Source organism: Meriones unguiculatus, chromosome 15, assembly GCF_030254825.1.
Source record: "Meriones unguiculatus strain TT.TT164.6M chromosome 15, Bangor_MerUng_6.1, whole genome shotgun sequence".
NCBI classification, from domain to species: domain Eukaryota; kingdom Metazoa; phylum Chordata; class Mammalia; order Rodentia; family Muridae; genus Meriones; species Meriones unguiculatus.
The window spans coordinates 50,703,228-50,847,406 of record NC_083362.1 but is presented as its reverse complement, the minus strand read 5'-3'; the positions used below and the strand labels follow the sequence as shown (position 1 = coordinate 50,847,406).

At 42.8% G+C, this 144,179-nt stretch overlaps 3 protein-coding genes, 2 non-coding genes and 2 pseudogenes across 5 annotated transcripts; 3 read left to right on the top strand and 4 right to left on the bottom strand.

Annotated features, from left to right (window-relative positions):
- Nucleotides 1-1,273, bottom strand: part of LOC110555346 (large ribosomal subunit protein eL19-like) — a 3,884-nt pseudogene extending 2,611 nt beyond the window's left edge.
- Nucleotides 1,274-2,746: 1,473 nt separating this feature from the next.
- Nucleotides 2,747-5,625, top strand: LOC132647947 (high mobility group protein B1-like; annotated as a pseudogene).
- A 39,261-nt stretch (nucleotides 5,626-44,886) lies between these two features.
- On the top strand, nucleotides 44,887-78,566 carry Cmklr2 (chemerin chemokine-like receptor 2). Its single transcript, XM_021648513.2, has 3 exons — nucleotides 44,887-45,245; nucleotides 48,939-49,064; nucleotides 77,133-78,566. The coding sequence occupies exon 3, from the start codon at nucleotides 77,154-77,156 to the stop codon at nucleotides 78,219-78,221; it is 1,068 nt and encodes a 355-aa protein (XP_021504188.1). The 5' UTR covers nucleotides 44,887-45,245; nucleotides 48,939-49,064; nucleotides 77,133-77,153; the 3' UTR covers nucleotides 78,222-78,566.
- A 4,877-nt stretch (nucleotides 78,567-83,443) lies between these two features.
- Eef1b2 (eukaryotic translation elongation factor 1 beta 2) lies at nucleotides 83,444-86,006 on the bottom strand. Its single transcript, XM_021648512.2, has 6 exons — nucleotides 85,666-86,006; nucleotides 85,084-85,206; nucleotides 84,598-84,724; nucleotides 84,250-84,316; nucleotides 83,760-83,885; nucleotides 83,444-83,643 (listed from the first exon to the last, which is right to left on the bottom strand). The coding sequence occupies exons 1-6, from the start codon at nucleotides 85,743-85,745 to the stop codon at nucleotides 83,489-83,491; spliced, it is 678 nt and encodes a 225-aa protein (XP_021504187.1). The 5' UTR covers nucleotides 85,746-86,006; the 3' UTR covers nucleotides 83,444-83,488.
- Nucleotides 83,996-84,127, bottom strand: LOC132648205 (small nucleolar RNA SNORA41). The gene has a single exon (XR_009586578.1). It is a non-coding gene; the product is annotated as a small nucleolar RNA SNORA41 (small nucleolar RNA).
- On the bottom strand, nucleotides 84,396-84,474 carry LOC132648202 (small nucleolar RNA SNORD51). Its single transcript, XR_009586575.1, has one exon. It is a non-coding gene; the product is annotated as a small nucleolar RNA SNORD51 (small nucleolar RNA).
- A 125-nt stretch (nucleotides 86,007-86,131) lies between the features above and the next one.
- Nucleotides 86,132-122,061, top strand: Ndufs1 (NADH:ubiquinone oxidoreductase core subunit S1). Its single transcript, XM_021648511.2, has 19 exons — nucleotides 86,132-86,373; nucleotides 91,321-91,386; nucleotides 91,799-91,890; nucleotides 93,758-93,865; nucleotides 96,884-96,960; nucleotides 98,238-98,319; nucleotides 98,409-98,539; nucleotides 99,403-99,588; nucleotides 101,305-101,439; nucleotides 102,259-102,373; nucleotides 105,274-105,419; nucleotides 107,096-107,224; nucleotides 109,395-109,524; nucleotides 111,021-111,181; nucleotides 113,752-113,906; nucleotides 116,852-117,027; nucleotides 117,832-117,966; nucleotides 118,064-118,136; nucleotides 121,737-122,061. The coding sequence occupies exons 2-19, from the start codon at nucleotides 91,326-91,328 to the stop codon at nucleotides 121,826-121,828; spliced, it is 2,184 nt and encodes a 727-aa protein (XP_021504186.1). The 5' UTR covers nucleotides 86,132-86,373; nucleotides 91,321-91,325; the 3' UTR covers nucleotides 121,829-122,061.
- Nucleotides 122,062-144,179: the final 22,118 nt, after the last annotated feature.

Sequence of the window (144,179 nt, the reverse complement as noted above, 5' to 3'; positions counted from 1 at the left end):
CTCCGTTGGGAAAAGAGTTTCAAACTTACACGTGTAGAAATAAACCGGTTGTGAATGCCCAGGACGAATATTTGTTTCATATACTCCTACAAAATCTGCGTGCCAGAACCAACTCCCGAGCTTCGGAGCCTGAAAACTGTACTGATTTATTTTACATGGAAATCGTGTGCGCCTTTTCTTGCTAGAAAACACTTAAACAGTCACTACGAAAAGTCAAGTGTGGATTCGGAAAAAGCTGTTGAAGGCTGTTACGAATTTATGCTTCCTGAGGTTTTTATCTGGTTGGTTGTTTAAAAGTTTGGTTTTTAGAATTTATAACTTGTTTTCGTTTGTTTGAAATGTTTTTTTTTAGAAAGTTTAAAAAATGAACAAAAGCATAAAGCATATCCTTTTTTTTTTTAAAGTGAGACTAGAGGTGGCGCGCGCCTGTAATTTCAGCACTTGGGGAGGCAGAGGCAGGCAGATCTCTGTGAGTCCGAGGAGGCCAGCCTGATCTATAAAGTGAGTGCAGGCTACCCAGAGAAATCCTGTCTTGGCAGCGTTAGACTAGAAGGTAAGAAAACATCTCAGCAATTAAGAGCTAGAAGTGCTCTTTCAGAGGACCTAGTTCCCAGCACTCACTACGGTGGCTCTCGGCAGTGTGTGTGCTCCACCTCCAGCACATCAAATGCCCTCTGGCCTCTGTGGGCACCTCATGCATGCACGTGGGGCACATAAATTCTGGCAGGCAGACGCACAGACACATAATAAATAAATGAGTGATACAGTATGGACGTGCTTTACGCGGCAAGTCGATATTCGTTTCCGAATAATAATTCTCAGGTCTTTTTTTTTTTTTTTTTTTTTTGCCTGTTAGCAACAACGTCAGGACCTGCGCTGCGGCGGGGAGGAGGAGGAGTCACAGTCTGGCGTCTCAGGCCTGATGCTTCACACCTGTTCTCAAGCAGTGCCAGGCTGCTGAGGTCCTGCAGGTCAGAGGATCATCCATCCCAGCCTCGTCGCCATAGTGGTGGCCCGAGTTTCCCACCCTTCACGTCTTTCAGTTCTAGTGCTCCTCACTGTATCACTGTAGCTCCTCTTCATCCCTGGGGCGACGTCTAGGATCCACAAGGATGCTTCTGCAGAGGAGGCTCTTCCCCGAGTCAGGATATGAGGACAAAGAAGGACGAAATGGCTAACTCCCCCAGGTTATTATCATTAATACAGCGGAAGAACTGAAGAGCAGGCGCAGGCGATGCAATGCAATACTCGGAGCAGGGCGCTGTCGGACCATCACTGGACCGCGGTCAAGACCCTTCCACCCTTCACAACCCGCTCTTCTCACCCTTCTGACACCCTCTTGACATTCTCTCTCTCTCCCTTTCTCTCTCTCTCTCTCTCTCTCTCTCTCTCCCTTTCTGCATTCCCTTTACCATTCCCTGTAACATAACAGGGCTTCACTCTTTCCTCTCCCATCAATGGGTATTAAAAACAACATCAGTTTCTACCACTTTTTTACATTTGTGTACGTGTTGCGGAAAGACCTGTCCTCATCTGTGCTGTGGTGCCCTGTGAAGGCCAGAGGGAGTCCAGTCTCTCCTTCCACAGTGAATTCTCGGGATCAAACTCAGCTTGTCAAGGTTTTCACAAGTGCCTTTATTGCTGAGCCCCGGCACTTTAAACTGCTACAACAAACGCAAATCAGAAAGTCTGTCCTTCCAGCCGCCAGCACTGCTGGTGGGGACTGCTTAGCTGTTTGGTGGGCAATCTCCGCCCTTCCACTTGTAGATTCTGGGAGTCTCTTGAGAGCCACCTCAGGAACTAAACTCCCTCCTTGGGACAGCCTTGCTGAGCGGGGTTCCCTCCCTACCTCTGAAATGGTTTCTCCTGATTCCCTATGAGGGCTTTCTGACTTCTCTCCGTGTGACCCAATTGCTTTCGAGGGACCATTTCATCAATTCAAATCTTTTGGGTCAAATCTTTGCTTCTGTAACCTTTGCCGAGACCATGCCACTATCCTCCGTTTTCTCAGTAGCAAAACATTGACTTACAATGACCCTTCTGAGGCTCCCAAGTTATCCTCCAATCATCCATCTAGGGAGAGATGGGACAAAAGCAAAATCTGCAGCCCAGGGCGGCCTCCTTGTTTTATCTGGGATGAGGAAACGGGAGAGAAGGCTAAATACTCCAAATATCATTTAAGCTGGTAAAGCTTTTAAGCTCTAGTTTCAAAAAACCATTTTCTCCCACCAACCCTCCCCCCCCCCCCCCCGTAAGCAACTCTATATTTCATCAAATATCTTTCTCCACTAAACACACACACAGGGACAGGTGCTGCTGTGCCACCACCATCATCTCCGCCAATGCCACCGCTACCACAGGACAAGCCAAGCCCCACATATCACTGCCACTGCATTTGGAGCTAACCGGCCAAATTTAAACCTTTGTATTGCTACAACTTTCACGCCACCACCAAGGATTTCTCCAAAACCCCCAGCAGTAAACGAAAATTTAACGAATGGTTTAATTGAGTTGTGTCATGGACAAACTTTCCATGAGTCTTTTACCCATAGCAAATGTATCGAGCTATTGGAGAGAACCTCGAAATCTTCCATTACGATCAAAAAAGCCAAATGCATCGCCACTTTTGAGGATCTTTGAGGGCCAAGAACTCTACCTGGTTCCCGTGGAAGACTTGGGAGATAGAAAACAACCTGGGTAGCACCCTCGGATCTAGCCCAGTAAAACTGTGTATGTAGTCAAAACTATGGATGGAAAAGACAGCCCTGCATACCTCACCTGTCAGCATCAACTAGGAAAAAGTGCGGAGGAACCCTGGCTCGAAACTGGTTCCTCAGACAACCCCTGCAGACCAGAGCATAAGCCCGTAAGTGTGCCCGAAAGTGCACGAGCATGCCGATACTAACGAAATGTGAGAATGTCAGACGTTACCCCAATACCGTGATAGTAGTCGCTTACAATAAAAATGAAAGCTGAACGTGGTGGCGCATGCCTTTGATCCCAGCACTTGGGGAGGCAGAGGCAGGAGGATCTCTGTGAGTTCGAGGACACAGAGAAAACCTCTACCTAAAACCAAAAAATGAAAAAGAAATGAAAAAAAAAGGAAGGAAGGAAGGAAAGAAAGAAAAAAAAAGAAAAAATTAAAGAGGTAGGCTTTATGGTACTGTAGGTAAAATAAATAAATAAATAAATAAATAAATTGGAAAAAACAAAAACACAGCAAGCTCTGAAATTGAGTGCTTTATCAAATTATTGCCAGTGCAGTAAAGAAAAATAACAGGAGATCCTGAGTCACTGGCTTTCAAGAGAGAGAGCTCAGAGTCCATTCTTACAATCACCTCCCACTCCTCCTCAGCCAGTGATTGGTCAGCCTCCTTAACAGCGTAATAATCCTGCAACCTGAAGGGTGCCCACCAGGTCTCCGAAATAAGCGGCACCTTCCTCCCTTCTTACTCCCGTCCTTGCAAGATTACCAGTGAGAAAGAGGTTTAATCCTCTGCTTCATCACGGTCCCACTTCCCAAAACTCCTGACATTTCAGAGACCACGGAAAGAAAGCTCCTTATAACGTTCTTTTCAGTTCAACAACTATGGAAAATGTTAGAAAGAGACCCTCTCAGGAATTGTATCGAAATTCGTTTTACCCTAATAGGTTACTCTTTGATTCAGCTTCATGGCAGGCGCCTTTGTTCTTCCAGTGACTTTGTCTGAAATCTCTAAGTTCCTCTTTGCCCTTAAACTCTCCTTTCATTGCACTAACGATTTAAGTCAGGATGGAGAGATGTCTCAGCAGTTAAGAGCACTGGCTGTTCTTCCAGAGGACCCAGATTCATGCTCCCAGCACCCACAGGGCAGCTCACAAATGTAACTCCAATTCCTGAGAATTTGACACCCTCACACAGAGGCAGAACACCAATGCACATAAAATAAAAATAAATCATTATAAATTTTTAAGTCAGCTGTTGCAAAACTCTTTATAGTCTACAAATGGCACAGATATCAGAGGCCACAGCACTTGATACTCCCCTGCCTGAACTCCCAAAGAACTTCCCAGATCTCCCTACTGCCTCTAAACCTGGCTCTGCCAAACACTCCCTAGCTTTTCTTTATAGACTTTCTTGTTTCAAAAAAAGGTCCCAGCGAGCCTGAGAATAAGCAATGCTGTGAAATGCCATTTTCTGGACATGACACGAATGTTGCATACATGAACACACAAGACAAATTAAGTGGAATTTTAAAAACGAGCCAGCAAGATATTTCAGAAGGTAAAGGAAGGCACTGGCGGTCAGACATGGTGGAGCCCGCCTATAATCCCAGCACTCAGGGAGGCAGAGGCAGGCGGATTGCTGTGAGTTCTAGGCCAGACTGGTCTACAAAGTGAGTACAGGACAGCTAGGGCTATACAGAAAAACTCTGTCTAGAAAAAAGAAAGAGAAAGAGAACACAAGAAAGAAAAAGCAAGCAAGAAAGCAAAGTGCGGGCTGCGAAGCCTGATGATGATGACCTCAGTTCTCCAGAACCCATATAGAGGAAGGAAAAAACTGATACCTGCCTCTGCCCAGTTGTTACCTAACGTCCTGTACAGAGAAACCAAATCTTACAATAAAGGTACACACACACACACACCTATCAAAGTATTATCACAATAGCCAAGTGGGTAAAGAAAATGGAAAATGTGATAGCACTTTTATTATTCACACATAAAGAAACAAATCATGTCTACAGAAAAACGCTTGAAATCAGAGATTGTCGTGTTAAGAAAAATGTAGCAGATTCAGAAGGACAAAAATCGTTTTAGCTCACACACGGAATCTGTATTTCTTTTGTAAAGGCAGGAAAGGAGGACTGCAGTACACTGAGCTCCAGAGAGACGGGCTCAGGGGCCTGCGGGAGCCCGACGGGCAGCGGGCGGGCGAACTCTGTGTGCCTCGCCAACGAAAATCAACTAAACGACGGCAAAGGAGAGCCTAAGAAACCAGGAGGCAAAATGTTCTCACATGCATTCTTGGTGCAAACGTGCCGCGAGGTGCAAACGTGCCGCGAGGAGCAAACGTACCGCGAGGTGCAAACGTGCTGCGAGGAGCACACGGAAGAGGAAGCACCCGGAAGAAGAAGCACCCGGAAGAAGCAGCTCCCGGAAGTCTTTCAACTCGTCCAGGTTCTCCAAGAAGTGCTCAGAGAGCTGGAAGGACTGCGTCTGCGAAAGAATAGGGGAAATGTGAAGGCTGGCAAAGGTGACGGGGCTCGCCACGGGGAAGAAATGAAAACCTACATTCCACTCAAAGGGGAGACTGAAAAGAAGTTCAAGGATCCGAGTGCACCCAAGAGGCCTCCTTTGGCCTTCTTGTTCTGTTCTGGGTACCGCCCCAAAACCAAAAGAGAGCATCCCAGCTCTATCCATTGGTGATGTTGCAAAGAAGCTAGGCGAGCTGAAGGAGAAAAAGGAGGATATTGCTGCCTACAGAACTAAAGAAAAACCCGACGCCACGAAAAACGAAAAACAGGGTAGTCAAGGCCAAAAAGAGCAAGAGAAAGAATTAAGAGGAAAATGACGGACTAGGAGGATGAAGAGGATAAGCAACAGGAAGAGGAGGAGGAAGGTGAAGAGGATGATGATGATGACTAAGTTGGTTCTAGTGCAGTTTATTTTTCTTGTCTATAAAGCATTTAACCGTCTTGCACACAACTCACTCCTTTTAAAGAAAGAAAATTGAAATGTAAGGCTGTGCAAGATTTGTTTTTAAGTTGTACAGTGTCTTTTTTTGTACAGTTAGCATACTGCCGAATGTGTTTTTAGACAGCCCTGTCCTGGTGGTATTTTCAGCGGCCACTAACCTTGCCTGGTACAGTCTGGGGTTGTAAACTGGCAGGAAAACTTAAAGCAGGTTGTTGGGGCACAGCACAAATTAGTTACATATGGAGACGGTAGGATTTCTTTTTTTTTTTGTTTTCGTTTTTTTTTTTTTTTTTTTCTTTTTTCTTCTTTTTCCGTCTTCAGTTGTCTGGGATGCACCTTATAAGAAGATAATTGTGTTAGCTGAATACCACTCTGTAGTTGGAAAAAAAAAAAAAAACTGCGGCTGTTTTGTTGACATCCTGAATGCTTCTAAGTAAATACAATTTTTTTTTATTTTAAAAAAAGACATTAAAAGAAGGGTCGTGTTTGAAAAAGAGAAAGGATGAGAAAAAGAAACAAGTGGTGTGAATATGACGAAAGTATGCACAAACATGTCCTTACAAAATCCATACTTTCCTACAACGAACAAATACAAAACGAAAATGCAGGAAATATCAGTGCCGCTCCGTAGTAGGGCATTTTCATAGCACTCACGTACTATGGGCTCAAACTCCACAGCAGAATTAAAATCATGAACGAAAAGAGTCTAAGCACCCAAAGTCTACACCAGCCTGCAAGATCCTGTAAACGACCCGGGTCCCCAAGAGCGAGCTGGGTGTAGGTGAAAGAGCAGGGAAGGGCAGCCAGCTGTACCCTAAGAAAGTGTAAATGAAGCCGCAAAGCGCAGTAGACAAAGGACAAATCGGGCCAGCTTTTATCGCTAGGCAGGTGAGGGCACTGGTCAACCTTGAGGATGTGAAAGCCTGGGGAGCCACAGCTCCACGGAGAGAACCGACATCTGCAGGTTGGCCTTGAACTCCAAATACGCACTGCAGCAAGTGTGCGTGCATACACAATAAATACATTCTTAATCAATGGGGAAGAGACAGATCTCAAACCCGAAAAAAAAAATGCAAGGAAAGAAATTCAGAGGAACAAAGGGAAAATAAATAAGCTGAACTAACCAAAAACAAAATCTGCCTGCCGAGGAGAGGAAATAAAAAGGATGCCAGCCGAGTGGCAGCAGTAATGAAGCAGGCTTTTAGTTTCAGAACTCAAGAGGCAGGTGCAGCCAGAGCGATGCCGTCTAAAAAGTACCAGCTTTTAAAAATGAAACGCCAATGTTGGGGGAGCTGAAGAGAAGAGGCAGAGGCCAGCTAATAGCAGGGACCCTGCCCTGCCCTCCCACTGAGCTCTTCGCCTTCTGACAGTCTTTTTTCAGCGCTGAGGGTCTTCTGCATATTCCAGGCAGACATTCTACCACTGAGCTGCATCTCCCTGGCTTCTAAATGAATGTATTTTCCCAACTGTTTCATAAACGCTGTGAAAACATTTTGTAGGTGAAAGGGGTCTTACTTCACTCCATTTTTTTCAAGTTTGTAGTGTTTTTCTTTTCTTTTTTGCTCGTTTGTCTTTTCGTTTGAAACAAAATCATTTGCTATTTTGAACAAACAGAAAGTAAGGGTATTAAATGACGGGGAACAGTGTCTTGTGTCTGCTTACCATTCTCTGTGCTGGGTAGGTAAAGCTGGCAGTGGACTTTACATCCCACAGTACAAAGCTGTAAAGGACTGTTACTTTTAACCTGCCTCAGCATCCATGTCCAGTCTCTGCTGGACCTTTATACGGTTGCCAGTTTTCCCAGCCCCGCTAGGTGAGAGATGCAGTCCACTGCCTTACCCAGCCTTACCCTGGTGCAACCTCCCTAGAGGACAGCTGAATCCGACCTACTTGACTTACCCAACTGATCCCCAAGTCCCTTATAGAGAGTTCAGACACCCCTCTCTAGCCACCTCAACAGAACTCATGCTACCTGCTCAAAGCCCCCAACTAGGACTCTCCGTGTGCCCATCAACCTATAGGTTCACCACCCACACCTAGCCTGTTCTTCTCCTTCCCCTCATCCCCCGTCTGCCCCTCTGTTCTGGGCAGTTTCTTCTTCCCACTGGCTCTGGCGGTGCCCTCTTCTCTGGGTTTGTAATTATCACGGCAGCGATTCTGTTGTCCTCTAGGCTTTTTCTCCTGCCTCCTCCCCTCTCACCTGACCCACACAACTTAGATCTGGCTTTCTTGCCACCAGCACTCTCCTAGGCAGTAGCTATCTCCCTAGGAATAAACGAGATAAGAAACCAGACAGGGACCATGGCGTCTGGGAGTACAGACACACACAGATGTTGGGTGATAAGCTTCGGAATCGGGGCTTTAGGTTGGGAGAGAAAGCTATGTGCATTCAGCAGAAACTGTGCTTCGTATTTTAAATTTTCATCTTTTCCTGGATTAGAGATATAACAAACACTTCAGACACCAAGCAGAGCATCAAGCCATAGCTCTCAGTCAGCCACGTAATCACCAGGAGGGAGAAAAAAAAATGGTACTCTGCTGCGCAGAGTGTTGCTAAGCAACAATGTGCAGCAGCTTAGGCGTATTCAATCTGTTTTCAATTTAAGATGTGTTCATCTTACAATGTGTTTATCAAGGTGTCACCTCATTATAAATCAAGACTCATCTGCAAAAGTAAGTTCCCCCTGCGAAGAACACCTGATCACGGCTCTTACACTTAACCGTTATGAGGCCAAGCCACAGATGTGTCCAGAGAAAAGCACACTGGAACATCCATGACCAGCTCCTACGAATCTTGTCAGCCCAAAGCTAAGTCCCTCTTCCCGCCACAGCAAAATTAAAGGAAGGCTTGGGGACACTGTTAGGAGAGTATGAGGTACAAAGAGAGTCAAATCGTCCGAGGCCTACCCTGGACCCTCCCCGTAGCTCTTCTACACTCCAGCCTGGAAAGAACCGCAGTGGGAAACACAGACGGCTCTGTCCCTGCTGGCTGTAGCTGTCTTAGGCGCACTGCACAGCACTGCTCCCTGGCAGAGTCCCAGTCAACCCTGAAGTATTCTGTTGCCAGTGTCATCATGAATCCTCCCAAATGGAGAAAAATGACATCTGTGGTTTGCCAGGAACAGACAGACCACACAGAGGAGGGACTGATAGCAAGAGCCCCCCTCTTCCCAAGAGAGAGCCGACCAGGTGGGATCTGATTGCCAGGCCAAAGGCTGAGGTATACAGGAAATTAATTCCCGTAGTGAGAGAACAAGGAGCAAGTCCCTGAACCCACTGCGTGGAGAGTTACTGCCGGGCCAGCCCTAGCCCATGCTGTCTGTGGAGAATAAACTCACAACCGGAAACGAATGGCATCACCTCGGGACAATAAATATGAAGATTGTGGGATCTATTTGGGGCCTTCCTTCTCTTTGTCCCTCTGACCCTAATGAAGAGATCTTGGAGTGGGAGGCAGCTGGTTAGGAGCAGGGACGGTCAGAATTCGAAATGGAGGCTGCAGCCCACAGCGGGGACTACCTGATAATATCAGGAGCTTGGCAAATATCCAAGGTGAGGGGAAATACGCTTTGGCTGCCTAGAAATAAACCAGTCCAAAGACTTTTTCTTGAGAAAAAAAAAAAGAAAGAAAGAAAAGAAAAGGAATGGTTCTAGGACAGCTGGAGCTACACAGAAAAACCCTGTCTGAAAAAAACAAAAACAAACAAAAAGCATAAAAAAAAGCGTGCTGTGCCTGAGTTTAGTGGCAACCATTAGCTTATTATTCACAAAGCCCTTACTGATCCCCAACACCACACCTAAAGAGGGGAGGAGGGTAGAACAGTTATCTTATAGTTGGAGGCTGTTCAAGAAAAAAGCCTTGTTTGGACACCGGGTCTGTCAAAATTCTTTATTTTCTCCTGACTGAAAAAGACAAAAAAATAGAACAGAACAAAACAAAACAAAACAAAACAAAAAGATGGTTAGGCAACCTCCAAGCCAAATGTGTAAGAATACATATTTATAAAACAAAAGCATAGTAAGTGTCAATTTGAAATCACAGTCCTTCGATTGAAATATATTGAACATTTTAAATTACTTGTATTCCTACCTATCTTACACTGACAAGAGTGGTTCCCGGAAGAAAAGCCTCTCTTGTTCATGGATCTCCACCCCGTAACTGCAAGTGTTCTGTCACACCTTTGGTCATGGCTGTCCAGTTTTCCTAACAAGCTTGTGTGAAAGTGCTGTGTACTGAACACCTGAGCATGTCGTGTGTGTGATAATAATACTGAATTGTGAATTAAAGCCATATTGACATTTTGAAGATCTTAAGTTTGCCCCCAACTTTCAGACTAGAAAGTCACTGGAATCTGTTTAGAACAGGATAATGGGAATAGAGAGCTGGTGAGGGGGTTAAAGCATCAGTTCCCGACCCACATGGTAGCTCACAGACATTCTTTTTGTTTCTTGTTTGTTTTTTTCGTTTTGTTTTGTTGTTGTTTTGTTGTTGTTGTTGTTTTTGGTGGTGGTGGTGGTGGTGGTTTTTTGTTGTTGTTGTTGTTGTTGTTTTTCCCCCGATCTTTGAGACAGCTTCTCCGTTTAGCCCTGGCTGTCCTGAAGTTTGCTCTGTAGATCAGGCTGGCCTCAAAAGTGGAGACTCATCTGCCTCTTCCTACCTAGCGCTGGGATTAAAGGTAAGTGCCGCCACGGTAGGCTTCCATCGTTAACTCTAATTCCAGGAGATCCAGCACCCTGGTCTAATATCCATGGGCGTCAGACAGAAACGTGGTACACAGACATACACAGGAAAAGAATTCGTACAATAATTGGTAAACATAAAATAAAAATTAAAAAATAAGGTCTACATGTAGCTGTTACATTTTCAGCACAGTGACAGTCAGATGGCTGAGCAGGTAACAGTGCTCGATAGAAGACACACACACACACACACACACACACTTTAGTAAATCTTCAGTGAAGTAGATAAAAAACTATGGACACGGTGCTAAGGAGATGGGTCAGTGGTTTAGAGCACAGGCTACTCTTCCAGAGGTCCTGAGTTCAATTCCCAGCAACCACATGGTGGCTCACAACTATCTATAATGGGATCTGATGTTCTCTTCTGGTATGCATGAAGACAGAGTACTCATATACATTAAATAAATAAATAAATAAATAAATAAATAGGCAAATGAATAAATAAAGAAATCTTTTTTAAAAATGAAGCCTGACAAGGTTTTTCATGGCTATAACCAGAGCAGTCATGGCTGAAGCAAAAAGATTTTTCAAGAAAATCAGTTGTAGTGAGACCCAGCTTGCAGCAAAACAAAACAAATAACAAACAGCAAACTCCACACAGGTTGCGGGTGCGGGTGCGGGTGCGGGTGCGGGTGCGTGCGCACGCGTGCGTGCGTGTGTGTGTGTGTGTGTGTGTGTGTGTGTGTGTGTACAAATTAAAATACATCTGTACGGATCCTTAACACAACCAAAAGGAATCTCGATTGTGTAAGAAAACCAGAACGAAATGTAGCACAGGATAGTGAGGACGTGAAGTGAGACGGGGAGCACACTGAAAGTAAGAGGGGCCAACACCACAAAAATACAGGTGGCGGCCCCTGAAAACAAAGAAGCTCACAAAAGGACAGGCTGGCTGGCAGGACCAGACGCTTGGGAAGGATCGAAGGATCGTTGTCAGTCATGGCAGGAAAGAGGTTTCCAAGGACTAGGGGATGGGAAGGGGGCACCAGGGTTTATGGGTCACAGAGGTTCAGATTTACCAGGAAAAAAAAAACAAAAAACAAACAAAAAAACCCACAAAAAACCATTCTCAGAACCCAGCACAATGTGTCTGTGATCCACACATGAAAGGGTAGCTTCGATGTTGCGGTGCATACTACTCTCTCTTAAAATCTTGACCGGTTGGTGGGTACACAGAGGGCAACCCTACACTTGCTCTGCGCACTAGCTCGGTTTGCCCTTTTAGTCCACGGAAGCTACAATGAAAGTTCTAGATTTTTTTTTTTCTGCAAAGCCCGCTCTTCTCGAACTCTGTATGATCTTGCGGGGCTGAGCCTCCCGCTAGTGGGAACACGCTTCCTGCTGACGGCCACTGCTGGCTGTTTTCTCTCGCTTTGTCGGCATAGCGAACATCAGACTGGGGCGCTGAGGAGTTCAGTCTCCCTTGAGCTGAGTAAAGTCCTGACACAGAGATATGAAAACTGTCGCTTGAGGCAAAGGACACAACAGGGTGTTGACCCAGGGCCATGAGCACATTTCGAGACAACTGGGGTTGCGTGGTAGCCCAGAAGAGTCCAAGATGAGAACACTAGTGTGTAGGACATCTGGAGAGTTCCAAGACAAGCGGACTAGAATGTGTAGCGACCCCAGGCGCAAAATGGGGTCCTATCGTTCCCCAAAGAGTTACAACACAACAGCTGGAAGCCCACAGGACCCCAAGGCGTTGTTGTTGTTGTTGTTAGTTTTGGTGGTGGTAGTGGGGCTTCATTGAGACTGGCAATCAACAACGGTGTAACAGAGTACCTAGCCCAGTGACCCAAACAGGCTACTAGGATAAACGGTGAACAAATAATTGTAGACCCTAGCCTCATCTAGGGAGGGGACGTGGGAGCTGTGATCCCCCTTCCCCCCCCATGCATCCCTTGCAGTTGCCTGTTCCCAGATTCCACGCTTTAATTCTATCCGTCATAATAAACTACTAATCCAATAAGCAAACTGTTTTCTCCAAAGCTCTGAATGGATACAACAAACTGGTGAATGAAATGAAAAGGCGAAATCACCTCTGAGATCTCTTGACTATGTAATTCTGCAGACGGTGTCGGGCACAGAGGCGTAGAGCAGTAATTGTATTTCCCAGCTTTCTCCCCTCGGAACAGCTTCCGCAGCACCACATCTGGCAGCGCTATCGCACCCACCTCGTTGCTGGCACGAGGACTCTGGGCAAGCATGCTGCGAGCTGCAGCCCGCACGCGGCGTTGGCGCCTGGTGAGGGGTCAAGCTTCACGTGGCCTCAAGCACGTTGGTCTTAATCTCTGTTCCATCCAACCCCCCCCCCCATCCACCCTCTCCCCGGCACACGGCCTCAGCCTTATATTATAGGTCAGGGTTGTGAGAACGGCTTACCACTGATCTCTGGACTATTTAGAAGTTCAACGGTTTCTATTTTTTGTTTTGTTTTGTTTTTGACATTTACTTACTTTTTGCCTTTATGCATGTATTTTTATGTAATTTTGAGACAGTCTCTCTATGTAGCCTGTCTGGCTATGTAGACCAGACTGGCCTGGAAATAACAGAGATCCGCCTGCCCCTGTCCCCCAAGTGCTGGGATTAAAGGTGTTGCCATCTCGTCCAACTGTATTTATTCACTTAGTGGGGAGTTTGCATGCGTGTGTGCATCCGAGAGTTCTCGTGCCCACATGGGCACTTCTGCCACTGCAGCAGGTTTGTGGAAGTCATAGCTTTCCTTCCACATGTGGGGTCTGGGCATCACAAGCACTCTTATCCACTGAGCCATCTAGCTGGCTTTTTTTCACTTTTGTTTTGTTGTGGTTTTATTGTTGTCCTGTTTCGTTTTTGAAGACAGGCAAGGTCTGGCTGTGTGGTCCACATTGGTCTCAAATTAGCAGTACTCCTGGCCTCAGCCTCCCTAGTTTTAGCGTCACATATCTCTACTACCACACCTGACTTCCGAAGTGTTTAACTGATGCTGGACATGATACCAGTTTTTGGAAAAGACTGTGTATTCGGGTTTGGTCTCATCTAACTTTGCCTTCTTAATTTATAAACGCCTCCCTTTGCTGTGAGCTATCTGTCTGTCTCACTGCCAAACACACAAAATGCTTCTGACTAAAAGCCTTTTTTTTCTCCCCACTTACGGTGAGGAGAAAAATTTAGACATATAAATTAGACATATAAAGATAAAACTAAAGGTTAAAGTATGTAAAAAGGTTCAATAGAACTAAAGGATATGTGTATGACTAAGCTTATTGTATTTAAAGGTTGTTAAAAATGTCAGCAGTTTACAAAGAGAAGCGCTTGCTTTTGTTTCCAAGTCCCCAGCAAACTGCCTTTTACGCAAGCCCTGATCTGCCGTTTTCTTCCGTTTTCAGAGCACCTTTGGTCTGCTTCTGCAACATCAGAACTAGTTTCTCTGAAACAAACACTTTATGCATTACAAGCCTTTCTACAATGAATTCTGAAGGACTCAGCTTCCCCAGCTCCCCCAGCTCCCCCAGCTCCCCCGAGACTTAGGTTCAGAAAAAAAGAAAGAAAGAAAGAAAGAAAAAAAAAGCAATATTCAGAAGAGCAAGACAAAAACCACACAAGGCTAAGGCAGACATAGGCACACGTGCTTACATCGCTATTCTCTCAGCCATCGGCTGCTGCTGAGAGAGGCAAAGGACCCTCATCTGTGCAAACAACACACTTCTGCCCACGTCCTCAGAGTAGGTTTAACCGGGTGCAATAAGACACACAGATATGAAAATAATTGGTTTTACTTAATAGCTTTCTTTTCTAGTGTCTTTAGCTGTTTCTCTTTCTCTGACTCTCTCTCCCCCCAGTGTATGTGTGTGCACATGTGTGTTTGTGCACATATGCAGAGGACATGGAGACCAGAGGTCAACCTCAGATATCATCCTTTATCACTCTATTTGTTTTTTTAAAGACAGTCTGTCTTTGTGTCTCTGTCTCTGTGTCTCTGTCTATCTGTCTCTCTCTCTTATCCTGCCTCTGGCTGATCTGACTAGGCTTGTCAGGCATCCTCTTGTCCCTGTCTGCTTCCCAGCCCTGGAGTAAGAGGCATGCTTCACCATTTTCAGCTTTTATGTGAGTGCTAGGAATCTGAACTCAGGCCCTTTACCCACGGAGCCATCTTCACAGTGATACATCAACCATCACAGTGATACAGTAACCATCTTGTCCTGCAAAGATCTAGATTTGAGAAAAATAAAAATGATCTGATAAGAATCGTTAAGCATGGTGACTTACAGAAAGGATGGAAGCGGGCACACTGCAGCACTACCCCCTGCTTCAGGCAAGCCAAAAGCCAAAAGCAAACATGGGTCCTTATCCAAAGTTCAAGAAGCTACCAGAAAATTCCCTACACTGTAAGGTGCCATACCTTCCCTTTATTGCCACATTTACTGACAAGGAACTTGGCAGAAATTTAATAACAAAGCATTTTATACAATACAACTTCCTTTTAAAGACTTTTTCTGTATTTGTTTGTTGGTCACAGATTTTCCTCAAGAACCCTATTAGACAGACAAACCATTGTAAGCCCCCACGCCTGCTTCTCAGAAACCGTGTTGAATTTATCATTCTGAATTTAGTCACTAGGATTTCTCGGGCAAAGCAAAGGAGATGGCAATTCTAAGTTCATCCTTGAAGCCACTGAAAGACGGTTATATTGGTAGGTGTCATGCTACATTAAGCTGCAGACATTTTGCCTTTGCACTTAAAATTAAAAAGCAAACTAACAAAAACATCACAAGTTTCATCAGGCGCTATATTTGAATGGAAGTTTTCCCAAAACCAACAACAACAACAACAACAACAACAACAACCCCTGCGTTGGGTTCTCAGCACCACTTTACAACAATAATGTTTTGTAGAGAAAAATCAAGAAAGTTATTTCTCAGAAAATCGAATTCCATGGCAGTTGCTCACTGTAGCTCAGTGGTAGAAAGGTGGTCTATGCTCTAGGCTGAATGCCCCAGAACTGGCGAAAAAACGGGTCTGCTCTACCGTATTAACCTCACAGGCATCAGTGCTCAGAATTTCCAGTTCTCTCTCACATCAAAAATCACTCAGTGAGCAACAACAGCACTGAACTTCACCATGGTACCCATTCTCTCCCGCGGGATTTCCTTGCTGATAATATGCTTGGACAGCAATTATTAGGAAGGTAATTCAGGGAGCAATTATACGCCCTGTATTATCTTCCTACGATGGATTTGGTGAACCACTATTAAAGAGACATGTCATGTTGGCTAATGGCTTGTTTGGTCCTTCCATTAGCACCTGCAGAAATGGAGGTTCTGCCTCTACCCAACCCCTTTCCAGTATGTAATCGCTTTGAAAGCGCGTGCTGCTGCGTGGAGAGACCCGAGGGCCGCGCTCTGATGAGGTCCCCCAGGTCTGAAACTGCCTGGTTCGGACGTCAGGCTCGGCGGGGCTAACGAAAGCCAGCTAGTCTGGAGCCCGCGCCTGGCCCTCTCGGCTCGGGACGCCCAGTCCGACCCGCGTCGGGTCTGCAGCAGGCCCGCCCCCGCCCGGGTCACGCCCCGCGCCCCGCGACGCCAGGCCGCCTCCGCCTGCAGCACTCACGCCCAGCTCCCGGGCTCCCCGCAAACCCACCGCCTCTCCCCGAACCCAGCCGCTCCCTGTGCCTCGAGGCTCACCCTCGCCTTCGCTCCCCCCGACAGGAGAAAACACTTCTGCACTAAAAATGAATCTTGTCCACAATCTCTCGAAACCGATCCCCCACGGCAGGGCAGGGTGAAGGGCAGGAGGGTGGCTTCATTACCGAGGGCCCAGGGTTTAGTGGTCATGCATGCATACAGACCCCAAATCTTCGAGGCTGGGAAACAGGTGGAAGGTGGCTGGGCGCTCCCTCCACTACGTCTCACTGAGCTTCTCCAGCCGCCTGTTTCTAACTTCCATCCTCTGTAATAAACCTATAATCTTGTAAGTAAACTGTTTTCTGATTACTGCAAGCGATTTTGGTAAACCATAGAACCTGAGGGGTAGTCATGGAAACCTCTGATTTATAACCCGGTCACATGCACAGGTAACACCACTGTGGCTGCCGTCTGATGGGGATTGGAAATGTTGCATGCAGTGTTGGGGAACTGAGCCCAGAATCTGTAGCGATCTGTACTCCCCATGTTGTCAGGGCAAGAAATTCAGTTAATTTTTGCACTGCAGACAGTATCTGAAGAGAACTTGAAAACTCTTGGTTATAGAAAAAAATAAATCACTAATCTGGTGCTGGGAGTGAAAAAGAATATTCTGAATATTAAAAGAAAGTGGCTTTTCCTATAGTAATTAAATCCCCATAATGAAATTAGCGATGTTTTCTCTTGTAGAGAGGCTAGAGCCATTCTCTTTTTCAAATTAAAATTTAAAATTCAAAGAGCACGTCTTTTCTTTTGAAATTCAGCAGCGAAAACCTGAATGGACCCCTGCTAGCCTCACAGAGAGAGAAAGAGAGAGAGAGAGAGAGGAGAGGAAAAAGAAAGAGAGAGAGAGAGGAAAAAGAGAGAAAGAGAGGAGAGAGAGAGAGAGGAGAATGGGGAGGAAAAAGGGGCCTCTGATGCTTGGTCACCTTGGCAACGATTGTTTTAAGCCTTTTTTTTTTTTTTTTAGGAATTTTGAGGAAGAAGCCTTGTCTGGCTCAAACCGGTTGAAACCGCACGCCCCCTCCCCTTACCCAAGAGCAGCAGAAAATATCTAATGGGCATGAGCGTCCTTTTGACGTCAGAGGACCCAAAACCCACCCTCAGGTCATGCTAATGCAGCCATTTTCTGAACAGGCGACCTATGAAGAGCCCTCAAGTTTGCCTACGCGCACACTGACCACCGCAGGCACAGACCGCCAATTACTTCGGCTTTCCATCCCTCCAATCACCTTTCCCCACACCTCAGACCACCGATTAGACCCTATCACCAGGAGGCGGGTTTTGTCCGGAGGACCCCTCCTCTGCCTGCCTGACTCTTGAATTAAACCCTTTTAGAGAAACTGTCCCCTCAGACATGGGCTTTCTCTGAACAAACGAGCCTAGTTCGTACCATACTTTCAGGGTCTGACGCAGCAATATAGTTTCTTCTTTCTTCTTTTTTTTAAATCTATTTCCACTTCCCTCCAGTTTCCTAATTTCCTCTATTTGTAGTATCCCTGTATTTTCTGTTTTTCTTATTTGTAGATGTAACTATGCCCTTTCCCCCATAAAACCAGCGTAGACACCAAACTAAATGCAGTGGTTATCAGCATTCTGCACATTTTGTGATCTGGAGATAAAGCATATGAATACACCATTCTGTGTTTGTTGTAAAAATTATACAAGTGCCTAACGCAAGCCCTGGCAGAGAGCAAGATCACAGAAGGCTTGACATTATTCTTATGGCCATAATCAGTTCTTTCATTAGGGTGTATTATGGAATAATTCGGTTGACTAGCACATGACTTGTTAAAATGTCCAATTCCAGCTAATTTAATGATCAATGGCTCTGATCAAATTATCTGTGGTTAATTCATCCACATGGCTTTTTTTTTTTTTTCTTTTTCCTGTACTGGGGTGTGTACAAGAGCTCTACCACTGAGCCATATCCCTGACTACGGGGTGTTTTCAGTGTTTTTTTGTTTTGTTTTTGTTTTTGTTTTTTTTCAAGGATTGAACCCAGGGAGTTCCATGCATTAGCTATGAAATCCACCGCCCACACCCCCAACTCGTTGTGGTTGTTATTGATGATATAACAATAAAAAGTATATCTGACTTTTAATCCTAAAACAAAATGTGCATCAACAGAAATGTCAATTGTGAACTGTGTAAGGGAGCCCCGATGTTACACTATACTGTTTCCTTCTCACCGAACAACGGTATTTCCACGAGGAAATAACATCCTGACAAAGGGGTTTGTTTTACACCACGTGATTTCATATGACTGAAGCAGGAGTTAATTTCTCTTGGCGAATATCAGCACAACATATCTGAGCTTCTCATCCACTCTTTGTAATCCAGCTGCCTTCACAACTGATCAATTATCCGCCTCGGCAAGAGAGAGATTCTGCCTGGGCAGAATCTTAAGTTTGATGAATATGTTATGTACTGATTGCTTGAAAAAAATTAAAACGCAAGAGATGGTCATTTTGTAAGAAACTGCTGAGGAGCACCCAGTCAGTGTGAGCAGACTTCACTGACAATACCCAAAGAATAGTCTTCAGCCTTTTTTTTTTCAATCAAGCTTTTAAGTTAAAAAAAAATTTACATAATAATTTCTTAAAAAAAAAAAAAAGACAGAGTCTCCTAGTCACGATGCAACTGGGGATGGACCTGAGTGTGAGATCCTCCTCCCTACAGGTGGTACTGAGCATCTAACCCAGGCTGTGTGCCACTCTATCGCTGAAATCCATCCCCAGTCCCCAGCTGAACATTCTGGGATTTCTAAGAAAAAGCTTAAATGGTACATATTCTCTACAATTCTTCTTTTCCTCCTGCATTTTGGGAAATACAATTTTGAGGAAATTTGAAAGAGTTGTATGTAATGTTTGGTATATTACATTTTCCCCCCTCCAAGATAAGCAGATAAATACATGCAGAATTCTCCCTTTGCTAGTTAAATGCCCTAAAGAAAAAGGCAAGAGAAGAAACCGTGTATCAATATATCAAATGATATTTGCAGAGTAAAGGGAGCTTCATGGATGAGGAACAAAGAATTTAGACCTAGGTTATTATTAATGTAGTCTAAAATTGATCAAACTTTTTGGTTACTGAATATAAGGAATTATAATTAATCAGGCATCTGGGAGCAGTTAATTTAAAAACAAAACAAAACAAACAAACAAAAAAAAAACACTTCAAAAACTTTTTTTTTTCTTCCCAAAGACAAGGTATCTCTGTGTAGCCCTGGCTGTCCTGGAACTCAGTCTGTAGACCAGCCTAGTATTGAACTCACAGAGATCCACCTGCCTCTACCTCCCAAGTGGTGAGACTACCAACAGCAATTTTTTTAATACAGCTAATAAAACAAAATCCAAGTTCTCAGCCAGGAGGTTGTGGTGCACACCTTTAATCCCAGCGCTCTGAAGGCAGACGCAGGGAGATCTCTGAGTTCCAAGACAGCCTGGAGTACATAGAGAAACCCTGTTTCAAAAAAAAAAAAAGCCCTTATAGGGAAGGGCTATCAAGTACTAATGCTAAAAATACAATAGAGCAAGGCTAAGTATGATGGTGCATACCTTTATCCTAGTACTTAGGTGAAAGAGGAAGGCCAGTCTCCGTGAGTTCAAGGCCAGCCTGGTCTATGAAGTGAATTCTTCCAGCATGAGGACTCTGTCTCAAATAACTAAAAGCAAACAAAAATACAATTGGGTAAAATAAATAATTTCTACAAACACAGCATCACCCATAAGTTAATGACACAATCTACTTGCCTAAGCTTTTCTTTCTGAGCCTTCTGATTGATGGTGCTGAAATCAAGGAGAAAACCACAGCCCTTCTGAAGAGCCAGTGGTATCTTCACATGACTCTCTCCTACAGAAACTCTTCCTGACCTGCCTGTGCACCCAGACCCCAGTTTACACCAGGGTCCCTGCTCTGCACTCTCCACTCAGAGACTGGGGCACACATGCTGACTGCCCATCTGAGGAGTGTCTGTCTCCTCCCCACACGGTGCTTCTGCTTCCTTCATACTCCCTGAGCCCAGCACAGCGCCTGACCTAGGAGGGCTCTGATGCCAACTGAACCACCAAAAGACTACTGGGTGGGTTTTGAGAAAAGGTGTTCATGCCACGGGCATCTTGGCATATCTGAGAGGACAAGAACAGGCTGAGAAGGGAACCAGGGTGCGTAGTTCTCAGCAAATCCATTGGTGTCTACATTCAGTTCCTTCCCCTAAAGGGGTTCGTTCCCTAAAGGGGTTCGTTCCCTAAAGGGGAACCTGACAAAGCTGGCCTCCCCGATGAGAAGGGTGTTTCATCTGTTCAACCCCTCTATATATATTCAGTTCCTCCCCCTAAAGGGGTTAAAAGGATGTTGGGAACCGACAAAGCTGGCCTCCCCCATGAGAAGGGTGTTTCATCTGTTCAACCCCTCTATTTGACTTTTGATTGGCAACAGCTCCCATTTCCCAGGAAAGAGGTAAAATTCCCCATCAGACCCCACAAACCACCATTAAGAGTTAGCAACCTCACTACAAAGCAGTATGGTTATCCAGTCATGACGTGCTTAGAACAGCATCCGTTTCCATAATCTCACACAAAAGGAGACATCTTGCAAGCCTAATTCCATCCCTATCTCCAAGTAAGAAAGGAAATACCAACCTTGCCCTTGCCGAATGCCAAAGCAGCAATTAACATACCAGGTGACATCCAGTGTTTCCTGAGCACTTGTTAAGTGTGCTATGGTGCCTAGCAACGTCACCGCGCTTTCGCGGCTAATTCTCACACCAATCAGGGGAGTGATTCTAATCAGCTAAGGGAGGAAGGGCCACTGGCATCTTTTAATTTGATCTGATTATGTAAATCATTTGTAATGGAGGACCTATTCTCAACTCATTTAGTTATACCAAGTGATTGACTGACTCTCAATCGTTAGTGATTTTTTGTTGTTGTTGTTTTTACATTGAAATAGGAGACAGGACGACTCGAGAGTAATTCTGGACGTCATTTCAAGTGCGCATGAGAGTGGCATTACTTTTGCATGGTTTGTACTTGCTGTATCTGTAGTGAGCTAAACTTCGGGAAATGAATCGCTATTTCATCCTGCTTGGAACTCTGTCAACTAGGAATTTCCCTTTTCTGTGAAACCAAGGCAGCATGGTCTTGGTGTTGTCGGAGTGTCAACCTAAAGAGAAAAGCAGCGCAGTGGTCTTCAGCCCAGGTACATGATCTTAGCTTTGGTCCCTGCTGAATTCCCTGGCTTGGTCAAATTCTAAAATCCTTAGCTAGCCAGATGACTCAGTGGTTATGAGCACTTACATCCAGAGGACCCAAGTTTGGTTCCCAGCACTCACATCAAGTGGCTCAAAACTGCCTATAAACTCCAACCCTCTGGGAGATCCAATATCTGACCTCTGGCCAACACAGGCACCTGAAAATACATGCACATGCACACAGGAAGACACACACACACACACACACACAATTAAAAATAATAAAAGTAGTCAGGCATTGGTGGTGCACACCCTTAATCCCAGGACTTGGGAGGCAGAGACAGGTCTATCTCTGTAAGTTCAAGGCCAGCCTGGTCTACAGAGAGAGTTCCAGGATAGCCAGGGCTACACAGAGAAATCCTGTCTCAGAAAACAAAAACCATAATAGTAGTAGTAGAAGTATATCTTTAAATTCTGAAATGCAGAAGCTGGAAAGATGGCTCAGTGGTTAAGAGTGCTTACTGCTCTTGCAGAAAATCCAGGTTTGGTTCCCAGAACCCACCTGGCAACTCACAATCAGATCTGATGCCCTCTTCTGATCTCGGCAGGCTTGGGCATACACACAAATTCATGCAAACACACATACATAAAAAATTTAAAAATTAATTCTAGTAATAAATTATGAAATGCTCTGCAGAAAGTCACACACTGAAAGTACAGGTTTGGAGAATTCATTAGAAAATCTTCACTGCTGATTTAAGTTAAACAGAAATTTTGTAGGGGCTGTGGAGCTGGATCAGAGGTTAAGAGCACAGGTTGCTCTTCCAGAGAACCTGGGTTCCAGCATCCACACAGTGGCTCACAACAGTATGTAACCCCAGTCCCAGGGGATCTGATGCCCTCTTCTGGCCTCTACAGCATTGCCTGAATGTGGTACACAGACATACACAAAGGCAAAACAGCCATACACACACACACACACACACACACACAAAATTTTAATGTATATGGGTGTTTGACTGCATGTATATCTGTATGAAGGTGTCCGATCCCCTGGAACAGGAGTTAGACAGTTGTGAGCTGGCATGTGGGTACTGGAAATTGAACCCGGGTCCTCTAGAAGAGGAGCCAGTGCTCTTCACCGCTGAGCTATCTCTCCAGCCCCACAAAATAAATATTTTCTTAATGTAGATTTTGTTAAGGAAAGATAGTGGTATCATTGCTGAGAACATTACTATGAAAAATGTAAAGTTTTGCTGTAACCTAAAGCCTAACCTACTTCATGACTGGACAGCATCAGGAGTTCCATCTTGGGATTCAGTGTGGTCACCCCATTGTTCGGAACTGACCACTGGGTGCAGCTAATAAATACATCATATGTTATTTAGAAACTGAGATTAGAGATGTGTTCTACTGATGCTCTGTTGTGATTCTATAACTGCCTCCTCAAACATTCTATTGCGGACTCCCAGGCTTTAAAAGACAGTACCTAGATTTCATTCAGTAACCATTATGAGCTTATTCTATCTTAGAAAAATCAGTAAGCCTAAAGAACTCTTGCTTCTCCCTAATTTCATCCTGTCCCATTCTGTCTGATTTTGGGCAGGTGTCTGAATACATATGAATGTACATATATATATATTAAAAATTAAGAGGTGGGAGGTAGTGGCACATGTCTTTAATCCCGGCACTCCAGAGACAGAGGCAGGAGGATGTCTGAGTTTGAGGCCAGTCTGATCTACAGAGCAAATTCTAGGACATCCAGGGCTACACAGAGAAACATTGTCTCAGAAAAACAAAACAAAACAAAACAAAAAAACAAAACAAAAAAAAGAAATAAATGAAAAAAGAAAGAAGGAAGGAAGGGAAAAAGAATAAACAACAAACAAAAATTAAAAACAGCCAGATTCCGGCAGGCTACATGGTGTGATATCAAACACTTCAGGCCCTGCAGAAGCAGGAGGATCTCCGAGTTTGAGGCCAGCCTAGTCCATAGTGTGAGTTCCCAGCCAGGCAAGTCTACACACACACACACACACACACACACACACACACACACACACACACACACACACTCCTGTCCAAACTAAAGATTGAAAAAATACAAGTACCCAGAAACTTTCAATTTCACTCTACAGACTTCTTTTTTGTAGTATTTTGTGTGTGTGAAGTTAAGGGTTGCCTTTAAATACACACACACAGAAACATGTATATGTGTATACACATAAACATATACATACACATACATGTACGTCATATCCTTTATACTACATATACTAATACACATATACATATAAACATATACAAGGTCTATGTAGCCCTGGCTAGCCTAGTAGTTACTATGTAGTCCAAGCTGGTCTTGAACTTGAGAACTTGCAACAATCTTTCCAGTCTTCCTGTCTTTGCCTTCTTGGTGCTAGGATTTGTCACTTCCCATCCTTGGCTTCATGCATTACTTTTATAATTTGAAAACGATAAAAATTAGTAATGATAATGACAAAGTTATTCTAGTACATACAGCAGACAAACAATAACCTTCCTAATCTCTTCTTAGTATGTCCTCTTTATTAGAGAGGAAGAAAGGTTACATTCTTGGGATCTTAGGGGTTATCTCCCTTACACTGTGGATGTAATGGTTCCTTAAATCAGACAGAAACTATGCTTATCCCTCCCCTTCCCTTCTTCAGTGTTTCAGCTTTAAAAATGGACACAGAAACCAGGCATGGTGACTCACACCTACAATTCCAACATGAAGGAATCAAAGACAGGAGAACTACCACAAGTTCAAGGCCAGCCTGGACTACATAGTGAATTCCAGGTCGGACTGGACTACAGTGTGAAACCCTATTCCAGAAAAGAAAGAAAGAAAGAAAGAAAGAGAGAGAGAGAGAGAGAGAGAGAGAGAGAGAGAGAGAAAGAAAGAAAAGAAAGAAAGATCAAAAGGCAAATTAGAAAGATAGATAAGATAGGTAGGTAAATAAGTAGGAAGGAAGATAAATAGATACATGGATAAATAAATAAATGAATAAATAGGCATTCACAGGAGTTTTATATAGAGGCACCAGCAGTGCTCAGGCACTTGTCCTTCAGCCAAGAGGCAGGGCAGGCTGCGACAGCTGTGGATGGTTAGGAAGCTGTTGGCAGTGGAGGACAGTTCCTACTCATGATAGCTCCCTGACAGAATCAATGGTGGGATGACCAGGGCTAACAACTGTTGTGGCAGCTTCCCAATTCAGCAAATGGCCTCCTGAAAATAGAACAACAGCTTCCTTGGTGTCCTGATCCTACAGCACAGCTCTCAAGTTCGCTTTTGAGCACTCAGCCTTGAATCTGTTTCTTCAGCCCTCCAAGTTAGCATTGCTTTTGTGCCCAAGCCATATTGAGTCAATGTATTCTCTCCAGATGGATATACCATTGTGAAGTTAGGGAGAGAATTCCAAGGTCACAAGCATCCTTTCTAGCAACAGGTGAGCTAAGAGCCAAATTTCTGGAAGGAAAATGGGCTAATGAGATGGAGTAGTAGGTCAGGGTCCTGTGGCTTCTGACCAGCAGACCTAGAACTCGAAACCCAGCCCAAATGAATACAAACATGGTAAAGTATGTGTGCCAGGTTGGCCATCGGGAGCCTCAGGCTGGATATACAGGCGGTGCTGCACCTCAAATACGTACTAGAGTTTAATCCTTACGTGGAAGTCACACGTCCCACAGAGAATAGGAGAACACTACAAACCTTTTCTCCAGAGAAAGTTACACACTAGCCAGGCTCAGTGGTACACACCTATAAACCCAACATGTGGCAGAATGAGGCAGGAGGGCAGTGAAGTCCAGACCACCTTAGGTGCAGAGTGAGCTCGGAATAGCCCAAGCTAGACCGTAAGATAAAACACTGTATCTAAAAGCCAAGCAAACAGAGAAAAAAAATTCCACACTCTGCTTTAGGGAATTACATTCACATTAAGAGCATATTCAGTGAAGGACTGGGATGGAGCTAAGCAGGTCTGCTTTTGCCTAGCATGTCCAAGACCCTCAGTTCAGACTCAGGGAGTTAGGGAACATAAGAAGCATTATTACTCAGGGTGTCACTGAATCTTTTGTTGTTGTTGTTTTATTTTGTTTTATTTTATTTTGTTTTCAAGACAGGGTTTCTTTGTGTAGCCTTGGAACTCAATCTGTAAACAAGGCTGGCCTCAAACTCAGAGATTCCTCTGCCTCTGCCTCTTTGATTCTCTCTCTGTCTCTCTGCCTCTGCCTCCTAGGTGCTGAGATTAAAAGTGTGTGCCACCACACCACTGAATCTTAAGGTTCTAAAAGTCTACATGATCATAAAGCTACTATCAAGTTTTGTTTTTTCCAAAGAACTGAGTCCCATCATTTCCACGATGGGCTTTTCTTAGAAGAGTTAACTCTGTGGATCACCCTGGGTTCTCTCAGCTTTAAAAGTATCACAATACTTTCTTCTCTGTGCCATTCTCACATTCAAGGCTCCACCCCTTTCACATATCAAGAACCCTCAGCCTCACACAGGGTCTGAAAGCATGCTTCTTTTACAAGGAAATGCCCCTTCCTGTCATGTTCATCTACGAGTAATCCATAGGGCCCTAAAGTACTGTATGTGAGGAGTAATTGTAGACACAGCAAAATGCATATTATTAGGGCCACATAGTCCTAGAGGCTAAAGAGCATCAAAGTAGATGTCATCTAAAAGGATGGTCTGGTTTTCATTCTCATTCCTGGTGTGGGAAATCCAACCTCCCCTCAATTCCTCTGGTCAGAGACTCCAACATATTCTTGAAACAAATTTCTCTATATCCTAACAGCAATTATACCTAGTGCCAGAATCCCGGCAGCCAGCAGGCGGTATGGCCTGATACCCTTTCTGCTTTTTCTCCCTACGGCACCCTGTCCCAGTCCAATAACATCAAAGGGGGATTCGCCTGGATACTGAAAAACAAGGGTGGTGGAGTCACCGCTGCATTCCCAGAGCTCCTGAGCACCATAGGGGCACAAGGCACATCAAAGGGCTGGGGATTTCTTCACTATCTCCATGCCACCAGCAAAAAGGTACTGGTGGAGGAGACGGAAAAGGAAGATGAATTTCAACAGCGCTTCTCTGTTTTGCTAAACTGTGCTGCGGGGTAAACAACCTATTATTTTCCAGAGATATTAACAAGGCCTCAACTGTGCGCTGAACAGCCTGGATGCCCTATGAAGACACGGACTGTGGAAATTAGCTGCAACACGGGAAAAGCAGAGATTAGGTGTCGTGGTTTAGGTATGTTTGAAAAAGCAGCCCCGGGGGAACAGTGTGTGCAGGCAGGTAGTATGAGAGGCAGAGGCGTTGCCTGGAAACCAAAGCAAGGGGGTGGGTGAAGTTAGAGACAGGGAAGAGAGGTTCATAAAGGATGTGTTGGTGAGGGGATTACTGCTGGGAGGGAAGATGGCTCAGTCCCACTGGAGACCATCTGACTAGGGGCTAGAACCTGTTTTGGAATATCCCACTGGGAGCCTGGGAAGCTCTATAGCTGCCTGTTTGTGATCATGGGTTGACAAATGGCACTGGGACATTAAGCCCCTGTGAAAGCACTAGGGCCTGAGGCAAGGCCGGCCATTGTGCCTGGTAACCAGCTGCCGAAGAAGCAGGTGACCTTAGAATAGGAGCCTGTTTTGAGTGAGACAGACAGAAAGACTCTTTGGGGGAGGTTGCGAAATATTGGTTATAGGGCACCAATTCTGAGCCCATTCACTCAAATCTGCCGCATCTATCAGCTCCTTACATCTTTGAAAGACCAGCAGCAAAATAACATAGCAAAGTGCCTGCGTTCCAAATCACAGTCACTGAGGAGCCGAGAGACTGATGAAGAGATAGGCAGTCATCAGGGCATGAGTCAGAGGTGACAGGGCACAGATACACCAGCAATGGTTCTGAATCTGCCGACCTCACAGAGGTTAATGGAGGAACAACTCTATTTCAGCTTTACCCCTACTGCAGCCCCTACTCTTCTTTAGTGCATCCGGGGAGGCAGCAGAGAGAGAGAGAGATGAGTAACACACACCATCCTCGAGCCCTCAATATCCTGTGCGCTCTCATCTGATACCATCTCAGTCCCCTCAACAAAGCCCCTGAAGCACAACTTGTAAGGACCTGTAAAATGGAGCTGGAGAGACGCCTTAGCAGTTAAGAGCACTGGCTGCTCTAGAGTTCAATTCCCAGCACCCATGACAGCTCACAACTGTCTGTCAGTCTAGTCCCAGCGGATCAGACACCCTCACACAGACATACACGCAGGCAAGACACCAATGCTTGTTAAATAAATAAATAAATATTTTTAAAAAACTATCTTTAAGATGGTACTTTGGCACCACACAGATACTTGCATATCTTTATGTATAGATGCTCTTCACAACAGCAAGGAATCAACCCAGATGTCCATCAACAACAAATAACAACAAAAATAAACAGATAAAAAAACACGATACATATACACAAAGGCATTTAACTCAGCCATAAAGAAAAATTAAACAATGAAATAGAAAGGAAAGTGTTTGGAGTTTGAAAATGTTACGTGAGGTAATACTGGCTCAGAAAGACAAATGCCACACATCCTTTCTAATATGAGGATCTTAGCTTCTAATTACTATATGTGTGTGTTTTTGTGGGCGTGAGTGTGGGTAAAGGTCAGAAAGCTAGAAAGGGCCCCATGAGAAGGGAAAAGGCTTTAATTGAGCAGGAGAGGGAGGATAATAGAATAAAGGTGATATGAAAGTAGAAAGAGGAATAGGGGGGTAGGAGAGAACAAGCGGGGGGAACAGGGAGGTGGGGAGAGAAAATGGACCCAAATTAAATGTTATTAAAATGCCAAATGGAGGGGGCTGGAGAGACGGCTCAGCAGTTGAGAGCATTTGCTGCGCTTGCAGAGGACTTGGATTCCATTCCCAGCTCCCACAAGATGGCTCACAGCCATTGGCAACTCCATTCCTAAGGCATCTGATGACGGCTTCTGGCTTCTGTGAACACCAGGCAAACGTATGCTGCATCTATTTACAGGCAGGCAAAATACTCAAGCACATAACATAAAACAGCCAAGAGGAAGCCTACTGCTCTGTGCACCAACTTTACTTTTATTTCTTTTATTATTTATTTATTTTGTTTTTTGTTTTTTATTTTTTTTTTCAAGACAGAGTTTCTCTGTGTAGCCTTGGCTGTCCTGGACTCGCTTTGTAGACCAGCCTGACCTCGAATTCACAGAGATCCACCTGCCTCTTCCTCCCCAAATGCTGGGATCACAGGCGTGCGCCTCCGTGCCGGGCTGTACATTGATTTTAAAAATGAATAACAAATATATTTTTAAAGATAAACTAACAGGACTGCTGCTGCAGCTCAGCTGGTAGCGTGCTTGGCTAGCACTCACTAATCCCTGTGTTCATTCTCTCACAGAATTCCTCACGCTGCATAAACTAGCTACAGAGGCTTACTCCTGTAATCTCAGCTAGTGCAGCGTATGTACGGAAGCTCAGAAGTTCAGGGCCATGCCTGGCTACACAGTGAACTTGAGGCCAGCCTAGGTAATATGAGATCTGTCTAAAATATATGGGTATAAAATCATAAAAACAGTGAAATTAGGAAGGGGGAAAATATTTCTTTCCCACAGGTTCTTATTGAAGAAGTTCAACCCTCTGGCACACATCAGCCTTCCAGACCACATTCAAGCAATTCCAAACCCCAGGTTGGACCAAACTCAGACCACCAGGCCAGGGTCCCTGCTCTGACCTGCTGGAAGGGTTGATAGCTGATTGTTGCTTCTGTGAAGTACACCACAACCCCTTCAGCGCAGGGGCCAGAAAGCTTTGTTTTTCCATTCCCGGGCATGTAGCTGTAAGACAAAGCCTGTGGTTCTAAGAAGCATTAGCCAGTTTAGGCACTGCACAAATTAATTACATTCCTGCCCAGTAGGGCTTCCCCAGAGGAGCAGGGAGAGCAGCAGTATGGGAAGCTGGGTGCCTAACACTGCAAGTTTAAGCCAGAAAAAAAAGTTCCAGATCCTGCCTGAAGATGGGGAAGGAGTTCTTAAATTTTATCAAGCTGGTGACCAGCAATCCCAGGCACGGCTTCGGTCAAAGCTGCCAGCCAGCCGCGGTCCTCGCTCGCATCCTGAGTGTTAGGAAGTTGACCATTCCGGCACTGCTGAGGTGGCTCCCTCTGCTCTGATTTTAGGGCCTGTTGACCACCAGGCTTCCTGCCTGAGGGAAAATAATTCAGACTGGAAGGGAAGATGGTATCTTGGGTATCACTATGATGCCAAAAGGGATCTGCTTTTAATTTTCATTCCTCAGAAAATGTGAGTGAAAACCCCAGAAACCAAAATGAAGACATCTATCCTTGCTCCCAACTCAAAACTCTGTGGGACACGGAGGGAATCACTGGCGTGAGAGCTTCTGTCTGGGCCAGAATGGAAGGTGTTGCCACTGATGGCTCACTGATTGAAAACTTTAAGGACCGACTATTGGCTGGACGGTGGTGCCCTATGCCTTTAATCCCAGCAGAGGCAGCACAGAGAAACCCTGTCTAGAAAGAACCAAAATAAACTAATGAAAAATAAAAGAAACAAAAACAAAGTTGGTGTACAGAGCAGTAAGTTTCCTCTTGGCTACTTTATGTTATGTGCACGAGCATTTTGCCTGCCTGTAAATAAATGCAGCATGTTTGCCTGGTTCACATAGGTCAGAAGATGTCATCTCTGTGAGTTTGAGGCCAGCCTGGTCTGCAGCGTAAATTCCAGGACAGCCAGGGCTACAAAGAAACCCTGTCTTGAAAAACAAAACAAAACATCTACTATTTCTGTCGTGTATTAAAGTTATCCCTAAATCAGATGGGCTAAATTCTGTTGCAGTAACAAGCTATGCCTACATGTCAAAGGCAGGAAGGGGCCATCGTTTATCCTAACTCACTGTGAATCCAGTGTACCCTGGCTACATGCTCGGATAGAGTTTGCCCATTCCAGGGCCTGGAAGGAGGAAACAGTCTCAGAAATGCCTGTCTCCGAGGCAGAAAGAGATTACAGTGCTTTTGAATGATTTTTCTTTAAAGGGAGACGGGGTAGAGGTATCTCTTTTCCCTTCTATAGGGTCTCTCAATAACAACAACAAAAAGACCAGCAAGCTTAGCTTTCTCAACTCCTCCACTTCTAAACTTTTGTTTACTTATTTATTTTGTGGATCTATAGTTTTGTGTGTCCGTGTGGACGCCATAGAGTAAGTCTGGAGGGCAGAGGACAACATGTAGAAAATGCTTCTCTCCCTCTACAGCAGTGTGGTTCCTAGGGACTGAAGCCGGGTTGGCAGGCTTCGCAGCAAGCATCTTTTGGTTTGGTTTGGTTGTTTTGTTTTTGAGACAGAGTTTCTCTGTGTAGCCTTGGCTTTCCTGGACTCACTTTGGGGACCAGGCTGGCCTCAAACTCACAGAGATCCTCCTGCCTCTGCCTTTCAGAGTGCTGGGATCAGGCTTGTGCCACCACACCCGGCTGGCGGCAAGCATCTTTACCCACTGAGCAATCTTGCCTGAAGTGTCCTCCAGTTATTTGTAGGATTACTCTCCAGCCTTTTAAAGTCCTCGCTGTTTTCCTGGTGTTCTCCATCATGCCCTCTGGCTAAACAAGGCACATATGAGCTCACCGAGACTGAAGCAGCAAGCACAGGGCTGCAAGGGTCTGCACCAGGTCCTCTGTCCATATATTTTAGCTGTTAGTTTAGTATTTGTATGGGGCTCCTGACTGTGAGAATGAGTGGCTCTCTGACTTTTGTGCCTGCTCTTGGGACCCTTCTCCTCCTGTTGGGTTGCAGTGTCCAACTTCAATATGATAGCTTTAGCTTCATCTTATTATATTTCGTCATGTTTGGTTCTTTTCTCTTAAAAGCCTTTTTTTTTCCTAATGAAGACAGAAAGGAAGTGGGTCCAAAGTGGAGAAGTTCTGAGTCTGTGACATCAAGAAGCACAGAGCATGATTCTAAGATCGTGAGTGGGTAACAACCTGGCTATGAAGTCCCTCCCAAATCTTAACATCCACCTGGCTCCACTATGTCCTCAGCACACACTCACTATCAACTTTATCACTTAGAATTATTAGGTATATTTTTAATATAAATTATTTAACCATCTTATAACACAGGGTGTACAAGAAATTCAAGAAAAAGTTATTTAATCCTTTCCTTATTTTCAGGGTAATGAGAGTAAGTGGATAATGATGCTTTAACAATCTCTAAATGATGACTCATGGGTTTGTCCTAAAAACTGCCATGAACACATAGATTTCTAATACTTAGGGGTGCAGCCATTACCTGTCTTGATTCCTGACCAAAATGACCCTTCCCAGACCAAAAGGCTGGCTTTTCAGATGCTTTTCTCTCCCTCCCCACCTACTCCCCTTTTCCCTTCTTTCTTACTTTTTTTTTTTAAAGATTTATTTATTATTTATACAACATCCTGCCTGCACACTAGATCTTACTATAGATGGTTGTGAGCCACCATGTGGTTGCTGGGAATTGAACTCAGGACCTTTGGAAGAACAGTGAGTGTTCTTAACCTCTGAGCCATCTCTCCAGCCCCCCTTTCTTACTTTTGTTGTTGTTAGTGTATGGGGGGCTTGTTTATTTTCTGTTTGCTTTTGAGACAAACTATCTTACCCTGCCTGGTCAGGCGCTCAATACACAAACTCAGGCTGAGCTGGAACTCCCAGCAATCCTCCTGCCTTCGCTTCATAAAATCAGAAATATGGTCGTAAGCCTCACTGGGTGAGGTGGCACATGCCTGTGATCCCAGCACTCGGGAGGCAGAGGCAGAGAGGCAGAGGCAGAGGCAGAGGCAGAGGCAGAGGCACAGGAAGGCAGATCTTTGCGTTCAAGGCCAGCCTGGTCTATAGAGTGAGTTCCAGGACATCCAGAACTACACAGAGAAACCTTGTCTCGAAAAAAAAAGAAATCAGAAATACAGTCCTAAGCCTCCACTGCCAGCATGGCCGGGGATATGGGGGTCACTGATGTTTACCACTGCTGGCTTTTTGTTGCTTCCCAGTGCCTTGCACAGCAAAGCTGGAAAATACACTTTTAAGAGAAAAAAGTAATTCTGAGTTCATTTTTGTTCTTCCAGTTCAAATTTAAGATTGCAATGTGCTGGCTTAACTTCTTTGATTTTTATATATTATCTTTTTCGCTTACATGGAACATAATATCTTCATTCACATTCATACTGATGTAAACTTAGATTTCATTTTAGTTTTCAATAGAGTTATAATAAGTTTCAAAATAAGAATGCTGATATTTCTGCTAACAGTAACTACTAGCTGCAGTTTTAAATTTCTTCACAATTCTTTTGTCCCACAGGATATGTAGGCAAAACACTGTATTTTAAAGTCTCTTAAAGTAATTGTTTTTCCTCCATATGGAACGGCTACCAACGTGGTATATTGTTAGGCTCATGAGCTTCAATTTGTTCTCAGTTTCTAAAGGTTGCGCTTTTCATTTGATTCAATTCTGTGTTTTCAATAACATAAAAAAACCATGGTAACAAAACCAAAAATTACATATTAAGTTGCACTTAGAAAATGTACCTCTCCTTTCTTTTTTCTAAACTGTATCTTTTTTCTTTTTCTTTCTTTCTTTTTTTTTTTTTTTTTTTTTTTTTGCATCCCAAGATATCCTTGAACTCCCTAGATAGCTAAAGATGGCCTTGAACTCCTCCCACATCCAGCTGTTCTAATTCATTGCTTACATATGTATGTATTGACTTCATGTGCTTGGTGTGCAGCAGAGGTCAGAGGACAGCCTTCGGTGTTACCCTTGGGAATATCAACCCCACCCTTTGACTTGGGGTCTCTCACTGACCTGGAGTTCAATGACACTGGTGCTCAGTGAGTCCTACCGGTGCCCTACCTCTACCTTCCTTCACACACCACCATAGCCAGCTTTTTTTTTTTTTTTTCTTTTTCAAATACTGGGTTCTGGGGATCAAACTCAAGCAAGCCCTTTACCAATTAAACGATCCTTCTTAACTAATTTTTATGTAGGTGTACAGAGAGAGAGAGAGAGAGAGAGAGAGAGAGGCATATTTGTTTTAAGATAGGATCTCACTTTCTATCCTGGCTGACCTGGAACTCCCTTTGTAGCTGATACTGGCCTTGAACTCACAAAACTGCCTGCTTGAACTGCCTGCTTTTGTCTCCAGAGTTCTGGTATTAAAGAAGTATGCCACCAGGCTGGAGAAATGGTTCAATGGTTAAGAACACTGGCTGCTCCTCCGAATGTTCCCGAGTTCAATTCCCAGCAACCACATAGTGGCTCACAACCATCTACACTGGGGTCTGATGTCCTCTTCTGGCATGCAGGTCTACATGCAGATAGAGTCCTCATATATAAGAAATAATAAATAAATATTCTTAAAAAAGAATCTAGTTACTAACAACATATGACAAGGACATGATATATGTATGAATGGCTGCCATTCCATTAAATTAGGGCAAGGCTTGGATAAGCAGGGGAGATTATGGAAATAAATAACCACTCTCCTCTGTGTGTTTTACACATCAGTGAGGTCACTCATGTTGTCATCAAGATGCTGTGATAGCATCACTCTTGGGACTATACCTGTAATGTCTAAAGAGTCATCGCCTCAGTCAAGAGAGAATAAACTTAAAACAGGACAAGCAGACATTGTTGGAGAGCCATCTCTTCCCTTGTAATATTCTTTAAGGATTTACTTGAAAATAATACGATGATGAAACAGTAGGTTAATAAGAAAAAAAAAATCCTCTTTAATTACATAGTGAGCCCAGGTTCACTGTGGTCTTGTGTCCATCTTAAAGTTTCAGTTAGCCATCATTTCTTGGTTGGGGGAAAGTCCTTGCAGAAATTCCCACCATTCAAAAACCTTCACACACAGCTGCTGAGTTCATGCCTACTCTGCTGTGATGTGCTGGCCCTAACACACACACACACAAACACACACACACACACCTCCCTGGAGGTGGGCTCTGAACTCCAGGCATGGGTCCACTTTACTGATTGGACATCATGCTTGAGCAAGCCCTGGAGGGGGCAGAAAGTTTTTCAGAACTTGGGTACTGAGCACAAGCATGGGGTTGACTGCAGTTCCTGGAACAGAATCAAGAGACTGCAAATCGTTCCCTCTCACTCTATTTAAGTAAAAGGCCATTTTGGAGCATCTGGCTCGGTGACATCCACTGTCTTTCTTTTAAGCCAGCACTTTCAAGCTGACATCCCTCTGGGTAACAGATTCATGAAACGGGCTCATTCTGATGGACTATGAAAGTGACTGTTCCTGCTTTCTAGTCCAAGTCTCTACCTTGCTTCCCTTTGGGATGACCCTGCAACATCAGAGGCTATGAACTGAGTCATTGGATGTGCCAGGGCCTAGATTAGGCAAACCAACTAACTCCTTTCTTTTCACTCCGTTCTTATAACAACCCTGTAAGGTAGTTTTCAGGCAGGTTTTTGTTTGTTTGTTCTCTCAAAAACAAGCCCAAGTTACCCCACCCAATGAGACTCTGTTGCCATGACATCCTGCATGCTGAACTGTTAGCTATTTTCAAGGAACTTAAAGAAGTGCAGTGTATCGAGTTTCTCTTTGGTTTGACAACACAGCAACAAACTCAAAATAAGAGTGACCTAAGCACATGAGGGCTATAGCTCTCAACGGACAAGGAGTTCCCAGGGTGAAAGTTGCTGCAGCTGCACTCCACTGCCTCAAGAATTTCAGGGCTCAGCTCAGGCATGGTGATATATGCCTACAAACCTCAGCCCTTGGGAGGCTGAGCGGGGGCGGCAGTGAGTTCAAGGTCAGCCTGCTCCATATAGTGAGACTTTGTCTCAACGACAAAGAATTTCAAGGTTGGGTATGAAGGACTGTATTTTTAAAAATAACTGCCTCCCTACCCTCACTTGTCCTTCCCTTATGTTCTTTAGGCTACAGCTCTCACCTGTCTTTTAAGGCATGAGCCAGATAGCTTCTCTGGATGCCCCAGCTAGTGTTTTCTACTTACATGGTAGTGGCCATTTTAGGAAACAGGTTCCTTCTCCAGTTACATTTCTGCACTAAATAAAATTGGGGCACTTAATGGTAAGAAAGGTGGGAATAGATTTTTGTAGCGGGAAATGTAGTTCCTGCCACAAGACGAATGGGTGTAACAGCACCTTATCAGCAGGAAGAGTAATGAGGAGCAGAGTGGGTAATCGTGGAGTAATTGCTGCAGCATGGACACTGACTGAGCCCTTATTCGATGTGCACGTCCTCTGAGTGGAGAAACCCTCACAGCACCACTGCAGTGTAACCGATGTCACCATCACCACTCTCCAGATCAACAGACAAACAAACGAAACAGGCTTAAAATCAGGCAGACAGTCCATGCCTGCCATCCTTGCTCCCGGAGTTCTAGCTCAGCCTCAGCTACCTAGAGAGCTCAAGGCCAGTCTGGGCTGCATGAACCCTGCAATAATAACAAAGATCGAAACCGGAGTTGAAGAATTTTAGAGAGATGCTTCAGGTCACTCAGCCCACCACATAAATCAAAAACCTACATTAGAAGCCGGGTCACTGAAAGCCCAGTTTTGCAGGCCCTCCATGAGGCTTCCTCTGGGGCTTGGATCACTGTCACAAAGTGGAAAGCTGAGCATCTATTCTGAAGAGGGAAGGCCTCTCCTGGAATGTGTCTGGCGCCTTCTCCAGGGCTGTGCCCTTTATCACAGTGCAACGTGACAAGAAATCTGACTCTGCTCCTCTCTCAGAACTTTTTTCCATTTCTGGCCAAGTGTACCCTCCTCTTTGCATCTGTCCTCCCTACACGCACTGCCACCATAATTAGGGCTTTGGGTTGTTTTGTTTTTCAGATAAATTTCCCATGGTGATACGTAATTCAACTTCTAATTATTGAATTTTAAATTCTGAGTTGTGTTTTCTCTTATTTGGGAGGAGAAACTCTAAAAGTCCATAAACAACTAACCTTACCCTCCCCCAAAGTCTACCTATATGAATAATCACTAATAATCTTTATAAAAGCTTTTAAGCCAAGACACAAAAATACACGTATTTTTAAGGTACTGAATGTCATTTCAATACATATAGACACTGGGTATTGTTTAAAATGAGTTATAAAATGTCTTCTTCCTCAAACATTTATCATTCCTGTATGGTAAAAACTTCCAAAGTCCTTGCTTCTAGCTTTTTCAGTGACATTACCATCAGCATGTTGTATAGTCCTGTTCTTTAACAATAGCGCAGCAGAACTTCTTACCTGACTGTAACTGAGCGGGCTAGCCTTTCCCCATGCCTCCCTCCCTGCAACTCTCCCAGCCACCATTCTATGTTCCATCCACTGCTTCAGATTCCACATATGCCTGAGATGACTCAGTGCTCAAATGTCTGTGCCTGGCTTATCTCACTTATCCTAGCCATCTCCAGGTCCATCTGTCTTATCACAAAGAACAGGATTTCATCTTCTCCTAAGGCTGAATGGCATCGACTGTGCGCACGTACCACGGTTTCTTTATCCATTCATCAATAGGTAGACTTAGGGTGTTTCTCTCAGCTCGGGAATGCTTCTGCAACAGAAAAATGCAGATGCCTCTTTGACATATTGATTTCCTTTTCTTTGGGTGTACAGCCAGTGGTAGGATTGCTGGATTGTATCAGTAATTCCATTTTTAATTTTTAGAAGAATCTCCACACAGTTTTAAATGGCTGTGCTAACTTTATATGCCTACCAATGGTATGTAAGAATTCCTTCCCTTTTCCTCATGTTCTACCAGCCTTTGTCTTTTTGGAAGTTTTGTTGTTGTTGTCGTATGTGTTTGTGTGTGTGTATGTCTGTGCGTGTGTGTGTGTGTATATATCTTTGTGTTTCTATATGTGTGTATCTGTATGTGTCTGTGTGTCTGCATGTCTATGTGAGTGTGTGTGCATGCATGTCTGTGTCTATATGTATGTATCTGTGTCTGTGTGTGTCTGTGTCTATGTGTGTCTGTATGTGTTTGTGTGTGAATATCTGTGTCTGTGTATCTTTGTGCATGTATATCTGTGTCTGTATGTATGTGTGTCTGTGTGTGTGTGTCTATGTGTATATGTATGTGTCTAATATCTATGTGTGTATCTGTGTGTCTCTGTGTCTGCATGTGTCTATATGTCTGTGTGTCTCTATGCATGTGTGTCTGCGTGCATATCTGTGTGTGTGGTGTGTGTGTGTGTGTCTGTATGTGAGTGTTTGTGTGTGAATATCTGTGTCTGGGTGTCTCTGTGCATGTGTCTGTGTTGGTGCTGAACCAGGGAATTAGCGTGTACATTGAAGCCCTCTTCCTACTGAGATTAGAGGCATACTCTACTGGGTCATTCATGCTGAAGCAAGGTAATGTCTCATTGTGGTTTTGATTTGCATTTCCCTGATGAGTACTACTGCAACTTTCGATAGATAGAATAGCAGGAAAGGAAATCAAACATCAAGTCTGCTCTTTTTATTACACTCTAAATGCTGTAAATCTGCGTGCTTTGTTGAGGGCGCTCAGCCTCCTGCTGAAGCTCTCCACTTGCAATTCTGCTGCTTACCCCTAGAGAATTCAAGGGAAGTTTTCATCTTTCCATTTTCATGCACTGTATAAGTCAACAAAATTTCTCCTCACTGTGCTTTCTGGGTCTCATATAGCTTAAATGGGAATATTAAAGAACTCAATGGCAGGTAACACCAAATCACATTTTTAAAAATATAGCCTTATTGTAGTAAATGTCTCATTACCGTAATTACAGTGCGGCGAGGGTACTGGATAACACATCATATCATTATTTAATTTTATGGAAAAGCTTTCTAAAGTTGTTTGTTGACAGATAATACCAGATTCTGTTTCCATTTTACCTAAATTGTAGCCTATGCTAGGATTTTGCATTTTACAGTATTTCTTAAAACATGCTTATCTTTTAGGATCCAGCTTGATAGCACTTTATTTCTTTAGAAGATGGACCAGTAATTGCTTAGAAAGTGGTTCAACAGCATGAAACTTCTGTGTTACAGGGTGGCAATAAAGTTGCCACTTTTGAAGATGCTTGAAGAACATCAGCAGAGCATGGTATTATACAGTCATTAAAAAGTCCATTTTTTTTTCCGCTACAGCACAACTCCCATCAAAAAGCATATTTTTGAATATATTTAATGACACTGAAAAATGTTCACAATGTAAGTGAAATGGGAAGCTGTACTCTACCTTTAAGTCACCTTAATCTCACACAGATATTTTAAAAATATAGAAATATATCAGAATGTTAGAACTGAGTTCTTAAATGCTATAGTTATAGTTAAGGATGATTTTAATCTCCATTTTATAATTTTTTAAATCTTCTGAGTATTCTATAATGAGAATACAAATTTTTTGCGTGTTTACTTTTATTTTCACTTATTTGTCCGTTTGTGTTGGGTATGTACATTTGAGTGAAGGGCCCACAGAAAAGGGAGGCATCAGATCCCCCAGGGAGCTGGCTGTGAGCTGGGTTATGTCAGCTGTGCTGAGAATCGGACTTGGGCCTCTGCAAGAGCAGCGTGTGCTCACAATAACTACACTGTCCCTCCACCTCAGCAGGCAACTTTTAAAACCGCGTCAGAAGCTAAGGCAGGAAAATGCTAACTGAGAGAGGCCAGCCTGGGCCACTAGAGAGACTGTGTCCCACAGAAAATAAAAATTAAATAGGCCAGGCATGGTGGCTCAAGCTTATAACCCCAGTACTTGGAAGGCTGAGGTAGGATGACTGCCCGAGTTCAAGACCAACCTAGACTATATAGTGAGGGCAGGCCAGCCTGAGTTAATAAATAGCTTTTTATTCATCCTTCCTTTATTCTTTTCCTTCATGCATGTGTGCACGTGAGCTTGTGTGTGTGTTTGTGTGACTGTCTGTGTCTGCGTGTGTTGTATACACAGGTGTGCACATTTGCAGAGACCAGAGGAGGCCTGCAGGAGCCCTCCCATACCGTTCTGTTCCTATTCCCATGAGACAAGTCTTGCACTGAGCCTGGAGCTAGACAGGAAGTCAGCAAACTCCCTGGATGCTCTTAACTCTGCCTCACTCAGAGCTGAGGACACAGGTGTACAAGGATGTGCTGGCCTTTTTCATTAGTACTAGGATCTGAACTCAGGTCCCTCCCTCCCTCCCTCCCTCCCTCCCTCCCTCCCTCCCTCCCTTCCTCCCTCCCTCCCTTTCTTCCTTCTCTTCCTTCCTTATTTCCTCCCCTCCTCCTCTTCCTTCTTTCCCCCTCTTGGTTTAACAGCCCTGGCTGTCCTGGACTCACTCTGTGGACCAGGCTGGCTTCAAACTCACAGAGATCTGCCAGCCTCTGGAGTGCTGGGATTAAAAGTGTGACACACACACACACACACACACACACACACACTCCCATTCCCTGGCTTAGAAATTCTTGCTTTAAGGAATTCCTGTTCTGCTTTAGGGAGTTGTCTGTTTTGAATAGTTGAATTGACCAGGCTCCCCCTCCCTCTCTCCCCTTCCTCCCTCTCCTCCCTTCCTCCCCTCTTCTGTCTCTCAGCCCCCAAAGGTTTTCTAGCCTGCAACATGGTAGCACACGCCTGTAATCACAGCACTCAGGAAGGCAGAGGCAGTTGAATCACTGTGAGTATGAAGCCAGCCTGGTCTACAGCCAAAGCTACACACAGAGAAAGCCTGTCTCAAAAAACCAAGTAAATAACTAAGTTAATAAATAAAAGAAAATCGAGAGGTTTTCTTATGTAACGTGCAATGGCCTCCAACTTATCACCTTCTGCCTCAGCTTCCTGAGAGGAGGCTGGGAGGGAGAATACAGAAAAGTGCTAACATTCTTGGGGTGTTTTCAAGCCGCTGTCACTAGAGAAAAGGGGTGTGCCATGGCGTGGCACTGGCTTTGCAGGTGCTTTAATCCCAGCACCGAGGAGGCAGCAGCGGATCTCTGAGCTGAGGCCAGTCTTGTCTCCACATGGAGCTCTGGGTCAGCCAACGCTAGATAGCGCAACCCTGTCTCAAAAGGCAGCGGCAGCAGGAGGCGGCCTAGCAAGATGGCTCAGCAAGGAGAAGCTCTCACTGCACAGATACAGGGGAGGAGGGCACCAACTTTAGGCTCCGGTAGGATGACCTGTGACCTCCACATACAAGCTGCACCCTGACGTGTGCTCTGTCTCCTGCTCCTTTGCCACCGCCTGGCCCCTCACATGCGCACACTCTCACATGCACACACTAATCTCAATAGATCTCAATGTAGATGGTTGTGAGCCACCATGGGGATGCGGGGAATTTAATTCAGGTCCTCTGGAAGAGCTGACAGTGCTCTTAACCTCTGAGCCATCTCTCCAGCCCCTGCTAAGGATGATCTTGACTTTCTTTTTGAAAAAAAAAAAAAAAAAAAAAAAAGGTTTCTTTTATTGTTGTATTTAAGTGTATGTAAGTGTCTGTCTCATGAACATGCCTTCAGGTGTCCTTGCCTGCAGGTGTCTTTGGAGGCCAGAAGAGGGCATCAGATCCCCTGGAGTTACACGTGATTGCTGGGAGCCAAATGCTGGTCCTCTGAAAAAGCAGCAAGTGCTCTTAACCTCTGAGCCATCTCCTCAACCCCTGTTCTTTAACTTCTAATTCCCTTGCCTCTACCTCCCAAGTATTGGGACTGACAGGCATGTGCACTTATGTGGTGATGTGAAAAGAACCCCCCGGGGATTCATGTGTGCTGAGCAGGCACTCCTCAAATTCAGCTATATCCCAAGCCAGGTCACTCTTTGTTTCCAATTGTAAGCAGCACTATTAGACTTCAGACAGCAAAGGCAAAGTTTCATTCCCTTTATTACCTTGATAGTCCCTGTGTCCTGCTGAGCAGGTCATTTTAGTATCACATCATAGAATAAAACACGATGTATAGGGGCCTGGAGAGCTGGTCCAGTGGTTCAGAACACTTACTGCTCTTGTGGAAGACCCAGAATGGATTCCCAGCACCCACATGCTGACTCACAGCCACCTGTCACTCAGTTCTAATGCCTTCTTGTGTCTTCTGCAGGTCTGCATGTGGTGCACATACATGCATGTGGCAAAACACTTATACATATAAAATACATAAATATTTTAAATTGTTTTTTAAAAAAACCCATAGAGTATAGATAGACATTTTCCTCTAAATTTCATATATATGAAATATATATATATATGTAAAACTATCGCAGAAATAAATTTAAAATAAGTAACATACCTATAGTACAAGGAGAGAGAAAGAAAAGCCAGTATCTCTTCAGTAATGTGTTGTTGTTTAGTGTTTTGTTGCTGTTTTAAAAAAGGGTCCAAGGCTGGAGAGATGGCTCAGCAGTTAAGAGCACTCTACCTGAACTTCCAGAGGACTTGGGTTCAATTCTCAGCTCTCACACTGCAGTTCACAACTATCTGTAACTCCAGTTCCAGAGAGTTCAAGTTCCAAAGCCCTCATACAGACATACATGCAAAACAACCAATGTAAAAAAACATGGAAAATGTTCCAACTATGTAGTCCTGGCTGACATGGAATTTGCTATGCAGACCAAGCTGGCTGCAAACTCACAAAGATACACCTGCCTCTGCCTCCCAAGTGCTAGAATTAAAGGCAGATATGTGTTATCATGCCTGGCTTATTTATTTATTTATTTTTGGTTTTTCAAGATAGGATTTCTCTGTGTAGCCTTGGCTGTCCTGGACTTGCTTTGTAGACCAGGCTAGTCTCGAACTCACAGAGATATGCCATCCTCTGCTTCCCTGAGTGCTGGGATTACAGGTGTGTGCCACCATGCCTGGCTTATTTATTTATTTTTGAGACAATGTTTTATAATACACAACAGGCTGGCCTCAATCTTTTGATTCTCCTTGTTCTTCATAAATGTTAATATGTATCAAATTTTCCCTTTCTTATACTGCTGCAGGTTGAATCCATACCCTTGAATATGCTAGGCAATCTCTCTACCACTGAATTCATCCACCTCACTTTCTAACTAATGATTTACCCATGGATCCCTTGGTTACAGAATCATAGTAATATTTTATGCAAATGATTTTCCAGAAATCAATAACTGGATTTTAAGAAAACTGAAATATCTGCAGAAGGTACAGTTAAGGCAACCACTAAATCATAGAGTTGTTATTATTACTTCGTTGTTTTGTTTTGTTTTGTTTTAATTCAATGCTGGCAATTGGCCACTAGGTTCTTTTTTTTTTTAATTTTAAAAAATAATTTATTTAGTGTGTGTGTGTGTGAGAGAGAGAGAGAGAGAGAGAGAGTGCCACAGTGCTTATACGGATATCAGAAGACAACTTTCAGGAGCTGGTGCTCCCTTCAACTCTTTGGGTCCCAGGGACTAAACTCTGGTTATCAGAGTTTGGCAGCAGGTGCCTTAACCCCTGAGCTGTCTTGCTGGCTCTATTCTATGTCTTGATTTAGACTTTAGTTTTCATTCTTAGAAAAATGTCCAAATAACTTGGTGCTGGTGGCACATGCCTTTAATTCCAGCACTCAGGAGGTAGAGGCAGGCAGATCAGTGAGTTCAAGGGGAGCCTGGTCTACAGAATGAGTTCTGGGACAGCCAGGCCTACACAGAGAAACCTTGTCTGAAAAACAAACAAAAGCAAAACAACAACAACAACAAAAAAAAAAAAGGTCGAAATTCAGAGAATAGAGACACCAAAATACCAATTCTGAAATGTCTTTACAGGAAGCAGGGCAGCCAGAGGGGAGTTCTGGTCCCTTCTTTCTCTCTGTGAGGCTATGTGTGAGCCTATGAGGGAGACTGAGGAGGCATTGGACACCCAGAGGTAGGGTGGATGGACAGATCAGCAGACCCCACCCCACACCTCAATCACCCATTACTACCCTTTTAAAAGCCTCAGACTCAGCCCAGTGGTTTCCCATTTCCACGGACCTGCCCCTGCTCTGGTGAGCTTTGCCTTCTCTCATCTTCCCCCTATGAATCAACAAGAAAGCACTTTGACTTTTGAGATAAAGCCCACCTGAGGGGAGAGAAAGGCCTCCATCAAACTCGGACAACTCACATTTCTGTATGTGAAACAGCCACACTAGTAAGAAAGAGATAATCTCTGAAGCTGAAGCTGTGAACCCCAGGTTCAGGGAGAGACCTGATTTCAAGATAAAATCGAGGCTCTTTGTGGTGGTGCATACCTTTAATCCCAGCCTGTGGTAGGCAGAGGTCAGAGAAGCTCTGTAAGTTCAAGGCCAGCCTGGTCCACAGAGTGAGCTCCAGGCCAGCCAGGAATAATACTACATAGAGAGACCGTGTCTTAAAAAAATAAATAAATAAATAAATACATGAGGGCTGGGAAGAAAGCTCAGTGGATCCAGCATTTGCCGTGCAAGTAGCAGGACCCAGCATCCACATAAAAGTCAGGTAAGTGTGGGACCCATCTGTGCTCATTATGTACCATAGACAGAGAATGCTAACTCCTGGAACAAGTAGCCAGCAGCCAAGCCAAGAATGCAGACCCGGGACTGAGCATGAGACCTTGCCTCAAAGTATCCGGCAGGAATCACTTAACATCAACCTTGGGCCTCCCATGCACTCACGTACGTGTGCACCTCCACACGCAAACATACATACACTCGGGCAGGCACACAGATACACAGAAAAAAAAAAATGAAATAAAATAAATGGCGGCTGGGAATAGCACCACACACTTATTAGCTCAGCACTCAGGGGGCCGAAGCAGGAGGATCACTGCAAACTCAAAGACAGCCCCGGCTATACAGGCTGTTTCGACAAAACCTGGCTTCAAGATAAATAAATACTGTTAAAGCTCCCAGTAATCACACCAATTGTGAAAAGTTAAACAATAAAAGAACTGTTGACATGTGATGGAGAGCAGAAGGGCTGTAGTGGGTCTAGTTACTGCTTTCCTACAGTGCACGCCTTGTATGGGGCCGGCTGCTTCCTGTTACACCTCCGGTTATACACGGCCCTTCTGCAGTTAAGCTCCTTAGGGTTGCCTTGTGAACTTCATCGTTCTTCATGGCGTGCTACTAGGTTAACAACTGGGGTCCGCTTTCTTTAACGCACGATCACGTTGCCCAAGATTATCACCTCCCGAGCAAGAAAGAGCTCAGACTGCAGTAAACTCAGCCCAGTTTTCTTACACTGAAGAAATTCAAGAGGAAGAGGGGCAGAGAAGGATGCGGGTGGAGACTGTCAAAGGCCATCTAAGAGGGAGCGGGAAGGAGTGAGACAAACAGGACCCCAGGCAACGTCTTGTCTAAACCGAGAGCAGCCTGACTTAGCGGCCTCGCGGGGACTATGTCCCGCCGTACCCAGACAAGCTAATTCGTTTCATGAGGAATCAATAATCTAAGTGGCCATTTAAACTGTCTTGATTTTTTAATGTTGGAAGTAAATTCGAATTGTAAAAACCTTACAGTGTAAACAAAATGCAGCAACAGCTGTGGTGTGTCCCCAGGCTGCCAATTTTCCCAATGAGAAATGTTAAACCAGCTGAACCAGCTAAACCAGAGGCTGAGAAAATGTGCTCCCTTCGTGTCCTTTTTCTTTCCTAAAATGTGATGTTTTGGGAAAAGCCAGATACACTGACATCATATTTATAATTATGAGAGTTTAATGAGAAAAGTGGCATCATTGGAGTAGGTAGTTGGGAAGGGCCTGACTTTTTGAGTCAAGGCCAAGGATACTGTCACCTAACCGGAGTTTAACAGATTTATTTGGCTACAGGCGAAACACATTTCCTTTCCCAAGGCAGTGGAGTTAGATTTGCCTCCCTTGCTTACTAAGAGAGGAAATACTTCTTCCTCCATTCAAGGCAGCTGCAATCAGTTCTCCCAGAGAAATCATTAAAGCTCAAGGATCCTGAGCACGGAGCCCAGAAGACGTGGCTGCCCGCCTTCCAGCCTCCCAGCTTCCCCACCGAACCGCACAGGCACCTCTGGGGGGTAAGTGTTTGTTTGCTCGCTCCCCACACATCCCAGAGCTTCATCCTCCCTCCCTACCACTCCCAGGAAAGTGACTCAGACAGACAGTAGGTAAGAAAATCAATTTAAATCCTTTTATCTAGATCTCATTTGAATTGGCATTTGGCTTATTGTGAAGGCTTATTCAAATTAGAGAGAAAATAGAAGACGCTCCCCACATTTCCGTGGGGAATTAGAGCCTTGTGTGTCTTAGAGAAAAAGATGTAGAGGGTGTCTTCTAGCCTGTCCCCCCCACACACAACCCCCCCCCCCGCCAAATCCTCCAAGCTCAGCTTCTCTAGGGAATAATAAAAATTAAAAGCAAGAATTTAGACAAGGCTTTGTCCTAGGTGGCCTTTAAGAATTCTTGGTTTAAGTGGAATAAAAATGCCCCTGTTAACTCAGGGCTGCCTGGCTTCTCAATGCAAACCCCTAGGGCCACTAAATCTGTGCCTGTGAATCCATTCCCATCCTTGAAAAGCTCTGAATGCGTGCAGCCTCACTGTGCAATCAAATAAACCTCATCTCTAACCCAGCCTACCTAAGAAGCAGCAGGCCCAAGAAGGGTCCTCATATATAAGAGGGAGTTAGCGCCCTGAATAACAGGAAAGAATTGAAAGGAGAGCCTCTTATTCACAGTCAACTTCTTCGTGAGAAAATGTCCCTTGGACTCTTTTTCTTTCCTTCTTTCTTTCTTTCTTTCTTTCTTTCTTTCTTTCTTCCTTCCTTCCTTCCTTCCTTCCTTTCCTCCCCCACACAACAACAGCAAGATTAGATTTGATCATTAATACAAATTAACATGAACACCACTCACATTCTACCAAAACTTTATTTCTGAAACTATCATCAATTTAGGTATTTAAAACAAGTATGCCTTTTTATGCCTTTTTGTTTGTTTGTTTTTGGAGACAGGGTTTCTCTTGTGTAGCTTTGGCTGTCCTGGTCTCACTCTGTAGACCGGGCTGGCCTCAAACTCACAAAAATCCACCTGCCTCTGCATCCCAGAGTACTTGGATTACAGGCATGTGCCATATTTGATCAAGTTTTTAACCCCAAATTTTCCTTAGTAAGACTTGGGGCAGGAATAAGAAGATGACCACTTAAAATCACAACATTTGATCACTACAAATACATGTTTTAAAAAGTATAATGTATTCTAATTATAAAAAGTCAACTTTCAAGCATCAATGAAAAAAAGTTATTTTTATGGTGTGGGAGGTCCTCATGCCCAAAATAATGTGCTAGAGGTGTTGTGTTGTGCCTGAGCCAAGTTGATGTAAAGGATTGTAAGCATACATACGTCCTTCAAGAAGTTCCTTTGCCAGAGCTCTATCAGGCTTTGAAAGCAGAGAAGCTGCCCTGAAACCCTTCTGTCTGGTAGAAGTCATTGCTAGCCCTTCCTCCTATTCAGTCAGCTCTGTAAACACCTCTTCCAATAAGGAGGCACATACCGAGACACGTAAGCCTTTTAAAAGAACAGTTTTGGGAACCAGGGTGTTTGGAAACAAATCCCAAACCCTACCACTGCCAAAGGAAGCTCTCTTTCTCTTTACAAACATTTGTTTGTTTGTTTGTTTGTTTGTTTGTTTAGTGTGTGTGTTTGTGTGTGGATCACACTGTACATGTGGAGGTCAGAAGACAACTCTGGATTCAGTTCTCTCCCTCCACTACCTAGGTTCAGGGAGCAAACCCTGACCATTAGCTTGAAGGCAAGGGCCACAACCACCTGCTAAGCCATCTCTATGGCTCCAAAGAGGCTCTCCCAACAGATCTCCGGTACCTCCACTTACCAGTCCAACCAACATGGCAGACATTCTACTGCATGATTAATACTCAAGGTCTCTAGTTCATTTAAGCAAGTCTGGATTCAGAGACTTTGCAAAACTCATGAACTGCAAGTCATGACTTCTTAAGACTATCAAAGGGGGGCTATTCAAAGCAGGATATAGTGGCCCACACCTGTGGTCCCACCTACTTGAGAGGCCAAGACAGGACAGTCATGTAAGGCCATCCCAGGTAGTATACAGAGAGAAACCACGAAAGGCGATCTTCCTACACACAGCAAACTATAGAGCTTTACTAAAGATAGATTTGTTTTGTTTCATTTTGTTTTTAGTTATCATGGCAATTTAATTCACTGTGTCTTGGACTAACGTGAAACAGGGATATCTCAACACTTAGTTTAGGTGGTAACTAGCACACAGATAAGACACACATTCCTGGCTTTCACTGTATCCCATGTGTATGTTATGCTTGACACATGGGATACTCCTTAATCAGTGTCTTTTCTTTCTCTCGATGCTTTTTCCAGTCTTTGCTCCTTGATGCTTCCTGTTTTATCACAAAACAAAAACTATGTTAAGTAGCTGACACTTCTCGAAATTCTCCACAAAAGTGCCTTTTATGGATGAAATTGAGCTTTGGTGAGATGACAGAACACAGGTATGGGCGGACACACTGGCTAGCCTACAACACTGACAATTACCCCCTCCCTCCAGCAAGCACATGAATCCATCAAGACAGAAAAGAAAAATGCCAAGATCGTGGTGCGCGCTTATCACTGCACCATCAGGAGACTCCCTGGAGGCAGGCATGTCCTTCTAGGCCCGAGAAGGCTCTAGAATCTAGGACAAAGGGCGAGAGTCTGGAAAGTCCCTTTCCACATCGCCTAACTCCCACCATGAAAATGACATCTTGTGATTTTTCTAGTTTTGGTTCTAAACAACAAGTATATAAAATCATGAGCATCTGACTTTTTGTTTGTTTGGTTGGTTTTGAGATAGGGTAGCCATAGCTGACCAGAATTTTTCTGTGTAGATCAGGCTGGCCTTGAACTCGTACATATCCACCTGTCTCTGCCTGACGGCCATGCCCTGTGCTGTGAACATTTTTAAAGCTGACTTTTTATGGACGAGTGATGTTCAGTTTCAAATATCATATAGTTGGGTTCATAAAGCATACAAGAGGCGAGGTGGTTCTTCAGAGGGAAGCGAGCAGTATCCAAGCCTGCTCACTTTCAGTCTCCATACTACTCATCCCTCAAACTTCTGAACTGAGGCCTGACTCACACATAAACACTCCTGACCAGGGCCACAGACAGTGAGTGATGAGGGCTCAAAATCAGATTTTTCCCCCCCTTGGAGTGAATGAAGTTCTCTCACTCCACCTCTCAGAAAATTTGAAACACACCAATAGGATCCCATCTCTTCACTGGAAGCTTCAGATCACCCTGTTCCCTGCTAGCACCGGGCATCCAGCTGATCTGAGTCCCAATTAAACTATAACAAAGGGAAACCAGATAATGTTACAAAAACGGCCTTGGAAAAAAAACAATCCATACCTTATGTTCCTTGCTCACTTTCTTTCTGGAATACATCAAACATACACACGTGCGCGCATGCACACACACTTGAGGCTGGAAAGATGGCTGGCAGTTAAGCTCACTAGATGCTCTTCCAGAGGCCCAGGAAAGAATTCCCAGCACCCCCATGGGGGCTCACAGCCGTCTGTAACAAGGCTCTGGGACATCCCACACACACTTCCAGCACTGCATACATGTAGAACACAGATATACATACAGACAAATGGCCACGCACATAAAATAAAAACAAATAAGTCTTTAAGAAAAAACACTCAAAACCTTTTTTTTTTTTTTTTTTTTTTTTTTTGGCACAGTGTCATTTCAAAAGTCAAATAAAAAGCAGTATGAGGCGGCCAGGAAAAGAGTGCGAAGCCTAAGGGAGCAGGAGGAGGTTACATTCAGAGGCCACAACAGCTTGGCTCCTGGCAGAACATTAACAGGTAAGCACTCTAGCTGTTTGCTTTCCTCAAACTGACACAAATGCAACCGAGCTGCACAAGATTGATTTACAAGGCAGCTTTCAGACCAGCTGGCAATTGAGGGGGACTCCTCATAGCTCCTGTTTCTGGTCTTGTTAAGTGTTTGGGGACAATTTTCTCATCGTTGCTGTAGTTAACAACGAGGCAGATGTGGATTGTTAATAACTAGTAAAGCCAGTAAGGGCCATGTACTGTTGTGAAAAGTTCATTGCGAGAAAGGAGAAGTGGAGCTCAGAACTGAAAACGAATATCTTTTCTGTTTTGTTTTGAAATTAAAGGGCAGGAAAAAATTTTCTGCATTGATTGACGTGTTTGCTACGCTCACCCACTGCTCATCCCTTCTGAAGATAAACAGCTTAATTATTTAAAAAACAAAACACTTTTGGATAAACAAAAACATCTCACATCAAATTTAACCAGACTCAGTGAAGTTCCACACAATGAGATTAGCACTCAGAACAAAAGCTTTGGGGCTTCCCATGAGATTTCACATATTTGTTTGTTTGCTTACTATTTTTTCAGGGTTTCTCTGTGTAGCCCAGAATGTCCTAGAACTTTCTCTGTAGACCAGGCTGCCCTGGAACTCAGAAGTCTGCCTGCCTCTGCCTCCCAAGTGCTAGGATTAAAGGCACATGCCAACATGTGGACTTTATACTTTAATTATCAAATATAGTCTATGTACTTAAAGACCACCAAAACCAAACAATTTCATGACAGAGTTAGAACTAGAAAAAATTTAGCTTCACATCTTCTTTCATGACTTGGATCCATTACCCGAATTCCCTTCTTCATCCCTTTTACAGGTAATATCTCAAAGTAATTTTTAACGGATTCTGTTGATTTTCCCGGTGAGATTTTTCTTCTCCAGGCGTTTCTGAAATTTCATTACCAATTACAATTACCTCTAATCAATTGGTCCCTTGGTTCTCAAAGAACAGAGCTCATTGGTCTGGACAATGTTATGTCCCTGTCTGGTTCTGTTTACCTGGGTCTTCTCTTGAACGATAGGGTACCTCATTATTTATGGGTTATGCTCTGCCACACCTTTCCTGGCCCACGCGGCTCACGTACGGTGCACGGTGCCGAGCGTGGCGCGGCACGCGCACGGCACTCTGCTGCGCGTACAAAGGTCATGAGCTGTCAGCCCCCATTAGAAGGTTGAGCACGGGGAAGGCAGGCCTCCTGCCCCCCCCCCAGCTGACACCTCAGGCAATGGCTAAATCCAGGCCTGCGTGCTCCCAAACGCCTCACTCCCTACATTAAAATTCCTGTGCCCCTGCACGCTTCTGAATCAGTACCGGAGAATTAGAAGATGGCAGTGCTTACCTCAAGGAAGCTGCTGGTGGCAGATGCCAGGAGCCTCGCTTGCTCCTGGTGCCGAGGGGAAATATCGGAAAGCACTGCTTTATCTTCCGGCATCTAGAGGAAGGAGACAGGCAGAATCTAAGCATATCAAAACCAGTCACCTCCACCTTTCCCCCGCCTCTCTCCCACCAAGACTCTTAAGGCCTGCAATGGAAATTGTGGGAAAGCCAACGAAAGTCAACCCTGACCCGGGTTTGATCCCTGAAACACAGGTTGGAAGAGTACAGCTGACTGTAAAATTGTCTAGTCACCTCCCAGGCATCAGGCTGTACACACACACAGTCACAAGAGCGCATGCGCACAGCTGGGTAATGTGAACACACAGGATTGCAGCGCGCATAGACACACTTTCGTTCTTTCTGTCCTTCACAAGGGTAGAGCCATTCAGTGTCTGGCCTGTTGTGAGGGTTATTATTTGGATAGATGTTATACTCGATTTCACGCTGGGTATGAGTGACTAAGTGAATATGAGCCTAAACAAGACTATATATTTATATATATGATTTATTTATTTATTTAAGGTACTTGAGTGCTCTATCTGCATGTACACCTGCTTGCCAGAAGGGGGCACCAGATCCCATTGAACTCAGGACCCCTGGAAGGGCAGCTAGTGCTCTTAACCCTGCTGAGCCATCTTTCCAGCACATACATTTCAATTTGTATGTAATTTGCATGTAATTCTTTTCTTTTCTTTCTTTTTAGTTTTTCGAGACAGGGTTTCTTTGTGTAGCCTTGGCTGTCCTGAACTCAATTTGTAGACCAGGCTGTTTTGTAGGTGAGGCTGGTCTCAGAGCTTCTCCAGGCACCACTGCCCAAATTTTTACTGTACTGCACTGAATTTTTTATTTTATCTAATTAATTAAAAATTTTTTAATTTGTTAACTTATTTTGAGGCAGGGTCTCCCTGTGTAGCCGGGGCAGGCCTGGAACTCACAGAGATCCACCTGCCTCTACCTCCTGAGTGTGAGTATTAAGGGTGAACACACTGTTCCCGGTTTATGTACTAAAAAGGTAAATCATGCAGCTGGGATTCTTCCTGAAACAACAGTAACTTTCCGATGTAAAAGTTGAAGAAAGTTGTTTTTTTTTTCCTAAGAAGATATCAAGTATTAGTGCCTTCAAATGTTAGTAGGCTGTTAATTTACAATTTAATGCCATCTACATGACATGTTAGATTTTCGTTTGTTCACAGTACATTACCATAAGCCTATTAGGAAAATTGGACGCCCACAACCTAAGATGTGACAGAGCACAAGGAACTGTGACAGCAGGAGCCTAGAGCAAGAAAACAATTCTCCTAAAAACCAGTATGGAAGTGCAATTTAAAATGTTCAAAACATTTTAATTACAGGACTGTTGGTTTCAAATTGCCATTTAAGAATGCCATTCTTCTGTAAACATAAATGCTTTCCAATTTGATTTTGAAGTCACCTGACCCCCATCCCCATCCCCATCCCCACCCCCACAGTGAATAGGCTTTGTTTTGATTTAGACTTTTTAATCCACCTGAAGCCGCAGTTCTTAGATTTGTTCTCTGGACCATAGCAGGAAATGGAGAACAGCAATGGAGCTAATACCCCAAACCCACAGCTTCTTTCTGAGAGTCCCTCTCTCCAAGACAGCTAGTGACAACCCCCACCCCCACTCACACAACCTTGCTCTGTTGAAGTTCAAACCCAGACCTGTGTGCATGCTGGGATCTTCTCGAAAAATGTGTGACATCTCAGGCCCACCCTTTATTTTGGGGATGGGGGGGTAAAAATTTTAGATCTGACTAAAATCTTTAGAATGGCTTGTCTTTCTAGATGGTTAAGGGTTTGTTTGTTTTCCCTTGCTTTGAATGATTACCTGCTATACTTAAGGTGATATCAAAAAATTCCCTTGTCAACAGCTGCCTCCATTTTGAGTTCCTGTCGTCCTGTTCCTGGCCAGCTGCCTCCCTCAGTAAGGTGCCCTCCTTAGCGTTAGGGATGCAGAGAGCTACCGAAGCTAAGGAAGGTGGCTTCAGTCTGGTTCCTCTGTGGTGATTGGTGGTTTCCTGTTTCAAGGTTATTCTCATGCTGGTTAAGGGGTAGTCCGAGACTGGGTAGCAGGAGGCAGACCTAGTATCCATGAAGCCCAGGTTCAATCCCCACTACTGAAAAGAAAGCTGGAGAAGTAAGGATCCATTGATGAACATAGCTCAGACCTATACCCCACACACTCAGGAGGCAGAGGAAAAGGGAATGGCCAGAGTCTGAGACCAACTTGGACTAGAGAACAAGATCCTGTCTAGTCCCAACACACCTCCCTGCTCAGTGGTACCGGAGGACAAAGTCTCCTTGTGTCATTGCTGTGAGAATTCATCTCTCACATATCCTCAACCCTTAGCTTCCCTGTGGATGGGATTAAAACTAGGAGATCTAATGTAGTTCACTGGCTTTTTCCTGGCTCAAGATGTAAGGCCCCTGTTTCTTTCTTTTGTAAGTCTGGGGCATCTCTGGGGTCCAGTGCAGGGCCTCCTTTGGGAGGGCGGCAACAGCAACCCTTGTGTGTGGACGTGGCCGGCAACAAGCAGCTGAGGCACTGGGTAGCATATAAAGGCAGAGTGACAGGACCTCAGCCTAAGAGCTGCCTCCCCCACTGTGGGGCACAGAGGAGGTCAAGAGTGGGGGAGGGCCGTGCGCTCATGGTCACAGCCAGCTTGCTGCGTAGCTTTCTCTGATTTGGTTGTTTCCTGGAGAGGTCCCAGCTCTGCCCTGGCAGGCCTCCTAGGGAGGCGGTCTTGGATGTTTCATTGTGCGTTTTTCTGGACCCTGCCGTAGCTTGGCCTAATGGTAAAGTGTCCAACCTGTGACTTGGTGTCCTTCACAGGAGGGACTTGTTTATGCAGATAATCCTTGATTTATTACGGGATTACACCTCAATAAACACATTGTAAACTGAAAATATCTTAATTGAAAACAAATTGAATACACCTCACTTACTGAGCATGGTTGCTTAGCAACACTGTGTGCACAGAGTACCGCTTTTTTTTCCTCATGATTGCATGGCTGACTAAGAGCTGCGGCTTGTGCTGCCCAGGATCTGAAGTGTTTGTGTCATATTGCCAGCTTAGAAAAAGACCCAGAATTTAAAACACGAGGTACAGTTTCTACTAAATTCATATGGCTTCCTCCTCCACAAACTAAGGCCAAAATTCTAAAGCTGATCACCTACATCTGGTTATGTTTGTCTTTTGTCCAGTTTATTTCTAAGGAGAAAGAAGAGAGAGCTAGGTACAAGTGTGGGTCAGGTGAGAGGGGAGGAGGCAGGGGAACAAAGCCTAGAGGATAACAGAATCACAGTGATAATGACAAATCCCAGAGAAGAGGGTGCCTCCAGAGCCAGTGGGAAGGAGAAAATGCCCAGACCAGAGGGGCAGATTGGGGAGGGGTGGACACTGAAGGGGGCACCAGTGGGTGGGGACCTATAAGTTGATGGCCACAGGGTGTTACCCCAGCAGGGTTCCATGGAGAGTCCTAGTTGGGGCCCTCTGTAATTTGATATGTCAATTGTACATATCTCCTTGTACAAAAGAATAAAATAAAATGAAGGGGCCAGAAAAGATGACTCAGTAGGTAAAGGTGGCTTCTACCAAGGCTGACAATCTCTGTTTGATCCCTAGGTTCCAGAGGATGGAAGGAAAAAACCAAGGCATGTAACACACACACACACACACACACACACACACAAATAAATGAAATGTAATTTAAAAAATCAAAACCCATAAAAAGCAAAAGGCAAAGCCAAGAAATTATTTTGACTTTACCTTTAAAATAAAAGCTTTAGCCAGGCATGGTGTTGCATTCTTTTAATCTCAGTCCTCAGGAGGCAGAGGCAGGCATAGCTCTGCGATTTGGAAGATAGCCTGATCTACATGGTTTCAGGTCAGCCAGGGCTACACAGTGAGAGCTTGTCTCAAAAACCAACACACCACACTACACACACACACACACACACACACACACACAACACAAACACACAAAGTAAAACAAAAGCTTTTGTATTTCAAAATGGACTACAGCAAGTTTCTTTCCATATCAAACATGTTTTCAAAGGGACTATACCCTTACATGAATAAAATACCTTTTTGGTTCCATCAGAAGGGAGACAGGGATCTCGGCTGAGAACCTCGGGTATGAACCTTGCGGGTATGGTTTCAGACTTTGCCTCCTTTTCTCCTGCTTCGTCAGAAACAGCTTCTCCTGTTTTAGTTTCTCCATTTGCTGCAGACAAACCTGTTTCTCAGTGGGCAACCCTCGGCTGTATCCTTGTCCCCCTTCTCCCTTCTGCTTCTCCTCTTTGCTTTAGTTAGCCTTTCCTGTTGACTGTTTTGATTTCCTGTCCAGTTCTGTTGGAGCAGATTTAGCCGAAACCCTCACTCATCTTCTTCGATGCCCCTTCAGCTGACCTTCCTCTCGGGAGTGAACTGAGTGCCTGTGGGTACCACTGTGTTTAAAAGACAGATGTGGAGCCCAGCAGCGGTGGCACATGCCTACGATCTCAGCACTCGGGAGGCAGAGGCAGGTGGATCTCTGTAAGTTTGAAGCCAGCCTGATCTACAAAGTGAGGGCCAGGCCAGCCAGGGCTACACAGAGAACCCCTGTTTCAAAACAACAACAAGGAAAGCTTAGCATGTGAGGAGTGAAGGAAAGTCCATGGTTTTTATTCACACAGAAACAAAACAGGGCTAAGGCGCCAAAATGACACAACAGAAGGGCATTTGTGCCTGACACTGATGATCTGAGCTTGGACCCTAAATCTCACATGATGGAGAGAAAGAACTCACAAGCTGTCCTTTGACCTCTACATATGTGCCACGGCACATGTATCACATACATACACAAGTAAGTAGATATGATGAGAAGAACAAGAAATTATTTCATAAGGACTTAAAATGACTTCCAGGGTTAATCTTGAAGTGCTAATTTATTTTTTGCTCTTTTTATGCAAAAAAAATAAAGCAGTAATTAATTGTCCATAGTCAATGGATCACCTAGTGGAATAAGCCATTTCCAATAGTTACATATAGTTCCTCCATCAAAAATATATAATCCGACCTAATAAAAGCCAAATGTAACAAAAAGTGGACACTCTATAAACATACGTGGTCTAACCATTCCAAAAGAGCAAGAATGACTTGAGGAACAGCACGGTATGAGCCAGGGCTGAGGAACAGGCAGAGTTAATACTGAGAAGCAGAGGACCCCATGCAGAGGAGCTTTACCTTTGAGATGGAGTTTCTCTACTCACTTTGTAGACCAGGCTGGCCTCAATCACAGAAATCCACCTGCCTCTGCCTCCCAAGTGCTGAGATTAAAGGAGTGTGCCACTATGCCCAGCTTAAGAGGGGCTTTTCAAAGAAGGCCGCAACCTGACAACGAGAGAGAATCTAAGGCAAATGATTAAATTCTTCTTAGGACCAAGGCATCCCTAATGGCATGAAAATAATACAGAATGTTAGACCAGAGTTGATCACTAGACAAAGAAGAAGGTCCTTATGGGCCAGTCTGGTCTACAAAGAAAGTCCAGGACAGCCAAGACTTCACAAAGAAAACCTGTCTTAACACCCCGTTGCTCAAAAAAAAAAAAAAAAAAAAGACCTAGGGTCCAGGAATGTTGTTCGGTTGGTAGAATGCTTGCTCCAGCACTGCATAAACCATGTCTGTAATTTGATTTATTTATTATGTATACAATGTTGTCTGTGTGTACACCTGCACACCAGAAGAGGGCACCAGGTCTCATTATAGATGGTTGTGAGCCACCATGTGGTTGCTGGGAATTGAACTCATGACCTCTGGAAGAGCAGCCAGTGCTATTTACCTCTGAGCCATCTCTCCAGACCCCACATGTCTGGGCTTTTAACACTTGGGCGGTGGAGATGGAGAAGGATCTGATATTTAAGGTCATTCTTTGGTAGGTATTGGGTTCCAGCTCAGCCTGGGTACATAACACACTATCTCAAACACATTAAAAAGGTGACACAGGACCAAAGTGGCGATGCAACCTTCGACAGGAGCACTTGGGAGACAGCAGAGGCTGGGAAATGTTTATGAGTCCGAAGCCAGACAGATCTGCATGTAGAGACCCTGTCTCAAAAACAAAGAATTGAGATAGGTTTACTTGTACTAGGTGTTCCATAAGAGTGATGCAAAAAACAGCCTGTGTCTAACCTAAATAAAGGCTTCTTATGCCTCAACATAAAACAGGGATTAATAATTTCAAGAATACTACTAGGCTATATAAAACAATTTTCTTTAAACATCTGTTTTCCTTATGTGCTTTATTTCTACATAGGTTATAGTTAAATATACTTGGCAGGAGCAGGGCACGGTGGCACACGCCTGTGATCCCAGCACTCAGAGAGGCAGGGGCAGGCCGATCTCTGTGAGTCTGAGGCCAGCCTGGTCTACAAAGCAAGTCCAAGACAGCTAAGGATACACAGAGAGGTACAGTACCTTACTCCCACAGTCCCAGCTTTTGGGAAACTAAGGCAGAAGAGTTGCTGAAAATTCAGGGCAAACTGAGAAAATTCCAGGACATCCAGGGCTATTGGTGAGACCCTGTTGGTACACACCCATCATCTGACTTCTTCCAAGGAGGAGGCATTAGGATCAGGAGTTTAAGGCCATCTTCAGCTACTTAGCAAGTTGGAGGCAACATCTCTCCCTATCTTAAAAGCAACAAAAAGCAAACAATAGCAACGATAAAATATCCTAAACATAAGAGAGTTTAGGAGGGCTTTTTTTTTATTGTTGTTTTGTTTTTGTTTTTGTAGTTCCTTTCATTTGAGGCACGGTCTCTCTATGTTGACTAGGCTAGCCTATACTTGTCATCCCTCTGCCTAAGCCCCGTGACATGTGAACATGATAGATGAGAAGCTACTTCTCTCTGCCGGTCCTCAGTATCAACTGAGCACACATCAGCCTCTTGTACAGTACTGTAGATAGACACACAAGCACTGCTGAAGGCTTTCTCATGGGGGCTCTCCAAATCTAGTAACAAAGATAAACACCAAACAGATAATCACCATGCTGAGGCTGGGAGGGTAGGGTGGAGAAAGCGGGTCCTGATGTCCCACACACTTAGAAGTTCATATGGGCATACTACTTTTTCCCGCTGCCCATGCTCCTTTAAGCCTTGTAGAAATAACAGCTCTTCTGATTGGTGTGGGAATTATCCGCGAAAGCGCGGTGACGTTGCTAGGCACCATAGCACACTTAACAAGTGCTCAGGAAACACCGGATGTCACCTGGTACGTTAAATGCTGCTTTGGCATTCGGCAAGGTTGGTATTTCCTTCCTTACCCGGAGTTAGGGATGGAATTAGGCTTGCAAGCTGCCTCCTTTGGCATGAGGCTAGGGAAACGGATGTTGTTCTAAGCACGTCATGACTGGATAACCATACTGCTTTGTAGTGAGGTTGCTAACTCTTGATGGTGGTTTGTGGGGTGTGATGGGGAATTTTACCTCTTTCCTGGGAAATGGGAGCTGTTGCCAATCAAAAGTCAAATAGAGGGGTTGAACAGATAAAACACTCTTCTCATGGGGGAGGCCAGCTTTGTCGGTTCCCAACATCCTTTTAACCCCTTTAGGGGGAGGAACTGAATATATACAGCAAGGGAATTGCTGAGAACTACGCACCCTGGTTCCCTTCTCAGCCTGTTCTTGTCCTCTCAGATATGCCAAGATGCCCGTGGCATGAACACCTTTTCTCAAAACCCACCCAGTAGTCTTTTGGTGGTTCAGTTGGCATCAGAGCCCTCCTAGGTCAGGCGCTGTGCTGGGCTCAGGGAGTATGAAGGAAGCAGAAGCACCATGTGGGGAGGAGACAGACACTCCTCAGATGGGCAGTCAGCATGTGTGCCCCAGTCTCTGAGTGGAGAGTGCAGAGCAGGGACCCTGGTGTAAACTGAGGTCTGGGTGCACAGGCAGGTCAGGAAGAGTTTCTGTAGGAGAGAGTCATGTGAAGATACCACTGGCTCTTCAGAAGGGCTGTGGTTTTCTCCTTGATTTCAGCACTATCAATCAGAAGGCTCAGAAAGAAAAGCTTAGGCAAGTAGATTGTGTCATTAACTTATGGGTGATGCTGTGTTTGTAGAAAATACTTATTCCTTTACTCAATTGTATTTCAGCATTTCTATTGGATTGCCCTTGTATTCCATAAGAACACAATGAGTGTATTCCAAACATTCGTTGTGTTTGTTTCCAAGCCTGAGTATTAAGTTGAGGGAATTTCATTTATGAGATGAATTTGCTGACACTAAGGTATAACCCAACCCATTTTACCATTTATTTTGCCTAGGCTAGACTTGAACTCAGTCTGAAGCCCAGGCTGGCCTTGAAATTGTGATCCTTCTGACTCATCCCAACACGGAGCTAGAATGATAGGCCCTCTTAACCAGTTAAGCTCTAGACCGGCTTTAATTCATTAGTATTGAAAATAAAAATAACTCCTCTCTAGAATGATAACTCCTATTGCACGACTCACACACACAAATGCACACTTACAGTTCTTTATAGTCACTGACCAAGAATTTGGGACAATTTTAGATCATGGAAACACCTTACGCAGATCTTGAAGCTGGTGAAATGGTGCTTCCCATGCAGGCCTGGCAACCTGAGTTCCATCCCAGGAACCCATCCAAACTTGCCACGTTGTCCTCTGACTTCTACACTTGTGCAGAGGCTCACATATAACCTGACACACACAATAAATTTACATTTAAAAACAAAAGACTTAAGATCATAGATCTCAGTTCTTAGGTCATCGTTGGGAGGGAAGAGCATGCTCTAGTTCCGTGGTTCTTAACTTGTGGGTCAAGACCACTTTGAGCATCAGAAAGCCCATATTTCTGATGGTCTTAGGAACTGAGACACAGCTCCTTTATCCATCTCCATGGCCAAGGCTCACCACAACATGAGGAACTGTGTTAAAGGGCTGCAGCATTTGGAAGGTTAGTACTGACAAATACGCCTTTCTTCTTCCTCTGCCTTTGTTTTGCAGGGCTGATGAGAAAAGAGTGAATTTCAAGGAAGACTTAAAATGGCTTGGCTTTTGCTACATAAAAGTGATGTTCAGTCAAATAGAGAGATGCACAGCTGAACTTGGAGAGGGGCATGGGAGGAGATGAGGGAAGGAGGGTGAGATTGGGAGGGAATGAAGGAGGGGACTATAGTTGGGATACAAAGTGAATCAACTGTAATTAATATAGAAATAAAATTAAAAAGAAAGCAAAATAAAACACAGAGTCAAAATGTGCAAAAAAAAAAATTGATGCACAGCTGTGAAGCCAATACTTGGGAGCTGGAGACTAGAAAGTCTGGGCTTTATGGCCCCCTTGGTTGAAAAGTGTGCTTCAGGCCAGTCTGGACAACAACAAAGCAAAATGAAAACAGCAATTTTTAGATTTTTCTCATAAATTAATATATTTCAAAACAGGGAGGAAGAAAATGACCATGTAGGTAGGACATTTCAATCTTTTGTTAGAATATATACAAGAATATTCATTTGCTCCACACTTTGATAAAAGCTTGATTAAAAAAAATGTTTTCTAACTATTATCAATAGAATTTGCTCAAATGGGCAGTAATTTCCTACGGAATGGCCCTTTTGCAATTTTTTCCTCACACAATTAGTGTATAATATATTCATCAGACTTAAGAGAGTGCCCGGACAGCACTTTTCTCCCTGTGACAGATAATTTTTTCAGTTCTCAAGCCAGGTGGTTAATATCTCATCAGCAGGGCACACAAAGAAACTCAGGTCTGTTGTACTGATATTCAGTGCAAGAAATGAACACATCTATTTAATGACACAAAATAAACATAGGACATTATCTATCGGAGGATCAGACTGTCCTAGTTTCACAAAAAATAAAAATAAAAAGAATGAACACAATGTAAGTATGCTGAAATAGCAGCGACACCATTATCTTGCTTCTTACAGTGTTTTCTTTTAGCTGATGTTCTCTCAGGATAAACAGAGAGCCACAATGTTATTATCGAAGCTAACACATAATATGCTCAAATGGGCTCTCGGATCTAAGCTGTTGATCATCAAATTAGCTACAGATTCGAAAATATCCTCCCCTTCTGGAGTCATAGCTAAATTGTGAGGATTTTCATGAACCCTAATGAATAGATTAATTATTAGGGTCATAAAAACATTCACATTTACCGGGTTCTATGAGCCAGACACTAAGTATCTAAGTAGGCTGAGTATACCATGAAATCCTTACAACAGACTCAGAATTCTGAGTATGGTGGTAACATATCTGTGACCCGAGCGCTTAAGAGACGGAAGCCCCAGGAGTTTGAGACCAGGGTGGGATACACAGTGAGACCTTTTCTCAAAAAATCAAGAGCTAGGTCTGAAGAGATGGCTGAGCTGCTCTTCCAGAGGACCTGGGTTTAACTTCTAACACCCACACATCAGCTCACAGCTGTCTGTAAATCCAGTCCCAGGGGTTCACACGCATCCATTTAAACAGAATAACGTATTACCACACGTAAACAAAATAAAATAAAAGCCACCAAGAGCTAAGGACTTCTATCAGTAACTGTCCCGACCAAGGCGCAGAGACGAGTACAGAGAGGTTAGTAAATTAGTGAAGAAATAAAAGAAAAGAAAATTGTAGCCGGGAGGCAGAGGCAGGTGTATCTCTGTGAGTTCTTGGCTAGCCTGGTCTACAAAGCAAGTCCAGGACAGCCAGGGCTACACAGGGAAACCTTTTGTTTTCGAAAAACAAAAGCAAAACGAAACAAATCAAAACAAAGAAAATTATGGTAATAAATGACGGCGTGTCGCTTCTGGCACCAGGCCTAACAGTCACACGTATTCCAAGTTTGTGTATCTGGAGATAGCACAGACCCCACAGATTTGGGGCTTAGTCCACTAAAACGGACGTGATCGGAATGGTTACCTTTTCATGCCACCGGGAATAGGGATCAGAAGTCTACTGGACCTCGGGTTCAGCCACACTCATAACTCCCCTGCAGCCGTGGCCTCCGAACCGGAAGTACTAAATCTCTGGACAGGCAACCCAACTCAAGCTCTAGAGTCTTACTTCCAGCGCTCCCCCTGCTGTGCGACGCTCGGCTGTTCACGTGGTTTACCGTGAGCTGGAGCCGGTGCAGAATCCCAGCATTTGGAATACCAGGAAGGCTAACCTGGACTAGTCAGCCCCTTCCTCACAACAAGATGGGCTTTAAAAGACGCCGTGAGGACGAGGTCTGGAAAAGGTGTCCACCGGATGGTTAATCTCCAGCATCGGAAATAAGATTTTTGTATCGAATTTTGGTTTTTTTTTGTTTGTTTGTTTTTTTGTTTCTGCCGCTAGTGGCAGGAGACGCTTGCCGCGGTGGGGGGTGGGGCCGGAGATGTGAGTGCTGTAGGATCCTCTTGCGGCAATTAGAAGGCTATGTTGTTTGGTTTTTTTGAGACAGAATTTCTCTGGGGGCTGTTCTCAAACTCACTGAGATCCGCCTGCTTCTGCCTTCCTGAGTGCTAGCGTTACAGATGTGAGCCACCATGGCCCTTCTGTGGCCAGCTTCTTAAGAGTAGCCCTGCAATGCTCTGTGTATGCTAGGGAAGCACTGTTTACACCCTCCGTCTCCTGATTTAAAAGAGAGAGAGAGAGAGAGAGAGAGAGAGAGAGAGAGAGAGAGAGAGAGAGAGAGAGAGAGAAAGATGTATATGGGTTTTCTGCAAACCAAATTGAAAAACTAGCTCTACGTGGGGATTCTGTTTCTTCCAGAGTTCCACAGCTGTTTTGAGCACTGTCATGTTTATAAAACACTCACACAGATGTTACATTTTATGAAACGTGACTCATTCGGGTGGTACTGCATATCTTCAACTGGGAAGAAATCCCAGAGGGTGAAATGGTTACATAAGTCAGCTTCACTCACAACCTGAAATATTTGAACGAAATACTTTGGGGAGGGAAAAAAAAAAAGCAATCTGATTTTTCTATGCTTAAAGAAAGCAGAAAGACCCATGGACTTACATTCTTTCAAAAGAAATTGCTCCTTTTCTGTGTGTATGCCCGCCCGTGTAACTGTGTGCCACTGGTGCTTTTGTGGAATTTGGAGGACAGCAATAGTCCCCTCCTTCCAGCGTTGGGATCGAACCCAGGCTGTCAGGCTTCTTGGCATTATCCTTTCCTCACTGTGTCATCTTTTTCTTTCTATTTATTTAGTTACTTAGTCACTGTGCAGCCCGATCCCTGTACTCCCTCCTCAGCTCCCATCCTCACACCTTCCTCCCCAGTCTCCCCCTCTCCTTCTCTGAGACGAGGAGGCCCTCAAGGGGTACCGACCCACCCCCTCACCTCAGGCTGCTGCAAGGCTAAGCACATCACCAGACAGGGCAGCCCAGCTCCAACGGATCCATCTTGCTGCTCTGAATGTTAGATTTTTTATTTTATTATTATTATTATGGTTGAGATAAGGGTGTGAGCGTATTTTTATTTTTTGAGATCTTGTCTGACCTGCCAGATGTTTGCATGAATCCTTCCTATCCTTGGTCGTACTTGTTTAATTAAAAAAAAAATAGTTCAGAGTTTTATTTTTCTTGTTTTTATATAACTTATTTAATTTTATTTTATGTGCATCGGTGTGAGTGTGTCAGATCCCCTGGAACTGGAGGTACAGACATTGTGAGCCGCAGTGTAGATGCTAGGAATTAAATCTGAGCCCTTCGAAAGAACAGACAGTACTCTTAACCACTCAGCCATCTCTCCAGCCCGAGTTTTATTTTTCATGTTTACTATGAGTGTTCCAATATAGACGAAAAATAAATAATAAAGTAAAACAAAAAAATCATGCATTAGCATTTTTTTTTAATAAATAAGAATTTACTCTTGACAAAAATGACCAAGCAGAACACAATTTTAGGAGATAATTACACCATCAGCGTAATTTACTAAAATGAAAAACCAAATACTAATTAGGCACATTTAAAACTATGCACTCTATTTTACCATTATTGGATAAAACTTTTCAACTTCTAGAAACTTTCCCTGTTTAAAAAGACAAATTCAAAACTGCATAATAACATTAAACTACAAAATCCAGTTCAGAAAAACAGGGAATTGTTATTCAAATTTTGGCATGAAGAGTGTTTTATTCTGTTAAAAAATGCATTGAGTGTGTTGAGACAGGTGGGGGGGAAAGAAGCTGACAACTGATGGGTTCAACATGTTGAGAACACTCAGTTATACAAAGGAAAAAAAAAAAAAGTCAAGAGAAAGAATGTATTGTAAATCAGAGCTTTTCTGGATCTGGATGTGTCTGTCGTTCATGCCTATAATCCCAGCACTAGGGAGCCTCAACTGGGAAAAGGGTTTGAGGCCAGTCTGGGCTACACAGAGTGACCCTGTCTACAAACAAGCAAACATACCGGATTCTTTCCTCAAGGTAGACAGATGTGCTGTTCCTACGCTATTTACAACACGAAGATGTTTTTGAAGATTGCTTGTTGATGGAAACTTTTATACAGGAAAATTACTCCTCATGATTGTCTTTCACAGTATTGTCAGAGTCAATGTACTATTCTCAGAGCTCATCTGTTACTTCGCTTCTCAGCCAGCTAGGAGAGAAAGCTAATGAGCAGAATCATAAAAGTTTAGAATTAGAGCGCTAGGGATATAGGAGTTAGCAGGGTGCTTTAGCGTGCACCAACACCTAGGTTGGCCCTCACAGCGATGCAGAAACTAGGTGTGTGGCAAACGCTTGTAAGCCCAGATGCCTAGAGGTTAAAACAAAACACTGTTTTCAATTGGATGACCATTTTTGCTGTGACGACTTACGTAAGGCTCTGTGTTTCTTGTAAGTTCTTTCATTTTTCTAATCTACACTTTCCTACTATAAAAACAGAGAAGAATAATTGACTTTCTTATCACGGATCCTTGCCTTGAGGAAAAGAGGTAGTCAGAGCCTCTTGAGTGCGTGTATTTAGTGCCTCCTAGAATGTGCCAGTTCAATAGCACTGTGCTGTCTCAACTTTTAGAGAAGAGCCCAGTCAATGCAGTGCCTTCTGTTTGGTTTGTTAGTTGGTAGGCTTTTAAAAGTTTCAGTTTGGGGGGCTGGAGAGATGGCTCAGTGGTTAGGAGCACTGGCTGTTTTTCTGGAGGGCCCAGGCTCAATTGCCAGCACTGGCATGGCCGTCTGTAATTTCCAACACTTTCACATAGACATACATGCAGGCAAAACACCAATGCGTATGAAATAAAAATACATCTTAAAAAAAAAAGTTTCAATTTTAAACAGATTTCTTGTCCCTAAAAACTCAAATTATCCTAGTTTTCTGATTTAAATGAGAATTTTTTTTTGTTTACTGTTTTAGGTAGGTAGGTGTGTGTGTGTGTGTGCTCTTGCTACAGCTTGCTTGTGCAGGACAAAGGACAAATTACAGACGTTAGTTCTCTCACCACGTGGATCCTGGAGATTGAGCTCAGGTTGTCAGAAATGGTGGCAAGTGCTTTTACCTAACTGAGCCATCTCAGGAATTCACAGAGACCTGAAGGCCCCCTGCCTTCTGAATGCTGGATTAAAGGTGTGCACCATTACTGCCTGCCCCCTACCCCAAGATTCTTTTGTTTTCATTCCCAAGACAGGGTTTCTCTGTGTAGCTCTGGCTGCCCTAGAATGAGCTCTGTAGATCAGGCTGGCCTTGAACTCACAGAGCTCTGCCTGCTTCTGCTTCCCAAGTGTTGGGACCAAAGGTGTGCACTATCACTCCTGGCCCAAGATTCTTTAAAGCCCTTTTGAAGCTGATTGGTGGTAACACTTGAAAGGGAGAGGCCTTTGGATCTCTGAGTTCAAAACCAGCCTGGTCTATAGAATTCCAGGGCAGCCAGGGCTCCAAAAAGAAACCCTCTCTCATAAAACAACAACAACAACAACAAAAAAAAAACACAAAAATCAAAACCAAAACCCCAAATAAGATTTAAAAAACAAAGCAAACAAAACAACAACCACCAAACTTTTGTAAAAATATTTATGTGTGTGCAGGAGAGAAAGGAGACAGAGCCAGTTACATGTGTGTGGGGAAGGATTCACTCATGCCATAACAAGACTGTAAGGTCAAAGGGCAACTTGCAAGAGTCAGTTCTCTCCTTCTATGGGGTGGGTCCCAGGGATCAAATTCAGCTTGTCAACAAGGGCAGCAAGCACCTTTACCCAGGAAGCCATCTTGCCAACTCTATACTAAGAGTTTTCTTCTAATTTCAAGACCAGATTTTTTTTTTATTTAAAAGAAGCATGTTTCCTCATCTTCAAGCTTTGGAAAAATCCCTATCAAGTTCCTTAATCTTCCTTTCTGGTTCAACAAAGTCATAATTTCAGAACACTTTCTTCAGTCCTTCCTTTTGCCATGCTTCATTCAGTTTTCCAATGAAATTTTCAAAGTCTGTTTTGTAGAATCCAACAAAATTTTCCTAACATAGATGGACCATAACTGGAATGTCCCCACTGGGTATGATCCCAACACTTGGGAGCTGAGACAGGATTGTTAGGAGTTTAAGATCAGCCTGGCCTACATAATGACTCTGAAGGCTACACAGCAAGACCTGTCCTTTTATGCTGTTGATTTCCTCTGCCCCCATGACTGAGGACTGAACCCTAGACAAGCACTCTACCACTGAGTAAATCCCTGGAATTCGCTATGTAGACCAGGCTGTCCTAGAACTCAGTATTCTACTGCCTCTGCCTCACAAGTCCTGAGATTAAAACATTTATGTCACCACTGCCCAACCCAAGACCTGTCTTTCAAAAAGGAATCTCAGTGGCTAGCTTTCTCTTCATCACCATGGAATATTAATATTTGCTAAAGGGTTTTGTTTTTTAAATTTGTTTATTTTATATATATGAATATTCTATCTGTATGTACACCTGCATGCCAAAAGAGCATCATATCTCATTATAGATGGTTGTGAGCCACCATGGGGTTGCTGGGAATTGAACTCAGGACCTCTGGAAGAGGCTCTTAACCTCTGAGCCATCTTTCCAGCCCCCTTATTAAAGGGGCTTAATGATGGTGCATCTCCATACTGCCACAGGATGATTGTGAACAACAGATGGGTTTTTTTTTTCCAGCTTGTGTTTTAACTTATATGCCCTACTATTTAGTAGGAGGAAAAAAGACAAGATACGTCCAGATATAATCTTATATGAATAGGAGAAAGAGTCCAAATTGCTGTCATTTCTCTTCCCCCATTGTTCGCTGCTATGTGGAAGAGAATTGCAATTGCTACCAAAATATGCTTGCTTTCCACAGGCTTCATCAAGTTCATGTTTACCACACTGCATGATGAATGGCACTGTTCTGTTAAGTGACTTCCGTCTCGGTCTCGTGTGCAGATTCCCTCATTATTGTTTCTCTCCCTTTAAAAGGACAGCCTCATCTTTCTTTAAGACAGGAAATGTCTCTATGTAAATTAAAATAAGAACATAGGGACTGCCAATTCAGTTTCCACCCGAAATCTGGCATTTCCCCTGGACTGCTTTAGATAGCACCGAGAGTGTGTGACTGATAATCAAAACATGCCAAGTGATGGGGAAATAAAGAGTGGGGCTATGGTAGCACACACTGGCACATTCCCGTTGTGTGCCCTGGCTTCTTGAGCTGCAGATTTCAAATCATGGTTCAGGAATTTAGACCTAGACAAACTAGCTCTGCTTAGTTTGTCTTTTTCCCTCCTCCTCCATTTTTTTCTTTAGGTTGGGATCAAACCCAGGGTTTCACACATCCCATTCATACACATAAAATAAAATAATTAAATCTAAAAAAAAAGAAACAAGATACATATAGAGGTCTATTCTCTTACCATTCTTTGTGAAATTTGAGGCTAAATATGATATTTTGAGACTAGACACAGAAATCCCCAACTCAGACAGCAGAAATATAACACTTGTGAATTCCACACCAAGTCAATATTTTCAAACTATGAAACCAGAAAGATGACTGCAAGTTCGAGACTTGCCTGGACCTCAGGAGCAAGTTCCAGGCCAGCCAGGGCTTGTCCCTCGGTCTTCCTCCTGCCCCCATGAGGATAATAAAATGCAGAGAAAAATACAGAACGTGTAAAACATTTTTAGATCAAATCAATTCCCACTGCAGCTGGCTGTGGTGGTATACCTCTTTAGTTCAAGCCTGGGGGAGGCAGACATGGTGGATTTCTGTGAAGTTATAAAGCTTTCTAGGCAAGCCACAGCTATATAGAGAGACCCTGTCTCAGAAACAAACAACACGAAAAGAAACTGCCACACTATCCTACCCTCCTCTGTATTTCTAATGCTCTGTTCTAATCTTGAAAAGATTTGTGTTTGCAATTACTGAGCAGGCTTTGAGTCAGGCACTTTTTCAGGATTTCTTCACACGATCAACACAGCAACTTCTATAGGTCTGTATTGTTTTATTTCTGGGTTTGTACATACACCTATGCAGGGAATGGGGAGAACTGTTGCCCATGAAGGCCATCAGGGGATGTAGGATCCCTTAGAGGCAGAGTTATAAGCATTTGTGAGCTGCCTGTTTGGTGTTGATGCTGGGACTGGAAGGCTGGTCCTCTGGTTATTGCAGTGAGTGCTTTTAACAGCTCAGACAGCCCCATTGTGACCACTTGATGCTTCAGGGGAAGAAAGGCAAGAAAACAGGCTTCAAAGAATCACGTGGTTGTTCAGCATCTCACAATCAGGAAGAAGTGGCATGCCAGCTTAGAAGTGAGTAGTGAGTCCAGAGCCCACTGAAGTATATCTGCATGCTAAGTATTTTAAAACTGACAAAGAAATTAAGCCTGAGAAATTACTCCGGACCTAACACTGAACAAAGTCTCAAGACTGTACAAACGAGGGCACTAATTTCTGGGTGGGGCAATAAAACAACTGGTCCATAAGTAGGTGGTGACATTCTTAAATAGGTGGGGCCTTCTCTTTCCCAAACTGTCCACGTGAGGCATGAGAGACAGGGAGATCAGCCTGCAAGTCCTTTTTTGAGCAGAACCTGATCTCAACACAGAGGGAACAGACACCATTTCATTTCCATCTGACTTGGTTTTGTTTGATTGTTTATATTTATTTATTTTAACGGTAAAAGAAAACCTTTTTCTTTCTTCCAACCTCACTACCTTGAAAACTGAAAAACACATTTAAATGCCTCAAATTAGCTCACACTTCTGTCCAAGACAGATTTCTCAGTGCCAGCTCAATGCGAATGTTGCTGGAGAGCTTTCACTCCGCTCAGCTCAGCTTCCTCATTCTTTTCAGTTACTGAATTAACGTCTTCAGAGTGTGTCTCTCTCATCCCCATTCTAACTCTTGCTAAGTCACATTCCATTTTCAGAGTTTAAGCGTGGTAACTATCTCCCTACTTTCATTCAAATATTTTTCCCCCTAACTCATCTCTTAAACTGATACCAGATGATTTTGACAAAAACAAAGATTTGGTATGTCGCTCCCTGCTGAAAAATATTTTTACTTACTCCCAACTGGCAGTGTAAGAAGATCCAACCCGTAAGCATGACATTCAGGGACCTTCCTCAGAGCACTCCCTTATGTTTTGTCTTGTTTCCAGCTAGACCAAAACAAGTCCACTCCTTTGGTAATTCACCAGAGAAGACTTTCATTTATCTTATGTGCATGGCATTAAGCAATAAACGGCACAATAACTAACCACCAAGAAAGCAAGACCCTTCTCTACTAGGGAAAGGTATGTCCGGTTGGGAAGGTACAATCTGGAAACTTCTGTTCTGCCCCTACTAACCAACACGCGCTGTCAGTGTAATACCAACTTCTATTTCCCTCTCTCTCTCTCTCTCTCTCTCTCTCTCTCTCTCTCCCTCTCTCTCTTCCTCTCCTTTGGCAAGATTTAACAGTGTACTAACCGTGCCTGGCTGGGAACTGGCTATATACCTAGGCATACCTTGAACTCATGGTAATACCCCTCTGCCTCTGGAATGTCAGGATTATAGTGTACGTACGTCCTTCATCTTCAGTTTAAGCTCTCGTTGCATGATGGAGGCTCCAGATTCTATCTGAAGCCCTGGTGACAACAGCAACAACAAGAACAACAAAAAAATATATCCTTTGTTCCCCCTGGGTAAACAAACAGGGTATTTTATAAAACCTTGGCGTGCCTTGACCCTTTCCAAGGGACTGTTCGTGGAAAGGGTAGCAGAATATTCTGCTGCCAAACATCTTGAGTACATTCCGGGGTGTGGCATATACTTCATGTCTGATAATTAGTGGAGAACGATGAGCAATGACCTAAGTCATCCTCCACCCCTGTGCCCGTGCACACACGTGTAGCTGCACGAGCACGCTTGAGCACATGTGCACACGCCCACTTTCCCCCCAAATCTCCCCTCAACTAAGAAGAAATCCCTTGAAAATAGTTTTGCTGAGTGTGGTATCTCATGCCAGTAAATTCTAGCATCTAGGAGGTGTTTGGAAGATCAGGAACTCAGGAGTTTGAGGCCAGCCTAGATTACATGAAATCTAGTCTTATTTCAACGGCAATTGTTTGTGGATAGTTGACATGGTATGACTCCTGGAGTCATGGATCTGTGGCTTTCGTCAAAATTTCTCTCTTATTAATACATTATTTCTTACGTCTCTTTCCATTTGTTCCTGTTATTCAGTCATAGGCAAAACACATGTTCTTTCAAAGGCCTGTGGTTTTAATTGCCTTTCTTTTTTGTTCCTTTTTTAAAGATAGAGGTCTCACTATGTCACCTTGGCTGGCCTAGAACTCTCTATCTACATAGACCACTGGGCCTACATCTAACTCACACAGATCCACTTGTCCCTGCCTCCTGACTGCTGGGGTTAAGCGCACACATTTCCAAGCCGAGCTGAAGGCCTGTGGATTTAACAGGATTTAACAGACAAAAGGCAACAAAATCCAATCTTCTTCTGTCAAAAGATGTTAAAGTCCACGCCCCCTTCAGAGTCTGTTAAGGACTCATCTCCTCAGTGGTTCAGGAAAACCTATCTCCTTCTATCCTACAGGACTTAAATTCAGATTCTCCACCTTCACCACACATTCTGATAGAGGGAAGCCTTGTTTTCTGAGATAACACAAGGCTTCATGCTGTCCTCAAGCTCCTGAAGTCCTGATCCTCCTGCCTTCAACTCCTGAGCGCTGAGACGATGGCAACTAAAACCACACTTTGTCTAATGCTACATTTAAGAGTTTAATGATACACATTCCTATCAGATGGCCTCTCTCCTGAGGTCATCTGGGTTTGTTTGTTTGTGGTTTTGGTTTGTTTGTTTGTTTTCGGGACAGGGTTTCTCTGTGTTGCTATGGCTGTCCTGGACTTGCTTTGTAGATCAGGCTGGCCTCGAACTCACAGGGAGCCACCTGCCTCTGTCTCCTGAGTGCTGGGGTCAAAGGTGTACACCACCACACCTAGCATCTGGGTTTTAGAGACTGTTTGTCCCTATACTTTCTGACAAAAGTCTTAGAGTAAAATTTGTTTATTCAGAAAAGAGTTTCAAGCTTTGCCATTTATTAAATTCGGAGCAGATTAGAAACCAGTGTGTTTAATTCAGTAAATTCCTGTCTACTCCAAAACTGGACAGATGCTAAAGTGTGTGAGTAAGTGTAACCCAGGAATGTAATAGCTTGGGCTCTCACAGCAACTGAATCCCTGAATATACCCCTTCACATTCTCAGGAAACCAGACCACGAACGTCAAGGACAGTTTCTTCAGCTTGGCTCTCTACCAAGCATTTTCCACACGTTTCTAATAGATTCCGGTGGCCCTATCCATGTCTACAATGCAGCTTGGCAGTTATTTCAGTGGCAACACAAATGTTGTATGATTATAAATATCTTTATTAGCCTTTATTGCAGTCAGAATTATTTACTGACTTTCCAGCAGCACAAATGGTTTTAGACTAAAACAGTAGCTATTTCCTATTTTCAGCCAGGCCTAAAAAACCTCATTCTGGCATTATTATGCTCTTCCAAATTGATAAACCCGATGTCTCAGTGCAAAGTCACTGTAAGCTAAGGCATTGGAGCTGCTGGCTTAATCAATGACATTTCCTTTACATGTGAGTTTGAAGACCTAACTTCTGCTTAGTGACCATTTTGTTGTTGTCGTTTTGTTTCTTTGAGACAGGGTTGGCTTCTCTGTGTTGCTTTACTGTCCTTTGTAGACCCGACTGGCCTCCAACTCAGAGATCCGCCTGCCTCTGCCTCCCGAATGCTGGGATTACAGGCGTGTGCCAGCGCACCTGGCTCCATCTTCCTTTCTTGTTATTGCCCAACATAACTCCTTTTTACTGCCTAGTTTACCTCTAGGCTCAGTCACACCTCCCATCACCTCTCAAAATCACAGGCATGCATGTATGTGCATGTTTGTGTTTATATTTGTCTTGATATAGCTCTACTTAGTTAGATTAAAAGGAAATTTTCTTTTTTCTTTTGTATACTTTTCCCTTTGTCTTTTACTCACCCAAAATGAGTAGATCAATATAATATAGACATTATGGAATATACAATATAAGTTTTTGTTTTATTTCTTAGAACATGGGAATCTCCCTTAGTTGCCAGGCTAGCTGAACTTGCAGAGATCCACCTGACTCTGCTTGCAGAGTGCTGTGATTAAAGGTGTGAGCCAGCTTAAGATTTTTAGGGAGGCAAAGGCAGGCCAATCTACATGAGTTCAAGGCCAGCCCTGGTCTACCAAGTGAGTTCCAGGGGCTACACAGAGAAACCCTGTCTCAAACAAACAAACAAACAAACAAACAAAAAACAACAATAGCAAAAAAATGATGTCTGTGGGGCTGGGCTGAAGAGATGGCTCAGCTTTCAAGAGCGCTTGTGGCTCGTGTAGAAAATCTGGGTTCCCAATACCCACAGGGCAGCTCACAGCCACCTGTAACTCCAGTTCCAGGGAATCCAACATTCCCTTCTGACCTCTAGGAGCACCAGGTATGCATGTGGTTCATATATGCACACGCAAATAAAACACTCACACACAAGATATAATAAATACATATTTTAAGGAGTTTAAAATCATGTATGTGCTGGGAGTGGTGGCACACACTTTTAATACCAGAATTTAGGAAGCAGAGGCAGGGAGATCTTTGTGAGTTCAAGGCAGCCAGGTCTACATAGTGAGCATCAGGACAACCAGGCCTACATAGTGAGGCCTTGTCTCAAAATAAAATAAACATATATTGCCTAAAAGTAGACATGACGGCTGGAGAAGTGGCTCAGCTGTTAAGAGCCCTGGCTGCTCTTCTAGAGGCCCCAGGTTCTATTCCCCGCACCCACATGGCAGCCCACAACTGTTTTGTTCCAGAGGAGCCCTGGCACCAGGCTTGCATGTGGTACACATGTTTATGCATGCAGGCGAAATACCCCCACACATATAATACACATAAAATAAAATAACTCTTTAAAAAAGTAGGCATGAAACTGTTTGTGGAAGAAAGGCCTCATTGGTTCTCTAGAGAAACAGAATCAATGGAATGAGTATGTATTAAAGCCATTCATTTAGGTTGGCTTACCCGATGCTATCACAGTAGCCCAACAATGCCTTTCTCCTACTGGAGAGGCTGAGAAAGCAGCAGTCCCAGTGTGGAACTGAAGGCTGAAGGGAGATTCCTGGAGCCCTCTGATCCTCAGTCCACGTTGGAAGCTTGAGAACATTAGTTCTAATACCAGCCAAGAATGGCAATACCCAAAAAAAAAAAAAAAAAAAAAAAAAAAAAAGAATGGCAATACCCCCCAGTAACAGAGGCAGAGGAACTTGCCCCAGAGAGCCGAGGTAGGCAGGTAAAAGCTTCCATCACTGCCACTGGGAGGTAACCCCCACATTTAGGCAGGTCTCCCTACACATGCCTTTAATCCCAGCGTCCTATGAGCCTGAGGCCAGGCCAGTCTACATGGTGAATTCTAGGACAGCACAGGTATATAATGAGACCCTGTTTGAAAAAAAAAAAAAAAAAAAAAGAAGAAAGAAAGTTAAAAACCCCTTACAGTAGTGTCCCGCAACAGCTTTTAGTTGATTGCGGATGCACCCAGGTTGACAACTGTGGCTCACCACCACAACCCTCATCAACTTGACATTCAATTGAATCGCTTTACATCACACTTAACTTCCAAATGAAAACAATACCAAAATCATAGTTCTGCCTAATGTGCTATAACCTACATGTACAACTGAAATTGCAGGCTACCCTTCAGCCCTAGCCAGGATTATTATAATTTCCTAATTAGTTTCCTTGTTTGTTTCTACCAACCAGCTTTTGCCATAGCAGAAACAGACATTTTTCTGTAATGCAAATCAGAAAACTTTGCTTAAAATCGTTTGACAATGGAGCTACAGAGATAGCTCACAGTTAAGAAGACTGGCTTCCCTTTCAGAGGACCTGGGTTTGATTCCTAACACCCCTCATGGTGGCTTATGGCTGTGTGTAACTCCAGTCCCAGGGAATCCGACGTTCCTTTTGCCTTCTGCAGGCACTTATATGGTTCACATGCAGGCGAAAAGATTCATCCATCCATCAATATATATTTTTAATTAAAAATAGTCTTTTAACTACCTATATATCATGCTCACAGCCTCATTGAACTTCATTTTTCCTTTCTCTTTTTAAAAATATTCAAATACTTATTTATGTATTGTGAGGTGGTGTAAAACATGGCAGGCATGTGGAGGTCAGAGGGCAAATTTTGGATTTTGGTTTTCTTCTCTCCTTCCACCAAGTAGGTCACAAGGCTTGAACTTAGGTCTTCAGGCTTGGCACCAAGCACTTTTACCCACTGATTCATATTTAAATAATTATTTTTTTAAGATTATTTACTTATCAATACAATATTCTGCCTGCAAGGGTGCCAGCAGGCCATAAGAGGGCACCAGATCTCATTATAGATGGTTGTGAGCCACCATGTGGTTGCTGGGAATTGAACTCAGGACCTTAGGAAGAACAGCCAGTGCTCTTAACCTCTGAGCCGTCTCTCCAGCCCTAAATAAAAAATTTTTAAATGTTTTTATGTGTGTTGTTGTTTTGCCTACATGTATATCTGAGCACCACCTGTATGCAATGCTTTCAGAGGCCAAAAGAGGATAGCAGATACCCTGAAGCTAGAGCCATTTTTATTTCCTTTCCTCCATTTCCTGCCTTTCCTCCATTTTTATTGCCCAATTTTTTATCATAGTTTTTAAAATGTTTAATTATATCTATCATCTGTCTGTCTATCTATCTATCTATCTATCTATCTATCTATCTATCTATCTAATGCTTGTATGAGAGCATGGACCATGGAACACTGGTGAATCTAGGGACAACTTCTGGAAGACAGTTCTCTCCTTCTGTCACCTGTGTCCTGGGGTTTAAACTCAGCCCCTTCGGATTGGCAGCAAGTTCCTTATCCTGCAAGAGCCATCTTGGCAGGCCACCTTCAACCTGTTCAGGGTCTTACTGTTTCTGGGATACAGTTGGTGTTTGCTGTAGTTACTTTGTACTGCTTCTTCCTCCAATTAACTTTTCTGCAGTCCCACTCTGTCTCAATTATTGAAAATTAAGCCAGGCACGGTGGTGCTCTTGGGAGCACCCCTTTAGTCCCAGTGCTTGGGAGGCAGGTTAAACTCGAACTCTATGAGTTCGAGGCCAATCTGATCTGTGAAGCAAGTTCAAGTATAGCCAGGGCTGTTAAACAGAAAAACCCTGTCTCAAGAACAACAACACCCCCCCAACAAATCAAAATAAAACCAAACCAAACAAACAAAAGAGAAAATTAAAATCACCCCAGTACCCCTTTATTTGTCCTATTACCCTTCATTTTCTATAGTACTTATCATCTTTTAACAGAATATATTATTTTCTTCTTTTTTTACCAAAAAACAAAAACAAACAAACAAAAAAATTGAGAAGGTTCATCAAGATAGCTCAGTGGGTAAAGGAATCTGCTGATAAATTGAATTTGGTCCCGGAACCCACATGGTGGAAGGAGAGATCTACTCCCGAAAGTTGTCTTTTGACTTTTAAATGTATGCTGTGGCATACAGATACGCACACACACACACAAATGTAATTTACAGCTTTTTAATTTTTTTAAATTGTATCTCTGTCTGCTGGAATCTAACATCGAAGAGAGGGAGAGAGAGAAATAGTTGTCTCGTTTAGTAAAAAGTACCAAGAAGGTAGAATAGTTGCTGACCTGTGAGCTGAGGAAGGAGGATCTCCAGTATGAAGGCACCCTGGCAAAGCAAGTAAACAGGTGCTTTGGAAAAGAAAAGGAGAGGAAGAGGGAAGGACTGGAGAGAAAGGAAAGAAAGGAAGGGAGACTTGCCTAACATGCACGGGCCCCAGGTTCCATCCCCAGATGAGCATAAGCCAGATATGATGGGACATGCCTGCAATTCTACCATTCAAGAGGCTGAGAGAAGAGGATTTCTGAGTGTGAGATCAGGCTTCATAGTGAGTTCAAGACAAGCCTAAGATATACGAACATTAACACAAACAAACCAACAAACCCCTGAGATTGAAGGCTTAACACAGGAAAATTGACCCAACATGTATATATATATGATAAAATTTAGTAAGTGCCCCCTTTCTTTTCTTTCTCTCTCTCTCTTTCTCTCTCTCTCACACACATATGCTTTTTAGAGACAGGGTTTCTCTGTGTAGTCCTGGCTGTCCTGGAACTCACTCTGTAGACCAGACTGGCCTTGAAACCACGGAGATCTGCCTGCCTCTGCCTCCCAAGTGCTAGGATTAAGGACATGTGCAACCACTATCTAGCTAATTTTTGTCATAATTACAGAAAAGAATTCAGGTTAATTCAAAGCATTTTTTTTTATTTCAACAAAATAAAAAAATAATTGCATTTTATAAAAAGTTGATGTGAAAATTATATGGGTCATAATGAAGTTTGTCCCAAAGCTAAAACACAACAGAAGCTATCATCTAGCTGAAAAGCCATCTGTAGTTATATAACTGATTGATATATTAGCATTCACATTGTCTTTTGGGCTGGAGCCTTAGCCTGCTGAGAATATTTGCTTGGCATGTTTAAGGCATCCAACTTAATTCCTAACACCACCTAAAAGATCAATTCTGGGCCTAAAATAGTCAGTCGAAATCTTCAGTGCTTACTAGTGTCTTAGACAAAGAAGGATCCAGAAAACAGTTGTTCTCAAGCTAGAGCTTAAGAAGCCAGGACTAAGCCGGACAGTGCTGGCACCCTTGGGAGGCAGAAGCAGATGGATCTCTAGAAATCTGATGCCAGCCTGATCTACAGAGAGAGAGTTCAGGACAGCCAGAGCTACACAGAGAAACCCTGTCTCAAAAAACAAACCAAACAAACAAAAGGGAGAGGCCAGGGCTATGACTGCAAACCTGGCACCTGTCACTGTGTGTCAAGCTGTTTTCCTTAGCATCTGGTGTAAAATAATGCTTAGGAGCCTAAGAAATTCTTGCTGAATGTCAGGATTCTCTTAATGGGCTCAGTGTCCTCGGTGAAAATGAAACTTGAGAATCTCTAGTGTAAGCCCAAGTCCTTCCAAAGAATAAACCATCTCTTAATCATATAATGTAGTGCTTTTGTGTTTATGTTCTTTATTCACACTTAATTCTTTATGCATCTTTCTTTTTCCTTTAAAATTTGCTTTCGCAGATTTCCTCCACCTACAAGATCATGGAAATCTCAATGGAAATGCCGTTTGAAGAATTTGAGAACTACTCCTATGCCTTAGACTACTACTCCCCGGAGTCTGAATTGGAAGAGCAGGTGCCCCTGGAAATTGTTCACTGGATCTCCCTCCTCTTGTATGTCCTAGCAATTGTTCTGGGAATTCCAGGGAATGCCATTGTCATTTGGTTCATGGGATTCAAGTGGAAGAAGACAGTCACCACTCTCTGGTTCCTCAATCTGGCCATTGCGGATTTCATTTTTGTCCTCTTCCTGCCCCTATACATCTCCTACGTGGCCTTGCGTTTCCACTGGCCCTTTGGCCTGTGGCTTTGCAAAGCTAATTCCTTCATTGCCCAGCTGAACATGTTTTCTAGTGTTTTCTTCCTGACAGTGATCAGCCTGGACCGCTATCTCCATTTGATCTATCCTGTCTTGTCTCATCGGCACCGAACCCTAAAGAACGCATTGGTGGTTGTTTTATTTGTCTGGCTGTTGGCCTCTCTGCTTGGAGGTCCTACCCTGTACTTCCGGGATACTCTGGAGGTCAATAACCACATTATTTGTTATAACAATTTCCAGGGGCATGACCCTGACCTCATTGTGGTGAGACACCATATTCTGACCTGGGTGAAGTTCCTTTTTGGCTACCTCCTCCCTTTGCTGACAATGAGCTCCTGCTACTTGTGTCTCATCTTCAAGGTGAAGAAGCGAAACATTCTGATGTCCAGTAAGCATTTCTGGACCATCCTCTCTGTGGTCATCGCCTTCATGGTTTGTTGGACTCCTTATCACGTGTTTAGCGTTTGGGAACTCACCCTTCACCACAACAGCTCTTTCCAGAGCATGCTGCAAGGGGCAATCCCTCTGTCTACTGGCTTAGCCTTTGTCAATAGCTGCTTGAACCCCATCCTTTACGTTCTAATTAGCAAGAAGTTCCAAGCTCGCTTCCGGGCCTCTGTGGCTGAGGTACTAAAGCGTTCACTGTGGGAAGTGAGCTGCTCCGGCACAGCCAGTGAACAGCTCAGGAGCACTGAAACCAAGAGCCTGTCTCCCCTAGAAACAGCCCAGTGAGTACTGCGTCTCCAGAATATCCGTGTGACGCTTTTACGTGAGCCTCATAGCTAATCCTTTCAGATTAAGTGTCTTCTGATCTAAACTAACCATATTTTTTGTTGTTTTTCTTGAGTGTATCGGCCTCACATGTTCTTGTGGGTTATGAAATGCAGGATTCCTTGTTCGCAGTTTAAATGATGTCTCTTTCTGGATGCCCTCTGGTGGCGATTGTGACACTGACTGCCTAAAACTTTCTCCTACTGTTTTTGCCTGCCTCTATTAATGTACTGCAGTATATGTATCAGATTAAATTAAAAAAAAATTATAATGTATACCACATTATATTAAATCACCTCTATTGAAAAGGCATATTAAATAATCTCTATTGAAAAGACATCAGGCAGTTGTTTTTTTTTTCCTGTTTGTTTGCTTTTGGGTCCTTTTGTGTGTGCATGCTTGTCCATATGCGTGGAGATGCACATGTATGGAAAGTGTACTAAAATGAGTGTTGTTCCTCAGGAACCACCCAATTTATTCCTTTATTTTTGAGACAGAGTCTTGCACTCGCCTAGAGCTCGCCAAGTAGGCTAGCCAGCAAGCCCCGACATCTGCCTCTGCTACACCCTCAGTTCTCTTATGGTTATGAATATCACTCACACAGCATTGTTTCCACTGTAGTCAGTTGATCAAAGCAGGACTAGGATATCTCAGAATCAGAGGAGACAGCCCTCTTGCCCCTTTATGAGACATGTCTACAATTTTGTCTTTATTTCTAGTCCTCTAGAACATCCTGGTTACGGAAAATTCTAGCTGTATGTGTGTAGGTTACTATAAACACAGAACACATTGCCAGATGGTGTAGGGGCTGGCCCTATCTCAGAACCACTTTGAACAGCAAGCATTGCTGGCACAGTTCTTTTGTTTCCACGAGCACCAGTATAAGCTGAATAAAGGTAGCTTTATGCCAGTGTTCTCAATGGAGAATTCTCAAGCACTGTTGATCCCCAGGATACCAAGTGCTGCCCTCTGCCGGCTCTCGCCGCTCTGACACGCTCTTCCACTTGTTCCTCAGCTGGTACTCATGGTTCTGACACGGTCTTCTGCCCTCGGCTCGTTTTCATGGTTCTGACACCGTCTTCTGCCCTCGGCTCGTTTTCATGGTTCTGAGACAGCCCTCGGCTCGTTTTCATGGTTCTGAAACAGCCCTCAATTGGTTCTTAGGACTCTGGCAGAGGCCCCTTAGGGTTCTGAAATAGCCCTCAGTTAGTTCTTAGGGCTCTGAAATAGCCCTCAGTTGGTTCTCATGGTTGTGACATGTGCCCCAGCTGGCTCTCATGGGTCTAACAATGCCCTCTGCTGGCCCTCACGATCCTAACAAACTTGAAAAAAATTACCTCTGTTCTTTAGGCTGGTCTGTTGAAGTACATTATCCTTAGTGCATGCTTTATTGAATATATGTATCTGATTCAATACATCTTTACAATGTGAAGCTTCCCTCACTAGAGGTAGTCACAGCCTAAGGCCAGACTGAGAGCAAGAGCACTGTCTGATGAAGGCAAATAACCCTGATCCAGCTACTCTTCCGGATCCCTATCTACGAAATACGGAGTTTTTGTTTTTAAGGCAAGGTTCTTTTCTTTCCTTTTTTCTTTCTCTCTCTCCCCTTTCCTTCTTTCTTTCTTCCTTTCTTTTTTAAAGATTTATTATATATACAGTGTTTGTCTTGTATGCTAGAAGAGGTTACCATCTCATCTCTCATGGTGGTTGGGAGCCACCATGTGGTTGCTAGGAGTTTAACTCAGGACTTCTGGAAAAGCAGCCTGTGCTCTTAACCTCTGAGCCATCTTGCCAACCCCAAGACAAGGTTTCTTTGTGTACCAAACAGTCCTCAGACTCACTCTGTAGCCCAGGCTGGCCTTGAACTCAAGGGTCTTAACACCTCTGCCTACTAAGTGCTGGCATTAAAGGTGTGCACCACCACTGCCTGGCTCACAAAATAACAGAAAGTTTTAAAGATGTAATGTCTAAACTGTAAAAAATCAATTATAAATATGTGCCAGATTTTTAATTTTTTTGTTTTAATTACAATTTATTCACTTTGTATTCCAGCTGTAGCCCCTTCCCTCAATCCCTCCCAATCCCACCCTCTCTCCCTCATGTCCTCCAAGGCCCCTAAGTCTACTGATTGGGGAGGTTTTCCTCCCCTTCTATCTGATCCTAGTCTATCAGGTCTCATCAGGACTGGCAGCATTGTCTTCCTCTGTCGCCTGGTAAGGCTGCAGGGGGAGGTGATCAAAGAGCCAGCCACTGAGTTCATGTCAGATACAGTCCCTGTTCCCTTTACTAGGAAACCTACTTGGAGACTGAGCTGCCATGGGCTACATCTGTGCAGGGGTTCTAGGTTATCTCCGCGCATGGTCCTTGGTTGGAGTATAAGTCTCAGAAAAGATCTGAGTCCAGATTTTTTGTTCTGTTGCTCTCCTCGTGAGCTCCTATCCCTTCCAGGTCTTTCTATCTCTCCCATCTTTCATAAGATTCCCTGTACTCTCAACAAACCCAAAGTTTGGTTGAGTCTCAGCATCTGCTTGATACGCTGCTGGGTTGTCTTTCAAAGGCCCTCTGTGGTAGGATCCTGTCCTGTTTCCTGTTTTCCCCCTCTTCTGATTTCTGTCCTGTTTGCCTTTCTGAGTAAGGATTGCTTGTATCACCTAGGGGATTCCTTCTTGCTTACCTTCTTTAGGTGTACAAAATTTAGTATGTTTACCCTATATTATATGTCTAATATCCACTTATAAGTGAGTATATACTATGTGTGTCTTTCTGCTTCTGGGATTCCTCACTCAGGATTATCTTTTCTAGATCCCACCAGTTGACTGCAAATTTCATGGTTTCCTTGTTCTTAATTGCTGAGTAGTATTCCATTGTGTAAATGTACCCCGATTTCTGTATCCATTCTTCAGTTGACGGGCATCGGGGTTGTTTCCGGGTTCTTGCTATTACAGATAAAGCTGCTACACAACATGGTTGAGCAAATGTCCTTGAGCCTCTTTTGGGTATATGCCTAGGGTGGTATGGCTGGATCTTGAGGAAGCGCTATTCCTAATTGTCTGAGAAAGTGCCAGATTGATTTCCAAAGTGGTTGTACAAGTTTACATTCCCACCAGGAGTGGAGGAGGGTTCCTCTTTCTCCACATCCTGTCTAGCATGTGCTGTCACTTAAGTTTTTGATCTTAGCCATTCTGATGAGTGTAAGGTGAAATTTCAGGGTTGTTTCGATTTGCATTTCCCTGATGACTGAGGATGTTGAACATTTCTTTAAGTGTTTCTCTGCCATTTGATATTCCTCTACAGAGAATTCTGTTTAGCTCTGTACCTCATTTTTTAATTACTTGATTTGTTGCTTTAACTTCTTGAGTTCTTTATACACTCTGGATACGAATGACAAAAGGGCTGAGAAAGAAATTAGGGAAACTACACCCTTTCCAATAGCCACTAATAACAAAGTACCTTGGTGTGACTCTAACCATGCAAGGGAAAGAGCTGTTTGAAAAAAAAGAAAAAAAACTTCAAGTCTCTGAAGAAAGAAATTGAAGATATCAGAAGATAGAAAGATCTCCCATGTTCATCCATTGGTAGGATAAACATAATGAAAATAGCCACCCTGCCAAAGGCAATCTACAGATTCAATGCAATTCCCATCAAAATACCAACACAATTCTTTACAGGCCTTGAAAGAATTCTCAATTTCATATGGAAAAACAAAAAACCCAAATGCCAAAACAATCCTGTAGAACAGATCATCTGGAGGTGTCTCCATCCCTGATCTCAAAAGCTGTACTACAGAGCAAGAGTAATAAAAACTGCATCGTACTGGTATAGAAACAGAATGGTGGATCAATAGAATCGAAGAGAATACTTGATTTTTGACAAAGCCAAAACTATACAATGGAAAAAACACAGCATCTTCAACAAATGGTGCTGGTTTAACTGCATGTAGAAAAATGAAAATAGTTTCATATTTATCACCCTGCATAAAACTAAAGTCCAAGTGGATCAAAGACCTCAACATAAAACCAGACACACTAAATCTGTTAGGAGAAAAAGTGGGGAAGAGCCTTGAACTCATTGACACAGGAAACAACTTCCTGAACTCAACACCAACAGCACAGGCTCTAAGAGCAACAATCAAGAAATGGGACCTCATGAAACTGAAAAGCTTCTGTAAAGCAAAGGACACTGTGGTCAGAACAGCTTACAGATTGGGAAAGGACCTTCACCAGCCCTATATGTCAGGTTTTTAACACAAAGCTGACGCATTCAATGGTGTGCTACAAACCCCAAGTTTTCCCAATGAGTAGCTTTAGCATACAGACTATCCCAGCACCACACTCCCAAATTCAAGGGAATTACCCCACACTGAGCCACATTATGAGCCTCCACAAGATCATAGAATGAATTAAGCCTGGGAACCAATTACCTACACAATGTTCCCCTCAGGACAAGATGCTAACCTTAGAATACATTTCTAAACAAGGGTTCAGCCATTAGAGCATAAGGCATTACTTTAAATTCCTGACATTTGTAAATGGTAGAATTGTATGACTTCCCTCCTCTAGTACCTTTTTTGGGGGGGATGGAGGGACTGGAGAGATGGCTCAGTGGTTAATACTTAAGGACCTGGGCCCCAAAAGGCATAGTCCCTAACATCCATTTAGAACTATCTACAGTTCTGGGGATCCAACACCCTCTCCTGAACCTCTCGGGCACCGCCATGCATATGGTACCCATATATGTGGAAGTTAGAGCACTACTTTCCAGACCTGGCACTCTATTCCCACCTAGGCTCCAGGGACTGACCCCAACGCTAAGCACCCTTTGTGGCCCAGTCACTGTACTGGCCAAGATTTACTTTAAAAAAAAAAAAAAAATTAAGATTAATGGTCATAATTATTATCAACCAATACCATGTATTGCAGACAGCCACAGAATTTTATCATTAATGACTAAAATATTATACTGTAATTGCTAAATGTTTAATAAGTATACATTGGTTTGTTTGTTTGTTTTTTTTTTCAAACTGCCTATGACATGACACATATAATGTTGGTTAAAAACCTCAGGTTGGTCTGCTCATCAAGCTTGGCTCAAACAGCCAAGCTTATGAGTCACATAGACACTGACTCCTCTCCCTTAGAATGAAGACATACAGTTCTTCTCAAAGTAGAATCATCAGCCAAGGCTTATCTTTTATGCTTTTATTTAAGTGCTCTGACTTGAGGATGACTTTAGATTTTGTTAAAAGCAGCCACATCCATGGACTGCACGTAGTCCTCAAAGGCAGTGATCTGCTCTTCCAGCATGTCTGTTCCAACCTTATCATCTTCAACCACACACTGGATTTGAAGCTTTTTAATTCCGTATCCCACTGGAACCAATTTAGCTAAAAAAAAAAAAAGAACATGAAGGTGGGGAAAAAAAATCAGGAAACTCTTATTGATGGGAAAACATTGAAAATGCACACAAATTCCAACTTCAAGATGTAGTTGTTATACTCACAAGAGCCCCACACCAAGCCGTCTGCTTGGATGCTCCTGACACACTCCTCCAGTTTGGTCATGTCTGTCTCATCGTCCCAAGGTTTCACATCTAGTAAGATGGAAGACTTGGCAACAACTGCAGGCTCTAAAAAAGATTAAGAAACACATTACATTCAACTAACCACCCTCACTATAGGCCAGATCTCAATTTTTTTTTTTTTAAAACACCGTATCTAAAACATAAAGAAATATACCATGTGTCTGTCACGCATATTCCCCTTTCTGTTTGGCTAAGAAAGAGGTATTAAATTATGTAACAGTTTCTTTCCCACAGAGGAATGCTACAACTGCTACCATAACAACAGTTGTAGACCAGTAGCTGTGGAAATTTTATAATACTGACCTATTCAATAAAACTGAGGAAAAAACAAAACACATCAGGGTCAAGCTTTGGAAAAGACCACTTGAATTATTATTTAACAATGAAGACAAACCCTAAAATTACCCACTTTTAGCTTTCTTTGATTCATACTGTGCAAGGCGTTCTTCTCGTAGCCTCTTTGCTTCTTCACTTTCCTGCATAGAGAAAAAAATATTTCACAAAGTTGGGTTATATTCTGCTTAAATATAGTGACAGAGTCATTAAAAAAATGACCAGATTCATCAGAAAAAAGCAAATCCATCAGGAGCTCAGCCGAAAGATGGTGATTTGATTTTATTCATCATGTACCCAGTGGTAATTTTCTTAAAGGCAGACAACACACCAAAGCCAGGATTCAACCCCCAGCAGTGGCCACAGCATCTGCACCCATGCTCAAAGAGATCCTGCCTCATCCATATACTCTTATCAGTCATACCTCCTCGTCATCAGACCCGAAGAGATCAATGTCGTCGTCATCCTTTGCATCCGCAGCCCCATTTCCTGTAGTGTCTTCCACACTGGCAGGGCCATACTTGCCCAAAGATTTCTTCACTCCCGGCAGACTTTAAAACAAGCATTTTAACACTATTAGGTCGGCGTCACAGCCTTTTCTGGACCAAATACAAAAGCTTCCTTTCCTAATATCCCCTAATTTCTTCTGGTTATTTGCCCTTTAGCACAATCCCAGGTAAATAGCTTCTACATATGTCCAGCTTTTCACTCAGCAGCCATTAGCTGCACGGGACACATTGTACCCAGTAATCACTATGGTTAACTTTTTCAGAATTCACATCTGTTTGAGACTTCATTAAGTAGGCTCACATCCATCCTTAGTGAACTGGAGTCAGCCTCCCCAAACTTCCACCCAGGCTGGCAGTTTCAGAAGAACGGCCAGAGACTTAATGAACAAAGATACTTTTACCTGGCTTTTTCCTTCTCGTAAGACTTGATGTGGTTATACCAACGCAGGGCATGACACAGGTCAGCAGGTGGTGGACCAGACACTGCCTCGAATACCGCCACATCTGCTTGCGATGGCACGTACCTGCCGGTGACACAAAAACAAGTGCACACACCTTTAAAAGAAAAGACACAGACACCGGCTCGTAAATGACAAACCCTATATCCGTCAAACTAACCAGTGGGAGCTGTAACAGGGTTAACCTAAACTGCTTCCCATCCTAAAGTGCAAACAACATCTGTCTGAATCTGTGCAAGCCCCCCAGACTATCTGGCCCTTTTAGGAGAACTCGAAGACTACCCTCTTTCCAACCTGCCTTGCCACAGGTTCAAAGACGAGGAAGAACCAGTTGAACGCAGCCACACGTAAACCAGGCATTATTTCAACGACTGCGCTTGCACCCCCGCCCCCCGCCGCCCCTGCTCCAGAGGCCTCCGGGCCTCCGGAGACCTAACTCGGCTTCCCCTCGCCTCCGGCGACCCGCTTCCCTCCCGCCCGAGCCCCGCGCCACGTGGCCCCGGGTCCCCCGGCCTCCCGACTCACCCCTCAATGTAGCTCTTGTCCGCCAGGTAATCGTTGAGTACCTGCAGGCCGGCGGGAGTTTTCAGATCTCCGAAACCCATGGCGACGGCTGGATCCGGGTGGCGGGCAGCGGCAGAGGGGAAGAGCAGCAGGAGCCCGCGGCCAGCGCTGAGGGGAAAAAAGGGCCCCGTCCGGCCGGAAAAGTCCTTATATAGAGACGGAGGCGTTTCCCTCCACTGCACCGGCTAGAGGTTAAAGGTCAAAGTACGTTGCTCCTCTCGCTCCTCCAGAAAAGCTGCGACTTGCGAATTAAACGGCCCACGGGTTGTCCGCGGGCCCTCGCTTGTGTCTGGAAAGAAATTAATAGAAGAGGCATTTTAAAATGCCTACCTCCAAGGATTTCGAAGCTAGGGGAAACGCCCCTTGAAGCGCCGGAGTTGAACGAAAGCGCTCAGCCACCAGGCCTCGGCTACTTCCGGCGGAACTGCAGATTCAAGTCGTCCTCTCCGCTTCCTCCCGGCTCTCCGGCTCCGCCTGACGGAAATTACCGAACAGGGCCAAAGGGGAAATTATCGAATCTGGCTTTTTGGTCCCTCCTGGCTTTCCGTCCTACAGGTCCGGCTGACGGAGTTAGCCGTGACCGCCATATTGACTTAGCGGCCGGGTTTTGAGGGGTCAGGGGGACCCGGACAAGTTCATCAGAACAGCCTGGTGGGCTCCGGAGGAAAGGTAAGGACGTGTTTAGCTGTGGAAGTTGAAGTGCTTCGGGAAGTGTTTTATTTCTTGGCCAGATTGGATCCTTTAGGTCAGACAAGTCATTCTCCTCTTGTCCTTGACTGGGTACCTCCTCCTGCCCCGCCACCTGAACCAGGGAAAACCGGCAGGTGAGGGCTACCGACCTTGGTTTCAGGTCTAATGGAGCATGATGCAGGAAGATCAGGAGCCCTTTGGGAGCTCCGGCTTGCGAGCTGCTTCCTCCCTGCAGAGGAAAACAGAAGATGGGCCTGTCACAGAAAGAGCGGTTCGTTTCCCAGTGTCACAAGTGACTTAAACGTTAGCCATCATTATTTAGCTGCTGTCTTGAAACTCTCTGCCCTAACTACTGCATGTTTAAACTGTCTAGTTCATTGATCATTGGTCGTATTTTATGCATTCCATTATGACGGGAAAACTGACAAAAACTTTTTAAAAAGTTAGCTCAGTCGGGGCTGGAGAGATGGCTAGGCAGTTCAGAGTGCGGAGAGGATCCGAGTTGGGTTCCCACTTTCCAAGTCAGGAAGCTCCTAACTGCCTGTCACTGTAACAGGGAATTCACCACTCTTCTGGACCGTGAGCACAGGAGCCCACAAGTGCACACACTCAGACAATATCCACCGAGTTTTACATCATTAAATTGGGTGTTCTAAGCCAGAGCATCAGCACCTTTTAGAAAAGTTGTTTCTGTGAGTCACAGCTAAGATATTAGAGAGATGCCAGGTGTGGTGGGGCATGTCTATAATTCAGCACTGTGGAGGCAGAGACGATTGGATGCAGGACTTCGTGGGTGCTGTGGTAGGACTCTACTGAGCTGCGCCCCCGTCTTGACTAAGTTTTGTTGCAGTTTGGTAGATAGTCTGAAGCACATATTCAGGCTGGTGAGATAGCGCAGTTGGTAATGATGCTTGCGGCCAAGCCTGACAGCCAGAGTTAGATCCCTAGGACCCACGTGATGGAAGGAGAGAACTGACATTTGTTTGTTTTTAAATGGGATAGGTACCATTCTGGAATATGATGGCAAGACTATTTGGTGACTTGCTTTTGCTATTTGGGTAACTATGCTAATCTTCAGAGAAGAGAAATAGTCAAATTTCTTGTCAAGGAACTTCTAGTCTAGTAAGGTTCCAAATTTGGCAATTCACCAATTTAGTGTTTTGGGCTTGTTTGTTGTCTGTATTAGGGATACAGTCCAGTGCAGGCTAAGGAGGTGGGCTTCCACCAAAGCTACATGATCAGCCCAAGTTTAGTAAGTAAAATAATAAAGTATATACATGGTGTGCTGTTAGTAAGGAAAAGGACCACAAACGAAGAGCACTTTACAATTGATTTTCAGTGGCCATTACTGATTAAGTTTAAGTCAGTTTTTATTGCAAATTTTTTCTTTGTTTTTATATTGGCGATTATGGACCTAGTAACAGCACCCTAGGAAATATTGTAGATCTGCTTTATAAATAAAGAGCCAATAACTAAGCCGGGTCCAGTGATGCATGCCTGTAATCCCACCACCCTGAGAGGCAGAGGCAGGCAAATTGCTGTGAGGCCAGCCTAGTCTGCAAAGTCAGTCCAGGACTGCCAAGGATACACAGAGAAACCCTGTCTCGAAAAAAAATAAAATAAAGAAAGAAAAGAGCCAATAACTAGTGGATAAAAGACATGATGTCTGTAAATTCAGTATTGAAAACTGTTGATTACGGGGCTAGAGAGATGATAGCTCAGAGGTTAAGGGCACTGGCTGCTCTTCCAGGGGTCCTGTGTTCAATTCCTAGCAACTATATGGTGGCACACTGTCTATAATGAGATTCAGTGCCCTCTTCTAGCATGCAGGTTTACATTGTATACATAATAAATAAACAAATCTTAAAAAAACTATAGATTACAGTTACTAAGGAATTAATGAAATAAAATGGATTATGAATTAATGAATTTAACTATAGGTCATCTATGATAACTACAGACTTTAGTGCTTAGGATTCTATTTTATCTGGAGTGATAGTGTATACCTTTAATCTCAGCACTTGAGAGGCAAGCCTCTCAAGTGAGTTTCAGGCCAGCCTGGTCTCTATATAGCTACAGGCCAGTTGTGGTAGCACATAAGATATGCTGAAGAAGTTGAGGCAGGAGGATCATGAGTTCAAGACCAGCCTAGGCTATACCTTTGGGGCTGGAGAGATGTCTCAGTGGCTGTGGTTTGATTCCTCAAAATTACATGACAGCTCAGCAACTGTTTACAACTCCAGTTCCAAGAGATCTGACATCTTTCCTGCCCCCCTGGGCAGCAGGCATGCACATGGTGAACAGACATAGATGCAGGCAAAACACATATGCATACTTTTTTTTTTTTATTAAAAAGGAAATAGTTTTGGTTTTTCACCATTTTCTATTAGTACTGCTACCGCTATTGAAAATTATCACTTTTTTTAATGTTGATACATTCTAATCACATAATTTTCTTCTTACTGTCTTTAACAGGTTAAAAACAACAAATACAAAGAAAAACTAGTTATCTGGCCAACCTATTTGTAATCCCACCACCTGGCTGCTTAGTCTGCGTGATTAACTGAGCAAACAGAAAGTCCAGTACTTAAAACTTAGTGTTCTCAGTCTGTGGGTCGAGACCCCTTTGGCAATCCTTTATCTCCAAAAATACTTACATTATGATTCATAATAGTAGCAAAAATACAGTTATGAAGTAGCAATGAAAAAAATTATGGTTGGGGGTCACTACAACATGAGGAGCTGCATTATTAAAGGGTTGCAGCATTAGGAAGGTTGAGAACCACTGGTTTAAGTAACCACATTTATGTAAATTATCCCACCTTTTAAATTTTTTTATTTTGAGGCAGTATCTTGGTATGTAGTCTTGCCTGACCTTGAACTTACGCTCTACTCTACTTAGGTTCCAGGTGCAAACCTTTTGGATCATAGTTTCTCAACTTTAACACTGTTAATACTTTGGATAATTTTTTTAAGATTTATTTGTTACCTTGGAGAATTTTTATTGTGAAGGACTGCCCCTGCAATATAGGACTTTTAATAGCACCCTGCTCTCTACCCACTACATGCCAGCACAAGCCTTCCCATTGTGGTAATGGTGTCTCCAGACATTAATAATTAATAAGCTCCCTCACTCCCTGTGGGACAAATGAGAACCACTCTTTTATTTTAAAATTTTAAAACATTTTGCTTGTTTATTTATAGCTTACTTATATTCATGTCTGTGTACAGTGTGTGTGCCTGGTATTGACAGGCAAGAAGATGGTGTCAGATCCCCTAGACTAGAGTTACAGACAGCTTTGAGCTGTCATCTATCTCTCCAGCCCTTTTTTTTTTTTTTTTTCAGACTTGATTATTGAACCTAGGGCCATCACACACATGGTATCACTGAGCTACATTTCTTTCCCTTACTTCACTTTCAGTTAAAAAATTTTTTTAAAGACAAATGGTTTCTCTGTATAGCCCTTGCTGTTCTAGAACTCACTCTGTATACCAGGCTGGCCTTGAACTCATATATCCACCTACCTCTGTCTCCCTGGTCCTGTGATTAAAGGTGTGCACCACCATACCCCGCTTTTTTCTTTTCTGTATTTGAGTGTTTTGCCTCAAAACACTGGGCTCAGCACACACACCAGCACTGTGTGTGTGCTGGTGCCTGCAGAGATCAAAAGAGGACATCAATAACTGTAGTTATGGATGGTTGGGAACCATCATGTGGGTGCTGGGAACTAAACCCAGGTCCTCTGCAAGAGCAACAAGTGCTCTTAAACTGCTGAGCTTCTTCAGACACCTTTCCATTTTTGAGACAGGGTCTCACCAAGTTATCCAGGTTGGCATTGAACTCACTCAAGGTCTGACAGGTCTGGAACATGTGAGTCTGCCGCCTGGTGTCCCAAGTAACTGAGATTACAGGCCTGTAACACCAGCTCCTATGGAGGACCATTGTTTTAAAGCTTATTTTTACCAGCTCATGGGAATTGGTACTGAAAGTAGGAAGATACACAATGAATACTGCAGGTCTGTGAGAGAGCAACGGTCCTCAAGATGCAGCCAAGGCTTTGACTACTGATCTACCTCGGAATAGCCTAGGATCCTATACAATTCAAAGATCGTGAGAAAGAACATGTTGGATCCAGTTGTAGTAGCACCCAGGAATCAAAAGCAGGAGAACTGCTTCAAGACTAGCCAAGACTGATAAGACCCTTCCTCACCAAAACAAAATTCCCAACATACTGGTAGAAAATGAAAGGAGAAAGGTATTTTACTAATTTTAGGTAGCTATTAATGACAAAATTATTTTTGTAATTTTACTTTATTCTTAATTATTTTTCTTTTGAGACAGTGTTTCATATATCTTTGACTTCAAACTTGCTGTGTAGCAGAAGATGGATTAAACTTCTAATCCCCCTTCCACCATTACCTAAGTTCTAAAATTACAGGCATATAATCCAGTTTATGCTATGCTAGGTTCAGAACCTAGGACTTCCTGAATGCTGCGGAAATACTCTTGTACCAACTGAGCTATATTCCAAGCTATCATCACTTCTGCCTATATCAAAACTGTTCTTAACTTTGCATTATAATGCCCAAATTTAGAGCTGGAGATATAGCTCGGTTGTAAAGCCCTTACCTGTGCAAGTACCTGAAGCCTACTGCATACTAACTACTTCTTAACTCTTTGTATAAGCTACATTATATAAGCTAATGTCTCTGGGACTGAATATTATATGTAAAACTGGTGGAAAAACATCAGACTTCTGAATTTTTTAGAATAATGTATTTGAAACCATAAAATCATAACACTTTATAATTAGGTGGCTTTATAATTACATGGCTTTATAATTACGTGGCTTTATAATTACGTGGCTTTATAATTAGATGGCTCTTTTTTTTCTCTACAGTAACTCATCTTTGTTTTGTTTTTAGCCATCATGTTAAGGATACCTGTAAAAAGGGCCTTGCTAGGCCTTTCTAAGTCTCCTAAAGGATATGGTAAGTTTTTGTTTTTGTTGTATATTCATGAGTATTTTTGAGTGTTCCTGTAACAAAACAAAACAAAACCAAGCCTGAATTGAAAAAGCTTTTATGCTGATTTAGTATTTTAAAAATTTATACCTTAGGCAGGCAGTGGTGGCGCCCACCTTTGATCAGAACACTCAGGAGGCAGAGGCAGGTGGATCTCAGAGTTGGAAGCCAGCCTGGTTTACAGAGCAAGTTCCAGGACAGCCAGGGCTATACAGGGAAACGCTGTCTCAAAACAAACAAACAAACAAACAAAAAATTGCATCTAGAGAAAGAGGGCTAGTTAAAAAATGAAAATTTGAATGTATGGTTAATCCATTAGCCTCTGCTGTAATGAACTCAACTGTTAATTTGTTTCTTACCTTATTGTTTTGATGAGCAGTTCGAACAACTGGCACAGCAGCAAGTAACTTGATTGAAGTATTTGTTGATGGTCTGTCTGTTATGGTGGAACCAGGAACCACTGTCTTGCAGGTAATTATTTTTGGGACTCTGTGTATTCTCTGATTTTTGTTTAGAAGCAATTATTCCCTATATACTGTTTAGTTGTGTTTTTGTTTGTTTGTTTTGTTTTTGTAAACATGAGATAGCAATATCATGGAAATGGGTTGATTAGCATTCCTGGGGAACTGTAGTGGCTCTTTTGTTTCATTTTTGTCTTCCAGTGGGATCCATTAAGAAATTCGGCATTACAGAAATAGTAACAATGATTAAGATTGTGAAAAGGGAACTTTTGGGGCCTGGAGGCTCAGAGGTTAAGAACACTGGCTGCTCTTCCAAAGGTCCTGAGTTCAATTCCCCGCAACCACATGGTGGCTCATAGCCATCAATAATGAGATCTGGTGACCTCTTCTGGCCTACAGGCAGAACACTGTATAAATAATAAATAAATCTTAAAAGAAAGAAAGGAAGAAAGAAAGACAAGAGAACTTCGGTTTGCTTGTGTCCTGCCAGTAGCCTGTGCACGCTCACCGACCAGGGGCTCTCTGTTCTGGTACTATGCGGCCCACTCTTCCTGTTGCTTTTCATTTTCCTGTACCTTTCTGTTTTCAGTAATATTTCTGAGACTGTGTCCCACAAGGCACGTAAATGAAGGGTGGTATGTCATTTTCTGAGTTTCTCCAGAAATAGCATATCTGGTCATGAGAGGTGGTGAGTTATTCTGTTTGTAGGCTACAGAGCTAAGTGGGTTTTTGTTGTTGTTGTTGTTTATTTCTAGCTGTAGGTTCTCACAGAACTAAGTGTTTTTTTAGGCTTTTTTTGTTTTGTTTTCTTTTCTGGACTGTAGTAGGCATAGACAGACATGTAAGCACTGAGTATTAGCAAAAAATATTTTCAAGGTACAACGGACCACATTTTGGACACATAGGAAATGATAGAGACACTAGAAGTAAAACTAAATCACAGCCAGCTGAAAGATACGAGGTGAGTCTGTGTCTCAGAAGAGCAGGGTGCCTCAACGAAGGGCAGTCCAGGAGTGAAGCCGCTGGGCAGCTTGACAGGGAAACGTCTGTGACAGTGGACCACTCAGATAGTGGGGAGAAGACTCAGCACAGACTGTAATACTTACCTGATTTTTACATATAAGATGAAGGGATTTTGAGGGATTTATGTCCTTTGAGGCAGCTTCAGAGCTGCCAGGTCTAGCATCAAGAGCAAAGAGTAAAATCTCTTGAAGAACTGTTAGTGTTTCCTTGCTATGAAGAAACACCATGACCATGGGCTACTCTTAGAAAGGACAACATTGAGCTGGGCACCATCAAAGGTGGTGTACATCTTTGATCCCAGCACTGGGGGGGCAGAGGCAGGTAGAGCTTTATGAGTTCAAGGGCAGCCTGGTCTGCAGAGTGAGTTCCGGGACAGTCAGAGCTATATGGAGAAAACCTGTCTCAAAAAGTAGAAAAAAAGCGACAACATTTCTTTGGAGCTGGCTTACAGTTCAGAGGGTCAGTCCACTACCGTCATGGTGGGAAACATGACAGCACATAGGCAGACATGGTGCTAGAGAAGGAAGGGAGAGTTCTACATCTTGATCCACAGGCAGCAAGGAGAGGGTGTCATTAGACATAGCTTTAGCATAGGCGACTTCAAAGCCCACCTCCACAGTGACACACTTCCTCTAGCAAGGCCATCCCTCTTACTATGACCACTCCCTAGATAGACCCAGCATTCATACACATGAGTCTGTGCAGGCCATTCCAATTCAAACCACCACAGGAACTTACATAGGAGTGGGTTTAGAGGTATTTAGGGATAAAAATAATAAAAGATACCTCCCCTCCATTATTTCAGTAAGCACAAGAATGAAGTGGAGTTACTAAAGCAAAGTTTTGTCTTCTAGGCTTGTGAGAAGGTTGGCATGCAGATCCCTCGATTCTGTTACCATGAAAGGTTGTCTGTTGCTGGAAATTGCAGGATGTGTCTGGTGGAAATTGAGAAAGCCCCAAAGGTACGTGATACCTTGAATTCCCTATCCTGCTGTAGGAGAGATAAGACTTTAAATCTTATAGCAAACTTTATTTAAAATCAATACTGCTATAAATTCAGTATTTTTTTATATAGGTGATTCATTAAATACATTGAGGAAAGTATTTTATTTTATAAACATAAATGCCATGTAGCAAGCCTAAGAATTTAAGGTGGTTTCTTAAGCTTTCTGCACCTTTTTTTTTTTTTTTTTCTTTCCCCTTTTTGGTTTTTTGAGATAGGGTTTCCCTGTGTAACTTTGGCTGTCCTGGAAACTCACTCTGTAGACCAGGCTGGCCTTGAACTCAGAGATCTACATGCCTCTGTTTTCCTGAGTGCTGGGATCAAAGATGTCCACCGCCTCGCCCAGCTAAGCTTTCAGTATGTTAAGACACAATTCTAAGATAGTAGTGTATAGATGTAGTGTATAGATGTGCTTATGCTGTTCCATTGTTACTTGACAAAGCGCTGTAGACAAGAAGTTCACTTTATGTCATTGCAGTTTGGTGTATATGGCTGTTACTCAGCTATGCCTACAAATAGAAGGAAGGTTTGGTGTGTGTGTGTGTGTGTGTGTGTGTGTGTGTGTGTGTACGAGTGCATGTGCACGCATATAATATGGAGGCCAAATGACAACCTCAAGTGTCACTCCTCGGGGATTCTCCGTTTTGTTTTTTAGAGGCAAGTCTTTCTGGTTAGGTTAGACTGGGCATGCTCCAGGGATGCCTGTCTTTGCCTCCCCAGTGCTGAGGTTACAAGCATGCCCCAGTTTGTCCAGCTTTGTATAGGTTTTGGGGATCAAACTTACATCCTCATGCTTCTTAGGCCTACACAGCAAGCACTTTATCTAGTGAGCTATCTCCCTTAATGCTAGGTTCTTTTCCTGGTTTTTGTTTTTGTTTTTTAATTAATTTTTTTTTTTTTAAATTTCAAAGATATATGTATTTATTTAGTAGAGGTGAGATCTGGGGTATGAGCTTGTCTGTATGTGTGGAGGTCAGAGGACAGTTTACAGGGGTCTGGTTCTTTCTTTCCACCATGTGGTCCCTGGGGATTGAACTCTCAGGTAACTAGGATTGACCCCCTGAATGTTCTCTCTGGCCCTTGGTTCTTGGTTTCTTTCTTTCTTCCTTCCTTCCTTCCTTCCTTCCTTCCTTCCTTCCTTCCTTCCTTCCTTCCCTCCCTCCCTCCCTCCCTCCCTCCCTCCCTCCCTTCCTCCCTTCCACAAAGTCTGAACATAATCCATGCTGACTTTAAGTTTATCATGTAGCATAGGCTAGTGTTAAACTCATTTTATTTTTTATTTTAAGCCAGGTGGTGGTGGCATACACCTTAAGCCTAGCACTGGGAAGGCAGAGGCAGGTGGACCTCTGAGTTTGAGGCCAGCCTGATCCACACAGTAAGTTCCAGGATAGTCAGGCCTATCACACAGAGAAACCGTGTCTCGAACAGCAAAAAACAGTTATGTATAGTCTGTGTATTAGTGTGCTGTGTGTGTGCATGCATGCGTGTGTGTGCACACTGGTGCACACATATGTTCTCGTAGGTACTGCTGCTTGTGTGGCCGTCAGAGGACTGAGTTCTCTTCTTCCACCAAGTTGGTCCTGGATATGGGATTCAGGTCTGTCAGGCTTGGCAGCAAGTGCGTTTACCCTCTAGCCTCCTGACTGCTAATTTAAGCATTGACCACGGTGCCTTTTTTAATTTTTACAACATACATGTGTGTGATATGTATGCGTATGTCGCAAAACATATGTGGAGATCAGAGGATGACTTTGTGAGATCACTTCTCTCCCCTTTTATGTAGGCTCCAGGGTTGACTTTGTAAGTACCTTTATACATTGAGCCAATTTGTTTGCCCATTCCTGGGTTTTGAAAGCACAAAAATGGTGATCAGGTTGGATGGGGGGGGGTACACCCTTTTAACACCAGCACGCAGCAGCAGAGGTAGCAGCAGACACAGGTAGATCTTGGAGTTTTAGACCGGCCTGGACTAGTGAGTTTCAGTTCAGCCAGGACTACATAATGAGACCTTATCTTAAACATTTAAAAAGTTAAAGCCAGGCATAGTGTTGCATGCCTTTATTCCCAGCCACTTAGGAAGCAGAGGCAGGTGTATCTCTCAGTTTGAGGCCAGCCTGGTCTACACGGAGAGTAAGAACAGACAGGTAGAGAAACTCTGTCAAAAAATTAAAAAAAAGACCAATTTCAGAGCAGAATAAAAAATTGCTCTAACTAATAGAATATCCTTAATGACAATTATGTCCTAGTTTCTTTGTGATTGCTATAACAAAATATCCAAGACTGGATACTTGATGAAGTAAAGAGGTTTATTTAGCTTATAATTTTGGAGTCCCAAAATCAAGCAATCACATATGGTAGGCCTCTGGTTGTTTTATAATAGGACAAGATGAAAGGAAGAGACTGGTTAGGGGCCACCTTCTTTATTGGTAATAACCCACTTCTCCTGGGGACCAATCAACTCCAAGACCTCATCACTGAGAGACCAGTGTTACTCTCACATATCCCACAGGCCTCCTTTTTCACACTACTTCTCACAAGCCTCTGTAGATTGGGGGCCAGTCTTCTGGTTCAGGACCTTCTGGGGGACAAACTACAGTAACACTTTATTTGTTTTAGGATTAGCACAAAGGGGCAGATCATCCTACTAATGGTTATAAAAAAATCTGAAAAAATGTTTTTGTTTGTTTGATTTTTAGAAAAGATATCACTATAAATAACCCCTGGCTAGACCAGACTAGCCCCAGACTTGCAGTCTCTACCTCCCAAGTGCTGAGATTACAGGCATATACCACTAAACCTAGCTGAAAACAAAATTCTGTTTTGAAAGGTAATCTTTGTTTAATATATGAGACAGAGCTCTGGCTGCTCAGCAGCTCATCGTGTACCCCAGGGTTTTGTTTGTTTTTAATATTTTATGTGTCGGTTTGTTGATAACTATAAATAAATACAAACATGAATTTCTTCATTGAAATTCTAGGTTGTAGCTGCTTGTGCTATGCCTGTTATGAAGGGCTGGAATATCCTGACAAACTCGGAAAAAACGAAGAAAGCCAGGTACTTTGGTGTTTCTACTGTCGATTTCTTGTCAGGTACTGTTTATGCCAACGTAAATGAGGGATTTAGAGTCTGACTTTGAAGATGAGCAGAAATGAATACACAGTAGAGGAGGTTGGCTCAGGTATTCGAGGCATTGCCTAGAATTGTAATCACGTGGAAAACTCAACTCGAGATGAGTAGCACCCAGGACTTACGGAGCTGGGCGTTAGTTGGAATCATGTTAGTGTTTGCTCTAGTGCTCAGTGTGTGAATGTGAGGCTGTACATTAAACTTGCCACAGGCAAGTTCTAGCCTTGTTTATATTTTGAATTAATGTAGATATTTTCTGAGAACCTTTCAGCAATGTAAAACAATTTATTTGTGGAGGTGATCCCATGCAGTCCAGGCTGCTTTCACACTGGTGCTGAAGAGGACCTTGAGAGTCTGGTCCTCTTCCTAATTACTAGGATTACTGGCATAATGCCACCATGCCTGGGGTTTACAGTGGTGGGGACTGAAGCCAGTGCTTCATGCATGCTGGGTAAGCATTCTATCAGCCAAGGTACAGCCTATCTCCAGCAATGTTTGGGAGTTCTGAATTGTTAAAAGTCATAATTTAAAAAAATGATTGATTTACTTTTATCTTATGTACATTGTTGTTTTACCTGCATGTATGTTTTTGTGTGTGTGTGGTGGTGGTGGGGGGTTGGATTCCCTGGAACTGGAGTTACAGTTTTGAGCTGCCATGTAGGTACTGGGACTTAAACCCAGGTTGTCTGGAAGAGCAGCTAGTGCTCATAACCGCTGAGCCATCTCCAGCCCAAAAGTCATAATTTAAAAAAGATGAACATGACAGCACATGCCTATAGTTTCGGCAACAGGGAGATGGCTTAAAAAAAAAAAAAGTTGACAATGGTGGCATATGCTTGTGATCCCATCACTGGAAAGGTGTAGGCAGGAAAATCAGAAAGCAAGGACATCCTTGGCCACATTTTGAGTTGGAAGCCAGCTGGGCTTCATGAGACCCTGTCTGAAAATAAATACATAAGTGAATAAACAAAGCTCTGGAAAGTCATAATTTCCTAAGGTCAGTATTTTAGTTTAACCTCTTATGAACATGCTCAAACTATGTAATACTACCTCAGTGCTAATATGATGGCATATCTGGAAGTAAGTGTAAAATTTATGCTAACTGTATTAAAAAATGTCTATGAAGGTTATTGAGCTAGCCTATAGGTTACCATTTTTTAGTGGCAGCTGCTTATGTTGCTTTATATATTTGATTTTTCATACAGAGAAGGTGTGATGGAGTTCTTATTAGCAAATCACCCATTGGACTGTCCTATATGTGACCAGGGAGGTGAATGTGATCTGCAGGTATCTAGAATAATTCTGTAAATGATTTTTATTGGCTCATTTTAATTTCATTAGCAGCATTAGATTGACTGTCTGGTAATCCTCTTAAGGACCAGTCCATGATGTTTGGAAGTGATAGGAGCCGATTTCTGGAGGGGAAACGTGCTGTGGAAGACAAGAACATTGGGCCATTGGTAAAAACCATCATGACTAGATGCATACAGTGCACCCGGTGCATCAGGTAGTGTTTCTCTTCTGGAATATCCCTGGGTACTTGAATGAAAGAGGAAAAGATGTGACTGGTCCTGGGAATAGTGGAGGAGAAGGTTTATTGTAGATAAAAGGGAGAACGTATCGGAGGCAGAGACATCTGGGAGAGTCCAGAGTGAACAAGACTCTGAGCTGGGTCATGTAGGAGAGGGGCAGGGGAGAGCCAGACAAAGAGGCCGGGAGGGTCAATGGTAGACGAAAAGAGCCAAAAACAGATCAGCGTAGCAAAATGGCTGGATTATATAGGAAAGGTCACCTGGGGGAAGGGCAGCCCAGCGCCTGGTCTTTAAAAGTTTAGGGTAGGGATAGGGTATGCCAGCTACACAGGGGCTTCAGGATGCTTGGAGAACCTGGCGGCCTTGAGATGTTAAATAGGAACTTCAGTTAGCTGTTTGTCCCAGGTTCAAAACCTAACAGTATTCAGTATAACTTAATATTCATACAGTTTCATCAAATAACAACACTGGAAATGATAGCCTTTATTTTGTGGGAACAAGTTAGACTTTGTTTGCTTAATTTTGGTGTTTTTTTTTTTTTTCGTATATTCTGATAAAATGTTATTTTGCTTTCAGTTAATGCCAATTTCAGTTGAATTTAAAACTTTAAATCTAGTATTGTGTTATAACTTAATTGAGCTATATACATGTGATTTGTGCAATTTTCCATTTGTGTGCAGTTATAGTTCCATCAGTTACAGCAGATTTTTATTTGCTGATTCTGCTTATTATTGAAAATATACTAATGCCTTTTTAATGTTTTGAAAGTCATTGTCTTTGTGATTATGAAAAGGAAAGGAAATACTGTTTGCTGGATAACACATTTTTATTCTTTTAGGTTTGCAAGTGAGATTGCAGGAGTAGATGACTTGGGAACAACAGGCAGAGGAAATGACATGCAAGTTGGCACATACATTGAAAAAATGTTCATGTCTGAATTGTCTGGGAATGTCATTGATATCTGCCCTGTAGGGGCTCTAACCTCTAAACCTTATGCCTTCACTGCCCGGCCTTGGGAAACAAGGTATTTATCTTGCATTTTGACCAACTTGTTTTAAAAAGATTTATTCTGTGTGTGTCAGGTGTGCAGGGGCCCGGGGATGGTTATGCAGGTGTATTTGGAGGGCAGAGACAACCTTTGGCGTTAGCCTCCGGAACAGGATCTGTTTTATTTGAACAGGGTCTCTTGTTAGTCTCTACCTCGTGGTTAGGCAGGACTGGCTGGCAAGAGTCCTTTTGTCTCCAGCACTGGGAGCACAAGCGCGCACTATCACACCCAGCATTTTTACACAGCCTTTAATGAGGGGAGGAATAGCAGCACAAGCAAGCCTGACCATGACACATTTTTATTTCAAGACAGGGTTTCTCTGTGTAACCTTGGCTGTCCTAGACTCACTTAGTAAAAAAGACGAGACTGGCCTCGAACACACAGAGATCCGCCTGCCTCTGCTTCCCTAAATGCTAGGACTGAAGGTGTGCACCACTGCACCTGCCTTGTTACATGTTCAAACTGATTTTTTTGGTTTTGTTCTCTTGAGACAGTGTCTCTCCACATGGCCCTGGCTGTCCTGGAACTTGTGTAGATCAGGGTAGCCTTGAACTCACAGAAAATCCACCTGCCCCTGCCTCTGAAATGTTGGGATTATGTTCTGTTGCTCCTCACACCCAGCCATTAAATATTTTTAGGGTAGTCAGGTGTGTGTGTACATGTCATATGTGTGGAGACCAGATGTTGACATAAGGTGTCTGCCTGACTCTCCCTTCATTGAATTTACTAAGGCAGCATTTCTTGCTGAGCCTGAAGCTTGCCGTTTGGCGTCTCTTACCCTGACTAGCCAGTTTTCCTGTTCTCTGACCCAGCCCTCCATCCTCCACTCTCAAAGCCTGTCACTGCCTCTAGAGTACCAGACTGCCATGTCCTCCTGGCTCTTATGTGGGTGTTAGGAATCTGAATTCTGGTCCTCATGCTTGCATAGCTAGCACTCCATCTACTAAACCATCTCTTCAACCCCACACAACAGGGCTTATGTTTAGATTCATTTTATTTGTGAATGTGTGGGTCTGTGTTAGGTATGAACCCTGTGTGCATGCAGATGTCTAAAGAAGCCAGAAGTGGGCATTGAATCCTCTGAAGTTGGAGTTGGACAGTGGTGAGCTGCCCTGTGGGTGCTGGGATCCCGACTCAGGATCTCTGCAAGAGCAGTCAGTGCTCTTAACAGGGAAAGCATCTCTTCAGCCCCACAGAGGAGTTTTCATGCACTAAAGCTTCTTACCTTTTATTGTGTACGTGATAACCTGGTACTGGGAAAATTTTTATTTTTATTTTTATCGGTTTTGTTGAGCTTTGTTTGTACTTTCTGGAATGATTGATTTATTGGTGTCTTTGACTGCCAGCAGCCCAGAACTAGTTCGTTGCATTTCCTTCCTGTTGGCCTGTCAAATAATATAGTTAATATGGAGGTGCCTTCTTTTTGCTGTTTATTGCTGTTCTTCTGAGTTCCACTGTTTTTAGAGGTTTAGAAAGGGAGGTGGGTCTGGTAGTACATGTCTATAACCCCAACACTCAGGATGCGGGGGTTCAGTTCAAAGTCATCTGTTACCTGGAGTGTTTGAGGCCAGCCTGGGCTTAGGAGAACTGTCTCCAGATACCAAGAGAAAAGACTGGTGGGGAAGCAACCAGGTAAGAGAACTCCTTTTCTCTTAGGAGTGGCGTGCTAAGTGTGTGTGTGTGTTTTCTCAGAAAGACGGAGTCCATTGATGTGATGGACGCGGTGGGAAGTAACATTGTGGTGAGCACAAGAACCGGAGAGGTCATGAGGATTTTGCCACGAATGCATGAAGATATAAACGAAGAATGGATATCTGATAAAACCAGGTATTTCCTTAGTTTTTTGCAGTTGATATAGACATTGATGGTCGTTTTTTAAGATTTACATATATGACTGTTTGGCTCTTATGGATGTCTGTGTACCACAGTGTTATGGACAGTTGTGAGCCAACATGTGGGTGGTAGGAATTGGACTCAGTTTCTCTGCAAAAACAAGTGCTCTTTACCACTGAGCCATCTCTCCAGCCCTTGTGGTCATTTAAAAAGAACATTTTTATGTTACAAAATGATATAAACTATTGAAAATCTGATTTTTATAAAGAGAATGGAGAAAAAAAATCAATACTAATAGCTATAAATGCTGGGCATGGTGGCACAAACTTGTGGTCTAACCTACTCAGAGGCGGAAACAGGAGGATCTGAAATTCATAGCCAACTTGGGAGACTTAGACCGTGTGTCAAAATAAAAATACAAAGGGGCTGGGCATGTCGCTAATTGTAGAACACTTGCCTAATCCATTCAAGGCCCTTGGTTCAGTCTCCGCTATGTGGGGAAATAAAGGGAGATTTTTTTTTTTTCCTTTTAAGGCAATGTTTGTTTGTATAACCCTTGGCTTCTTGGAACTCACTCCATAGACTAGGCTGGCCTGAAACTCAGATCTTCCTGCCTTTGCCTGAGTGCTGGATGAATTAAAGGTGTGTACAGCGCCATGCCCAGCTAAAGCAGATCTACGTATCACCACCATTTTGTTTGACACTTTAGGTAATCTTCTATTTAAATAACATTTTTTTTTATAGTTCTTAAACTTGGAAATTATGGTTGCTCCTTAGCAATATTCTACATTTTGTGTGATTTCTTTTATCTAGATTTGCCTACGATGGACTAAAACGTCAAAGACTTACTGAGCCAATGGTCAGAAATGAAAAAGGACTTTTAACTTACACCTCCTGGGAAGATGCGCTCTCTCGTGTAGCTGGAATGGTAAACATTGAAATGTAGAATAAATAGTGCGTTGTTTCCAAGAAACAACTTTGCCATAAAGACTGGGCATATTCTTCCTTTCTTTTTTTTAATTGTTTTAGACAGGGGTTTTATTGTGTAGCTCTGGCTGACTTAGAACTCACCATATAAAACAGGCTTGCTTTAAATTCAGAGATCTGCTTGCCCTTGCCTTCTGAGTGCTGGTATTAAAGGCATGTGCCACTGCGTCCATTCTTTTCTCTTTTCTTGCCAGGATTATAATTTGACTCTGTTTGACATTTTGAGAGCCATGTCTCAGATATTATGCTCGGCACATACTAGAATGTAACCTTAGACCACCGACACATGATCTCTGCCTTCCGCCCTGTTAGGCTATTGAAAGAGGCATGATTATTGTTTTACCAGGACTGATATCAGAGAAAACACAATCGGGGTGTGGGGAACCTAACCAAAATTACGGTATCAAGATGCCTTCCCAAAGAAAGTGATTCTAGAACAAACCCCAAGAGTGACTACGAGCTTGCCAGAGCAAAGGTAAAGGAGACAGGGTGTAACTCACTTGTATTGAGTGTGCTTAGCATGTGCAAAGCTCTGGGTTTAATTTCCCACAGCTGATAAAAGGGAAAAGAACAGAACAAAAATTCCCAGATGAAAGACCTCGTAGATAAAGAGCAAAAGCCTAGAGGGAATGGCAGGTACTTCAGAAGAGGTTGCATTTAAGGTGCCTATGACTCCATGGCTTTCCGTCTTCAGAGCTCATATTGAAGCTCCTTTGTTCCTAAAGACAAAATACACAGCTTCCAGCAAAGCTAGCGTCACAGGCTCCATGACACCACTGCTGTGGCTCAGTTTAGACTGAATGAACACCAGAGCCTTTTAGTCAGATGTGGATTACTGTTTTTTTGCTTTGTGTATTGTTCAATGTGTTTTATTGATGAATTTGGCAAAGAAAATTATAATTATTCTTAAAGTATGGAAACACTTTAGAATGTGTATAGTTCAGCTTTAAAACTGTCAAGAAAAAGTATATAAAGCTCATAATCTGCTTCAGTGACAACTCCTAAATTTATTAGAAATTTATTAGAAATAAATTTATTAGAAAGTAAATTTATTAGAAATAAATATAATTAAATGGTCCACTTCATTTATACCAAAAATATACTAAATTCCTTGACTGTGTGAGTATTAATTTTGAAACTCATAACTTATTTTAATAATCATATACTAATTAATTTGATTCACTAGAAAAAGGAAAGGGGTTAAAATTCTGTCATTTGCTAATTTTTTGGCTCTCTTATTAAATTACTATGTTTTATATTTGCTTTTTTCATGTTTTAATTGAAATGGAATTAAGTAACTTCCCTATTTTCTCTTTCCAAGTCCTCCCAGTTACCCTTTTTGAATATCTCTTATTCTCTCTCTTTCATTCCCCTTTCTTTTTTTATTGAAAAAAATTGTATATTATGAAAAATTATATATATATTTATATTTGTTTTTTTTGAGACAAGGTTTCACTGTGTAGCCTTGGCTGCCCTGTTCTGGAACTCACTCTGTAGACCAGGCTGGCCTTTGACTCACAGAGATCTGCATGCCTCTGCCTCTTAAGTGCTGGAATTAAAAGTGTGTGCAACCAGCGCCGGGCTCATTTCAATATATTTTTATCATTTATTTCACTCACTCAATTCCTCCCTACCTACCCAGTTTTTTGTTCTTTTTTTTTTCTCTCTTTCAAAAAAAAAAAAAAAAAAAAGCCTATAAAATCACTCAGGAGGCAGAAGCAGGTGGATCTCTGTGAGTTCAAGGCCAGCCTGGTCTACCTAGCGAGTCTGAGATAGCCAGGGCTCTGTTATACAGAGAAACTGTCGCAAAAACAAACAAACAAGCTTACAAAATGAAAATCAAAACAAATAAAAGACAAATAAGCCAACAAATGCCAAAACAGCAAAACGAAGAGAAGAGAGCATAAAAGTACCATTAGGTTTGTTTTGCGTCGGCCATCTATTCATGGGCGTGGGCCCTGCCCTAAAGTGTGGTTAATGCACTTAGTGAAACTCTCCTGGAGAAAATTGATTTTCCCTCTGCTAGTGATTTTCCCTTTTCAATTGCCAATAGCTTCTTGGTTAAGAGTAGGCTGTGTCCACTTCTCCCTCTCAGTGCAGTGACCCACATCTGCCTTGAACCTGTGCAGCTCTTGTACCTGCTTCAGTCCCTGATATCATATGTGTGTCAGTCCTGTTGTGTCTGGGAGACACTGTTTGTTTGATTATAGTTGTTACATACATTCGTGTGTGTAGATAACAGATACACATAGAACATGCTGAGTTTATTTTTGTTGTTTGTGTATATATGATTTCAAGTCTGACTGCTCTTTACTGGACAACCAATAAGAGGCTTCATTCTTGAGGGAAGCTAGTTCTTTTGTCTCCCAGCAGGCAGTAGTTGCCTGTAGTTCTTTATCAAGAGATGAGACTTTGTCCCTTCCATGTTAAAATGTCTGTTGGTATTGAAATTGTCCAGGTCTTGCTTATGCAGCCATTTCTAGGAGAGGCTGTTTCACAGCAGACTTTCTGGTACTCTGGCTCTTAGAATCTGCCTGCCGTCTCTTCCATGGTGTTCCCTGAGCTGTAGCTGTGGGAGCCATGATGTAGATGTATCTGTTGTGGCTAGGGTCCCCATGGATCTGGTGCTGTCTGCCTTGTGTGCAGGGTGGTTTGTCTTCTGACTTTCTGTGAAGAGAATCTTTGATGCGGGGTGGGAGCTACACGTATCTAGGAAAGATAGCTGATGCTTCCCCGATGCTTATTACTCTGGTGACTTGAAAATGACTTGTTTTATTTTCTGAAAATTATGGTCTTTGCTCACTGTAGGTTTCTTGGTGATGCCCTTTTCTCTATTTCTAGTTACAGAGCTTCCAAGGCAAGGCTGTGGCAGCAATTGCAGGTGGCTTGGTGGATGCCGAAGCCTTAGTAGCTCTGAAGGATTTGCTCAATAAAGTCGACTCTGACAACTTATGCACTGAAGAGATCTTCCCCACTGTAGGAGCTGGGTGAGAGAAAATAAGCTGTACTTCAGGTTCTGTTCTGGGTTTTCTTTTGTGTTTTGAATCTCACGTAGCTCAGGCTCGTCTTGAACTCTCTGTAGCAGAGGAACTTTCTGTCTTTAACTTGCAGTGCTTGGATTAAAGATGAGTGCTACTATGCTCAGCGGCATCTTCCCTTTTATTTACGTAAAACAACCACATCTGAAGCTGGGCACGGTGGTACACACCTGTAATCCCAGCGCTCAGGTAGGCAGAGACAGACAGATCATTGTTTGAGGCCAACCTGGTCAACAAATTGAGTCTAGGACAGCCAACTACACAGAGAAACCCTGTCTCGAAATATCAAAAACAAATAAACAAAAACAACCAACCATATCTGTAGCATCAGTGTTCAATTTCCGACACACTGTGCTTCTCCAGCATACCACCATACTTTCACATGTAAGTCAAAACCAAACAGCATGAAAGTAGAAAGGGGCGTGTTTGAGAAGAGGTACATGAGTAGGAGTGGGAGGGGACCCTGAGAGGGTAATGGACAGTGAATATGATCACATTACGCTTTACACATGTGTGAAAATGGGACTCTATACCTATTATGTTGCAGTTCATACCTGCTAAGACTTCAGGAAATGAATCTAAAGCTAAAACGTAGAATATAGTCATTATAAGTACTTTAAGGGGAGGAGTGGAGGGAGAGGCCTACAATTGGGATGTAAAGTGAATAAATAAACTAAAAAAATTTTTTGTTAGTATTTTAAGTTTGATTTTATTTAGACATACCTGCCTGGCTTAGTGGCTCATGGGGTAATTGTTAGTATTTAGGCAGCCTGCTTCTGGGTTTCTTAGCAACCTATGATATCATCATGTGTTGCCTGCCAGGTCGCCACACCTGGCAGGCATGGTTAAGTTGTTCCTTAAAAGGTCAACCTGCCACTTTGTTGCTCTCTTGCCCTCTTGCTCTCTTACTCTCTTACTCTCTCCTGCTCTCTCCCCTTTCTCTGGTGGGGTGCCCCCCCTTCCTTCCTCCATCATGTCTCGCCCTCCCCTCTCTCTCTTCATCTCTATCTAATAAACCTCTTTCATATAAAAGCTGTTGTGCACATCATCATTTCATTGTCCTAACCCAACCTATGATGTCATCATGTGTTACCCACCAGCTAACAACCACACCTGGCAGGCGTAGTTAAGTTTTTCCTTAAAGGATTAACCCACCACTTTGTCACTCTCTTGCTTTCTTGCCCTCTTGCCTTCTTGCTTTCTTACTCTCTTACTCTCTCCCCTTTCTCTATCAGGGCGCCCTCCCCTCTTCCCCCTGCCATATCTTGCTTTCTCTTTCTCTCTCTCCCTCTCCATCTAATAAACCTCGTTCACATAAAATCTGTTGTGTGCATCATCATTTCATTGGTCCTAACCCTAACCTTGAGCACTTGGGAGGGCAGAGAGGAGGACTGCTCAAGTTCATATGAGTCAAAACCAAGCAGCATGAAAGTAGAGAGCCAGCTTGAGCTGTACAGTGAGGCCTTGTCTCATAAACAAAGCAAAAGGTAGATAGACTTCATGAAAAATTTTGTGAGACGTGTTAACTTCATGTATGTACTTTAGCATGTACTAAGTTTACTTGCCAAGTTCTATGTTCTTGTTTGGTTTTCTTCTCGAACTTGAGTTATATATTGTATTTTTAGCACAGATTTACGTTCCAATTATCTTCTCAATACTACAATTGCTGGTGTGGAAGAGGCAGATGTCGTTCTCCTAGTTGGTACAAATCCACGCTTTGAGGCACCACTATTTAATGCGAGAATTCGAAAGAGGTAAGTAATTTAATCTTCATTTAATAAGAACTTTAAAAATAGGTGATTTTGTTTTATATATGGAAATGATATTTTAGGTGATTCCTAATAAGTGTTAGTTGTAGTGATACTAGAAGAGAGGAAAATTCCTAACAGATTGATTCTGTCCCACCTCCTTGGCTTTCTTTTTTATGTATATGAATGTTCTGTTTTTTCACACACACCAGAACAGGGAATCAGATTCCATTACAGATGGTCGTGAGCCACCATGTGGGTGCTGGGAATTGAACTCAGAACCTCTGAAAGAGCAGTCATTGCTCTTAACCACTGAGCCATCTCTCCAGCCCAGCTTTCTTTTTTTATATAATTTATTTTTATTTTATGTACATTGGTGTTCTGCCTGCATGTATGTCTGTGTATGTCAGATCCCCTGGAACTGGTATCACAGACAGTAGTGAGATGCCATGTGGGTGCTGAGTATTGAACCCATGTCCTTTGGAAGAACAACCAGTGTTCTTAACTACTGAACCATCTCTCCAGCTCTCAGTTTTAGGCTTTTCCATTTCATTTTCTTCTTTCTTCCTTTCTTTCTTCCTTCCTTTCTTTCTTTCTTCTCTCTCTCTCTCTCTCTCTCTCTCTCTTTCTTTTTTAGATGTCTCTGTGTAGACTGGGCTGGCCTAGAATTTACAGAGATCAGCCTGCTTCTGCCTATTGAATGCTGGGATTAAAAATGTGTTTTACCCCACCTGGTTTCATTGTTATTGAGGTAAGGTCTCATGTGGCCCAGGCTAGCCTCAAGCTCCTATATAGTCAGAGTGAACCTTGAGTTCCTGATTTTCCGCCATTATCTCAAGTGCTGGTATTATAGGCAGGTGCAACCACACCTGGTCCTATATTTTTTTCTTTTCTTTGAACAAGGTTTTATGATATGGTCAAGGCTGGCCTCGAACTTTTAATGAAATCAGGGCTGAACTTGAACCTTCAGTTTCCACCTTTCTTTGTGAATTATATGTTTGAACTTTATGTGTGTGTGTGTGTGTGTGTGTGTGTATGTGTATATATATTGTGGGCATGAGCATGCTATGGTGTGGTGTATACGGGGTACAACTTTCAGGAGCTGGTTTCCTCCTTCCACCATATGAGTGAGTCCCAGGGATTGAATTGAGTTTATCAGGTTTAGTGTCAAGTACCTTAACCTACAGAGCCTTCCTGCCAACCCCACCGTCTGTCTGTTTTTTGTTTGTCTTTTGGTGCTAGGGATTAAATTCAGGACTTTCTCGCTAATCCTAGGTAAGCACCTGTCAACTGAGCTGTATCCCAGCTCCATCTTTTATAGGAATTTCATTCTTCTTGTCCAGCATCCATCTAGAGCCTCACATTGCAGTTGATGTCATGACATTTTAGGCCCTTTTTACTTTTTCGTAGAGCACAGGATAGTTATTTTGTAGAACACCTTCCATCCCTACTGTCTTTTACTTGTATTGTAGAGACATATAATAGGGTGACTATATTATCTATGTAGATTATGATCTAACCTGGGAAATGGTGGAGGGAAAGAGGGAGTTACTGCTTGAGGATAACAGGTAAAAACTAGCACTGCTTCAGGCAAACAAGCCACACTCACAAATAGTTTTGAAGGATAGCTGGTTGGTGGTGGTGCACATCTTTGATTCCCAGCACTTGGAAGGCAGAGGTAGGCCAGTCTCTACGTTTGAGGCCAGCCTGGGCTACAGAGTGAGTTCCAGGATAGCCAGGGCTACACAGAGAAACCCTGTTTCAAAAACCAAAACAGAACAACAACAAAACCTAATAGTTTTGAAGGGGGTAGCTTCATAGTACTCTGCTGTAAGAAAATAAATGAATTTATTTTCATGGATATTTGAGAAATGAGTGACTCTGCTATACAGGTACTGAAAAATACAACCTACAGGTCAGTTATTAAAAAATAATCTTTGTTTACATTGGACTTGTACTTAGTATTCCTACACAATAAATTTCATTCCCTGAATTGTTTATACATTTTCACAGGACTCTTATTTTGAAAGGTACACATTAAATTATATCTGTGAAGATTAAATATTCTGTGAATGCTTTTGTGCTTTAGACATTTTGTGATTGTAAATAGACTTAGAATTGTTGAGACCAAACGCTATGATTAACTTAGTTGGCTATAAAATTGTTTTTGTTTCAGCTGGCTTCATAATGACTTAAAAGTGGCCCTCATAGGGAGTCCAGTGGACCTCACTTACAGCTACGAACATCTGGGAGACTCTCCTAAAGTACTGCAAGACATCGCCTGGGGGAGGCACTCCTTCAACCAGGTGCTTCCAGGCTATACAGACCTGCTGTTGCCGGGCTTTAACCACTCTTCTCTTCTCTACTTACTTACTTATCTATATTTCAAGACAGGGTTTCTGTGTGTGATTTTGGCTGTCCTAGAACTCACTCTGTAGACAAGGCTGGCCTCGAACTCACAGAGACCCACCTGCCTCTGCCTCCTGAGCGCTGAGATTAAAGGCGTACGCCACTACTGCCAGGAGATTTATTTATTTTTGTGTGCTTTGGATGTTTTGTCCACGTGTATGTCTGTGTGAGGGTTCAGATCCCCTGGCACTGGAGTTTCAGACAGCTATAAGTTGACATGTGGGTTCTGGGAATTGAAATTAGCTCTTAACTGCTGAGCCATCTCTTCAGCCCCGTTTTTAAATTATTACTATTATTATTTCTTTTAGATTTATTTTATCTGTATAAGTTTGTTTGTTTGTTTACCTGCTTGCATGTATATCTACTACTTCTTAGCCTATGGAGTTCAGAGGAGAGCATTGGGTACCCTAGAACTGATTGTGAGCTGCTATGTGGGTGCTGGGAACTGAATTCCTGCTGCTCTCCAAGAGCTCTGAGCCATCTCTCCAGCTCCTTTAACTTATTGTGGTCTTTGTTTGTCTGTTTTAAGATAGTTGGTTCTTTTTTTTTTTTTAAGATTTACTTACTATTTATACAGCATTCTGTCTGCATGTGTGCCTGTGCACCAGAAGAGGGCACCAGATCTCACTATAGATGGTTGTGAGCTACCATGTGGTTGCTGGAAATTGAACTCACTACCTTTGGAAGAACAGCCAGTGTTCTGAACCTCTGAGGCATCTCTCCAGGCCCAATTTATTGTTTTTAATACTGTGAGCTGCTTGTTCTTCAGTTTACTAATCAATCTTGTGCTTCCTATCGACTTAAGACTCACATCCTTATTGTGGGTAAAGCAAACCCTTTACTGCTTTAGGAATGCTCTGCTGCTTCCCCTATTTTTGTGTTCTGTCTGGGTCTTGGTGGAAAATGGAAGCACACTTTCTTTTGTGTTTTAACTTTTGTACTCTTTTTTTTTTTTTTTTTTTGGAGACGGGTGTCTTGGTAGGTATCTCTGGCCGGCCTGGAATTCATTATGTAGATCAGGCTAACCTGAAAGCTATGATCCTTTTACTTCTACATGCTGAGAATACAGGCATGCATCACCACTTCTGGGTCTTCAGTAGCATTTGAATATCTATAGGGATGTTTTCTAGGTTGTGTGGATCCTGCTTATATTCATTCCAAACAAAGGATACTTGGCTAGGATTTTAATTCCCAATGCTTACTTGTATAAAATCTATTTTATGTGATATTAAGCTTTTTCACAGTAACGTTGGCAAGAGGTTTTTATTAACTCAGATGTTGTTAAGAAAATTAATAATTCTTTATTAGATTCCCAAATTTGGAAGAACATTAGCTTATACTTGCAGTGTTTTAAGGTCACAGTTTTGGTTTTGGTTTTTCTGTTTTTTAATAGGTCTTAAAGAAAGCTAAAAAACCAATGGTGGTTTTAGGCAGTTCTGCACTTCAGAGAAGTGATGGAGCAGCAATTCTTGCAGCCGTGTCCAACATTGCACAAACAATTCGGGTGACGAGTGGCGTTCCTGAAGACTGGAAAGTTATGAATATTCTGCATAGGTTTGTTGATTGTTTTACATACTAGAAAATTGAAGTGAGTGTGTGTTCGTGTGTGTATGTGTCTTCCTAATTGACTTGTCATGTTTACCTGTGCAAACAGCGTTTAGAAACATTATTCCCATTGCAGTTATAAAATGTAAGCTATTTTAAGAAGAATGCAAGTAGATAAGTAACAGTAAAAAGTTTATCAAATAAGGGAAAGATGAGGGCAGAGTGGAAAGTAAATAAAATGAAACTCATTTATTTGTATGGTAACTGAAAGGTCAATTTCAAAAGTAGTAGAGATTTGCTGGCCTACGTGAAGCTCTGGGTATATTCCCCCATACCACATTAAAAACATGCAGTGATACACACTAATTCCAGCTGGCGTAGAGGCAGGAAAATCAGAAGTTCGAGTTATTTTCTACTATACAGTGAAGTTGAGACAAGCATGGGATATGTGAGTTTGTATTAAAACATCTTTATCATATATTTTTGTCCTTGATTTAAAAATTACAGTGAATCCTCTGACTTTGATTAAATGATAAAAATATAATCTGAAAATTTAGCTAAAAACATTTTTTGGAAAACATTCCATTTATGGTAATTTATTTCAGGAAAGCTGAAAAGAGAAGAGAGAGTGTGAAAACGAAGTAGTTACTTCGTGATCTGAAGATAATTGCGATTACTGCTTTATTAGTTTCTTTCCTTCTAGTCTTTTTTCCCTGTGTAATTTTTTTAGTTATATAGTTGAAATTATATTGTGACTACAACTTTGTGTTCTGATTTAGCTCATTTTCTTTTTTTTTAAGAATTTATTTATTTATTATTTATACAATGTTCGGCCTGCATGTGAACCTGCAGGCCAGAAGAGGGCACCAGATTTCACTACAGATGGTTGTGAGCCACCGCGTGATTGCTGGGAATTGAACTCAGAACCTTCAGGAAGAACAGCCAGTGTTCTCAACCCTGAGTCATCTCTCCAGCCCTAGCTCATTTTCATTACCAAATAATTTCTGCCTATAATTGGAAATCTTTTATGAACTTTTTTCCTTAATACTTTTTTTGTACAATATTTTTGATCAAGTCCTCTTCCTACCTCCCTATTCACCTCCAACTTCATGTTCTTTCTCTTCACAAAAAAAGGACAAATGAATAAAACCCAGTAAGACAAAAAAAAATGCCGAAGTAAAACAAGAGACATTAATAATTATTTACAATAATAATTTATATCATTGTTTCTTTTTTAATATGTATGCTGGTGGTGGTTTCTGATGACTTTTAAATAATTCTGTGAGTGACTGGGGAGTAGCTTAGTGGTGTAAAGTACTTACCTATCTAGGTGCAAGGCTCTGTCTTCTATTCTCAGCCCCGAAATTAAACAAACTAAGCAAGCAGTGTTAACACAGATAATGCAGAACTGAAGATGACCTCCTTCCTTAGGGCATAGAAGCAGAGCTGCTGGGCTAAACAAGGTGGATGTTTCAAGAGCTGTGTCGCATGTTTCCTCTAGCTTACAAGGGAGGGTTGTTATTTTGAGCCTCTTCCCTAGAAGATTAACAGTTACAGCAAAAAATTTTATAAGGGTGCATTCCCGTGTATGTTGTAATGGTTTTTACCCGCTTGGCTTTTTCCTTCCTTTCCTTTCCTTTTTTCTTTCCTTCTTGCCTTCCTGCCTTTGTGCCTTCCTTCTCTTCACCACCCCTGAGGTTTTGTTTGTTTTGTTTTTGGGTTTTTCTTTTGTTTTTGAGAAAGGGTCTCACTGTGTAGCTGTCTGGCCTGGCACTTGCTTTATAGACCAAGCAGGCCTTGAACTCACAGAGTTCTGCCTCCTTCTGCCTCCTTAGTAATGGGATCAAAGGCTTGACCAGTCACCCGGCCTTTTTTTTCCTATTCCTTCCTTCCTTCCTTCCCCCTTCCCTCCTTCCCTCCCTCCCCTTCCTCCCTCTCTGGATAACTTTGAACTTGCTTTGTTGCCAGGACAGATTGTCCTCAAACTTGCAGCCCTCCTCCTAGCTCTGACCCTTGCATATTATTTCATGAAAAACAGGGTCAAGAGGAGGATGCATAGCTCACTGTTAAAGTGCTTGCCTAGCACACACAGGGTCTAGGTTCAGTCTCCAAAACCACAGGAGCTTGGTGGCACATGCCTTTAATTCTCAGCATTTGGGAGTCCTCTACATTTATGTGAGTTCTAGGCCAGCCTTGTCTACAATTCGAGGACAGCCAGGGCTACACAGAGAAACCCTGTCTCAAAAAAACAAAAGAAAAAGAAAGAGAGATACTATGCTATGCATCTTATATTTAAGTGGGCAAGAACTATATACAGGGGCTGGAGAGATGGCTCAGAGGTTAAGAGCACTGGCTATTCTTCCAAAGGCCCTAAGTTCAATTCCCAGCAAACACGTGGTATCTCACAACCATCTAGAATGAGATCTGTATGCATAGTAAATAAATAAATCTTTTTTAAAAAAGTGTTTAATAAAAAAGAACTGTATACAAAAGAAATTATTCCTTTGTAATTACTGAATTTGAATTGCTTATACTGAAAATGCTACATGTATATTTGAAATTTCATAATTGTTTGATAGGATTGCAAGTCAGGTAGCTGCTTTGGACCTTGGCTATAAACCTGGGGTAGAAGCAATTAGGAAGAACCCTCCTAAAATGCTGTTTCTTCTGGGAGCAGATGGAGGTTGTATCACACGACAGGATTTGCCAAAGGATTGCTTCATTGTTTACCAAGGTAAGTTAGCACCATCACACCAGACAAAAGGGAATCATACATGCTGAATACCAAAATACCATTCTGAATAGCTGTTCCAACTGTATAGAAGAAGTTCATTGAAATGTGTCCACTTTGGGTCTGCTTAATTGAATATGTGACATTTTTATTTGCAAGTTTTTTATAATAAACCTTATTTTAAAAATCAAAACAAATAAAATCTGCTTGTTACCTAGAGAGGTGGCATGTGCCTGTGATCTAGCCTTGGGAGGATGAGACAAGAGTTTGAGACCCTTCTTAAAATCCCATCATAGGTGTCATTACATTTGATGTTGTTAATAAAAATTATTACCTAATGGGCTGGAGCTATGACTGTAGTTAAGAACACTAGCTATTCTTCAGGTAGCTTAGATTGATTTTAGACACCAACATGGCAGCTCATAACTGTTTATAAATGCTTATAACTGTTTATATCCAGGGGCTCCAACAGCCTTTTTGGCCTCAGATGGTACCAGGCATGTGTGTGGTACACAGATATACATGTAGTCCAAAAATAGAAATAAAAATTTATATACACACACACACACACACACACACAAACACAATTTATTTTCACACAATAATTTTTAAAGATTTCTTGCCTGATATTTTTAATAACTGAAGAGATAGGGCAACCTCAGTTCTCAGTAACAGGAATGGCTGAAGTTGGCTACTCCTTAAAAGCAATGTTGAACAATAGTCACCTTTCCAGAGGCTCACCTGTAGTTTCTTTCCTAGGAAGCTGAGGTAGGGTGATTGAAAGTTTGAGGCCAGCCAGGACAACATAAGTGTCAGAATGCTTAGCGTTATTATTTAATAATATATTATTATTATTATTATTATGTTATTAGAGAAAATAACTTTAATAGTGTAAGATACTTTTTATAATTTATTTTTGAAACAAGGTCCCATATAGCTCAGGTTGATCTCTAATTGAATACATAGCTGAGGATGACCTTGAACCCCTGATCCTCCTGCCCACACCTTCTAAGTACTGGTATTATAGGCATGTATCACAATGTCTGACTGAACTGTGAATTTTAACCACTTGGATTCTGAATTACAGGGCATGGAGTAAGTCACATGGTTTTTTGTTGCTTATGTAGGGGCTCGTGAATGTGCATTTTTATGCTTGGCAAGAGCTCCCCCCCTAAGCTATATCTCCATCCCTTGGTTGTTGAGAGAAGGGTCTTAATATGTAGCCCAGGCTGACCCTGAAAGGGAGGCTGGCCCTGAAGGGATTGCAGTTGTGCACCAGGTCCTAAGTAAGTTATGGTACACTAGTCCTTAACCAAAATGCTAAGAGTAAGTAAATAGGTTACACTTAACGTAACACTCTTTTTGGTTTTTTGAGACAGGGTTTCTCTGTGTAGTCTTGGCTGTCCTGGAACTTGCTTTGTAGACCAGGCTGGCCTCAAACTCATAGAGATCCGCCTGCCTCTGCCTCCCAAGCACTGGAATTAAAACGTGCACTGCCATACCCTGTTGCACTCATTTTTAAGCTCTCTTTTATTTGTGGTTCCTTAAAGTCTCTCCCTTCCGGCACCCAAACCCTAGGTAGAAAAGAGAAGGTTAGTGGGGAGAGGAGTCACAGACCCGTTTACTTTTCCTGGCTGTTTTGGTTCAGTGGGTTCTTTTAGGTTATACCAATCACCGTGAATAGCAGGCACAGCCAGCAGTCTCCTCCAAGCCACTGCACCCCAAAGTGTCTCTCTCCCTGTCTGCTCTAAACCACCACACCATCCATCTCTGCTTTCTCCAGACGGCCACCTGCCACATGCCAGCACTGCACGCCACTCTCTCTCTGGGCTCTCACACCACATCCTCAGATCCCTAGACTACGCCCCTTTGTGCTACACACGGCAGGTCTTTACCAGCTGTCAAAGACCACGCCCTGCACAAGACAGATACCAGCTATGGACAAACTGAAGCCCAACTAAAAACCCACACTTGGGATTAAAACAAAAACACGTCTACATAACGGTTTTGTTTTTGTTTTTTGTTTTTGTTTTTTGTTTTTTTTAAAAACTATTACAATGCCCAGCCACTTTCATAGTTTTTGAAATGAGAATAAAAGTGTATTTCGGGACTGGAGGGATGGCTAAGTGGTTAAGAGCACTGACTGCTCTTCCAGAAAGTCCATGTTCAATTCCCAGCACCCACATGGCAGCTTATACCTGTCTGTAACTCCAGTTCCAACACCTTCACAAAAGACATGCATGCAGTCAAAACACCAATCCACATAAAAGAAAATTAAAAAAAAAAAAAAAAAAAAAAAAGAAGACTGTAGTTCAGCAGGGGCTGGAGAGTTGGCTTAGCAGTTAAGAGCACTAGGTAATCTTCCAGGACTTGTGTTCAATTCCAGGCATTCCACACGGCAGCTCACAACTGTCTGTAATTCCAGTTAGAGAGGATCTGACAACCTCATACAGCTATATATGTAGACAAAATGCCAATGTACATAAAATAAGTAAATAAATGTTAATATAAGTAAATAAATATTAATACCCTCCGACACATCAAAAAGAAAAGAAAAAAAAAAAGAATGTAGTTTAGGCCAGGTGGTGGTGGTACGTGCTTTTAATCCCACTAACTATGCGTGTAGTTCACTATAATAAATTATGTAGTTTGCATGATGCAGTTTGATGCACAGAACTACCAAAATAAAAATAGGAACTAAAAGGAGGTATACTGTCTTCACATATAACAGTATCCAGTGTGTATTGTGTTGGTTTGCTGTTGGTATGGTGGTGATAGGTTTTGAGATAGGGTCTTAACTGCGTAACTCATACTGACCTCAAGATTCTCCTTTAGGGCCCCCAGGTACTAGGATTACAGATGTGTACCAGTACTTCAGATTTATTCATTTTAATTAATTTATTTATTAATTTTGCTAACACATGGTTCCACTCTTCTTCTCCTCACAGGGCATCATGGTGATGTTGGTGCTCCCATAGCTGATGTTATTCTCCCAGGGGCTGCCTACACAGAAAAGTCGGCTACTTACGTCAACACTGAGGGCAGAGCTCAGCAAACCAGAGTCGCAGTGACACCTCCGGGCTTGGCAAGAGAAGACTGGAAAATCATAAGAGCACTCTCTGAGGTATTATTTTTGAGGCATTTCTTTAAAGTCTTTTTTGTTCACTAATATGTATTTAGCAGCTTCAGATGTAGCGCAGTTGGTAGAGTGCTTGCTTGGCATGCTGCTTGAAGTCCTGAATTCAGTAAATTCCTTTATAGAGCTTGTAGTGTGGGAAACAGAACTCCAGTTTTAGGAGATCTGAAACACTTTTCAGGCATGCATATGGTACACAGATAAGCACACAGGCAAAACATGCACACAAGTAAATAATTTTTAAGAAAGAAAAAATGTATGCTAAATATGCTAATAGAGTTTTTTTTTTTTTTTTTTTTTTTTTTTTTTTTTTTTTAGTAATACCACTCTATTTCATCATAGTTGCAATTATGAATTGCCCCCTTTTTCGTGTTGGATATTGAGCCCAGTCTGATGTATATCTAAGCCCCAGTCCTGACTTTTTTCTCCGGACAGGGATTCTCTGTGTAGCTCTGGCTGGCCTGGAACTCACTCTGTAGTCCAGGCTGGTCTCAGGCTCAGAGATCCACCTGCCCCTGCCCCCCAGGTGCTAGGATTAAAGATCTACACCATCTTACCCAGCTAAATGACGTTTGTTTTCCTGGGTCATGGCCCATGCATGCTGTAGCATGTATTTGGAGGTTTAAAGAGCATCCTAAGGAAATCTGTTCTCCCCCTGCACTGTGTGGGTCCTAAGGATTGACTCAGAGCTTCAGGCTTGTTGCCAGGTGCTTTGAGTCATCTTGGCCTGCCCTAACTCTGACACAGTTAAGTACTAAAGTTGTATGTCATGGCGGATCTGTTCTGTTGTAGATTGCAGGTATCACTCTTCCATATGATAGTCTGGATCAAGTGAGGAACCGTCTAGAAGAGGTCTCTCCTAATCTTGTTCGATACGATGGTGTTGAAGGAGCGAATTACTTTGAACAAGCAAGTGAGCTTGCCAAGGTAAAAGTTTGCCCGTGTGCAGTTTCCCTGATGGTGAATATCTGGGCACAACAGTGCTGATTTTCAGTACAATTATTGGTGTCTTCTATCTTTTCAGCTAGTGAACCAGGAACTTCTTGCTGATCCACTTGTACCACCTCAGCTGACCATAAAAGACTTCTACATGACAGGTAAGCGACTGTTTGATGACCAGCCACTCCAGTTACTCACAGAGAGCAGAGGGCCTCTGTTAGCTGTATGGCTAGCTTTGGGACTGTTTGCTATTAATTTGAAGATCTTGGCTTTTGAACATTTACTTATTTGTGTGTGGGCAAGTATGCATTGGCCATGAAGAGTCCAGAGGTCAGAGGACAACCGGAAGGAATCAAACTCAAGTCATTAAGCTTGGTGACAAGCAACTTTGTCCAGTAAGCCACCTCACTGGCCCCAAATCTGAAGCTGTCAAACATTAAAGCTAATGTAATTTAGTAGACAGGGCTGGCCTCAACGCTCATTTTGTATATACTCCTGGTACTTTGTACTCTACCCCAGTCCTCTACATTTCATGTATTTCTGACATGTAGTAAACAAAATCTGAACACCCAAAAGATTTAAAAAATATTTTATGTATATGATTGTTCTATATGCATGTACACCTGTAGGCCAGAAGAGGGTATTAGATCACACAGATGGTTGTGAGCCACCATGTGGGTTCTGGGAATTGAACTCAGGACCTCTGGAAGAGCAGACAGTGTTCTTAATTACTGAGCCATCTCTCTAGCCCAGGTTTAACAGATTTTGAATGTAAAAATTATACTATTATAGGGAAAATCACTGAATAGAAATTTAGGAAGAATTTTTCAGAGTACTGACAAAAAAAAAAAAACCTTAAGGTTTGTCTGAAAATTATAGATGGATATTCAAAATATTTGACTATGAAGTATGTTAAATAGAACTTCTGATGTAAGTTGTTAAAAAGTTTTAAGGAATGCAGACTACCTGAAATGGATTTTCTATAGATTTGACAACAGTTGATAAAGCTATGGGATAGTTGATTTGTACATAATTTCCTACATAAAAACACTTAAGAGCATATATACATTTGTTTATTTTGAAACTGGATCTCACGTAGCCAAGTTGACCTTAAACTCATTGTGTCATAGTAGAGGGTGACCGTGAGTTTATAATCTGAGTTCTAAGATTACAGGCCTGCACCACCACAATTCATGTGGTACTGGAGAGCCAGCCTGGGGCTTCCTGCGTTCTAGCAGCTGAGCTACATCTCCAGCCCTAAGATGATGTTTAATAGCTTTTTCTTCTTTAGTTTATACCATTTATAAAATGTGTATAGGTGTTTTGCCTGTATACATGTTTGTGTACCGTTTGTCTTTCTAATGCCTGAGGAGACCAGGAGAGGATGTCTGAACCCTGGGACTAGAGTTATTGATAGGTGTGAGCTACTATGTAGGTGCTTGGAACTGAATCCCAGTTTCTGCAAAATCTTAACTGCAAATGATCTTAACTCCTGAGCCATCTCTTAGCCCCTGTTTTATACATTTTTTTAAATTTATTTGCTTTTTAAAAAATTTTATGTGCATTAGTGTAAGATGTCAGATCTCTGAAGTTACAGACAGTTGTGAACTGCCATGTGGGTGTTGGGAATTGAACCAGGGTCCTTTGGAAGAGCAGACAGTGCTCTTAACCACTGAGCCATCTTTATGTCCTTGTTTTATACATTTTTAAACTGGTGTATATTAATAGGTTATTTCAGTGAGGTGATAGAAGTGTTAGGATCAGGGCTAACACAATGGCTTGTTGTGTAAAGGAGCTGATGCCACAGAAGTAGAGAACCAACTCCCAAAAATTGTTCTCTGACTTCCATAAAGACACTTGTGCAAGAATAATACATTTTTAAACAAAAGTTTTTTTGTCCTTGTTTTTTGTTTTGTTTTTTTAATAAATATAAGTTGAGATCATTATAGAACATACAACCAAGCTCAAAATCACAATGAAACATTACTATGACTTCTGGCTCTTAAGAGCAGAGGTAGAATGATTTCTGTGTATTCAAAGATTGGCAGTTTTTGCTGGGCGTGTTGACTTCCACGTGGAGTTGAAGGTTAAACTCAGCCAGAAAGCAAGACCTTTTCTTGAATAAGCAACACACACACACCTTTTAGCTTTTTTTAAAAGCTGGGAATAGTGATGCATAATGCCTCTCATCCCAGCATTCAGGATGCTGAGGCAGGAAGATTGTAGGATTCAAGGCCAGCCTGGGCTCCATAGCAAGACCCAATTTAAATTAAAAAAAAAAAAAAAATCAAAAGAAGAAGAAAACCTATTATGATCTTGAATCCACACACAGACAGAAATACCAGTTTTAATGTTTTGGACCATCATTTCTTATGAGCATATACATAGGTTTATTTAATCAAACAGAAAGCGTATTTAGTTAAATTTCTTGATTAAAATTGTTGCATACTATCAGGTTTATCCATACAATAGTGTGTACTTTAATTGATTTTAGTATGTAAGTTAGCCTAAAGATTTAATAAAATCTTTTGTTTGTTTGTTTTTTGGCACAGGGTTTCTCTGTGTAGCCATGGCTATTCTGGAACTCACTCTGTAGATCAGGCTGGGTCCACCCAGAGATCCTCCTGCCTCTGCCTTCCAAGTGCTAGAATTAAAGGCATGCACCACTACCACCCAGCTTATGATTTTTAAAAAAATATTTTTAAGTTATTATAACAAGAGACTGTGTGTGTCAAAGGATAACCTTCTGAAGCGAGTATTCTCTGTCCATTATGTTGAGGCAGATGCTCTCGTGCTGTTTCTGTCATGCTTTGTATTCCAGGCTAGCTAGCCCAAGCATTAGGGTGATTCTCTTCCTCAGTGACCGTTTTGCCATAGGAGTGTTGGAGTTTCTGATGTGTGCCTGTACATCAAGCTTTTACATTGGGATACAGAGATCAAACTCAGATTGTCAGGCCTTTACCAGCATGGGTGGGTTTTTGTTTTTGAAAATGTGTCTCACTGTGTAGCTCAGGTTGACCTCAGACTCATCACAATCCTCCTGTCTCAACTTGTGGAGTGCTGGAGGACAATGAGCATGAGCTATATAGAAATGATAAACTGTGTTGTGGAGTTTGTTTTCTTAGATTTTTAAGAATTTACTGTCATTTTTTTTCCACACTGGCATGTAATCTAGCTCTTATATGGTTAGTTAATTATTGCTAGAGAATAAAAGCAGTTAGCAAGCCGGGCATTGGCGGGGTACACCTTTCATCCCGGCACTCAGGAGTCAGATCTCTGTTGAGTTCAAGGCCAGCCTGATCTACAGACCTAGTTCCAGGATAGCCAGGGCTATTACAAGAGAAACCATGTCAGGGGTGGAGGTGGGGGTATGGAACAGCTGTGGTGGTGAATAGGAGGTGGTGGCAGGAAGATCAAAGTTCAAGGTCACCCTTGGCTTCATAAGACCCTAGCTTAAAAATTCTGCCAGTGAAGAACTCAGGTTCAGAATGTATTGCGGTTGCATTACAGTCTATTGTTCTTGAATACGCAACATTAAATTTTTCTCTGTGTGTTCTAAAGTTACATTAGTAAAAACTTGGCATAGTGGCTCCTCCCTTCTTTAATCTCAACACTCGGGAATCTGAGGTAGGAGGATAACCCCCAGTTTGAGGCTGACTTGGTACACTATTGAGTTCCTGTCTGGCCTGAAATCTGAGATGCTGTTTCAAAAACAATGAAGTTGTATTAACAAAATGCATGTTTTCAATGTCTTTCAGATTCAATTAGCAGAGCCTCACAGACAATGGCCAAGTGTGTCAAAGCTGTCACAGAGGGCGCTCAGGCAGTAGAGGAACCATCCATATGCTGAGACATCTACCAGGGACCCAGTTTTGCTACAGACAGTAAATGGACATTGGTGTAATTCCTTACAAGTTAATGTTTTCCAACATAATTCTGAATGATGTAATATTTAAAGTTATTATGTATTTGAAAATGATATTGCACTTATCAAAAATTTGGCAGTTTAAAGTTTATGTGTTGTGTGCAAACATTAAGTAGTTTAATAAAACTATCATTTGTTCTTCCATGTTAAAAAACACAGATCCTTAAAATGTGAAATTTTTTTATTTTGTTCTTTTTTTTTTTTTTGGCTTTTTGAGATGGGGTTTCTCTGTGTAGCCCTGGCTCTCCTGGACTCACTTTGTAGACCTGGCTGGCCTCAAACTCACAGCAGTCTGCCTGCCTCTGCCTCCTAGAATGTTGGGATTACAGGCGTGTACCAGCGTACTTTCATAAATTTTGTTTCAAAATGGATGAAATGAAAGGCATTTCAGGTCTAGGGACGTAGCTCATTGGTACAGTATGTGTGAGGCTAAAGATTCAACCCCTGAACAAAACAACAAAGATCTTCCATTCAGTCCCACATTTTTGCTAAAGACTTAGGGGCCAATAATGGGTAAACGTGCTTGCTGCCAAATCTTAAATAACAGAGTTTGAGCTCTGGAACCTACATAGTAGAAGGAAGAAACTGAATCCTACAAATTGCACACACACACACACACCGATCTAGCCAGCCTGGGCCAGAGTTAAGACGCTGTTCCAAGCTGACCGTGATGATGCACCCCTTTCATCCCAGCATTTCATCTCAGGAGGAAGAGGTAGGTGGATCTCTGTGAGTTCAGGGACAGCCAGGGCTATACAGGGAAACCCTGTCTTGGGAGTGGTGGGGAGTCTCAAGAAGAAAAAGATTTTAAGTTTTTAGTTAAAATGAATTAATAGAAATGTGGGACTGGAGAGATGGCCCAGCTGGTAAGAGCAGTGGCTGCTCTTCCAGAGGTCCTGATTTCGATTCCCAGCACCTACAGAGTGGCTCACAACTGTCTGTTACTCCAGTTCCAGAGGACCCAAGAGCCTCTTTGGCTTCTATGGGTATCAGGCATGCAAGTGATGTGTAAGGTAATTAAAGTAAAAAGTAAACACAATTAACTTAGGAGATACATAAAAGTAGGTTAAGGATTTTTTGTTGTCTTGTTTTGCCTGCAGTTCCGTTTTATTTTTTCCAAAATTTTTTTCTTTTGTAATTCTTATTTCTTTCTTCTAAATGCTCCAAGTATGAGATGCTATTTTCCTGTTGTAAGAAACATGGTTTTAGAGTAGTGGCAGTGTGCCATCAAGTCTTTAAAAATGGCACAGGGCTAGGTGGCAGAGAGTGTGCTTAGTGTGTGTGAGAGGGGCCTCGAAGTTCACGTTCTTGCACACACAATAATTGTGGAAAGTTCATCGTCATAACTTTTTCAGAATGCTTGTCTTCTTCAGTGGTGCGTCCAGCAGTTGTCCACTTTACTGTACTTGGCTTGGGGCTTAGGGCATCCACAGCTCAGGGAGAGAACATACGTGTGGCTCTGGGTTCAAAACGCAGCACACACAAAAGCACTTTCCTAAACTACTAGTTGCCTGAAAGTTTAAGTTCTTTATTTTAAGGGTATGAATCCACAGCAGCCACATATACACCTGTAAGCCTAGTGTTGTGTTTGGGGGAGACAGGAAGGTTGCTGGGGTTTACTGGCCATCAGTCTGGCTCCAGGGTCAGGGAAAGATCATGTTCACAGCCATAAAATGAAGAGAGGACACTCCTCTGGCCTTAGTGTGCACAGATATCCCTATACGCCACATACACATGCATACACACAAACTTTTAATACATTTTTAGATTATGCATACTTTGACTTCTAAGTCATATTTCTTGAAGTTTTTCTGTTTTCTAAAACTTTCAATTATCTTGAAGGAATACTATTGTTCCTTCTTACTGACTATATCCAAATTTCAAAGACTTCTACAAGTGTGAATTAAAAGCATAATTTTTCCTTTTCACATTGTGTAGGGTGTTGTTGATTATTAATATTTATTATCGATTTATACTTTAGTTAAGCAGTGGTTATTCTCAAACCGGCTGTATACCCAAATCACCACACAGAGACTAGGATGTATTTAGTTAACCTAGAGCACAATGCTGGGCAATGATTATTCCATCCTAAACCTCCAAGCCCACATAGTTTCCTACCATTCAGATTTTACCCACTATACTTGTTTTTAGTCATATCTTAGGTCTGGTTCAAGTCCCGCGGTTCCAAGTCCTCCCCTGCTGATCTCCCTCTCTCTGATTCCCACTTGCTTCTCTCTCCTCCTCTCCGGACCAGGATGTCCCACCCTATTCTCTCCATTGTGGCTGGCTGTTTTATTGACAATACAGAGAACAAATGGTGGCATGTTTACTCAAACTTATTCTAAGTATCACAATGTAATATCCGGATTGAAAGCAGATAGTGGAGCAGAGAAATCCACATTTGAACGAACAAGGGTAAATTACATACATTCCACAAGAACATTGTACCAACATTTCTCCCTTTAAGGCCAATAAAAGGTTCCTTTTCTTTTAATACAATAATTATGAAAGTTATGGAAACTATTAGGTAAGATTTACATGTGCAATGTCCAGTTCCATCTGCATTTGGCAACTTAGGAGAAAGTATCTGATCATCCTATCCTGACAGGCTTAGAGTTCTATATCTAAATTAACTTTTATCCTTATTGATATTAACTATATGAAAACATTTTCTTAAATTCTAAACAATTTAAGCTTAATTATGGAATTATAACTATTTGGTCTTCAACTCTACCAGAGACTTGAGAAGGAATAAAATTAGTTAGTGGAGTAAATAGGAAGTGCATGTTAGCAGCTTCCAAAAAATAAAAAATTGACAGTTTGCTACCTGAACAGTCACCTATAACTCTCTATAATGTTGGTGCATCATCTTCAGTCTTCTGCTCAGTATATTTGACAGACATATATATGAGGCAGGATTTAGGACTTGCTTACTCTGTCTTGGCAGAGTTTGACAGTTGACTTGTCCTGCATTTAAGTTTGCCCATTTTTGGTAGAATTCTGTCTGTCGTGAAACGAGGGCGTTTTCTTTTTGCCCAGGTGGCTTGTTTGCCACATTTGAAGCTATCTCCATATGGAGGTTCTCCGAGGCTCATCGTCATCTTTGAGATAGGTGGGGTGCTGCCAGGAGATGACCTGTCTCATTGTCAAAGAATCTTTAAAATAATAAAGACATTTAAAATGTCATATTTTGTACTTCTCTGAAGTTTTTGAAGACTTACCTATCTTTCTGTAATTGACCTGTCTACAAAATCTATCTATCTGTTAAACCTAGGATGTATACTCCTGTGACAAATTAGACTGTCTGACATGAATATTAGTTAGTTAACTAGCAATTAACTTGCATTACCTAATATCCTAAACAGTTTGTAAAAGCAGTTTAAAAGTACTGGAAGTAACCTTGAATTTGTATCAATATACTAACATTTACCAATATTTTATATAGTAAAAATTTTTGCATCAATATACAAAATCCTATACCAGAGTTAAAAATAATTTTGTTTGAGAATAACAAATTAAGCCTTAAGTTGAGTAGATTCCATAATCTACATTTTGTCTTATTATTCCTGTAAGGTATCCCTATATTCCCCTTTCTTTTCAACTCCTTTTCTCCTTATCTAAGAAAGAAAGAGAGAAAATAAAAGAGAAAGAGAAATCACTGAGTCTAATCTTGTTTTCTCTCTGAATACGACCATTAATAATTTATAGCCATCTCCCAATGACAATAAACATTCTTCAAAGCTCTCTTGGGAGGAGGCTTTGATGAGAAACAGCAATTGAAGCAGGAAAAAACAGAATGCTGGAACATGCAAGATGCTGGAAACAGATATATCAATGTCTCAGCATGCTGGAAGGATGAATTCTGTCTGGCTTGATCCAGCGTCTCTGGTGTCCAGTCCTTTTGTTCTGCAAACACATAACTTCTCACAAGCATTATTAGTTCTAAAATTATAAATGTATGAGATGTGCAGGATGAAACTAAACTATAAACCAATTTTATCTATGCCAATTAAAAGAATGGCATAATAAATTTTGAGGTTATTGTAGCCAAGGATTTTGGCCAGATACTGTTGAAGTTTTGGCTGGAGACATTTTTTATGTCTTAGTCAGTTTTAGAGTTGTTCCCATGTGAAGGGATCAGCAATTTATGTTACCTGTTTTGTTTAATCTCATGATTTCTCTCTTCTTGTGTGTGTGTGGCCAAGATCTTCTGGTGGTCTTCCTCTGTCGTTTCTGACCTTCATCAGTCTTGATGGAACCCACAATCCCTCTTCTCCTGTATGAACACACGCAAAACCTCTTCCCCAGTGTAACACATTCCCTGTTCTCCATTTTGGAATTAGGTCCTTTATATGCTGCTCTAATTCAGCAGTCCTTTCTAAATTCCTCTGTTTTAGCAGGTGTGCTACTTATTTCATTTAAACATTTTTAAATTGATAAATCATTATTTAATCTAGTTTGGGGAAATATATTTCCTTTCTGTTTTATGATCATCTTTTTAAAATTACTGTTAGATTTTTCATGATTGTTTGACCTGTAGGATTATAAGTTATATCTGTAACGGGTTTCATGTCATAATGTCATAATGTTGCATTCCAACGACTATACATGCTGAAGCACTATCAGCCTCAATTTGCAAGGGCATCTCCAAAACATTCACCATCTCTAACAAATGTGTAACCTTAGGATTTTGCTCCCCAGAATGTAAGGCAAAAGCCCACTGGAATTCTGAATATGAATCTATGGCATGGTGCCTATATTTCAGTTCTCCAAACTCTGTAAAATGGAGCACAGCAGCCACTGTATGACCTTGTTCCAAGACAGCACTAAACAGGATCTGTATTTCTACTTTAGCATATAGATCTTCATCCAGTAATTGAACCCTGACTATACACATATAATATCCAGTCTGACCAAATTGGCCCATAGCTGGAGACTTTTTCTCCAGCATCTCAATGAGCTGACGTTTTACAATATCTTCAGGCCTCTGTGGACTTTTCTCATCTGGAACCACCTCTTTTGGTGTTATTGTAAGTACTAGATTGGATTACTCTGAAGGCTCTCTATTTCAATTCAAAGATTCCCCCAACCTCTGTTCTATGGCCTTTAATTTAGCATCTATTTTCTCCAAGTCTCTTCTTTCTCCAAGTCTGTCTTATCCTGATCTCTCCAAAGAGGATATATAAAACTGAAATTGTCACTGAAAAAACTATTTGTATGCTAAGAGAAACAAACTCAAATGGTATCCAGAAGCACTGTGTCATTGTGTCTCCCTCTATTTTCAACATAGAAATTTATCTTTTTTAATCTCAAAACCTCTCCCTAAGGGCTTTACTTACTAAGACCCAGCTTTCCTTTCAAACCTTACCAGTTCAGATTCTTGAGGCTTCTCAGTCTGCCTCTGGCTCCTGCTTCCAGGGAGAGGTATTTTTTTTCTGCTTCCCTCACTGGATCCTGACCCCTTCCTCACTCTGGGAAGTTAAGGTCCCCAAATGTTTGCTCCTCAGACCTGCAAAAACCCCTTCTCAAAGGGATTTTACTTTCTGCCTTGTCTGGCTTTTAGAAGCTTTCTTGTTACAGAGCCACTTTTTTTTCTCTCTCTCTCTCTTCCTAAAGAAACTGCCTCTCTGGGGTTTGTATATACCAATTTTTTTGCTGGAGGCCTTGCTGCTCTGCAGGGGGGTCTGTCTGATAAGGAATCTGTAAGATCCTAGTGTAGGAACTTCAAAGCAAAGGCTTTGTTTTTAAGGACAGAACTAAAAAACTGCTCTATAGTTTTAACTTCTATGTAATTTCTTGCTAGATTACTGTAAATTCTGCCACACATTGGTACACCATTTGTTGCTGATCATTAATATTTACTATTTATCCTTTAGTTAAGCAGTGGTTATTCCTAAACCAGCTGAATACCCAAATCGCCACACAGAGACTGGGATTTATGTACTTGACCTAAAGCACAATGCTGAGCAATGATTATTCCATTCTAAATGGTAGTTCCCTACCATTCAGATTTTACCCATTATACCTGCTTTTAGTCATATCTTAGGTCCCGTTCATCTCTCCTTGTGGTTCTAAGTCCTCTCCTGCTGATCTCTCTCTCCCACTCCCACTCACTTCTCCCCTCTGGACCAGAATGTCCCACCCAATTCTCCATTGCTCAGCATTGTAGCTGGTTGTTTTATTGACAATACAGAGAACAAATGATGGCATGTTTACACAAACTTGAGACAATGCAATGAATGTCCAGATTTGAACCAGATAGTGGGGTAGAGAAATCAGCATTTGAATGAACAAGTGTTAATTGTATACATTCCACAAGAACATTATACCAACAGTGGGGCTTTGTTATTATTTTGTTATATATGTATGTATGTTTGTTTGTTTGACATAGGGTCTCATTTTGTAGTCCTGGCTGGCCTAGAACTCATTATGTAGACCAGGCTGGCCTCAAACTCACAAGAGATGTGCTTGCTTTTGCTTTGAGTGCCAAGATTAAATACAATACTGAACCTGGCCTGTTTTTTTTTTGTTTTTTTTTTTTTTTTTTTGAGACAGGGTCTCATGTAGCCCAGACTGGCCTTGAACTTGCTCTGTAGTCAAAGACAATCTTGAACTCCTTATTCCACTGCCTTCATTTTGCAAGTGCTGGGATTATAGGCATATCACACCACACCTGGCTTGAGTTTCCTTTCTCTCTCTCATTTGCTCTTTTTACCTGTTTTGTTTTTGAAGAAGTGTCACATCATGTAGTTCAAGCTTATGTTGAACTCTTAGCAATTCTACCTCAGCCCCTGTAAACTCAGATTAGACAAGTGCCATCACACCTCACTTCATACAGGCTCTTTGCTTTTGTTTGTTTTTAAAAATGTTTTTTTAGGTGGGCTGGGGAGATGGCTAAGTGAAAACTTCCACAAAAGGATGAGGATCTGAGTTCAGATCCCCAGAATCCACACAAGTGCTGGGTATGTGTGATAACCACCTTGGAACGCTAAAGACAGGCTCTCCAGGGCAAACAGGCCAGCAAGACGAGCCATATCAGCCAGCTCTGGGTCTGAGAAACCTGGGGTTGGTACACTCCTGTAATCCCAGCACTTGGGAAGGCAGAGGCAGGTGGATCTCTGTGAGTTTGAGGCCAGCCTGGTCTACAAAGTGAGTCCAGTACAGCCAAGGCTCCATAGAGAAACCCTGCCTCAAAAAAAATGAAAACAAACAAACAAACAAACAACAAAAAAAAAACAAAAATAAAAAACCTGGCCTTCCTGACTAAGATGAAAGAGCCCTGACATCAACCTCAGGCCTCTACAGCATGCTTACACACATTACATGCATACATATGTGCAGCAAACGCAAACACATTAAAAGAAAAACTACTGGGCAAAAAAAGACTGGGAAACTTGCTTCAAGAATATGAGGAGAGCCGGGTGAGGTGGCTCACACCTTTCGTCTCAGTACCCCGGAGGCAGAAGGATCTCCGAATTTGAAGCCTGCCTGCCTGGTCTACAGAGCAAGTTCCAGAACGTCCAGAGTATCCTTTCCTGTCTCAAAGGAAAAAAAAAAAATAGAGGAAAGAAAAGAAAAGCATTATACTCTTGAGGTCCTAAAGTAGTTAAACATGTTTCCAGGAACAAAACACCTACGTTCTCACATGTAGAAATAAAGCAAATGTGAAAACTGTTCTAAAGTCAGAAAGGTCGCTGAGCTGGTGGAGTGCCTGTCTAGCATGTTGGAAGTCCTGGGTTCAAACCCTAGCACTGCTAAAACTGGGCATGGGGGTACATATTCCCAACTCTCAGGAGGTGGAGTCAGGAGGATCAAAGTTAATGTCTTCCTTCACTACACAGCAAGCTCAAGGCCTGCCTAGGACACATGAGACCCCGCCTCAAACCCTTTGTATATCAGCAGGATTTTGAGATAAATTTAAGTCTGTGCAGCATTTAGTTTATTTCTGAGATTTTCACCCTGTATATTTTCTGTCTGTTGAAAGCATAGTTTTCAGCCGTGACAAAGCTGGAAGAAATCATTAAGCCGCGAACAGAGTTTGAAGGCATCATGACATCTAACGCTACTTACTGGGTGGCAACATTCGGTGGCCATCATTTATGTATTAAGAGAGAAAGCTGTAGGATCAGTTCCCTAAGGGCAAATTCTAGCGCTATCATTTATAAGCTACTATCTTTTTGATAGACTTTTTTATCATGTGACAAAAACACCTGAGAAACAACTAAAGAGAAAAATTTTGCTTGTTTCGTTTCTATCTGGGAAGGTGTGTGTGTGGGTGCTACTTTTTCATGACTGCCAGAAAGCAGATGGAGAAATAGTGGGTTTCAGGGCCCCCATCGGGTGATGCCCTCTGCATTCAAGGACAGTCCTCCACACACACGCTAGTGCTCCTCTGGGCGTGTCCTCACACAAGCATGCTTTGCAAATTTAAGCTAAGCTAACCAAGGAGGGTCTGGAGAAGTAGCTCAGAGCGTTTACCGAGCATGCGCAACGCTCTGGGTCCCACTCTTGGCACCAAGTATGAGCCAGGCACCTGTAATCCCAGCTCTTCAGAGGTGGTGGCGGGAGGATCAGAGGGTCAAGTTCTGGCTGGAGAGATGGCCCAGTGGTTAGGGGCCCTGGCTGCTCTTCCATCACTCTACAGTGGCTCACAACCGTCTGTAACTACAATCCCAAGGATCCATTGCCCCTTCTGACCTCTATGGGCATTGGGTATACACATGGCCTATAGACATACATGTAGTCAAACCACTCATACATATTAAACAACAAAGTAAATAAAACATTTAAAAAAAGTTCAAGGCCAGTCTAGGATACATGAGAACCTGTCTCAAAAAGAAAGTTAACTGTCATGGCAACCTATTACTATTACCTGTGAAATGGGAGTACTGGTGATAACTATAGAATCTATAGAATTAAGAGTTATCGCTCCTTGTTCATTTTTCAGACACGCTCTACCCTGGATTGGCCTGAAACCTACTATGCAGCCAAGAGAACTCCAGCAATACACCACCAGGGATGGTGGGTGGAGGTGGGGAAACCTCACTGCAGTTTTTCTTCTTCGGTACCCTTGGGGTACTTTAGTGCCTCACCCAGCCCAGCCGTGTGTTCTACCACTGAGCTATACCTCCAGCCCCTTTAAAATTATTTTTCTCTAACAGGATCTCACTAACCCAAGCCTGGTGTTTAGAACCCTCTTGCCTCTTTTTCTGAGGAGCTTGGATTACAAAACTATAAACCCCAGATTCACCCCCAAGAGTCTGACCTTTAAAAAAGGATAAAAGTGGGGGCTGGAAAGTGGCTCAGTGGTTAAAAGCACTTTGCCACTGTAGCAGAGGGCTCAGGTTCAGTTCCCAGCACCCACATGCCAGCTCATAACTGTTTCTAACTCCAGTTCTGGGGGACCTGACACCTTTTTCTGATCCTCCAAGGACACCAGGCACTCATGTGGAACGCATGTACACATGCAGGCAAAAATATCTACGGACATAAAATTTAAAAGAAGTTTCAAAGAATGAAAGTGGACACTGAGACCTCTGTAGCTTTAAGAACAAACATGCAACAAAAGGTTTATTTTACAGGGTTTCCATGCATGTATGTGCACTGCATTCATGCCTGGTGCCCTCAGGGGCCAGAAGAGGGAGCTATTCCCAGAACTTGAGTTGAACAGTTGTAAACTGCCAAGTGAGTACCGGGGTGAACCTGGGGTCCTCTGCAAGAACAGCAAGTACTGAGCCGTCTCTCTAGTTCCAGAGTGATTTCTAATGCAACCAATGTACTGTTCAATACTTAAACAGAAAGCATCAAATAACTTCCGTGTGTGTGTGTGTGTGTGTGTGTGTGTGTGTGTGTGTATGTGTGTGTGTGTGTGTGTGCGTGCGGGTGTGGTGTGGGTGTTCTCACTACGAAGTCCAGGCTACCTTTGAGCTCTTTTTAATTTTTAATACTGACTTATTTTTATCTTTCTCTCCTACACGTATGAACTTTTAGATATTGAACTCAGGTATCCAGGCCTGAACAAGCTCCTTCACCTACAGATGTATCTCCTCTGCCCCTATTGTTTTTGAGTCAGGTCTCATGTGCTCCAGGCTGGCCTCCTACTGTCCGCCACCACGCCTGGCTGCACGCAGTGCTTTCTAGCAAACACCTTATTTCTAGCCAGTTGAAATAATAACGAGGGAACTTCACTTTTAAAACTGTTCAGAGGAAAGTTTCATTAGCTACTTGAATTACTTCTGAGATTAAGCTACTGAAAACAGCTTTTTGGTATTTTAAATTCTGTTGGTCACCAATAATTCACTGCAGCGCTTTCCAAAGTCAGATATTCAGTAAACTTTGACTTAGTGAATAAGTGAATAAAAAATAAAGATGCATCATAGCCAAGAGTATGATGAGAATACGTATTTATTTTTAAAAGTCTTTCTTTTGAGATGGGATCTTAATATGTTGCCTGGTCTGACTTCAAATTCTCCAGCCTACACGAACCCCCTACAGCCTCTTGTGATATGCATGACCATGCCTGGCTAAGAGTATCTATTCTCATGTGGCCCTTGGCTGTAACTCCCAGCCAGGAATGCATGTCGGGGTTTATAAATCACTCTTTATATGGTGTAGTACCCAGTAGGGTGGATTAGAATCGTTGCTGGGTAAAAATCTGTGATGCTGGTTACAGACATTAAAGGGAAGAAGAACAGACAGATGGAGTAAGTTTTTTTACTGTTGCTGAAGGACAAAATTAAAAGCAGTGTCCTGCCAGTTTGGAATTAATGACATTTGCTTTTACTAAAGATTTCGATGAATGTACGAATACATTTTTTTAAAAAGCGCCAGGAATGGTCATGGCTAATGTCCATAATCTCAGTTCTTGGTTGGCTGAGGCAGGAGGATTACTGCTCAAGGTCGAGTTCTTGGCAGAGTGTTTGTCTTACGTGCACGAAGGCCAGGGCTTGGTCGCTACCATCACATAAATGGGGCATGGTGGCACATACCTACTATCCTAGCACTTGAGAGAGGGAAACAGTTGATCAGAAAATCAAGGTCATCCCTACAGAAGGCTATGAGATACCCACCATCCTTATGCAGGGTTTAAGTAACAGAGTGGGAAGGAGTAGGCATCCCAGAACCTTACCAACCTCATTAGTGAAGATAACTCTGACCACTAGTTAAAATGTTGTTCTCTGGATTTTTCACCACAAACTTGGATTTTCCATTCATGATTAACAGGTTTATTTATTTATCTATTTTTTAAATAAAATCACAGGGCAGAGATGGCTCAGTGCTTAAGAACCACTCTTGCTGGAGACCCAAGTTCAGTTCCCAGCACCAGCACTGGATGGCTTACATCTACCTCTGAAAACAACTCCACAGCAGACAAGCATTTCCTCCTCCCTTGCCTTCTTTCCCCAACCCCTTCCTTGTTTGAAATAGGGTCTCCCATTATGGTCTCAGTTTGCACTGCAGGCTGGATTAAAATTGCAGCAATCCTTAACTTCAGGCTTCCTTCCAAGTGGTGGGATTACAGGAACGTGCCACATGCCCAACTTTATGCAACATTTCAAATTTGAGTCTAGAAGAAGAGAGAGTGTAAGAACGACTGTTTGCAGGGAAATCTGCTGCCGTGGTAGAAGGGGGACCATGTGACAATACCATGGAAGTGTCTTCTAGGAGCTGAGGGGGAGTGTCAGCTGCCAGCCAACAGGACAACTGTTCAGTAAATGACCTCAAGAAATTGCCCGACAACCTGACTGTGAACAGTAGGCAGTCCAACCAACACATGGCCTTTGGCATTGTGATTCTAGGTAGATGCAAAAGTTACTTGTAGTTTTGACCTCCAGAAACTGAGATAATAAATGGGCGATGCTCTCAGATGCAACAGAAAATGATAATATATTAATAATATATTTACATCACGTACAGGTCATTACATCTGAGATTCTTGCAAAAAAATTTATCACCCTCACTAATCATAAGAACAAAGAAAAAACAGTAGAAAAAAAACCAAAGTAAGAGATGTTCTACCAAATTAAGAGCAGTACTCTTTCAGAGTGATGAGGTCAGGAAAGGCAGGAAGGACTGAGAAATGGGAACAGAGAAAGGATGAGTGTGAAACTGAGGAAATCTAAGTGTAGACTACTAAGTGACAAAAACATACCAGAGTGATTGCTTCCTAGAATTGGGAGAGGCAGTGTAACTTAATTCATCTGCTAGGATTTGTTCCCTTCCAATTGTTTTATTAGTTTTTAAACTGTGTGTGTGTACACTTGGGCACACAAGTGGTGGTCAGAGGACAGTTTTCACGACTTGGTTCTCTATTTTTGCCACGTGGATTCTGGGGATTAAACTCAGGTTGGCAGGCTTAGAAGCAGGTGCTGAGCCATCCTGTCGCCAGCCCAGTTGTTAAGATGAAAAGTGTTTGTGGGGGCTGGAGAGATGGCTCAATTGCTGACACTCGACACTATGCTATTTTATTTGCGGTATTTAACCCTCTACTTCCCTTCCACATCCCTTAACCCTAGGTAAGAGAGAGAGAAAGTTAGTGGAGGGGGGACAGTAAACCTCTCTAATTCTCCTGGATTCTTTCGGGTCAGTACCAATCTCTGTCAACAGCAAACGCAGCAGGCGGTCTCCGCAGTCCATCTCCTCCACAATGCTGTACCACGAAGTTTCTCTCTCCATGCCACACCGTCCGCCCCCCGGCCTGGCTCTGGTCTCTCCAAACCCCCACACCTTCTTTTCCTGGGCTCTTTGTATTTATCCCCCTCAGAGTCCCAGACCACACCTCACTCCATGCGGCAGGAGACCATGCCCTGCACAAGGCAAGTATCAGTGGTGGGCAAACTAAAGCCCAACCTAAAATCCCACTCTTGGGATTAAGACAAAAACATATATACATAACGTAACTGAGTTTTCAAAGAAACCAAAAGTTCTCTTTCACTCAATGGTTTCGAGCACATACTGCACTTGCATGGGGTGCAAGTTTGGTTCCCAGCACCCACAAAGGGCAGATCACAGCCATCTGTAACTCTAGGTCCAGGGGATCCTGGTCCCCAAAGGCGCCTGCATTCACGTGCACACACACCCGTTTGTAATTTAAAATATTTTGGTTGTTTTGTTTCTGAGACAAGGCCCTGACTATCCTGGAAGTCACTAAGTAGATCAGGCTGGCCTTGAACTCACTGCCTGCCTCTGCCTCCAGCCGTGATTAAAGGAGTAGGCCACTAGGCCCAACAAAAGAATTTTCTTTCTTAAAACAAAAGTGTTTGTAATGTGCTGTAAGATTCTTAGCTGACAGCTGATGAGATGTGATCGCCACGTGGTGAAAAACTTGACTTTTTAGAGTTGCCTTCTGACCTCCACATCCGTGCCACGGCACATGTAAACACACACACATAAATGTAAAAATTTTTTTGAAAAAGATTCTTAGTTGAGAGTTATGCTGTGATGTTAATGTCCTATTTTCATTGACAATAGCGTAATTGTTTTTCTTGTTTTGTAGGTTTGTATTGCTTTGCTTCATGTTGCTCCATATGTTGGGGGAGGATCGTCATGAACTCATCCTCCTGCCTCCACTTGCCAAAGGCTGGGATTATGGGGACACAGTTGCTATACCCAGCAAGTAAGTTTGATTTTGGAAGAGTTGATGTTCTTCAAAGGACAGTATATGCTGGGCATGTTAGGGTACACCTATTGCCTCAGCATTTGGGAGGCATAAGCAAGACAATCAGGAGTTCAAATTCATCCTTGGCTTTACAGCAAGTTTCAGGCCAACCTGGGTTACAAGTATCCTGGATTTGAAAACAAAACAAAACAAAACAAAACAAGCAAAAGACAGTATAGTTCAACAACATTAACAGCTGTGATACAATATTATAGATTAAGAAGAGTAAAAAAAAAAAATGTTTTTGAGACAGGGTTTCTCTGTGCAACCCTGGCTGTCCTGGATTTGCTTTGTAGACCAGGCTGGCCTCTAACTCAAAGATCTGCCTGCCTCTGCCTCCCTGGTGGTGTATGCCACCACCACACGGCAGCCAATTAACACACTTGTAAAGGATTTTAAAAAAAGATTTACTTGTTTATTATTTGTAGTGCCCCCATCCTATTCCCCCATATCACACCCCCCTCTCCTGGTACCTGTGTGCAGTGCCCTCAGAGGCCAGAAGAGGGCCTCAGAGCCTCTAGAACTAGGATTATAGACTGAGCAACAGTGTGGGGCTGGTGACTGAATCTGGACTCTTACTACTGAGCCACCTCTCCAGCCCCAGCCCCAGCCCCAATGGCTGCTTCTTGCTTTGTTTCAAAACACAAAGATAGTATGTGCTGTATAAGAAATGTATGCACAGCCATCCCTGTAATCCCAGCACTCTGAGAGGAAGAGGCAGGCGGATCCCTGTGAGATTGAGGTCAGCCTGGTCTACAGAGTCCAGGATAGCCAAGGCTACACAGAGAAACCCTGTCTTGATAAACAAGAAAGAAAAGAGAAAGAGAAAGGGAAAGAGAAAGAGAAAGACAGAAAGACAGAAAGAAAGAAAGAGGGAAGGTATGTTCTTTGTCCTTGTTTCCTGAAAAAAGCTTCTAAGCCCCACAAAATTTCCAGATGACAGATGTATGTGCCTTCTGTGCTAATATTTGTCTATTGTCCCTGGTCCCTCAAAGAGTTCTGAAAGCTCTTGAAATTCCTCCGTTAAAGGGCTATCTGCCTAATGAGTGACTCCTGACCTGCCCCGAAACAGTTGAGGAATGAGTGGAGACCAGAAACACAAACCTTGATCAGAGGCCTGAAACCTCTGCGTCGTACCCTAGGGCCTCAGGGAAGAAAGAGGGGCAGGGGACGGAGTTAATAATTAAGCATGTCTACGTGATGACCCTCCATCAGTACTCCACACGCCAGGGTATGGAAGATTCCAGGGTAGAGAACTCACATCGGAGCTCAGAGGGCGATGGGTCCAGAAAGGCTATGAAAGCACTGCCGCTCCAGCTCCTCCCCAGCACACTGCTCCTCTTCCTCTTCCGTTTGCTCTTCCTGGGTCAGGCTCTTTGTAATAAACCAGGAGTGTTCCTGTTTGTATAAGCAGTTCTAGAAAGTCATCAATAGAGAGGTTGTGGGACCTCCTGACCATGGCCATGTGGGACAGAAGTGTGCATACCTGAGGACCCGAATCTTGGGATTAGCACCTGAAGTAAGGGTTGTCTGTGGGACTGAGCCACTAAACCTGTGAGATCTGATGACAACTTTTAGTAGCTGGTGTCACAGTGTCATTTTGTTATGTATTTTTAAAAATGTGTGAGTGCTCTAGCTACATGTACACCTGCATGCCAAAAGAGGGCATCAGATCCCATTATAGATGGTTGTGCGGTACCATGTAGTTGTTGTGAATTGAACTCAGGACCTCTGGAAGAGTTTCCACTGCTCTTAACCACTGAGCCATGTCAGCAGCTCCACGGTATCATTTTTGATTGAGCTGTAGGCCACCCTGTTATACACAGTTAGGAAAACTGGTTGAAATGAGAAAACCCCACACATTTCCAGAATATGTTTACATGTTTTGTTCCCTCTCTCCATCTCCTTCTCCCTCTCTCTCCTTCCCTCCCTCCCTCTGGGTCTTGCTCTACTGTCCAGACTGATTTCAGACACTTGGGCTCTAGTGATCTGTTGCCTTAGTCTCTAGAGAAGTTGGGACTACAGACAGACATGAATGTGTCTCTGTGACTGGCAGTATTAGAAATATTGTTTGGGCTCCACCGTATAACAAGGACATTTGCTCAACTGTTCACAGCAGCTTTTATTCATAATAGCCAGAAACTGGGAACAAGCTAGATGTCCCTCAACTGAGGAATGGATACAGAAATTGTGGTACATTTATACAATGGAATACTACTCAGCAATTAAAAACAAGGAAATCATGAAATTTGCAGACAAATGGATAGAACTAGAAAAGATCATCCTGAGTGAAGGAACCCAGAACTAGAAAGACACACATGGTATATCCTCACTTATAAGTGGGTATTAGCCATATAGTACAGGATAACCACACTACAATCCACAGACCTAAAGAAATTAAATAAGGAGGACTTTAGGGAGGTTGCTTAATTCTCATTCAGAAGGCAAACAGAATAGACACCAGAAGTGGTTGAAGAGAGGGAACAGGACGGGAGCCTACCAGAGATGTCCTCTGAAAGATTCCACCTAGCAGGGGATCAAAGCAGAGGCTAAGACTCACAGCCAAACTTTGGGCAGAGTGCAGGGAGTCCTAGAAAAAGTTGGGAATAGAAGGACTCAGAGTGGACAGGAGCTCCATAAGAAGACCAACAAATCTGGGCCCAGGGGGTCCCTCAGAGACCGATGTACCAACCAAGGACCATGTAAGAAAAGGACCTAGACCCCATGATCAGATATAGCCCATAAGCAGCTCAGCCTCCAAAGGGGAACAGGGATTGTCTCTGACTTGGCCTGTGTTACCTGCTCTTTGATCACTTCCCCGTGTTGTGCATGGAGGGCATTGCCAGCCCACAGAGGAAGAGGATACAGTCCTAATGAGACTTGACAGGCTGGGGTCAGATGGTAGGAGAGGAGGGCTCCCCTTTTCTGACAAATAGGGAAAGGGAATAGAGAGAGAGGGTGGGACCAGGAGGAGATGAGGGAGGGAATTAAAATTAGGATGTAAAATGAATAAATTATAAAAAATAAATTTAAATTAAAAAAAGAAATATTGTTTGGTGAGAAAGAGCTCAGCAAATAGAACTATGAATATACAAAACCCTTTCTTGCTGCTTAGAAGAATCTTTCACTTTTTCTTGTTGCTCCTTCAGAGGACCCAGGTTCTTTTCCTGGTACCCACATGTTGGCTTACAACTGCTGTAACCCCAGCCTCAGGAGCCAGCACCCTCTTCTGGCTTCAGAGAGCACCAGCGCACACGTTCACACAAGTACAACATTCAAAGACATGAAATTCAACTTTAAAGAATTTTAATTTTTCTCATCTCGGCTAAAATAGCTCTAGAAGCAAAAGAGAACAGTAGCATACTACTCCAGCAGAAAACAAAGAGTCCAGGGATGGAAAGATGGCTCAGCAGTTAAGAGCACTGTCTGTCCTTCCAAAGGAATCTGGTTCAATTCCCAGGGCCCACATGGCAGCTCACAACTTTAACTCCAGTTCCAGGGGATATGACAACCTCATATGGCACAGAGACAGGCATGCAGACAGAACACCAATGCGCATACAAATTAATAAATAAAAGTAAAGAAAATCAATATTCCCCATATTGGAATGCAAATATATATTCTTATTTACGTATATACATATACATATTTGATCTGAAGAAAACAGAAACTTCCTTCTAACAACAACAAAAAGACAAATGGCCTGAGAGAATACTTACATGGTATTTCTTAGACTAGTATCTTGCAATTCTACTTATTTATCTCCCCCAACTCCCCATCCCCACATGGTCTGGAATACAGGCTGGCCTCCCGCTTTGTGTGTAACTGAGGATGACCTTGAACTCCTGATTTTCCTTGCCATTAGCTGCTAAGATTTAGGTGTATACCTCTACACCCAGTTTATTCAGTGCTGGGGATTGAACTTAGGCCTTTATTCGTGCTAGGCAAACACAACACCAAGAGAACTACAGCCTCAGCCCTACTTACTTATCTTGACATAAGTTAAGTTACACACTATGTTGATCATGCTGGTCTTGAACTTCTAAACTCACAGGATTGGCCTGCCTCAGCCTCTTTGGTGCACTGCCAAGGCCGGCCCTGAATTGTTTTCTGTTTAACTCAGATGTTGGCACACTTACTTGTAATAACTTATCCCAGCATTAGTAACCACTGATGCTAATCAGATTCGTTGCTCTTAAATTTTATTTACTTCTTTATATTTTATGAGTATGGGTATTTTGCCTACACGGATGCCTGTGTGGCACATGCATGCCTGGTACCCACAGAGGCCAGAAGAGGGTTCAGATCCCTTTAACCATGTGTGTGCTGGGAACTGAACCCAGGTCCTTTGGTGTGCTCTGAACTGATGGGCCACTTTTCCAGCCCTGCTCTTGGGTACAGTGGCACATGTCTGTGATTCCAGGATTAGTCAAGTCAAGCTGGGAGGTTACTGTGATTTTGAGGCCTGCCTGAGCTACACAGTATCAGGCCATCCAGAGCTATACAGGCCATCCATGGAGTGAGATAATCTTGTCTCAAAACCAGAAACAAATACATAAAGTTTAGGTAACAGTCCTTCCTCCTTCCTCAATTCAGACACAGTGGCTACCATTTGGCTCAAGGCTGGCCTAACGGCCTTCTCTGAGGTTGATGTTAACATCACCCTGGACAGGGCAACAGGAAGCACCTGTGCATCCTACCACAAACGGAGGTGACCCATTGTTGCGACATCTGAAGGATAAATTCTGTTGGTAGTAGATTACATAATTGCTCTTAATGCATTTAACATAGACACACAACTTCTGTGACTATGGGAATATTTAGTTTTTCCCCAGATGAGAAGTTGTCCCCCGACAACAATGATTTAAAGGAAACTTGTATAATGAAAGACATTCTTACAAATTGTTTGTTAGGGTTTAGAATCATCTATAGTGACAGCAGAACACAGGAGAAAAAGAAAAAGAAGTTAACCTTTAAATCAAATTCCACCTGTGCCCAACTATTAAATTAAGCTATGTATGGCCAGAGCTCGCCGTGTGTGGGAAATGCTTTGTTTGGAGCTGGGGGATAGCTCAGTTGGGATACAGCAAAGCTCTTGTCTAGCAGACATGACACCCTGGGTTCTATCATCATCCTGCACCAACCCGGTACGTTGCTTCATGCCTGCAACGCTAGGATTTTACAAATAGAGGCAAAAGGATCAAAAGTTCAAGCCTATCCTTGGCTAAAAAGAGTTCTAGGTCATCATGGGCTATTTGAGCCCAGTCTCAAAAAAACAACAGAACAAAAGCCCCATTGCCTCTTGTCTTCCCTTTCCCTCTCATCAGCAGTTCCTTCCTTCCTTTTTCTTCTTCTTCTTCTTTTTTTTTTTTTTTTTCAAGACAGGGTTTCTATGTGTAGCCTTAGCTGTCCTGCACTCATTTTCTAGACCAGGCTGGCCTCGAACTCACAGAGACCTACCTGCCTCTGCCTCCCAAGTGCTGGATTAAAGGCATGTGCCACCACCACCTGGCTCCTCCTTTCTTTCTTACACATTTCTCTTTAGCTCCAAGCGTTATCTTTTACTTTTAGGTAAACAACGTTGAGAGAATCTACTTTGGATTTTACCACAACCCAGCTGTTGTTTGACTTTCTTTCTCTTTCTTTCTTTCTTTCTTTCTTTCTTTCTTTCTTTTTTTCTAATTTTATTTTATGTGCATTAGTGTGAAGGTGTCAGATCCCTTGGAATTGAGGTTACAGACAGTTATGAGCTGCCATGTGGGTGCTGGGAATTGAACCCAGGTCCTTTGGAAGAGCAGACAGTGCTCTCAACCACTGAGCCATCTCCCCAGCCCCCAAGAATTTCTTTGAAGTGTTAAATACCTGAAATACACAATTTCAAGGGTGGGCAGATTTATTGTGGCTCACTGTTTCAGAGGTGCTAGGTCACAGCGGGGCAAAGTATCACAGTAGACGGGTATACAGAGTAAAGTTGCTGACCTACAGGCAACCAGGTTTGAAAGACCTACAAGCACAGGTAGGGACAAGATACAGTCCTCAACGGCACTCCCTCACTGGCCCACTTCGTCTAACTAGCTCAGTAATGGCATCAGATTATGAATTATCAGTGGATCAGCCGATCTACAAAGTCAGAGCCTGTATCATCTAATCACTTCACACAGCTCATCGGTTGGCAAATAAACCCAGTGTACATGATAAGGGGTAGCATTCTACGTTCAAGCCAGAACACCCACTTAATTTCTTTTTCCACAGAAGAAGCCCTTGCGTTACCAGTTTTTGTCTTGTTTTAAATATGATAGCACAATGACACCCTGAAATACACAATTTCAAGGGTGGGCAGATTTATTGTGGCTCACTGTTTCAGAGGTGCTAGGTCTTGTGGGGCCTCTTTGTGTTGTAAGGCAGAGCGACCTAAATTGCACAGCATGCTACATTTTGATGAGACCTTCTAGATGGGGTGGATATCTTAATTACTCTATTTCCCATGGATGTGTTTAGTTCTGCCAGGGATGGTGTGTGCATGTGCGTGTGTGCGTGCGATAGGCGTGCACGGGGATGGGAGGGGGGGGGTAAATTTAAGCCAGTAATCTCAAGTTTTTCCTCAGTTCCTATGGATTTAAATCTAAGTCAAGAATGGAAACTGACAATCTATCTCTTTACCTACCTACCCCTACCCATCTATAATCATTCTCTATTATTTAGTTATCGTTATTAGCATTATTATTATCTATCTCATTCACTATTAGCAACAAGATGATGTCACACATTTCACCCTTATAAGCATAGCAGTAGTGTTTCACTTCACATATGTCTGTCTGTCTGTCTTTGTCCAGAAGCACACCCATACACATGCCTCTTTTCCTCCAGTGCTGGGAATCAAACTCTAGACCTTGGTTATGCCAGGTAATGCTCTGCCATGGAAGAGCATCTCAAGACAGAGATGAAGGCAGCACACAAAGAGGCAAAAGAGGACCAGCTAAAGAGGCTGAGTAAAACTTAGGGAAAATTTACCTGCTTTTGTCTCACTTCTTTCTCATTCTGGTTTAAAAGAGAAATTGCTCATTATTGTATGGTAGGGGCCACATATGAGAGGAAAGGTCTATGGAGTCCATTCTCTCCTCCTACCTTTATGGGGGTCCAGGGATTGAACCCAGAGTTTGGTAGCATGTGCCTCTCTCTGCTGAGCCACCAGTGTTCTTCCTTCTGGTTTTAAGTCTAAGGGAAAGCCACACATGACGGCTAATGAACATCTGTAATCAGAAATAACCCCTGGGAGGCTAGGACTGAGGGACTGCCACAATTTCCAGGCCAGCCTGGCTTATACAGTTAATTCCAGGCTAGCTGGAGACCCTGTCTCTCTTACTTATGGCAAATGTCTATAGGACCACGTGACACCTAGGAGCTGCAATGCATCGAGTAAAGGTGAGTGGTCTAATCTGAGTCATTGAGGTTTCTGTACTGAACCACTTTTGTCTCTGATAATCTTCTCCTTTGACCTATGTTCATTTCACTTCTACTCTTCTTCATTTTATCTGAAGGGGTGGATCTCCCCCTCTGTTTTATTACCTTATTACAGAACTTGCTCATTATCGGAATGGCATGGTGGGGACTCTGGAGCACGCAAGTCTAAACTAATTAGTGGTGTGTTCCATAACATCTCTAAATTACCTGTCTGGAACCTCAAATTTATTTTCCCATGGAAATAGTGGTTACATTCCCAGCGGGTCCACAAAAGCTTGTTTAGCCAGGAATGTCACAGAAATGAACGGTGTCACCCTCCTGCTAACCCCTGCTTATTCTGCGGAGGTCCCTAAGGACGTCTCGCCTTACTACAGTATTGAACCAATCTTCACTCTGGGGACACATTCTTCTCGCTATGAATTACAGAAAAGGTTGGCGATCACTACTACTGCTACCTAAATCCAATCTTTAATTTTGATTTGAAGCTTTTGTTTTGTTTTGTTACTAATGATCTCTTTACGTGTGATTTCTGGTGGAGAGTTATATTCCCCAAATCAGGAGAAATAATGTCCTCCAGTGTCAACAACTGAGGCCACACTATCACATTTTCTGCCTGTAGTATGAAAAAGGCCTGGTGTCAGGTGTAGAGAGATTTTAATCCGGTAACATGGTTCCTCCGGCTGGAACACTGACATGCTCTTAGTACACACCTTTAACCCCTAACAATGAAGGTAAGGTTAGCTTGTAGAAGGGATCAAAATGACGTTTGAAAATGACGTCTAATTGAAAGGCAGAAAAAGTGATGACCTTAGACACAGAGAGAGAGAAAGAAGGCAGATTTACTGGGAGAGTTTCACAGAGACAGGTTGAAGAGAGAACAAACTAGACACAGGTGAAGACAGAATGGACAAAGAGAGTGAAAAGGACCCAGAAGATTAGAACAGATTGCTAAAGTTAGTTTGAAGCCAAGAAGAGCAATTCAGTCAGAAGCTGAGCAAGGACAGTTTGACCCAGTCAGTTTGGAGAGGATTTGAACGAGAACAGCTGGATTGAACCAGCCAGCCAGCGTAATGGAAGTTGTGGTTTCTTTATATATAAAAATGCTTTTGTTTTAATCCAAGTGTAAGATTTCAGTTGGGCTATAGTTTGTCCACACCT

Bases quoted from the DNA above. Each gene is read 5' to 3' on its own strand.
- Ndufs1 (XM_021648511.2), top strand. From the start codon at position 91,326: ATGTTAAGGATACCTGTAAAAAGGGCCTTGCTAGGCCTTTCTAAGTCT. The intron at 91,387-91,798 runs GTAAGTTTTTGT...TTTGATGAGCAG, and splicing joins TAAGTCTCCTAAAGGATATG to TTCGAACAACTGGCACAGCA. The intron at 105,420-107,095 runs GTGAGAGAAAAT...TTGTATTTTTAG, and splicing joins TTCCCCACTGTAGGAGCTGG to CACAGATTTACGTTCCAATT.
- Eef1b2 (XM_021648512.2), bottom strand. From the start codon at position 85,745: ATGGGTTTCGGAGATCTGAAAACTCCCGCCGGCCTGCAGGTACTCAAC. The intron at 84,725-85,083 runs GTAAAAGTATCT...CTTGTTTTAAAG, and splicing joins TACGAGAAGGAAAAAGCCAG to TCTGCCGGGAGTGAAGAAAT. The intron at 84,317-84,597 runs GTATGACTGATA...TTCTCTATGCAG, and splicing joins TCGGGTCTGATGACGAGGAG to GAAAGTGAAGAAGCAAAGAG.
- Cmklr2 (XM_021648513.2), top strand. From the start codon at position 77,154: ATGGAAATCTCAATGGAAATGCCGTTTGAAGAATTTGAGAACTACTCC.